At 34.0% G+C, this 121,896-nt stretch overlaps 2 protein-coding genes across 4 annotated transcripts; one reads left to right on the top strand and one right to left on the bottom strand.

Annotated features, from left to right (window-relative positions):
* Positions 1–3,416: 3,416 nt before the first annotated feature.
* On the bottom strand, positions 3,417–76,517 carry LOC149777018 (cilia- and flagella-associated protein 251-like). Of its 3 annotated transcripts, XM_089941779.1 has the most exons (28): positions 76,490–76,517; positions 76,284–76,369; positions 70,830–71,033; positions 67,704–68,077; positions 63,779–63,925; positions 62,714–62,817; positions 59,333–59,441; positions 58,543–58,623; positions 57,064–57,141; positions 52,308–52,476; positions 48,138–48,173; positions 46,119–46,209; positions 45,199–45,336; positions 41,089–41,218; positions 40,032–40,087; positions 36,857–36,916; positions 36,383–36,462; positions 34,921–35,060; positions 33,237–33,410; positions 29,922–30,065; positions 25,111–25,193; positions 24,149–24,290; positions 23,677–23,768; positions 19,833–19,961; positions 16,985–17,090; positions 14,164–14,254; positions 9,960–10,094; positions 3,417–5,775 (listed from the first exon to the last, which is right to left on the bottom strand). In XM_089941779.1, exons 2-28 carry the CDS (start codon positions 76,348–76,350, stop codon positions 5,549–5,551), a joined length of 3,387 nt encoding a protein of 1,128 aa, XP_089797905.1. In that variant the 5' UTR covers positions 76,351–76,369; positions 76,490–76,517; the 3' UTR covers positions 3,417–5,548. The 3 variants fall into 3 exon arrangements, with proteins under 3 accessions (XP_089797905.1, XP_089797906.1, XP_089797907.1); XM_089941780.1 differs by lacking the exons at positions 48,138–48,173; positions 76,490–76,517 and adding an exon at positions 50,280–50,312 and having other exon boundaries at positions 76,284–76,483; XM_089941781.1 differs by lacking the exons at positions 48,138–48,173; positions 76,490–76,517 and having other exon boundaries at positions 76,284–76,483.
* A 223-nt stretch (positions 76,518–76,740) lies between these two features.
* LOC149777017 (N-acetylglucosaminyl-phosphatidylinositol de-N-acetylase-like) lies at positions 76,741–106,053 on the top strand. The gene is made up of 7 exons (XM_089941778.1): positions 76,741–77,058; positions 80,363–80,462; positions 81,142–81,232; positions 85,379–85,446; positions 88,092–88,123; positions 95,119–95,249; positions 105,200–106,053. The coding sequence occupies exons 1-7, from the start codon at positions 76,809–76,811 to the stop codon at positions 105,314–105,316; spliced, it is 789 nt and encodes a 262-aa protein (XP_089797904.1). The 5' UTR covers positions 76,741–76,808; the 3' UTR covers positions 105,317–106,053.
* The last annotated feature ends 15,843 nt before the right edge of the window (positions 106,054–121,896 follow it).

The raw sequence follows: 121,896 nt of genomic DNA, 5'->3' as shown, positions 1-121,896 counted from the left end.
GTTTTATGTCATATAGAGATAAATCCTCCATAAAATATTTGTTCAGTATTCTCTCCCTTTATGCCTTTGGATTTCTTTACTGCAGGGTCTCCTAAAATTACGTTTGATTGAAAACATTTCTTCCATGAAATTAGGAAAAACAGGAAATTGGCAAAAATCGACCTATATTTTGAGATCCTAACTTACTCACCTAGTTTATATTTAGATGTTCCTTATGTATCCATTCTAAGATAACCAAGTTAATACATACCTTAAATCCATTTTTTGGGGGGGGGGGAGGGGGGAAACAGGCTTTAATTTTGCAACATATTTATTAGTCTTTGATGTGAATGACTATATCAAATAATAAGGTTTGGTAATATCTCTACCAATTTTATGGTTTCATTTCCAGTGAAATATTTCCAATCTTATGCATTCTATTAACCTTTCCAGTACAGACATTTTTTTGTCTCAATAAGGGAAAAGTATTCAATATTTTTTCCCCAATATTTCCTATGCACATCAGTTGCAAAATTATCTTCCCTCATCCAACAGGATCTTTTTTGGTTTTCTCTCATTAAAGATGTCTCAAAAAGTGTCATGTATGTCATCACACTTTTGTTCTCATTTTTAAGTGAATATGAGAAGACCTCTATGTGTTGTTATATACCTGATATTCGTGCACATCAACGATGTCTGCCTGAAACTGATCATCTACGTGATTAACATCCACCCCTGCACCTGGAAATTTTTAGTCTTGCTTACTATTGTATTCCAATTGCAGAATGTGTTCATTTAACAAATCTTTAAGCTCATAGTATTATCTTTAAATCTGTCATATTTAATTGTTGCGCACAATTAATTTATATTTGTGCTTGCAACTGGATTTTTAGAATCTTAAAACAAACTAAAAAATTGCCAATTCATTCACAAAACTGGCTTTCTTTGATTACCATATAAATAAATGGATGATTAAGTAAGTTATTGTACTGACTTAGTATACTCGTTGACTTCTATCCGATAACATGTATGGTAATATTAGAGACTAATGCTCATGCACGTTCATAAATCATGCACAGTTATCATCTGGAATAGTAATTCCAAGCTAGAAAAGACGAAAGTATAAATATTTAAATTCTGGAAAAATGAAAGTCACAACTCTATGTGTTAACAAATGAAAAGAATTAAAATCATTTTTAAAAAAAATAAAAATCACATGGAAACTTATAATATACAATAATGGAAACATTTTTAAAACTATAAATGATGGAAATGGTAATACATTTTAATTTAAAGCAAATATGTTAAGTCAAGTAAATGTTTTGTTTACTTAAATCTTAATGACATTTCAACCTTTATAAATTTATTAGTATGATTCATTTAAAACAGAAATATTATTTAAATAAAATTCAGTTAGATTCTATAATGTAGGAAGTTTGTATGAAGTTCCTTTAATTAAGTTGGAAAGAGAAGTTTTATAAGCAATGCTAAATTCATTATTTCTATCAATAATATGTTCTGAGCGGTTCAATGTCAAAAATTAATTTTTGAGGAGAAACTGAAGCCCTGGGAACTTGACAACTTGGCCTTTGTACCCTGGAAGATGCATTGTTGTGGGTGCAAAATGAGAGCTTTCAGGCCAACTGGACAGCAAAGGATACAGGCTGTGGATGATATTAATACTGAAAAAGTGAAGGCCATTACAAAACATTTGAGAAAAGATGTTAGCATGGTCTTCTTGTGTTACTACACCTGCAGGCACCACTTAACCATTGTTGTTCTGGGAACCATTGTTGTTCTGGGCAATGTCTCATAGAGACAACAATCCTACATGTGCCATCCCCCTCATCATCTTCACGTTTGTGATGATGAGTGCTCTCTCAAGAGGGACCAATATTACCTTGATTTCGCTTTTTTGTGGTGCCAATCTGCAGCATTCACATGGGACTTTTGCTATGCTGGTTGGTTTATATTTGCACATCCATGAACTTGTTCAAGGTGTACTGGTGGCATTAGGTTTCTAAGGTGTACTGGGTCTTTCCATGGTTCTCAAAGCACCCATATTTCTAGGGCATGAATTTGATATTGGGTTATATATAGCTCTTGCCAGTTTGGTACAGTAATTGTGTTTGGTAGCCAGGGTGACCAGCAGCATTTTCCAGTCCTTGGGTCATGCCATGATATCAGCCCATGCAAATACAGCCTTTGCCATTCACTCTCCCTCTTTGGCCTCAGGCAGCTCCCATAAGGAATGTAGGCTCATAAATAGGTCTGGTCATCATATGAAGTCCTGGTGAGTGTGTATATGATTGCATGCACACTCTTCTCACTCTGGTCAAGGACCACTGTGAAGAGTGGCAGGCTGACAAAATTGAAAGCATAGACTCGGAAAGGGAGTAATATTTCCTTGTGCATATTGATGCACTGCTCCTTGTATTGCTTGGAGACTCCACAAAGATACTTTTTGTCTAGTTTGCAGTTGAGTACCATTACCAGTGGCTGCCACTGGTCTTGCAAGGGTTGTTGTTGTTGTAGGGTTTAACGCCATTTTTCAGCATACGATAGGCTATACATGGCAGCCAGTATTAATGGTGGAGGAAGAACCTGGGAAAACCCCAGAAAAAACCACCGACCCATGAGAAGCTACTGGCAAGCTTTCTCACATACCCACATAGGCTGAATCCGAGACTCGAACCCACGCAGACAGAGGTGAGATGGCAGTGATCCGTAACGGAGAGTGCTTTAGAACACTCGGCCACTGCAAGGGTTGTACCTGGATTGTACCCGAAGCGATCTGGTGACTAAATTTCAACTACTAGGGCACAGTCAAAACATTTGCAAACAAACCAAGCAACGTTTTTATGAGGTGCTGGTGGCTTGTGAAAACTCACATGTTGGGGGGGGGGTTAGTAGAAAGATGAAGTTAAAATATAAGGTATTGTGGGAACTAATTTTAACTACTGACACTTGCTGTGTCTTTTCATTGTTACTTACGGTGTATTCCTAGTCAGATGATATGCCTAACTGAGAGTTTCTCTTTAAGCACTGGCCTATCCATATTTCCTATGCCATAAGGGCCTCAGGGGCTAGTGGGAGGTAGTGGGTCTCTCCATTGTTTGGGAGGTTTGATATTTTGGGGTTTTCCACAGGAAAAGAGACCAAGAGTTGCAGTAGAAATATGCTGGATGGACTTCCCAATCAGCCCTGCAATCCCCCATCATCCACTCAAGGAAACTGTTCATTTGGAAAAGTGTTGTCCAGTGATAATCCCGCTCCAAACTTTCAATAAATTTAAAAGTCATGTCCCTGTGACCCATCATAAACACTATGACTGAAACATGACATGAATTCAGTGGTCATTGTTTTGGAAACATGACTTCCATGTGCATATATATATATGGTACAGAATATGACACAGAAATCACCATGGCACAATCTTCTGAAGAAAAGTTTATTTATAGTACAATAACACAAGTACACTGTATGTACATGTATATACAGGTAAAACAGAATACCAAAAATAAACACATCTTACAATATGTCATAATTAAAATATCACAGTTTATTTTATGCAAGGATCTACATACATGTAATCAAAACAATGTGAATTGGGCAATATTTACACAAAAAGTAGTATAAATTGATATATTATAAGGGGTTAAAGAGAGCCTGAATTCATAAATATACATTTTGATATTTTATTTTAAACAAATCTGTATTCACATATTATTAACCTCATAAGATGAGAACTCTTAAATTTTCTTGTTCTCATATACATAGTTTTTATAATTAAGAAAAAACTAATCTAAAAAATATATTTACAGAGTACCAAGTGCAACTATAAACATTAGTAATTTTACATACCTCCATGTGTATCAATTCAGTGAAATATTTTAATTAGAAGACATACAAAAGTATTCAAATAATTAAAATACTCATTCTATATTTTAGACATAATTCAGTATGTCTTTTGAAAATATACTGCAAATTAAAACATCTTAGCAAGCAAAAAATGTTAGCAAGATTAGTCACCAAAATTTTCACTAAAATGTTTCCTAAAATTTTCTGAGAAAAAGATTTGTGTGATTTTAATGTTTGATTCAGCAATGGATGATTCCAGATGCTTGTAACCTGGTCTAGATAATAACTCCAGTTTATAAGTGTCAATTCATACTAAGGAATTAGTAATACCAATGATTGAAAAGATAAACTTTATGCATTTGCTTTCAAAAATTCTCAAAGTTATGCTTTATCTGCAACATTTCTTTTAACACCCTACAAAATCGGAAGCAATGTTTATTATGTGTGGGTCTGATATTTCTTCTGTAGGAATAAAATAATTGCACTGCATTTCCTCTTTCTTGCATAACAGCACATATGTTTCATGGATGGATAAAACCATCACCAAATTTGTCCCCATATGTACATTTGCTGAAATTTAATATGCTGAAATAAAATATTAGCAAAAATGTTATGATGCTAAAATACTGCAATTTACATCCAATGATCCTGACTGTAGCATACATATGTTTTACATTGTCTTTCTTAATTCAACTTGCCAACAGATGATGTCAGGACACAAATAAAAATCCCAAAACATATAAGTGATAAATATAACGTAAAATTTTCCTTCCATTTCATGTCTGTGTGATAGTAGGGACTCTAAGGAGGAATATTAGCAATAAGACTGGATGGCTTGACAGACCCATGATGGCTATGTGTGAGAAAGCCATCAGGGGAGACAATCCTGGGGTGCTCGGATGACTGCTCATGGATCCAAAAGACCAAATTTGTGAACATCTTACAGCCCAGTTTTACTGAAAACATGCTAAGTCTAAAGATGTAGGTATTCCTTTCCATTAATAGTGAGTTAAATTAGTTAATGTGTAATTTAACATAATTACTTCTGTCATATTTGCCACAAAATACCAAATCAACACCACTGATATCATGCAACCCACACCTCTTCATTGCAACAATTTCAGCTTTGTAATCAAATTCTGTAGCTTAACAACTTGTTCATTTAACCTTTCAGTGGAATATTCATGAGGTTCAAGTCCACAAAGTCCCATATATACTTGCTTAGAAGTTCAATCCAACTGTAAACTGCAAAATGCACTGCAGTTCAAGGTCTATGTTGTTTGCAGTTGGACTTGACTTATATGTGAGTGTATATGGTAAGTATTGGTGTGCATGCATCTGCCTGCATGGTTTAGATACATTCTTCTTGGATGCATCCAACATGCACAGCACATGCATACCACTGTGTTGGCCATAACATATAGTATACATAAAGGTTAAATGGACAGGTACCATCTTTACTTGCTTATAAGTCAAGCTCAATCACAAACATCAATAATCATGATCTGCCTTTGCATAATACACTGGCAGATCAGGGCCTATGTTGTTTGTTCATTACAGATCTGGGTCTATATAGTTCACAGTTGGACTCAACTTGTAAGTGAGCATAGGTGGTAATTCTGGCTGATGTATAGTGCTGTTGCTATGGAGTCTCCTATTCATATCTGAGCTGACAGGGTTCTCAAGTGGATACACAACAAAAACTGAATCAGCTATCAGACTTCTCTTCCTTGGCTACCACATCAGTGAACATTGAAAATCCGAGTACCTCGCTGGCAAACATTTCAGCCGTAATATTCTGTGGGAGACTTTGATCTATCATATCTCCTGCCTCAGATGTGTCAAACTCATGCAACTCACTACTTCCTCCTTCTGGATTGAATCCCAGAAGAGTTGTCAAATACTCAGCTAGCTCATATTCTGTCATATGCTCCCCTAAAATAGAAAAATAACATGATATAAATACAGTGATCTTATGTGACTAACACTTGCTGTTCCAAATGCCCATGTATAATGAACATCAGTTTGGTTTCCTTTGGTTTGTTGTTTTATGGCACATAAACACAATTAGATGATTTAGTGCAAACACAACTGGAGTAAAGTGCTTTTGACCAAGAACATGCCGTGGCACCTGACCAGGCTGATCCAATGATAGGGTTCAAATCTGCACTCTTTTTTTCATCAAGAGTCAGGGACACTAACCATTGAGCCACCATGTCTCCTGAATATCCATTTAGGACCTAATACCGATACACTTTCTAAAAAATAACACGGATTCACTTTAATTTGTGTGGTACCAATTTTCAAGAATTCTGCAGTTACTAGAAATCCCAAATGTAAAGGTCAATAAATATTTACCCATTTGTGGTGACAAAAGAGGGCAATTTTTTCTCATCTATGAATTCAAATATGACAAAATGAATCTTTTGTGAGACCACCCAACATTGTACCCATGACAATAAATGAATTAACTGTATCTTGTCTGATACTTAGTAAAGACTGATATTAAAGGTCTACCATAAATTGATACTTAGATAAAACTAATTTTAGAAGTCTACCATAAGTTTATACTTAGTTAAGACTGATTTTAGAGGCCTACTATAAACTTATATTTAGTTAAGACTGATTTTAAATGTCTACAATATATTGATACTTAGCTAAAACTAATTTTAGGAGTCAACTATAAACTGATACTTAGTTAAGACTGATTTTAGCGGTTTACCATAAATTGATACTTAGTTAAGACTGATTTTATAGGTCTACCATAATCTGTTTGTTACAGTGAGATACAATTGTTTTTCTTTTGTTCCTTTATACCACATTAAAAAAATCCTGTCAGAACCTTGGCATGCAAATTAAAATTATTCAGCAAGTTTCATCTCAGTCCAAAAGTAGTTGACCTTTTGCAGAAAAATAATGATCCGATGAACACTGAACCATAGTTGACATTTTGCAGATAAAAAGCTGGATCATGTAGACTCATGATCAACACTGAATTATAGTTGACATTACGTAGAAAAACAAATAGGCTCTTTATCAACACTGAATTATAGTTGCCTTTTTGAGGAAAAATCAAATACACTCAGGATCAACACTGAACTATAGTTGACCTTTTGCAGAAAAATACGTTGCATCATGATCCGATCAACACTGAACTATAGTTGCCTTTATGAGGAAAAATCAATTACACTCAGGATCAACAATGAACTATAGTTGCCTTTTTGAGGAAAAATCAAATACGCTCAGGATCAACACTGAACTAAAGTTGACCTTTTGCAGAAAAATAAGTTGCATCATGATCCGATCAACACTGAACTATAGTTGCCTTTATGAGGAAAAATCAAATACACTCAGGATCAACACTGAACTATAGTTGCCTTTATGAGGAAAAATCAAATACACTTAGGATCAACACTAAACTATAGTTGCCTTTATGAGGAAAAATCAAATACACTCAGGATCAACACTAAACTATAGTTGCCTTTATGAGGAAAAATCAAATACACTCAGGATCAACACTAAACTCTAGTTGCCTTTATGAGGAAAAACAAGGAGATTCATGATGAAGACGGAACTATAGTTGACTTTTTGTGCATCTCCAGTATGCTTAACATTAACACAATGCCTGAATGTTCAAGTCTCCCCTAACTCTGTATCAATTTATCATTTACTAACCACAGGATATAACAACAATAATAATAATAACAATGTCTTTCTTTTCTGTGGGCTTCTGGTTGGTTATAATACGCCATTATTCTGCAGTCCATCAGGATGAAACAAGAGTACTGTGAACAGTATATCATATGTCTGCCCCAGGTTTAATAATCATTTACAAAGCCACTTACCACACTAAACTTAATGTGCAGAAATCATTATTTTCTTATAGGACTTACCATGGACTTGTGATATTTAGAACCCAGAATCTATTAGTGTCTTTGTTACCCATTATCTTTTATTTTCTACCTCTATGCATGTTTTTCATATACTTAGCTTTTAAGTTTTTTCCCTAGTAATTCATGTTTGCTTTTATCTGTAAAGCTTTATCTTCCAAGTTATTTTTGTAAAAGTCATTATATTTCCATTTTTTTAAACTTGACTTTCATCAGCACCATATAACAAGTGTTGTGCTCATGTGCCACTAATCCCTTGTACAATAACTACTATTACCACCACATCTATGTGTGACTTTAAACACATCAGAAAAACTTGTTACATTGCTAAACATAACTGCCAGACAAATAATAAGCATGCATGATGTGATGGGCATGTAAATCTCATGCTGTGTGTCATCCATTGCACTCATGTGAAACAGATAACTTCAATATTGTTATCTAACATGAGAAACATGGGTCATTTGAAATGAAGAATGAGAGAAAGTTTCCAATGTAGACTGGAAAGGAAAACCTAACTTAATGGGGAAAAATTTGTGTCATACACAAACTTCTCAAGTCCCTGGTACAAATCTTGCTTCATAAGAGCTCTATTTTCCTTCCCTGTCGGCACAAATGCAGTGATTTCTGCATAATTCTGCATAACTTTCACACATTCTCTCTCTGGCATTTTTGTAAGGCGTGATTTTCAATTCTGACTGGGTGGGTGAGCAGTGTTTATGGAGGAACAGTATAAATGACTAGACCCTTATAGTATATTTTTAACAAATGTGTGCATTATAGATAACTTTTAATGAGTAAAGATCAAATTAACAGTTCTTTATCTTCATTACTGGCACATTGGCTATGAGTATGTTATGACAATGGCACTGTGTTTTTTGCATTAGAACTGCATGTAACCGATGAAACTGTACCACTGAATTCTGAAAACTGCATGTCTACAACTATAAAACCTTGACAAGTGAAGTTCATAAAATGCTTTGATAACTAGATAATCAATGACCACTTAATTAAAAAATGTCACATGATCACTTAATTGTGTTGGTTGATCTAGATGTCACTTAGTAATCACTTGATTATGGCAGTTGATCTAGATGTCACCTGGTAATTAATTGATTATGGCAGTTGGTCTAGAGGTCACCTAATAATCATCTGATTATGGCAATTGAACTAGATGTCACTTAGTAATCACTTGATTATGATAGCTGATCTACATGTCACTTAGTGATCACTTGATTATGGTGGTTGATCTACATGTCACTTAGTAATCACTTGATTACGGTGGTTGATCTACATGTTACTCAGTAATCACTTGATTATGACAGCTGATCTACATGTCACTTAGTGATCACTTGATTATGGTGGCTGATCTACATGTCACTTAGTAATCACTTGATTATTGTGGTTGAGCTAGATATCACATAGAAATCACTTGATTATGATAGTTGATCTAGATGTCAGTTGGTAATCACTTGATTATGGTGGTTGATTTAGATGTCAGTTGGTAATCACCTGATTATGGTTTTTAATCTAGATTTCAGTTGGTAATCACTTGATTATGGTGGTGGTTGATTTAGATGTCAGTTGGTAATCACTTGATTATAGTGGTTGATCTAGATGTCAGTTGGTAATCACCTGATTATGGTTTTTAATCTAGATTTCAGCTGGTAATCACTTGATTATGGTGGATGATCTAGACATCAGTTGGTAATCATTTGATTATGGGAAATGATCTAGATGTGACTTAGTAATAACTTGATTATTGCATTGATGTAGGTGTCAAAATGCTGACATGAGCTGATTAAGCTTTGTTAATATTAATGAACATTACACAGGTTTTAGGCTCATGAATGGCAAATCAACTGTGATTGATTTAACATGCTCACTAAAATTTTATGGGGGATTAAATTTATGTGGGAATGTGCAACCATATTTCTTCGAGTAAACACTACGCATGGGGAAGATTCTTGCTCTTGTCCATCATAAATGTTATTTTCTGAGGAAAAGATTTCAGAATATAAAAAGTTGTTCACAATTTACAAGATATAATGTGCACATCAAAGACATCAAGTGAATGGCACCACCAAAGTAGTACATGAACTTACCAACCAATAAGGTGAGACATTTTATCTAGCCAAAGTTAAAACTCATCCAGTGTTAAGAAATTATTTTCTTACACTGCATGATCATCATAAAATTTAAAATGGTATGCAACAAAAAACACATTACCTTGATTCTGGAGCAGGTCTAGCAAGTCACCTCTCTCAATAGCTTTGCCCTGGTCTGTAGGTATGCCCAGTGTCTCAAATGCCCACTTCAGTTTCTCAGGAGAAAGGCCAAATGCTGGTCTGTGGTTTATATACACTGCAATTGTATGCAAGCCTTCATTACAATTCTCTTGTCAATATGGAAAATATTCAGGCATGGTTCTGCTATGAAACAATAATGCTAACTGTAAAATTAGAATAAAAGCACATCCAAAAATAAGCATAAACAGAAAAAAACTTATATATTGCTGTGAAAGAAAACATTTGCTCTTGTAACAACTGTTCTATTCCCTAATACAATGAGTAGTGTACATATCTTATATTTATATACCGTTCTTCTCAGGCCCTGTATTCATAAAACTCTTCAGCTTCATTGTATTTTGCATCTGTCATATTCATGAAATGCCCGAAACTGAGTTAATTCTGCATCTGTCAAATTCACTGCATTGCCCCAGTTTAATAAAATTCAGTCTGAATAATCTGCAACATGTGAATCTATTGTGTATAAATCAGTTGCTCATCATTTAATAAAATATTAAGTTCTGTGTACACTCATGTTGGAGAGTTGTACCACAATATGGCACCTGGCTTTTATTTTTTCTATATTTCCTTTCCTTAAATAAAATTCTTTATGTAATTAACCTAATTAGGGAAACTGAAACTTTGTATTGTGTTACAGTCATTGTGAATAAATACACAAATCAATGTACTGCATAAAACTTCCCTAATTTAAAAAATTTGAGTATACACTTGTAATTAAAACTTGGAAAACATAACAACTGAGACTGAGTCTCCACTATCAGCCAATCAGAAATGAGCTTTCAAAACAAATATCTGAATCATTTATGATTAGCTGAAACAAAATCTCAAGCTCAACTATCAGCCAATCAGAAATGAGCTTTCAAAAATAATATCTGAATCATTTATGATTAGCTGAAACAAAATCTCAAGCTCAAACTTGAGCAAAAGAGTTACATTTTTTCTAGGTCAGATTTAACAATATTCATTCAAGGCACTAAAATAAACATTTACAAAGTTGTGTGAAATGATGCTTTAAAAAATATTGTCTACACTGCATTTTTTATATTAGTGACAGTTTTCATCAAATAAAATCAGTATTTAAGTAAAGTGATAAATAAATTCTTACATTTGTCCTAATTACAAACAACATTTATGGAAAACGTTAAATAATTTTTATGTTATGCTTGCCAAAGCTTGCAAAAGATACTAGTAATCTGATTTCATACGTATCATCAGATACACCTGTAAGATCCATTTTATGTGCATTTCATCTGACATGAGTACACATGTAAGATCCTCTCTAGATACATGTCATCTGACATGAGTACACATGTAAGATCCTCTCATATACATTTAATCTGAAATGAGTACATGTGTAAGATTCTTTTTGTGTACATTTCACCTGGCATAAGTACAAATGTAAGATCCTCTCATATACATTTCATCTGACACGAGTACACATGTGAGATCCTCTCTATATACATTTTGTCTGACATGAGTACATATGTAATATCCTTTTTTATATACATTTCATCTGACATGAGCTGGTGTCCATCTGAGGGCTACCATGGGTATCCATTCCTGTGGCATCCTCATTATGTGCCCATGCCATTTGACCCTGCACATTTTGATCTCCAGGGAAATGTTGTCACATCCTGTCTTTTCATATAGGTTCACGGTGAAGATCTTGTTTGGCCAGTAAATGTTGCGGATTTTATGGAGGCAGCTCTTGTGAAATGAATTTACTCTGCTCATATCTGTCTTTACTATTCTCCAACACTCAGAGTCATACAACAGTAGTGACTTTACGTTTCTCTTGTAAAGTCTGATCTTGGTCTTGAGTCTATATTGTTTTGATTTCCATATAGGGTGGAGTCTGCTGAAAGCACTTCTGGCTTTATTGAACCTGGCCTTGATGTCTTTTTTGGAATCCTTGTTGTTGCTAATTAGACTACAAAGTAGGTGAAGTCCTCTACAAACTCAAGCACCTCTCCATAAATATCAATGGTAACTGGAGTAGCTGTGACATGTGTGCACATCACTTGGATTTTCTTTGTATTAACATGCAGTCCAGTCTATTTAGAGTACTTGCTGAGTCTGTCAGATTTCTCTTGAAGATAAGAGCGCCTCAATGAAACGATGGCCAGATCATCAGTAAAGTCCAGATCTTCAAGGTGTGAGAAGAGTGTCCACTAAATCCCTCTGGCATGGTCAGATGTTGTTTGACACATTATCCAGTCGATGATGATGAGGAACATAATCAGAGAGAGGATGCATCTTGCTTAACACCAGGCTTTGCTTTGAACAACTCGGTGAAAGTGTTGTTAAGGAGTTTGTCATCTATGGTTGTGTCAATCCTTTGGAGAAGAATTCTACAGAAGACTTTGCTGGGGATGGAAAGGAGTGTTGACCCTCTCCTGTTATTGCAATTGCTGAGGTCACCTTTTCTGTAGCTTAACAATGAGGCCTTTCCACCAGTCCGGTGGGATGGCACAATTTTCCCATAACTTTCAAAACAGGTCAGTCAGCATATTTGCAGCTGTGGTTATTATATCAGCTTTCAGCAGCTCAGCTTGTAGGGACTCAGTGCAAGGTGCCTTGCCACTCTTCTTGGCTTTGATGGCTGCTTTGACCTCTGCTTGAGTAGGTTGACTGGTATCGATGTCATTAATATCATCTGATGGTGGCAGGTTTGCTGGCTCATCAGGTTCTGGCTGGTTTAGTACTTCTTTCAGTGTTGGACACATCTCACAGCCTTCTTCCTTTGTGTTGTTATCACTCTTTCCGTTTATCTTTACCTGGCATGGAGTGGTTGGATCCATGTCCACAGAGCTGTTTTGTAATCTTGTATACCATGTTCAGTTCACCTTTTGCTGCTGCTTATTCTGCCTCATTTGCCAATTCCTCAACAAGGTTCTTTTTTCCTTCTGGGCACTCCTTTTCACTTCTTTATCCTTTGGCTTATAATCTCCTTCCGTGCTCCTTCAATCAACCTTGATGATTTAACACTCAGCAGTTTGTCTTTGGCCTTTCTCCTTTCATCTGATGTTAACCATCTCTTTTCCTTTTTCTTTTGACAACCAATGATTTTCTTCGCTGCTTCAGAGGATGTATTTTTTATGTTAGTCCATGTACTTTCAAATATGTTATGGTCTTTAATGCATTAAAACACATGTAAGATCCTTTTTATATGCATTTCACCAGACATGAGTATACATGTAAGATCTTCTATATATACATTTCATCTGAGATGAGTAGACATGTAAGATCTTCTATATATACATTTCATCTGAGATGAGTAGACATGTAAGATCTTCTATATATACATTTCATCTGAGATGAGTAGACATGTAAGATCTTCTATATATACATTTCATCTGAGATGAGTAGACATGTAAGATCTTCTATATATACATTTCATCTGAGATGAGTAGACATGTAAGATCTTCTATATATACATTTCATCTGAGATGAGTAGACATGTAAGATCTTCTATATATACATTTCATCTGAGATGAGTAGACATGTAAGATCTAACATTTCATCTGATATGAGTGCACATGTGAGATCTCTATATACATTTCATCTGACATGACTATACATGTAAGATTTATATATACATTTCATCTGAGATGAGTAGACATGTAAGATCTAACATTTCATCTGATATGAGTGCACATGTGAGATCTCTATATATATTTCATCTGACATGACTATACATGCAAGATTTATATATATATATATGACATATTTACACATGTAAGATCCTCTCTATATACATTTCATCTGACATGGGTACATGTGTAAGATCTCTATATACATTTCATCTGATATGGGTACATGTTTAAGGTCTTTTCTATATATATTTTATCTGACATGAGTATATGTGTAAGATCCTAACTATAATCATTTTATCTGATATGGGTACATGTTTGAAATCTTCTCTATATACATTTCATCTAACATGAGTACACATGTCAGATCCTAACTATATACATTTCATATCATATGGGTACATGTTTGAGATCTTCTCTTTATAAATGTCATCTAACATGAGTACACATGTAAGCTCCTAACTAAATACTGTAAGTGGCACCACTAAGAGATAAATGATTTTAATCTTGACAAATTATTGATGTATTTACATTTGATGAAGTCTCCCAGGTCAATGTCCTCCACATTTTGCCCAGTCTCCACATATCTACTGAATTTCACCTCATTTAGCATGTCTTCAATCTAAGAAATAAGTAAAAGAACTGTTCATTAAGTACTTCATGTAGAACAAGATATAGGTCACTATGAACTATTTTGGGGGCATGATATTGTTTGGTTTTATCAAATAAAATGTCTAGTTTAGTTGTCATAAACAGAATCATAGATTTGCATTCATTCCACACAAACTGATTCAACACAGCACTCTGGTGACCTAAGTGGTTATAGCATTCACCTTGGATGTAGCAGGTCTTAGGTTTGAAACCCCCAGCCAAGTCATACCAAAGACTAATAAAAATGGTACTATCAGCTCCCTTGCTTGGCACTCAACATTAAGAGGTTAGTGTTAGGAATGGCTGGCCTGGTGTCAGGATGATGCGACTGGGTGGGACATGATGCTACATGTCTGTGGCATGATGCCCTAGTGCTAGACATCACTATAAGCTGACACACTGCAGACATCATAGCGATATGACTAAACCTCAAAATACATGGCCATACCAAAAAATTTAATTACTGTATACACTTGCTTAAAAAACAGTTCCAACTGTCAACAACAAAGACCATGACCTGCCAGTGCATTATGAGATGCTAGTCAGCATCTATGTTGTTTGTTTTACTCATTAGTCCTAACAAACCAAATAGACTATACAGCTGGATCCACTTATAAGTGAATATATACAGTATAGTACTTTTCCTATGATTAACTCAATTTTTACAAAATTCTGAGGTAGATTGATACTCATAAAATGATATCTTTACTAAATATTTGCCAAATTCTGTAACAGTAAGAGTGGGATTTTTATCAAGCTTGGGTTTGTCATTAGATAAATACAATACTGCAAGGTCTATTGAGTGTTGAGGTATGTCAAAGCAGCACATTTCTAATGTGATAGAATCACTTTTGGTTTCACTTGTTTACATTTTCACTTCACATTTTGAAACTAAAAATCCCCAACAGACTGCAATACATAATTATCACACATGAGTGTTAGGCCTTGCTGTTGAATATGAAAGTATGTTCTATACCACATATCTTCCTAACTTTCTCTGACTGCTCCGGTGGCCTAGTGGCTAGAGCGTCCGCCTCGGAAGCAGAAGGTCGTGGGTTCGATCCCGGCCAAGGCATACCAAAGACTTACAAAAATGGAACTAACAGCTGCCTCGCTTGGCACTCAGCATTAAGAAGCTAGTGTTAGGACTGGTCGGCCTGGTGTCAGGATAATGTGACTGGGTGGGATATGATGCTACATGTCTGCGGCATGATACCTGTCACGTTTACCCTGACCCAGAGTAGCCCCAGTTTGAAACATGTATAATCAAGGTAATTCTGACAAGCCATTGTTTGATGTTAAACATTGCCGAAGGCTAGCACTAATCCCTTATGTAAGATTGCCATGGCTAGAAGTGGAGAGCCAGACCTAGGAGCTGCGAGGCCGCCAGATAGCCAATCATCACCTAGATGTGGAAACGTTTGTCCAGATCAAAAGAAGTTGCCCGAAGAAGTGGGAGTGTCCTAACTTCTTTTCCCTGCAGACAGACAGCCAGGTTGAACTGGCTGCTAAGACAATTGGACAGGGTTACAGCGCCACCCAATCAGAATCGAGATAGGGGAGAGACCCTGATTTGGGTAGAATGATATCTCCGTGTCTTCCGGCAAGAATTAGTTTGCTAAGAGAAATTACCCAGAGGAGGTTAGCTTAACTCCGAATAGCCATTCGTTATTAGCGGGAAAATCTTAGAACAGGAAATTCTAAGTACAGACAGCTTCAAATAAGGAAGCTTTGAGGGACAGACCAGTTACAGTTTGGTCACATAGTCTCAGATAGAGAGACAAAGGAAAGGAGAAGAAAGGAGAGAAGTCAGGAGAAGTTGAAGTCTAGGAGGAAAAGGGGAGAGAAGGGAGGAAGAGGAAATTGGAAGCGAAATTGGAGGAGATATTCGAGAGGGAAACGGAGTCGAAGGAGGTGTTGGAGGAACAGAAGGAAGGAAAGAATTAGTGGGAGAGAAAGAGATGAGTAGACGCAAGAACAGGGGGAAAATCGAACTCACACTGTAAATCATGGGATGAATTAGGCTGTCACTTGGTCGAGGGAAAGACGGGTGATTGAGAGTTTATCGTTTTAAATTATCGAATTTATTAAATTGTTATTAATTGAATTTCATCTTCGTGTTCTCTATAATTTAGCCGTCGGTATTGCTGACTGGGGGCTCAGAGCTGTAAATCTACCTCGTCACTAATTTAACTTTCTAACTCCACGAGCCCGGGTGGAACTTTCATCATAATTTAATTAATATATATATTGGAAGAACCCCACCCCAATGCGTGCAAACGTCACAATACCCCAGTGCTAGACACCACTATAAACTGTCACACTGCAGATATCATAGCAATATGACTGAAAAATTGTTAGAGCTACGTTAAAAATCCAAATCACACACACATTAACTTTCTCTGCCCTAAACTATTATACATAGTTATCACTTAAAATTTACTGACACAGACTGGAGAGGAAATAAATTTGAATATAATAAACTGGGTACAACTTACCTATAATGATATTTGTCAATGATAATTTCAATATAATAAACTGGATGCAACTTACCTATAATGACATCTGTCAATGGTAATTTCAATATAATAAACTGGGTACAACTTACCTATAATGACATCTGTCAATATTTGCTGTACAAAAGATAACAAAAAGACCAAACATTATTTAACAAACAGAAATAAAATCTGAGAGAGAATACCTCTTGTTCTGAGGGATAGAATCCCATTGCCCGCATAACAAATGGCACCTCAGACAGGGAAATATTGGTTGACACCTTCCTTTTATCCAAAGCATTCACCCCTTGGCTGAAGAATAAATGCAATTTATAACTTATCATTCACATGTATAAAAGTCATAATGTCTGATCATAACAATAATTTGCCAAAATGTGACACCTTAGAAACACCATATTGTAATTTATGACACATAATTGACATATAAAAGAGTGTTGTTGTTGTTGTTGTTGTGGGGTTTAATGCCATTTTTCAGCACAAGATAGGCTATCCATGGTGGTCAGTATTAATGGTGGAGGAAGAACCCGGGAAAACCCCAGGAAGAACCACTGACCCACGAGAAGCTACTGGCAAGCTTTCTCACATACCTACATTGGCCGAATCAGAGACTCGAACCCACGCAGACAGAGGTGAGATGGCAGTGATCCGTAACAGAGAGCGCTTTAGACCACTCTGCCACTCGGGGCCCCTATAAAAGAGTGATAATAACACATATTACTGTGACATGCAACACCACATAGTAATGGTACAGACTGATATAAGGTACTTAATAAAATGCAATAAAGAGAATCTCCTTAAAATTAAATTACACAGGTTAAAAAGTTACATAAACTTATAGTTTAATAACATTCTTTTGTTTAATCATATTTTGAATTTCATTCGTAAGGTGCAATAATACAGAACAGTGAAGATTCAGGATATACATACAACCAATCAGAGAAAAGCATTGTTTTCTTAAGCCATGCCCATTTCTCAATTGAAGACAAGGCCACCACTTCAGTTAAAAAATCAAAATCCATACTTGCACATTAGAAATCATTGTCCACAAAGACAGTTTCATTGTTTTCAGGCAAAACACAATATTGTTCTTCAGTTTCATCTATATTTAGGACTGCATAAAAATTACCATGCAAAATGACATTTCACATGGTACCATTATGTCTTCACATCAAGATATGTAAACAGACAATGTTTGTTTATTCATTTAAAGGTATTTCATTTGTAGCGTTAGCAAAGATATCTCATTTATTTGAAAAAATGGTGAAGTATTTGTTTCAAAATTAAAATCTTACATAGGAAAAATATAGAGGCTTTACTCCTTTATCTAATACCTCATATGTTAAGTGTTTGTATAGATCAGTTGGTTAAAATGTTGGCCTTCTAATGCAAAGGTTGTGTGTTTGATCTCACCTGTCACTGGAAAATATTGTTCTCTTTTATTCTCCTTTTATTTTATTCTCAAAAACAAATTTCAAATTTCCAAATTGAAATGGTATACAGATTTCATATCATCTAATAATACATACACACACTGATGCATTTCACACTGTACCATCATGTCTTTCACATCAAGATATGTAAGCACACGATCCTTATTCATTCATTTAAAGTGTATTTTATTGTAGTATTAGGAAAGATATCTCATTTATTTGAAAAAAGTCCAATAGTTGTTGCATAATTAAAATCTTATGTAAGAAGTCTGAGCTTGAATGATCCTATATTCTAAATATAGTCCTCATTGAATATTATGTACAGAAAGGTAATGCAGGTGGGTGTAGCTTAAAAAAATTGGGTTCTTACAAGTATGACCCCCAAAAATTCATAAGGGCATAGCCAATCAGATGTCTGTAAATCATAACGACAAAAGAAAGATTAAATTATAACAATATGACACTCACTGTAAGCATCTCAGAGCATAAACTATTACTCAATTAGTCTAATAAATTCAAATCAAATGAATGCTAGATAATGGTGCTAAAGTCAGAAAAGATAATGGTATGAAATTCAGGTCAGATAATGTCAGGTTAGATAATGGTATGAAATTCAGGTCAGATAATGTCAGGTTAGATAATGGCATGAAAGCCTAGTTAGATAATTGCATGAAAGTCAGGTTAGATAATGGTATGAAAGTCATGATAGAAAATGGTATCAAAATCATGTCAGATAATGGTATGAAAGTCAAATATGGTATGAAAGTCAAATAATGGTATGAAAGTCAGGTTAGATAATGATATGAAATACAAGTTAGATAATGATATGAAAGACTGGTTAGATAATGGTATGAAAGTCATATTAGATAATGGTATGAACATCAGATTATATAACTACATGAAGGTCAGGTTAGATAATGGTATGAAAGTCATTTTAAATAATGGTATGAAAGTCAGGTTAGATAATGAAACTCAGGATAGATAATTGTATAAAAGTCAAGTTAGATAATGATATAAAAATCAGGTTGGATAATGGTATAATCATCATGTCAGATAATGGTATGAAAACCAGGCTAGATAATGGCATGAAAGCTGAGTTAGAAAATGGCATGAATGTCAGGTTAGACAATTGTATGAAAGCCAGGTTAGATAATGGTATGAAAATCAAATCAGATAGTGGTACGACAACTTCGTTAAATGAAGTTTTGTCAGGCAAAAGAATAAAACTGTGTTCAGTGTTTGGTATTCAGTTGTTTTCATTATTCATCGTTGTTGTTGTTACTGTTATTATTGTTATCATTGCTTGCTGTCCTAGCAATTGTTAAATCGGATATAGTGGCAGCAGCAATGTTAGTGATAGTAATTAAAACTGGTGGAAATAGGTTTTTTACATTTCAAACTTGAAACTAAGATCATTAAGAAATGTGATAAACAATAACATGTGTATGAAATGATATTATCCACCTTACCTGATATGAATGCAATCTCTTGGCTACCCTTGACAATAACTTAGGTAAATTATTTGAATCTGATGTTAAAAATTCCATCTTTCTTTATTTGCATGATTGACATTAAGAAGTGAAATGTGAACATTTTTTTTTACCTTCTTATCTGAGCATAGTAGAAATAATCCTCCAATTCAGCAAAGAGTTCTCCTTCTCTTCCTCCATCCAGTAAGCCATAAAAAGGAATTAAATCTTCACCTCCAAGTTTGGCCTGGGCTTCCAGTGCACTGCAGGGGGTAAAATAGGTTTTATTATGTAGATAAGTACTGTATATACTCACTTATAAGTCAGGTCCAACTGTAAACAACATAGACCCTGATCTGCCATTGCATAATGTGCCAGTATGTTTTGGTCTATGGAGTTTGTGAGGAGTAATCATTAGAACAAACAACATGAACTTCATCAGTTGGACCTGACTAAAAAGTGAGAATATATATAATATATATAGAATATACCAAATGGGACTTCTGACTAAATTGTCCATCATATGTACTGAAAGGGACTTCTGGCTAAATTGACTATCATATGCACTGAAAGGGACTTCTGGCTAAATTGTCCATCATATGTACTGAAAGGGGACTTCTGGCTAACTTGTCCATCATATGCAATGAAGGGGACTTCTGGCTAAATTGACTATCATATGCACTGAAAGGGACTTCTGGCTAAATTGTCCATCATATGTACTGAAAGGGGACTTCTGGCTAACTTGTCCATCATATGCAATGAAGGGGACTTCTGGTTAAACTGTCCATCATATGTACTGAAGGGGGCTTCTGGTCATATAGTTCATCATATGTAGTGGTGTGTGTTGATGTAAATCCAACCTGATATGGCAGTTTAATGTAGCCACAGATTATACAGATTTTTTTCTGAAAGTTTTTTTATATCATTAAAAAAGAGCATAAAGCTTCAGAGCTGTTCGAGTAAAAAACACATGGGACCCAGGGAGGCACTTTTAATGCTGAATAGTCACCCATAGATTCAATTTAGAATTTTGTATTGTTTTCATATGAAGCCTTTGGTAATTTGAGTATTCTGGCATGTATTTTTTTTAAAGTGCCTTCCCTGGGTCCCATGTATGTTTAAATGGAATAGCCCTCAGTTTACAACAAAGTGCATGTTGTAACAGAAATAAGTGTTTATAAGCTATAAAATTTGTCTTGTCAATATCAATGCCACAAGAAACACTGCATTCATAATGTTGTAGGCATTATGATGTCACCTACAGAAAAAGTCATACAGGTCATGTATGCATTCAATATCGATTATTTTAGTAATGGATGTCATTTTTTAGGTTTTTGATTTTACATACCTTTAAATGTCAACTATTCACTTTATTTTGATCCTCATACATCCATATTCCTTTGAAAGGTCATTATTTAGATGACTCAGCAAGTACCTATGGCAATATCAATGACTCAGCAAGTACCTATGGCAATATCAATGTTAAAGTATGTGGATATATTTGGACAAGATCAAATTACAGGTATGATCCAGTACAATCTGGATTGAAAGACATGCCCTGTGATGTCACAATGAAATCTACTTATTTTGATAAACAAATTCATACCACTCTATATTGTGATGGTTGACTCAACATACTCTTTTCTTGACCTGGCCACCATTGTAAAAGTACTTAACAATTGATAATTTTCATTTGGAAGTTTTTTTATGACAGTTAAGGTGCAGAGCATTCAACAAACAAGATTGAACAGACTTGAACAAAATTAGTGTTAAATTTTGAAACAACAATTTACATTTCATTTAAGAAGAGTAGATACACATATATGACCTGTATAACCTTTACTACAGAATGTCACTCATCTGGGATAGACATATCTGAGATGACTTTCTCAAAAGGGTTAACTTTTACAGAATGAGATAAATTATGATCACTTGCCAGCAGAAATTATAGCATTGTCATAATTGGCATAAAACAGTTACTTGCAGACAAGACATCTTTTTCTGGAGTCTGGTTTATAATAGACAATTTCTGAATTACTTCCCTTGGGGCAATACCCCAGCAACCCTTTAGCCTTTTCTAGGCAATAATGAACAGTTCTACATATCACCACTAGCACCTCAAAAGGGGCTTTACACATGCACTATCTTGTCAGTTGTGTTAAATCTAAGTGTTTCCTGAGTGTAGTTACTATCAATGAGTATTACAATATGTTTCTATTTTAACTGCAAATACTTACATGCTCATTTTTTTTAGACTGTAAGTAATTTAGTTTTTCAACAGTTGTCCTTACACAGTATTATGGGTTATTATTTAAAAGGTAAAAAAGTAGGCAATGGTTTCCAAAGACTTGGATGTATTCTAGCCATCTCCACTATGAAAAACAAATATAGAAAAAAATGCCTTCTGAAAATATACTGAGTACTGTACATCCATTCTCTTGGTATCTTTGATGGTCTACATGTTTATTAAAACTCGAGTTTTCACCACACAAGATATACATTATAAACTTTTATTAGTTTTCCATTGTGGAATAAGAATCATCTTTTCAAACCTATAAAATGAAAAAAGAATGATATAAACAATGTTTCCAATCTGACATAAGCAATTTTTCTGTAAATTTTACAGCATCCAGTAATACTTAGAAAAACAGGCAAACCTCAACCACAAATGAATTGCATTTTGGATTCCATTTTAACAGCAAAGAAATGGTCAGCTTTTGTTTTATATCAAACTGAATCAACTAATGTATTTATCACCAGTTGTCTGTGCAGCATGCAAAATATAAAAAAAGGATGGACCAGTTTATTATTTTGCCATAGGTCACTTCTGCTCTAACCTTTACATTTCTTTATAAAATAATAAATATCAGTCAACATCTATTTTCTAACTACAGATACAGGTACACCACCGATTTTATGGCAATGGATAGTCTGGCACATCTTTTAGTCCAGACAAAATTACGAGAGGGCACTTGAAATTCTTGACACTGCCAAATTAGTTCACTGGGCGCACACTCACTTGGATTGTTTACACTGCAGTTGTTGGTGGTGGTACCTGTATTTTGTGCTATTCTTGGCTTATTATACTTACATTTAACCCTAGCTATGGCTTCTAAGAAAAACTGAAGTGTCAGTGGTGGTGTCAAGTGTAAGCACCAGTCAATATCAATACAGGATAAAGTAGAACAATTGAAAAAACTGGACCATGGTGTTTCCATGCTAAAGCTGTGACACATATGGTATTGGTTTATCAACTGCTTACGATATAAAGAAGAAGAGGGACAAAATATTGAAATTCTATTCAGACAGTGATTCCAAGAAGCGAATGAACATTAGAAAAACAATGAAAGATGGTAAGAGTACTGAGCATGACCGAGTGATGATGGAATGGTTATGGCGACATCGGAGTGATGGAGTGGACTTGTCTGGCAGGATGGAAATGGACCAGGCTCAGTTGTTTTATAAAGAACATAAAATAGAACATGGGTGTGACTTTAGTGAAGGATGGCTTCAAAGGTTCAAGAAGCGTCATGGAACTTCCATGCATAAAGTGTGTGGAGAAAAATGGTCTGCAGACCACGAAGGCGCTGCTGAGTATGTGGACAAATTTCAGAAGCTTGTAGTTGATGAGCACACCAGTCCTAAGCAGGTGTATAATGCAGATGAAACTGCATTATATTGGCAATGTGTGACCTCAGTTGGTCAGGCAAAACTGTTAATCCGGCAAGGCTTTGGAACCAAGGGTGCCAGAAAATCGGTGGTTTACCTGTAGGACATTTATACTTTTTTATTGTAGATAGGACAAGTTTTGAAGGTCAATCACAGTAATGCATAACAGATAGGACAATTATTAAAGGTCAGTCACAATACTGCATAACAGATGGGACAGTTTTGAATATTCGATCCCAATACTGCATAAACTGAGAGGACCATTTTTATAAGTCACTATAGTACATAACAAACAACACCCTGACTCACTTGATATTGATCTCCCACATGTGGACTGAGGCATCGGATCCTCCGGCAGTGAAGACATACTTCCCATCATAACTAGTCACCATGTAAGCAACCTAATTAAAATAAACAATAGGCAATTTTTTAAAATCTTCTTTCTCCTCCCACTCCTCCTTAACCTCATCATCATCATCATTACCATAATATCATCATTATTATTATTATCATCATGATCATCTTCATTGCTGTTGTTGTCATCATATATGTTGTAGTCATCATCATTATCATCGTACTCCTTATAATCAGAGTCATCTTTTTCCCCATCATCACCAACACCACCACTATCACTAGTACCTTTAAATGTATCTTTGTCACTTAATTATGACCATTATAGTTTAATTACTATCAATATACTTGACACGGTTGTCAATATTTAAAACTGTCATGCCCATTCTTCTCCCTCCATGCCAATTTATCTATATAAGCTCTGTCTTACCCCTCCTGGATGAGCAATAAGTGCCATGGCATTATGTGGGTTGCCATCCAAAGGCAAAATGTGAAGCCCCACTTTATCTTTGGTGCAATAGGCCATGTATCTCTTGTCCCGAGCAGGATCTTTGGTTGGCACAATGGAAATCCTGGAAACATTTCATTAGAATTACATATATGACAATTCCATTTGTATAGTAACCCTCCACAAATGGAAAATACAACAGAATAAAGGTATAAATAAAATATTCATGTTCTGGCCCTGCTATTTATTTTTACATACTGGCAAACTCTGATATCTGGCCTGGCTGTTTATTTTTACATAAAAGGCAGACTGATATCTGGCCTGGCTGAAAATTCTTAGATAACAGTCAAACCCTGATAACTGGCCAGGCTATTTAAATTTACAATCATACCATGATAACTGGCCAGGCTATTTATATTTACATACAGTCATACCATGATAACTGGCCAGGCTATTTATATTTACATAGTCATATCATGATAACTGGCAGACTATTTATATTTACATGCAGTCATATCCTGACAAATGGCCAGGCTATTTTGTTTTACATAGTCATACCCTGATAACTGGCAGACTATTTATATTTACATGCAGTCATATCCTGACAAATGGTGAGGCTATTTTGTTTTACATAGTCATACCCTGATAACTGGCAGACTATTTATATTTACATGCAGTCATATCCTGACAAATGGTGAGGATATTTTGTTTTACATAGTCATACCATTATAACTGGCCAGGCTATTTATATTTACATACAGTCAGACCCTGATAACTGGCAGGCTATTTATATTTTATATACAACTGTGCCCTGATAACTCTAATACCAGTCACCTGAATGCTCAATATATCATAAACAATTTACCCAGTATTGCAATAAAGCTTTCTGTTACAGTGTACTGTGTGAGCTTGCTGTGAAATGGTCTTGCCTCACACTAACTTACCTTTGAACAGGTGATCCATATGTTGGTCCTAGAATTGTCTTCCTACACATCTTTGTTGTGGAGTTGTAAAGTTTGAATTTGTACTGAAATTTAAAAATCTAACTTTCTAATATGATAGAATTTACCCTATGTTCAACTCATAGTGACCAGAACTAAATTTTAGAATGTAAATGGGTTACTTGTAACTTTTTGAAGATGGAAACATTGAGAATGTAGCTAATCATGATAAATGCATATAATACTTTTCATTAATGCTAATAAAATTCCACTACATGTTAAGATATACATTTAAATGTTTGCATACAAGGTTTCTTTTATATTATTCTATTATGAGGGTACTGCCTTCTTCTATGGGACTGTTCTTCAAGTGTTGTCTGAAGGCTTGGGCACTACACCCTGCCAAAAAATAGTGTTCCAGAACAGACTTACTATTCACTTGATGTAATATAACATTTTGGCATGTGGCAATAGCCCTGGCTACATCAGGGCTAAGTATAGTATTTTAAAGGCAAGGAGAAATACTGTCCTCAAATAAAATCACCATAGTGAGCCAATGAGAACTTGAGAATTTATAATGTTATGCACTATAAAGGATTATTTTTACTGAATGTGCATTTAATTATGGACATGAAGCTGTTACATTCAAACCTGGAGTCCTGCCCTAACAACATGATTGTTGTTTTGCTTTATTTCTGCACAAGGCTATACTGTCAATATTTGCTTTTAAGTTGCATTTAACTGCAAACAACACAGACCTTGATCTGCCATCACATAATGTCCCAGCAGATCGGGATCTACACTGTTTGTTCTACTGACTAATCCTGCCAAGCTGCATCGATCCAGATCTGCCAATGCATTATGCTATGGCAGATCTAAGGTCTGTGTAATGTGTAGTTGGTCTCAATTTATAAGCAAGTATATATTGTAATCTGGTACTCAAACCGATTATTATTATTTGAATGTTGTAGAAGTGAAGAAACTGTAGTGGTGGCACACAAGGTTATAAAGCACATTTGATTAAGCACTGATCACACAACTATCTACATTCATAAGTAAATGAAATGTAATTTTGTTTCTAGTTATAAGGGAAATGCATGTATTTATTATATGATTTCTTTGAGATTCATTGGATGACACAAAGTAATGTGATGTGCAGTATTACACCATACTGCACTGCTGTGATGTCAGGTATACTTTTCCTCATGTCATGAAGTTTAATTTGTGTCAAGATGCAACTGAAATGGCATTTTCATTATTCTCAGTTTATTTAAATGTTAAAGTTTCTCTCTAAAGCATGTAACTGAACAATTACAGGACTTTCCTGAGATGAATATAAAATTTTATGAACCAGCTAACCCATAATACTGACCTTTACAAAGGTCTGTAATTGTATATTATAATGTTGTAAACATCTCTACAACTTCTGTTCAGATAAACTGATCATTGAAATGGAATGAAGAAAATTGCTGACTATCCTTGATAGCAGAGAATCATGGATAGTAACATATTTATTCAGTGTTTTAGATGGTTCAGACGCTGCCCAGGACATTTGCCCTAAAGCTTGTCTATGAAGCTTGTCCAAAATTCAAGGCAATCCAGAAAATGTCAGGACATGTTTAAGAACGATCATAATGTTTACGTGCAGGACTCCTTCTAATAATTGACTCTTTCTGTCAGTTAATTGCAGTTTTGTCAGCATTTTACCTCAATAAATTCAGATACATTATTTTTTTTATTGTATTACTTATTTTAAAAAAATCAACAAAGCCAAAAACATCAGAACAACTTAATTCTAACAATCAAATGACGAAAGATATGACCAAATCCTTATCTGTAGGATGCTCTAGTTACCTGACTGCTTATCTACCACAAATTCTTAAGGGTGTACATGCTAACTTAATTTCTTGCACATGATTTACGATATGCACATGGTTGTATTTGTTTCAGTAGAAATATTCTCTTAACTATTTCTTAGTCAAAATATTCATCTTCAGTCAAAGACAATTCTGAACTTGACTGATGATGGTGATTATTGATAATTATTCCAAAACATGAAATGATATTATTTCTTTGAGTTTTATATTTTTTTCAGAAATGCTATTTGTATCAGCTTTTTTGTAACATTCGCTGTTTGAGAAAAACTTACAATGGCCAAAGACTATATTCTTTTGCAGTGAAAAAGCTTGAAAATAATTTTAAAAATTTTATAGTTTAAATGGCAAGTAAATATAGGGAGAAAATAAAATTTAAGCTAATATTTATAGATATTCCATGCATGGGATTTAGTGTGTGCAGATGAATGATGTTCCCTGAAAATGTCATATTTTTTAAAGATGCTTAATTTTAAGGTTTACAAACATACCTGTTTAACTGTGGTAGACACATAAATATCATGGAAATATTAACTGATACCAAATTGGACTGATTTTTTTTTAAATTCTGCATATTCTTGTTGCAATAGCTGTATTTAGGAGATTTTATTCTTTCTTTTACACATTTATAAAACAGTTCTAGCACTTATATTTGGATGAGAACACTGTGCAATGCACTCCTCAATAGGTAATGCCATTTTGCTAATTTGGCTATTCCATGATTGTAAAGCATACTGCAGGAGATGATTCAGCAAATAAAAACAAAGTTTTAGTAACTGTACAATGATGTAAGCAAGCTGTGGGGACATTGGCTTGCACTGCATCAAGCCCAAATGTGAAATGTAGTGATAAAATGTCATCTGAGTAGTAGTCAATATAGCCAAACAACTCCTTACTAAAAGAAAACTCATGCACTGTCCATGAACTAGTGTCCATCTGAAACAATTTATATTATTGGAAAGATGGAACAAAAAGAATTTTTTTTTACATTCTCATGATCAGTTGGGTAAATTAAAGGAATGGTGACCAATTTACTCACATAAATATACCCCTGCTTTCCCATACCCCACCTTTAAACCATGATGAATATGGAATCGGGTCAAAATTAGTACTTCCATTTCAGTACCCATGAATGTAGTTCCAGTCTATTTTTAGAAAAAAAATTCCTATCTCATTTTGCTGGTGATAGAAGTATATTTTTATGCATTTTTGATAGGGATTTAAAGGTAATTGTTTATTCTTGATAATATGAGATCAAGGTGTTGTTGTCTGTGTGTATTTCGGCGACAGTGCGCAGTGAATAATAAGGCCTTGGTGATGATCCAGAAGTGAAATCTGTTCTGTTTACATGCTGCTCTGTTGACAGTCCAGCATCTCAAAAAAGAGCAGGTCAACCTTTGACAAGAACTTCACTGTGAAGTCATCTTTGAAGATATTTTGGATTTATATATGATTTGCATTGATTGTCGCACAGTGAAAAGGTCAGTACTGAGAAACAAATGTAGAGAACATATACTACAATTAATTGTGTTCTATGCCCATATGAGTCATTAGGGATAAAATGGCATAACTCTTCTGAAAATAAGTGTGAATGCAATTATTGGTCAAAATGCATATCTTTCGATGATGACCATATTACACACTAAGTTTCACAGCAATTCATATTGCAAGAGTATTTTCAGTCACAAAATTCCATCATATACTGCACCCAATTGTCAGTCCAAAGGGCAATAACTCTAACAAAAATAACAGAACCATAAAGATTTGTCAATATGCATGTCTTTAGAAGATGATCATAGCATTACCAAGTTTTACAGAGATTTATAAAAAAAAAACTGCAAGACAAGCTGCATTATTATGATATATACAGCAGCAAGTCAAAAAGGGCTTAGTTTGTAGGAGCAGAGTTTTCTGTTGATATGCACATTTTCAGGTAATGATCATAAATATTTAATTAAGTTTCATGGTAATCCATCAAAAACTGTGGAACTAGTTGTGCCAACAAGGTTGTGTCATTCATTTCATTAAGCTACAGGACAATAAAGGGCAATAACTGTAACACAAATTGCAGGAGCAGAATGATTTGTTGATACACTGTATGTGCATTTTCAGGTGATGGTCATCAACATTTATGAAGTTTTATGGCAATCCATCAAAAACTGTGGAACTAGTTGCACTAACAAGGTTTTGTCATGCACTGTATTAAGCAACAAGACAAAAAGAGCAATAACTCTAATACACATTGTGGGAGCAAAGTGAATCATTGACATTAACATCTTCAGATAATGACATTCATTTCTTCCAAGTTTCAAGGCAATCCATTTAAAAACTGACACTAAATATATTCACAAGATTATGTCACAACTTCATACCACTAAAAGTAGAAAGGGCAATAACTCTTATAACAATTGCTGGACAAAGCGATGCTGATACCTGAAAGTCATGACCATAATTTTTACCAAGCTCTTGCCAATCCATCAGAAAGTCTGGGACTAGTTGCACTAACAAGTTAATGTCATAAAGCTACATGATAATAAGGGAAATAGTTGTAATACTGTAGGGGCAAGGTGATTTGTTAATAAATGCATTGTCATGTGATGACCATAATATACAGAAAGTTTCAAAGCAATCCATTAAAAACTGGGGGTGAATTTCACTGATGAGGTTGTGTCATGCTGTACCTTAAATTACAAATGAGCAATAACTCTAACAAATACTGGAGAAGTAAAATGATTTGTTGATGTGTGCAATCCACCAAAACTGCAGGACTAGTTAGTTAATATATACCTCCACCTCTAAAGAGGGTATATATTTATTAATTCACCTCTATACATGTGGGTATATAAAAAAAATAACTTATTATAAAAGGATGAGAAGGTGCTAAAAAGAACTATCAGTTAAATCAATTATGTAAAAAAAATGTTTCACTTCAGTACTCACCTGGTCATTGATTGTGACAATAAAATGTTCCTTGGTGATGGGTGGGTACCACGTCATGCACTGTGGTACAGCACTCTGCTCAATTCGGTCTACACTGGCAAGCTTCAGGTCATCCTTACTGCTGTTTTCAAGGTCATACTCCACCTGGAACAGAACATTTTTTTTATCTGGAGTCTCATCTATTATAAATTTGTTGAATCTGTAACGTTTTTGATTATGGATTACTTGGATCTATGTTCAATCAAATTTATGGACTATTTCAACAAATTTGTTTAAGCAGTTCAAAAGAAACCTTATGTTATGTTCCTTACATTATGTGAATAAGTCAAAAAAATGTCCTGTTGTATTCTTTATGGGATAATTCTTTAAATTTTCACAACTCAAATGACTTTGAAAGAAGAAATATATCATCATGTCTAGATACTAACACTTCAGTCACTATTACTCATAACTTATTTAGTTTTGGTTTGATTTTTGGGTATAAGTGTGAATAAAGAAACTATTTCCATATATAAATTTATCTCCATTTACTTATACAATCTCAAGGCCAAGTGAAAGTAGTATAATATTAGCATTCTTAATTATTTTTTTGTACTAAGAAATATACAGACACATGAGAGGAATTAATAATAATTACATCCTCAGGCTGGCAGGAGAACAGTGATTAAGGCATTAGATTTCTGACCAGAAGGGTGTGGTTTTGGTTCCATTGACTGATCAGCTTTCATAATGTGCCCTTGAGCAAGGTACTTTATTGTACTTGCCATGGCATGACATAACCTCCAAAGTGCTGGTATGCCATAAAACACTAAAGCATCATCTGGCTTAAATGACACCATACACATTTGTAATGTCAGCTGTATTCAAACTGGAATTACATATGGTGCTTGAGTGTAGTTTTTGTTTTGTTAAAATCTTTTTGTAGGTATTTGGTATATAATTTATGTACCAGGCAAATAGATAATGATAATACAAATTTTGCTGTGTGCGACTGTTTTCTGTAGAGCTAATAATATAAAGACTTTGAACCCTTGGGCTCAACCACTTTCCTCTTGCTCTGGAAAACATTTTCATACACCAAGGCACATATTATCCCTATATTCACCCTGGCAAGGCACATGTTATCCCTACATTCACCCCAGCAAGGCATATATTATCCCTATATTCACCCCACCAAGGCACATATTATCCCTATATTCACATTGGCAAGGCACATGTTATCCCTATATTCACCCCAGCTAGGCATATATTATCCCTATATTCACCCCACCAAGGCACATATTATCCCTATATTCACCCTGGCAAGGCACATGTTATCCCTACATTCACCCCAGCAAGGCATATATTATCCCTTTATTCAAGTCAACAGGGCACATATTATCCCTATATTCACCCCAACAAGGCACATATTATTCCTATATTCACCCCCAGCAGGGCACATATTATCACTACAGTAGTCCCCCTCTTATAAGGCCACCCCTAATGCAGCAGGAAAGTGGCCTTATAATGAGGGTGGCCTTTCTAGAGGGGGATGACAAATGCGAATAGTAAATACATATGAAGAAAATCACAAATACATTTAATTCTAAAACATTTAATATTTTCATTAAAAAATCACATGCATGTTGTGAAATAAATGTAAAACAAACTGTGTCATCATTTTCAAAAGAATGCTATGAATAACCATTGATATAGTTTTAAAACTGTCTTTATAATTATGTTACAGATCACATCATCTGTCATGGTAACAGTCTAAAACACAAACCAGCCTTGTCACAATTAAAAATATCCTTGCTGTCATATCCCCTGCATATATCGTTTAGGTTTTTGTTCCAATCTTCGACAACTTCATTATTAACATCAGCTGATTCTCCACTAAGGACAGAACACTTAATATTGTGTCGCACTTGAAATCTGTGCAACCATCCGTTACTTGCGGTAAAGTCGTCATATCCCAATTCAACTGACAAAATTGTTGCTTTTTCTTGTCATTCAAATCAGGATACAAACGTCTCCTGGCTCAAACAATCTTCCTTTCTCCGTCCATTTCACTTTCCCACTTCTGCAGAATTGTTTCATTGTCTTTCATGATATTGTTCATCTGAGTCTTTCCGACATCAGTTTTCTGCAAGGATCCTTGACCCCCGCCCCTTTCAGTCAGGTGAATTAATTTCACTTTCTCTTCTAAACTGAGAATTTTTCTTTTCCTCGATGACATGTTGATCTTTATGCAGTAAGTTATTCATGTTGCCAACTACAATACTGATAAAACAATTTTGTATGCATCTAAACAAATTGCCGTGTTTTTAAAGGAAGCGATGTTGTCACGTGATTCGTTAGTTGCAGTCTGGTACCCTATTTTTTTTATACATTTCTTTACACTAAGTGAGAGAAGCCAAAAGGGCTTCGATATGTACCATTAACATCAAGCAGATTTTACCTCGCGGCCGTTAGGATTCGTAATTTTGACAATTATTGTCAGTAGTAATAGCCACTAATTATCAAAGTGAACAAGCTCAACATCTTACTAAGGGAAGCCATAAAGGCTATCAAACCATTTTCCTGCTGACTTGGGTATTGTACATCGATACTGCCACTTCTCAGCTGTTACAAATATTCAATAATTATAATCTTAACAATTATCAGAGTGACTAAACCGGACATCTTATGATAACAGAGCAGTAAGGCTAATTGGATTACATGTACTTACCTGTTTGTATGGATTAAAATTTGAGTCTTTCTCGGTTTTTATGGAATAAATTTGGCTTCTCGTGAGGTGTAAATGATATAATATTAACCTTAGTGGTACATGTACTTTACTCAACACTTCTTTCAGTAACGAAAACCTGACATCGGGAAACAGAAATCGGATTACTTAACACACGTTATGAATAAAATACTGGTTCTGGATACATATTCAAATAAAATGCGGCCGCTTGTGAGGGGTAAATTTTATATTATTGCACTAATATGCTGGCTGCTGGTCGCGTTAGCCTGGTGGTCTTTTGCGAGGGGTACTTTTGAACACAAACTCGTTGGTGCCAGCGGATTCTGGCTGTAAGGAGTGGGTGGCCGCTGGTCAGGGGGGCCGTTCAAGAGGGGGACCACTGTATATTCAGCCCAGCAAAGCAAATATTATCCCTATGTTCACCTCAGTAAGGCATATAGTGTCCTTATATTCACCTCAGCAGGGCACATATTATCCCTATATCTACCACAGCAAGGTACATATTATCCCTATATTCACCCCAGGTTGTCACTCGTGTCTGTGGAATATCTAAAAATGACAATGCTTTTATGTTTCCTTGTACTCACCAAAACTCTATCCTCTCCTAGTGACAACAACCTCGGCACATTGGCATCCAGTTGAACACCAAACATGATGTCCTTAATGGGCTTGTAGTGAGCACGATAACGCCCTAAGTATGTATAGGGGTCACCCTCAATTATATTCCTCTTTATGAATACACTCACTGTGTACTCCCCGTCCTACAAAAAAGTGGAATTTCGTAAAAACAAGATACACTTAAACTTGAGAAGGACTGCATCATTTCTTCATTAATCAATGGTCAAAAAACTTTCAATCCATCTTATGACATGAAAAAAAGTTGGCAGCAAAAATAAGAAATGAACAAAGAAAATAAAAAGCTCTGTTCTGAAAAGGTCCAATCATACTAAACATCTAATTCTCGCACAGGAAATGTTAGAATGTCCAATCATGCTTTGATACTGATGGAAAAAAAAGAAGAGAAATATATGAATACAACAGAATATAAATGTTTATATGGACTATAGACTGCTTAGTCCCAAGTCTAATGACTAGGCAATTTAGAACATTGTAATGACTCTGGAATGCTTAGTCCCTAGCCTAATGACCAGGGAACTGAGAATCCTGTTATGACTCTAGACTGCTTAGTCTCTAGTCTAAAGATGAAGGAATTAAGAATGCTGTAATTACTCTAGAATGCTTAGTCTCTAGTCTAATGACATGGGAACTAAGAACACTGTAATTACTCTAGAATGCTTAATATCTAGTCTAATGACATGGGAACTAAGAACACTGTAATGACTAGAATGCTTAGTATCTAGTCTAATGACATGGGAACTAAGAACACTGTAATGACTCTAGAATGCTTAGTCTCAAGGCTAATGACATGGGACCTAAGAACACTGTAATGACTCTAGAACGCTTAGTATCTAGTCTAATGACATGGGACCTAAGAACACTGTAATGACTCTAGAATGCTTAGTATCTAGTCTAATGACATGGGACCTAAGAACATTGTAATGACTAGAATGCTTAGTATCTAGTCTAATGACATGGGAACTAAGAACACTGTAATTACTCTAGAATGCTTAGTCTCTAGTCTAATGACATGGGACCTAAGAACACTGTAATGACTCTAGAATGCTTAGTCTCTAGTCTAATGACATGGGACCTAAGAACACTGTAATGACTCTAGAACGCTTAGTCTCTAGTCTAATGACATGGGAACTAAGAACACTGTAATGACTCTAGAATGCTTAGTATCTAGTCTAATGACATGGGAACTAAGAACACTGTAATGACTAGAATGCTTAGTCTCCTATATAAAGACAAGTGAATTAAGAACGCTGAAATGAATCTAGACTGCAAAGTCTCTAATCTAATGACCTGGGAACTGAGAACACTGTAATGACTCTAGACTGCTTGGTCTCTAGTCATATGACCAGGGAAATGAGAACACTAATGACAAAACTGCTTAGTCTCTAGTGTAATGACTTGGGAATTGAGAACACTGTGAAATAAAAACATAAAAAGGCAGTTGCAGTAACAGTACTTAATCAGTGGCTAAATTGGTTCTATTTTACAAATGTAGATGCATGTAGATCCTTTAACATGATAAAGAAGCTAACTAACATAGTCTGATCAGTGGATTTAATTGGGAGATTTAGCTGTAGTTGCAAAATTAGCAGTGCAGGACGATAAACCCATCACATCCCAGAGTACTATACTCACAGCAGTGGCGAGGTACCGAGAATCATGAGAGAATTGAATATGAGTAATGGCATCTCTTGCATATCTAAAAGGTTCCTGGAGTTCATCGTCTAGTGTGATAGAGTCCAAAATCCGCACAGTGCCATTTACAAATCCCACCGCTGAAATATTAATTCAAATGTTATAAAGCATTCCCTCAATATAAGGACCTTCATTATCACAAGGCAAGTATAGTAATGAATCCCATTTCATCAAGTGGTAGAAACATTGTATGTATCATGTACTTAATTTTAAGATATTACACTCTATGACTCTGATGAAAGCATTTTAATTAGTGAGTACTGTGATTTTATTGTCTATATATACACATAATGTGGTGTTGAATTTTTGACAATCAGTGTTTTGTGGAAAACCAGAAAGAAATGTGATTTTTGTTTTTGAATTTGTACAAAGCAAACTGCTGTGTTATATTTTAACCAACAGAGGTTATGAGGTCATTGTTTGATGTTTGTGTGCAGTATAAATCAAGAGGGACCTTCCACACAAATGAGACAACTCACAAATGACAACATCATCATCATGAACACTAAAAGAGAATAGCTCAGAAACTAAGTCTGGCACTTAACTCCGATGTTCAGGATTTTGTAAAATGGCCTCTTGACATTAAAACTTCAATGAGCATCCTGGGAATGGTGTTTTATAAAGCTTTCATATAATCTGCAGTAAACAATGTTCAAACAGTCTGTACCTCAAAACCTTGCAGAGATTTATTTGCATGCAGAGATCTTCAACAGCTTATATTTAAAATTATGCACCACATTTTCAATTGTGTTGAAGTCAGGTGACTGTGATTGCCACGCAAGATTGTCAATATTGTTTTCTTGTTTCCATGCACAAGAACATACAGAGTCATGGCATGGTGCATTGTGTGTGAGTTACTGAGGGGTAAGAGAAGTTGCAAAATTTAAACCCATTTTTAATTATTGGACTTAACTTAAAATTAAATTTTCCAAACTGGGTCTTGCTCTTACTTAATATTATTCTTTCACCCACTACACAACAGTGCTTTTATAATTCATTTTTTCTATGAATTATTTTTCTTTTTAAGCCTAACATTCATTGACTTTATGCAAAATTTATGTAATAATGCAAGTCTCTTCTTCAGTGTATTTTGATATTAATTCATTCTTGAAAATATGTAAACTATTGGTTCTTAATAATCTTGTAACAAAATGTAGAAAACAGCTGAATAAACCTTTAATATTTCAATCAACTAAGTCGCTGTTTTAACTGACATTAACTGTCATCTAGAATTTTGGATTCAAAAACATGATGGAATTTGAGCTCTGAAACTAACAATACAAAATGACCATTTTTGTAATTAGTTTGAGAGACTGTGGGCATTTTGAGTGAACATGAATCTGCTACAATGATTTAAATTTAAAGTTAATAATTTCTTGAATGTTTATCTCTCTCATTTTACCTATGTAAGCTCCCTTGGGGTCATAGGCACAGCACCTAATTAAATTGCCTCTGTCAAACACCCTGGAAACAAGCACTTCCCTGAAATAAAGATTTAGTGAAAAATAAAACTTGAAAGCCCAAATATGTAAGACGGAAATAACTTTTAATACAATCATTTATTATCTGATGACATATAAAATATAGTGATTGTGTTCAGTAATAACAAGTGTTCAAATTGCATCTTATTGATTCCTTAGTTGGGTACAGTAAGAAAATGTTGCTTGAAAAGAATGCTAAGGTAATTTACAGGTGTATGTCCTTGTGTAAAAATGATTCTATAAACACATAATATAGAACTTTCATTAAATTCAGTTTTTTTAAATTTACTGTAACTTTTCCCCAAAGATGAAACCAGAATTTTCATGCATTCCTTGTACAATTCATATCAGATTTCTATAAAGATTTAAATAGTTTTCACATATTGTGTACTTACTTTTTTTCATAATCCCAAACCTTCAGTAGACCAGAATAGCTTCCTATGATCATATAGGGTCTGAAATGTATAATAAACTTCAATTAACTTTATTTAAGCATTAAGTGCACCAGAAAATGTTCTGAATAATTCATCTTCTCATATTGCATGACCATTATAGACCACACGATCAACATTAAACACTGATGAAGCCAGTGTGATTTTGTTGAAAAATCTTCAACTCAGAAGATATTTATGCTCTGAGTATTAGAAATTACTAATGATCATGCAATTTTGAGTTCAAGTTTGCTTTAAAAATTATATTATAGAAGTTTATCAAACAACCATTTTCTATGCCACTATTTTGCTTTTAATAAAAGGCCCTTCATAGAGCTCACCTGGCCTGCATCACTTAACAGTCTTTATTTAGTATTGTAAGAACATAAACTTTATATCATGTCAAATTTATCTATTTTACTATTGTTTGATAAACATTTCCAAAGATAAAGGCATAATTAAACTACATAGTCTCTTGCTCATAATTGATCTAATCCGAAGTTTTTGGAAGTTATGTTTTAATTTTTTATTTAATCTCTGATGAAAAGAGTTACTTGGCTCTCATGCAAATGTTGTTGTTGTTGTTGTAGGGTTTAACGTCATTTTTCAGCACACGATAGGCTATACATGGCGGCCAGTTTTAATGGTGGAGGAAGAACCCGGGACAACCCCGGAAACAACCACCGACCCACGAGAAGCTACTGGCAAGCTTTCTCACATACCCACATTGGCTGAATCCGAGACCTGAACCGGCGCAGACGGAGGTGAGATGGCAGTGATCCATAACGGAGAGCGCTTTAGACCACTTGGCCACTCGTGGCCCCTCATGCAAATGTACATAATAATATACAGGTGTTGTTTTTATATACTATGGCCATGGATTTATTTACTATTGGTAATTAAATCTGGAAATGTTTCAAGATAAAAATATGTTGGGGTATCATTTTTAAATTAAAGCTAAAATACAAAGTATAAATTTCAAATGATTTGTAAGTAATGACACTAGATATGAAATGCAGTCAAATAATGCACAATGCTTGTGATAAGATATAAATAAGAAATGTTACATAACATGACAATACACTTTACAGCAAAAGGTCAAGCCCTATTTCCCCAAACATATCAAACTTGCTTCCAAATATTTAAGGTGGCAAAGTTTAAAGATATAATTCTCTGAAAGTGAATTTATAAACGTAAACATGGTTTTCGCTACAAATATATACTTACTGGGACAAGATCAGTTCAAGAAGGAAAAAGGTTATTTTCATAAAGAAATTCTTAACCTTAATTACAACCTTGCACTTATTTTATGCTAACGTGCAATTGTACATTGTCTCTAACAGCAATGCATTCAGACAAACAACCTATTTTACTTGTGCATCCTGTATTGAAACTTTCCTTTATAGGTGGCGCTCTACAATTTCCTATTTTGCATAGGGTTAGAATTTTAAAGAAAAAGAATTTCTCTGGCTTTCCTCACTGGTTACACTGGCTATTTAAAAAAGACCTTGTATAAATTAGGTATATTTCAAAGAACCTTTCATTCCCTTTATTTTGGTGTATGATTGATGGGTGTAATATGGGTTATAGAGTATACAGCTTGGCCTTACTCCAGATGTGCACCTTTCAAAAAAGTGCTAGCTCCACTTGGTCATTTTCACTTCCTGAACTTCAGAGGTAAATTGTATAAAAAAGAGCCAATAACTTTTTTTTACATTTTATATATTCGGTAATTCATTAATTGCACTTTCAGAAGCTGGTATTGTCTAGTCTGGCAAAATTCATTTTCCCTATTTTATTAGCTGCTATGGACAGTGTACTTTAGGCTAATTCAGGCTGATTTTTTAGCACAAGGGAGCAGTCATTTTAGTTAGCAGTATGCTTAAATCATGTACAATTTCCAAAAGTACAATATCCAAAGAAATGTCATCCACATTACATTAATGTAGCATACAGGTATACCAACATTCTCTCCATTGTGCGTGTTTTAAATGCAAACAACTTCACCTTACATATGTCACTCTCTCAAAAGTACATAATAACTGGTGAGTGCCCCCATATCTGCTATGGGGGTGGGGGTGGGGGTTTGCAAGGGGAAGAACTCTTTGTGACCAGACCTGTGATTCTCGACAGCCAATATCATGGGTTGTTCCCTTGCTTTCAGAGAGAAAGATAGAAAGAGAAAGAGAAAGGCAGACAGACAGACAGACAGAAAGAGAAGAAATCTCTTTACAAAAGAAAACAAACTGATTACATTATACATGAAATGAGAACTATTTCAAACTGCACTTAATTTCATTAAAATGCAAAGATCATGCTAATAATAAAATTTGTAGCATATCTTCATGACCAGCTCAGCCAGTCATGACAAGATCACCTCATTCCTATACATTGATCATGTTCATAATGTGTACTCAAAATCAGATTAAAAATATGGTCTCTAGATTGGTTATATGCACATTCCATTGATCATGTTCATAATGTGTACTCAAAATCAGATTAGAAATATGGTCTCTAGAGTGGTTATATGCACATTCCATTGATCATGTCCATAATGTGTACTCAAAATCAGATTAGAAATATGGTCTCTAGAGTTGTTATATGCACATTCCATTAGATGCCACATTAATAGGTGTTGATCTTGTTTTTATTGAATTCATATGAGATCTTCAACATATAAGCCTATATTCCAATTTATTTATTTTTAAATTGGATCAGAAATATCACTTCCAGATTGGTAACAAGCTCAGTCAATCAGCTGCAGGATCACTTCAATAATATTGACATCATTTCCTCATTATCCAATGTGTCAAAGATCTTGAAGGATATTAGCAAATATTCAAAATTTGATCAAAATCAAATCAGAAATGTCGATTCATAACAAGTTCAGCACATCAAAATCAAGGTCACCTCTGTCAATAAAATGCCTGATCTTGCTCATTAAAAAAGGTATCCTAGATCTTAAAGATAAAAGTTCACATTCCAAGTTTTGTCAACAAGTTCCCCAAACCCACATTGATAAATACAAAGCATGAACATTTTAAACAATGATTATAAGAAAACCTTGATTTTATAATTGTTTTTTAAAAAAATGTATTGTTTTAAAATATTTTTTGAAATACACTATACCTAAACTTACTTTAAAGGGTGGGGTGCTAGGGCATGTATAGCAGCATCATGTTCTCTGTGAATAATCTAAAAAATACAAACATTTATGATTTGCATATCGCAATTTGTACATTTCAAAAGCTACTAGAATAATGTCAACAATAATATTTTAGTAACAATGTATGTTTTTTAAATTAATATTGTTATCGTATTGGAAACAAAACATTTAGTGTGTAAGAAATAAAAATATTGTTGATACTGTATTAGTATTCATAATTTTATTAATGTTATAATTTATAATATAGTAAATAATGTTTCTGTCATTTTGACATCAATTTTATTATCCTATATATTTTAATTAACAAACCTTCATTTCCCTTTGACCCTTTATTCTACCTAAGTCACTCTTTATAAACAAGGAAATCTATATCACTTAAATACTTTTAAAGTAAAAGCAAGCAAATATAATTTCCAAAGGAATGCACTGAATTTCACAACTAAAAGGCAAATCTGGTAAACAGTGATAAACTAAATATTTTATGCCCATAAATTTAGTTAAAACTATTGCAATATTTCATAGCAAAGTTCCTATTCTGTTTTCAGCTTGAGAAATATATGACCAGAATTGTCTATGGATGCCTTTGCCAACATAATGCAACTGAAGAAAACTTGATCCAATCTGCAAGAACAAGTTCCAAGTCAAACTGGGGCCATAAGCTGGTCAAATTTGGCACAATACTTTTAGAATTGAAATTGTTTAGGGATTTTGTCTGAATAAAAAAAAACCCAACTTATTCTGATCTACAATATATACTTGCTTTTGAGTCCAGTCCATCTGCATACAACATAAACCCTGATCTGCCATCACATAATATGCCACCAGATCAGGGTTTATGTTGTCTGTTCTGCTGATTACTCATAACAAGATGCATAGACCCACATCTGCTGGAACATTATGTGACAGCAGATATAATGTGCCAGCAGATCTGGGTCTGTGCAGTTTGAAGATGGACTCGACTTGAAAGCAGGTATTTATGGTACACTCAAAAAACATAATGTTTGCAATAAATATGGGATGTGAATAATACCTGTACTTTTGACCCATCTGCTGTGATGTTGCCAAACACAGCTATACTGCTTCCAACTACAAAATCTTGAATTACAAACTGCTTGGCTTCAATGGTAGCATCTGGAGGGAAATTTGTTCCCTCTTTAGCCCTGTAAGAAGAAAACCAATAGTCAAAATATATATTTGGCATTAACAGTATTTAACATTGACAACTTTGTTTATCCCAGTGTGTCTTTCCAATGTAAAAATTATAATGTACCTAGTGTGCAGTTCCCATGTAACAAATGCACTATAATTATTTTTATTATTATTATTTGCATAATATAATATCAATATGCTGAATTTCATTAATGAAGTGTCATTGGTATTTATATTTGTGTTGCAAGCCTCAAAAATATTGTTTTTGTTCTTAATTAATTTTGTGAATATTCAAGGAAAAATGAAACTAGTTCTGGATTCTTTAAAATAATGCATTTTTTTCAAAACCAATTACCACTAAAACTGATAGCTCACAAATGTAATTAAATTAAGAGTATAGTAAAATTCACATGTTAAGATAAAGTTTTTCCAAAAATAAAATAAAATGATCTGTTAAAAAAATGTCTATGTATTAAAGAGCTTAGTCTTAACATTGCCCTGCTTGCTACTGATTTTCTCTAATGCCACATCATCTTAATAAGTTACCATCTTGAGTTATTTTATGATTTTTTTAAAAATTACAATTGCATATACTATTTATAGAATTAGAATGGTTCTGCATAAATTCTCCTCAAACAAACATAACATAGAACATGCAACTATTTAACTGCATAAGTGTACCTTTCATCCATGTGGTAAATAATTAATTATTAAAATAATAATATTGACTTTATTTAAAATGGGTGACACAATTAGTTGCATGGAATTAGTCCTCTTTGTGGCTTTCTATTATATGCATATTTACATTAAAAGTAATGTGCATAGTCACACACACACACACACACATACACACATATACACACACACACAGCATTGATAATAAGCTATATTATAAACAGAAAGTTTAAATGAGCATGGTACAACTAGGCACACTGTGTATATACAGTACAACTAGGTACACTGTTTATATACAGTACAACTAGGTACATTGTGTATATACAGTACAACTAGGTACATTGTTTATATACAGCATAACTAGGTACATTGTGTATATACAGTACAACTAGGTACACTGTATATACAGTACAACTAGGTACATTGTTTATATACAGTACAACTAGGTACATTGTGTATATACAGTACAACTAGGTACATTGTGTATATACAGTACAACTAGGTACATTGTTTATATACAGTATAACTAGGTACATTGTGTATATACAGTACAACTAGGTACATTGTGTATATACAGTACAACTAGGTACACTGTGTATATACAGTACAACTAGGTACATTGTTTATATACAGTCCAACTAGGTACATTGTGTATATACAGTACAACTAGGTACATTGTTTATATACAGTACAACTAGGTACATTGTGTATATACAGTACAACCAGGTACATTGTGTATATACAGTACAACTAGGTACACTGTGTATATACATTGTTTATATACAGTACAGCTAGTTACATTGTGTATATACAGTACAACTAGGTACATTGTGTATATACAGTACAACTAGGTACACTGTGTATATACAGTACAACTAGGTACACTGTTTATATACAGTACAACTAGGTACATTGTTTATATACAGTACAACTAGGTACATTGTGTATATACAGTACAACTAGGTACATTGTGTATATACATTGTGTATATACAGTACAACTATGTGTATATACATTGTGTATATACAGTACAACTAGGTACACTGTGTATATACAGTATAACTAGGTACATTGTTTATATACAGTACAACTAGGTACATTGTGTATATATAGTACAACTAGGTACATTGTGTATATACAGTACAACTAGGTACATTGTGTATATATAGTACAACTAGGTACATTGTGTATATACAGTACAACTAGGTACATTGTGTATATATAGTACAACTAGGTACATTGTGTATATACAGTACAAAAGTAGTGAGACAACAAAATGGAAGGTTTGTGAATTCATACTTTAAGTTCTAACGTATTTGTCAAACTGAACAGGTTCCACTTAACATCCACTGAATTAATGTAGATATAATTAAATGCATTTATATTTGTATTTTTTCTAATTTCATTTGGGATTCTGTTTCAAATTAGTGATCCGGAATATTGAAAACTTTTTTTACAGAGTCCTTTATTTGGTTTTGGAATGGAAAGGTGTTTAGCTGAAATTGATCTTAAATTGTTTTGCCTTGTTTTCATGCATGAAATAGTCGTTATGTGTTTCAATTCATTTGAAGCACTTCAATGGATATATGGCATATTATGGTAGAAGTACAAACAGATGAATGGTTCATTTCATGTTTATTGCCATCAATAAAAAGGGATACAAATGCTTTCTGCATATTAAAATAGTTACAAACTGAACTACTAACAGAAATAAATACATACATAAATATTTGCCTCACTTAAACATTATTTTGTCAGAAAGGTCTCACTCCACGGTTCTGTACTTTGTACAGCTGAACAATGTCCAGGCCTTATACTCTCCAACCCAAATTATATCCAACAAAATAATGGGAATTAAAGTTCTTTTAACAATAAGTAAGATATACAAGGTCTTGTTTAAATAACCAAGCTTACCAATGAAGAAAATCTGAAAAATTGTCGCAAAATTCAAACTATATGCACAAAATGAAACTGAGGAGCAGAAATTATGTTAAACAAGTCATTTCATGAAATGCTATAATAAGGTCTAAAATCATTCCATTTGACACAAAAATATGTCAGTAACTAAACTGAGTGAGATAATTTGTAAATTTGAGCACTAAACTGATTCATGTTCAAATTAGTATGACTTACTGAGTGATACATAACTGAAGAAAGTAAGAAAAAAATTAACTGAATTCATTTTACTTTCACTTGCATCAAATTCTGTGTTTGAAAAAAATCACATTTTTATTGGTAATTAAATTTGTACCTTGTGGAAGAGGTCCTATTATTCTGACAGATGGATCATTGGTCATCAAGTCTTGAACTTGACAGTTATTATTCAACCATGAGATCCAGTAATTATTCAACCATGAGATCCAGTAATTATTCAACCATGAGATCCAGTTATTATTCAACCATGAGATCCAGTTATTATTCAACCATGAGATCCAGTTATTATTCAACCATGAGATCCAGTTATTATTCAACCATGAGATCCAGAAAACTGATATCCAACAAAGTACATTAAATAGTAAATTCACAGTAGTCTGAACTGCATCATGGCACCTATCATAAATTCAGTGTGCTGTAATTTCCAGCTAGCTGTTTAGAAAGTTACTGTAGTTTTAATTAGAGTATAATGACCTGTACATTATCTTTCTTTTTTCAAAAGTAATATGATTCAAAATATTTGGTCTAAATATTTAAAATATCTTGATGTGAGAAACTGATAAAATATATTTAGAAATGTGTTTATGGAACACAGATGTACTACTGGAATGCCTGAAATGTCCAAATGTATAATTTAATCAACGTGTGACAGACAGACGTATGGATGGATGGACATGGGTAATTTATATACCCCTACCAGCATTATGGTGGGGCATATAAATGCTCATTCAGGCTCAAATTCTGTTCTGACTGAGTGGATCATATAACAGTACTCTCTAAATATAACACTCTTTGGGATCCATAGAGTGAACTGCCTGATACAGAGAAACCCTATAATAAAGTGGTATCCATGACAATATTTGCCTTCTAACTGGAACTGTGTTATAATGAAGGGCCTTATTGTGAGGGAGTGATGTACACTGATATTTTATCATTACAAAAGTTTTTTAGTGAGCTCACCCCCTCCATTTCTTCACTTCAACATAACTGCGACAGTTTAATATTCAACATATCTCAATATAAATTATTTCTGTATGGTAATGGTTTGAGTGCACAGGAGATTAAATGATCTTTTAGTGTTTATGCAAATTGCATTCCAATGAGAATATGTTACAAGATGAAAAATAATGTATAATTTATCAATGAAATTATCGATACTTACAAAGGTTGGAACTCTGGATAATAGGCAAAGGAAACTGATGACACAGGGCCAAGATGAAAATCCTGATACCAATGCACCAACTTCAGACTTTGATCAAAGAACTTGACATGTCCTGCCACATCTCCAACCACTATAAACCTATCATAAGATAACATTGATACATGAACAATAATTGGAGTTATTTATCTCACATTGTACTATATGAATTGGAGTTATTTTTCTCACATTGTACTACCTGAATTGGAGATATTTTTCTCACATTGTACTACCTGCATGTGTTTCCCATCTTATAGATGAATTGTAATGTCTACTGCAGTTTCAAAAGTGGGGGCATTTTTATGACCAGTCCCATTAGTTTGACTCTGTAAAACCAAAATGGGGGCATTTTTACGGCCAGTCACATTAGTTTATTCCACTTAATTAAGTTTGACTCCATCAAAGACTAAAGTGCTGTGACTTATCGCAGTTGCTTTTACTCTCTCAAAGTCTTGTGCTCCGACTTTTCCCAGTTGCTTTAGTTTGACTATGTCAAGGAATCATGCTCTGACTTTTCCCAGTTACTATACTTTGACTCTTTCAAAGACTAATTCTCAGATTTCTCCCAGTTGCTAATTTTACTCTGTCAATGACTCATGCTCTGATGTTTCCCAGTTACTTTACTTTGACTCTTGTCAAAGACTGAGTTATCACAGTTACTTTTGTTTGACTGTAAAAGAGTATAGTGCTCTGACTTATCACAGTTACTTTTGCTTGACTGTAAAAGACTCATTCTCTGACTCATCATCTAATTGATAAAATATTCAAAATTTCACTTGGAAACCGATCCAGAAAACGGGTTCTCATTCCTCTTTTGAATATTCACAAATCTATAAGCACCATACTGTAAATTTAATGACAAAGATAAAAATATATAAATTTACCTGTCAGTTATTGTGAGGACATTAATACCTCGATCTTGAAGTTTGATGATCTTCAAAGCTTTCTTGTTGGCAGAAGGTTCTGTGTTTACAACTAAAATAATATATATATATATGGGTAGACAGATAAGAAATCTTTCAGGAAATTGAATGTTGAAAGTATTTATATTCATAATCTAAAACACTTTTAAAATAAAATCAAGCAAATTTCATGTCAAAAGAATGCACTGAATATCACAACTGAGAGGAGGCAAATCTGGTAAGTAGTGATGAATTAAATACTCAATGCCTACAAAATTTAATTGAAATTATTGCAATATTTTGTTCCCCAAAGTTCATACCATGTTTTTTTCTTGAGAAAAATACAAATTAAAAATGTCCAAGGTGCCTTTGCCAATATAATGCAACTGAAGAAAACTTGGTCTGATGTGAAAAGGCTTGTTCTAAGTCAAAATGGATGCTATAATATGGTCATATCTGGCTTATAACTATAAGACTTTAAATTGTTAAGGGATTTTGCACAAATTAAGCAAAATGAAAAATAATGAACTTGACCTACCATATAGACTCACTTTTAGGTCAAGTCCATCTGCAAATAACATAGACCCTGATCTGCTGTCACATAATGTGCTGTAAGATCTGGGTTTATGTTGTTTGTAATGATTATTTGGTGTCAGGCAAAATAGCTCTGACCAAGGGTCTCCTTTCATAACCAAAATCCCTGTATAATACCTCCAAGCGATATAAAAAGAAACATCAGTATAGTCAGTGAAAGGTCATAGAGGTCATTTCAATAGCAAACTTATGGTCACTGAAGCCTAGAGAGTGAGAGTTCTGATCCTATAATATAGACATTTTCAGTGATGTCTGTCAAGTATTATTATACATATTTGAAAGTTGTATGCCTCTTGTGGTAATCTCCTTACATGTAAGGCATAATTAACTCCTGAATCTTGATCGATATATATATATATATATATATATATATATATATATATATATATATATATATATATATATATATATGTATATAATTCAGTTTGTATTCATTGTCTATTTAAATGTTCTATAAGTGTTTGTTACAGTAGAAATACATTTTTTATTATAATTCAATCCCTAGCTGAGTATTTATATATGGCAAGTTATAGACACAATTATGTTGTCCTCAATAATTTCAAAACTCAAAACATGCAGAAAGCATGCAGAAAGCATGCACAAAAAAAGGTCATAATAATACATGCCAACATGCAGAGGAATCATAAATGATGAAATTATACATGACCTAACTCATAAACACATATGATTTTAACTTTCATGATTGCAATTATTAACTAAGCAAATACCACAGTCCTGTACAAAATGACTTTGAAATCTGTCTAAATTTTGCTGTTTTAATTGGGCTTTTTTCTTGTGGCATAAAATCTGTATTTCTTGTTCTTTTTTATCATACGTGATATAAAATCTGTATTTGTTAGTTTTTTTGTGTATCATATATGGTATAAAATATGAGGTAAGACATAAGGAAGACAAGAAAAACTAAAGACTAAAACAATTTTTGGGTCAAACTTCATATCACTGAATGCTATTGTATGACGAGTTTTAATGAAAAGGCAAACAGTATGTAAAAACATTCCTCATGACAGTGAGCTGAAAAAGAAACACGATAAAGCTGCAACTTTAATAAATTTGAACCAGTCTGCCATATTAAATGTATTTCATGCATTCACCATGCACATTATTTAGCCATTGTAACTTCATTCAATTCATTAACAGCTATAAATAATATCAATACAAAAGTTCTAGTCATTATCATTTATGTAAGTGGATTAATGAAGCAAACTGAAGACATCCTCCTTCTCAGTACTGGACATTTTACATTTATCTGCAGTCGCTCCTCTCCATACTTACAAAATGACTTTGAATAAACACAGGAAAAAAAAACATTCAAAATAGTTTTAAACAGGTTAGTTGTTAAAAATCAAAACAAAAACATAATAAATTTAGGATTTTTTTAGACTTTACCATAATACCCACGACCTGATCCATCACCATAATTAGCTACAAAAATCCACAAAAATATTGATAATTATATTAAATGAAAGTGTTAGAAGACTAAAAACATTAAACTTTTTTTTACATAATACAGCCATTTCCAAATGCTGCCCATGTTTATGTTTATGTTTGACAGAAAGTGTGAAATTATTGCTTTCTAATCAAATCTGATAGACTCTTCAGAACTGGAGTTAGAAATATGTATGGATAATGTGAGGAACTGTAGGATAATACTAAAACTGAAGCAACAGCAAATTTGGAACAGACAAGTACACATCTTCATGAAAATCAGATACTGGAATATATCAATATATTCTTGCTTATTGCAACCACTGACACCTTGTTAAAATGTATTTATAACAAATTTCAACAATGTCAAGCAGATATATTAAACAGTGGAGTAATTTTCCACAAAATCAATTCAATGTGTTTACTATTAGATAAAGTTTAAAACCTAAAAGGTACAAAATTTATTTACATAAATCTCCTTCAAACATACAAGTTGGTTTTGTTCATTAACTGTCACGGATATAGTACAACAAGTAATTAAAATTTACATGTACTCATTAGACAGCATTACTTTGTAAATTATGTACAACCCCCAAAAAGTGCTACAGCTCTGGAATCCACCAGGATGCCTATCCTTGTAGGTGTTCTGCACATTTCAAAATTTGCTACTTCATTGCATTTAATTTCCAAACAATTCTTGTATAGATTTTTGAGCATATAAAGAACAAGATATTCAGATCACATAACTTTAATGCATGTAGCATAACAAAAATAGAAACTAATTTTAACAAACAAATCGACAAGCAAATGAAACCTAAAAAACTTTCATGAAACAAACTATAAGCTCTTGTCATTTCTTTATCAAGAATATGGACCTGATGTATTTCCTAATCATTAAACAGATGTAATTTTTGCAAGTCTATTTCACAAATATTATAGATGAAATGAAGCACACAGTGAGAAAACAGTATTTAGTTATTTCAATCCTAAAGAAATCTACTTTCTGTATAAACTATTACAGTGCCAAATGTAATTCATACTATATACTGTGCAATTTCACAGCAATGAAAAAACCTTTTTATTTTATTAGATGGGACTGATATATGCTGTAGAAGAATGGAAATTGAAACTATGATTAGATTTGCTCTGTATTTTTCTTGCATGTACTTTAGTCTGCAATAAGATATGTACAGTATTCCCACACCATCCCATTTGTTTGTAACCCCCCCCCCCCCGATTTTAAACACAGAGGGCATCAGTCATATAAAAAATGCACAAAACTTAGTCATTTCGTTTGTTCTAACATGATTGTTGCCAGGGGGTCCAAAACATTGTCAACCTGTTAGCATTTCAAATCAGAAGGAAGTTTCTTTAGCAACACAGCTGCCTTATTTGCTTGGGCCAATCTTTTTTTTTTTCATGCAACAGATGTTATGTTGTTCACTGTCTTTGAAAATCTCAATAATTCCAAAAATTTTGGATTTGCACCTCTTTGAACAAATGTATATATGAGTTCTTCCTACTTATTTTTTCAATTTGTTTTAGAAATAGTATAACTAGACTATGCAAATATTGTATGCAGATGACATAGATTTGACTGAAACAGACTATTCTTGAAACCAGAAATGGATAGCAAGCAGTCTGTTTGCTTGTTTACATGAAGAGCTTCCATTTGTGTTGAAACGCCAATAATTCTAAAGTGTTGGAGACCCCTTGGCAACAATCAGGTTAGAAATTATAAATCAGTGAATGAAATGACTAAGTTTTGTGCATTTTTTATATTCTTGTTGCTTTTCATTCATAAAAGCAGTAGGGGGTACAAACAAACAGGAGGGTAGTGCAATGCTATAGTATCCATGCATTCCCTTTACCTATATTCATCAATTCATCTCACAGTCAATACATACATACATACATACATACATACATACATACATACATATGCACACACACACACACACACACACACACACACACACACACACACACACATACATACATACATACATACAATGAATAGACTCTTGGCACTGCAATAGTTACACACACTAAAAATGGAAAGAGGACCACATGTAGAGACTGCCTGCTAAACTAGTACCACACCTTGCTGCAGATCAAGATGATTGTCTTCATGGTCTATGACAAAACATGAGCATGATCAGTGATTCTCAGATGTTAAATTAGAGAAACAAAAATATAATGTAGGGAGAAAGGGGGAAAGAGAGAAGGCTCAATGAAATTTTTCAAGAGAACAAATAAGAGCAAAAACTTTCAATACAAGATCTTGAAGAGACATGTTCTTGTAGCAAGAAAAGAAAGCAGCATTCTGATGTATAAATATAAAAGTAGAATAAGGACATAACCTTATCAAATACTTGTGTAGAAATATCAAAGTATAATAAGGACCTTATAAAATAGTTATATAGAAATGTTAAAATAGAATAAGGACCTTGTCAAATACTTATGTAGAAATGTAAAAGTAGAATAAGGACATAACCTTATCAAGTACTTGTGTAGAAATATAAAAGCAGAATAGGGACCTCATGAAATACTTATGTGGTAATGTAAAAATAGAATAAGGACATAACCTTATCATATACTTATGTAGAAATGTAAAAGTAGAATAACGACTTTGTCAAATATCAAGATAACCACAAATTCCATCTCGAAAGTGGAAGTTATAATACATGTGTGGAATATGCATGAAATTCTTCTAATCCAAGTAAATCTAGAAAGAAAAAAAGCTGGATCCAGAACAATGGATCTAGTAAAGACAAATATAAGAAGCAATTCCATGAAATTATGTCCCCTGTTTTGTATTTGCCTTATCAATACAAAAGCTGATTTAATATAAAATCAGGTTGAAGTCTAATGATAATTAATGGAGTTGTTATGTCAAAATGAAAGTCAGTCTGTCTGATAATCAATGGCAATTAAACACTAAAAATTAAACAGTCACAGTCTCATGAAAATCAAAATGCATACCACATCTGGTTGAAATCATGTAATAATCAAGAGATTCACTTTGCAGGAAAGAAAGTGGGTGGGTCTCACAATCAGGGGCTATAACCTGCTTAACAATAATACAGAATGCATACACCTGAACTCATCATAGTCTAATCAATATTAAGTTACATACTGAAAATTCGATAAAATTCAAGAATAAGCAAAATATTGTGCAGGAACAAAAGTGTCTGGGTCTGACAATCAGGGGCCATGACTGCTAAATGAGGACACAGAATTCTGACAAGCAAATGCAACCATGGTCTCATCCATATCAAGCTAATAATAATAAAGACAATGTGTTGAAACAAACATAGGTAAGTCTGACAATCCGAGGCTATAACCCTGATAAATAATCACGTAGAATGAAGATAGCTGAACACCGCCAAAGTCTCATCAATAATTTTGTAGCTGCAAACCAAATATAGCTGAAATCCAATAATAAATTAAGGGAGTTACTGTGCACAAACAAATGTCAGTGAGACTGATAATCAAGGTCTATAACTCTGCTGAACAATCACATAGATCTCCAACAACTGAAAATAGTTAATGTCTATCATCAAGATCAAGCTGTATAAGAACTTTGGTTAAAATCCAATAACAATTATGGAGTTATTGTGACAAAACAAAAGTGGGATTGATGGTTGAACAGGACCAATTTAATGTTACCACTTTTCTACCTAAGGTGGGGAGGCGCCCCAAGTGGCCGAGTGGTCTAAAGCACTCTCCGTTATAGATCACTCCATCTCACCTCTGTCTGCGTGGGTTCAAGTCTTGGATTCAGCCAATGTGGGTACGTGAGAAAGCTTGCCAGTAGCTTCTCATGGGTCAGTGGTTCTTTCCGGGGTTATCCCGGGTTATTCCTCCACCATTAATACTGGCCTGCCATGTATAGCCTATCGTGTGCTGAAAAATGGCATTAAACACTACAACATCAACAGCAACAACAACCTAATGTGGGGAACAGTAAGATGAAATAGCCACAAAATATATTTAGTAGTTTCTTCAATTGATAAAGAATAACCATGGAATAATTGTTGCCTGGCAGAGACAATTATTTATAGCTATGAAGAAATGTATAGAAATGCTTTGCAAGAAATTTGAGTGAACGTATATATTATATTTTACCTTTTGTGAGGGGCTTGTTGCTATCCCACACAACTAAGTTGCCAATAGATGTAGCTGTTAGAGCTCGAGAACTTTTTAGTTGATAAATAGACTGACTGTAACGTCCAACTGGCTTGTTGAAGTCTTGGTCAGTCAGAGGAGGAGCAAAATATTCCATCCTGCCTGTATCCTGTTATAAATAAAAGATGATCAAAATATCTTCAAAATCTTCTGTCATCATCATCATCATCATCATCGTCATCACCATTATCACCATCATCATCATCATCATCATTCTCAAGACACCACTATCACATTCATGCTAATCATTATCAACATTACATTTTTCCTCTTCTTCTTTATAACTGTCTTACGGTAAATTCTTAATTATTCTTGGCACTAAATAACCTAAAATTGTGTCACTGTGCCATAAAATGCAAAAACAAATCATTATGATTGTGTTTCAAAACTTTTTCACCATTAAAAGAATCGTCAATAAAAATATGTACCTCTCTGTACCATCATACCACTAACAACAGCATAGCTGTTTTTTATGTTGTAAGTTTTATTTTTCATATCATCATGTGTCACAATCATCACCATCACCACCACCACCACCAACATTATAATAAAATCAATCCCCATCAATGACAAAACAACAATGATCTCCTACTGTATATGTATACAATATTCCATGCACTGTATGTTTACTATGAAATATTATGTATTCTCCATTCAGACCTACTAAATTTAAAACAAAAATGGTCATGCCACATGTGGATAGAGCTTAGATTTTACCAATTTAACAGTAGCAGCTGTATATCATTTGAAATAGTGCACTGTATTTAAGTCCAATAGAACGTAGCCTATTTAAATATATCCTACTAGTTTTCTGAAAAAAATACTTTTACTAAATTAAAAATAACAACTTAAACCTACACATTGAGAGCAGACAAATGAATGCCAATATCAGTTAAAAGTATAATTATTACAGATGCTGAAATTCCTGTACAAACTGGTCATTTTGGGTAACATTCTACAAGGTATTATCAGTAGGACTGTTATTATGATCTCCTTTGCAAAACATTTCACCAATGGGGGGAGAGACTATAGAAAGCATAATGCTCTTCCAGTTTTATTCACAATTCCTTGCATAAGAATACTCACAATGACTGATAAAAATTTTAAAATTCCCAAATAAGGACAAAAGAGGACAAGTTCAAACAGGGTAAACTGCCTAAAATAGTTTCAGTTTAACCGTATATCAGCTGCAATCATTTAGAAAGTCCAAGTCCTTCTCGGTTGGATCATCATGATGGAATACATCCTAAAGCAAATAGGTGGCTCATCAGGCCCACAGAGAAAGGTCAAGGTCAAGGTCAACACAAAATTTCAAGCCTTTCTTTTGAATGTTACACTTATTAGAAGCCGAATTTCCATATGTTTTATAAATGTAAGTACTTGCAATGTATATAGTACAAGTCCATTGTAGTGCTAAAAGCCAATAAGGATAATTGATCTAATTATTGTGATGTATATAATTATTTCAATTGGTTCCTACGTTAAAAAGCTCAATCTCTAGAAAAATTAAATAAAATTAAATTTTTAACAAATATAAAAAGAACCTGTCTCCAGTTTCCATAAACTTCTTAAAGTGTCTACCTCAAACTTTCTTATCACATTTTTGGCAACTATGGATTTTTCACTGAGCATTAGGTAGGCATCAATTATTAATTTTATTTCATAATACATGTATCTTGAATTCACCTAAAGTTTGAGTAATATAGGTTATACTGATTTAACTATTTCAGCTATAGGTGTCCTACTGCAGAATCTCAAAATGCTTATGTTTAAATGCCAATTATTCAGGTGTTCTTTGCTTGCTCATCTATCAATGTTCACATAAGATTTTGATATAAAAGTCCCAGGAAATACATGCAAGAAAATGTGTCTGAAATACATGGATATTTTTAGATGAGGCCAACCAATAGGAGTGATCCAGTGTAAACATACTGAATATCATGCACCACATATTTGAAAACATTAGTACTACTCTTTGCACTGGTAATAATTAGACCCAACATTCTCTTGTCCAGACCCAAATGGGTACCCAGCCGCCATTGCAAAAGTCCAAAGCAAATGATAACTTTCATCCGGAACATTTGTGATAAAAACTAATCATCAATCATAGATAAACATATTTTGTATAAACTATACAAGTATTACATTTTGGAATAACATTAAAAAAATTTAGATCAATAAATGCATCTACATTACCATATTTGAGGATTTCCTACAAATTTAGGAAATCCTCAACTCCCTTTTCAAGAGTAGAAGGATTCCTTGATGTATACAAATTTAAAATAAAAGAATTATTTTTCATCCTTTCAACTAGATAACTTGTGCCCTGATAACTCATGAACCCATTTTTTAAACCAGAAAATACCCCAAAAATTGATCCCTATTGGTTGAACTTGAAGAAAATAGTGATTAAAATTGGTAATGGAAACTTTGCTATATTGCCCATTTTATCGTCGAAAATGGTAGAAAGGACCTGGAAACTGTAATCAACATCATGAAATATCAACTTTTAATAAGAAGTAATATAATTTGTTACATTTTTTTCAAACGACATTCTTAGCACACTGCATTTAATGAAATTCGAAGACATTTCGATCAATGAAATATCACTTATGCCTAGTAGAGGCAGTACTTTAATAAATAAATATCAATTAAAAAAAAAAAATTATCAATTGAAATTTGTGTTTGAGTTATGTCTTTTAGTTCCTTTTAAGTGCAATCATCATAAATGCAATGTCTCCTCTTGTAATTAAACATAAAATGTGTCAATCTACTCTAACAGCTATGTCCGGGAGCATTTCTCTGAGAACTTAATTAAATGCCCACTGTGTTTTATATCGGACTAGAGGAAGCATTTGTTGTATTGTTGCACTAAATAAAAAGCAGGCCCCCTTTTCTTTTATCATGTTAATTAAATCTTTTGAATCAAATAAAGGAGATGGAATTAAAAATAAAAAAAGCCCTACAAATCCTACATGCTTAAGAACCAGTGGCCCCGGTCATATGTCAGGTAACTCATTTCAGTTGATCAATCAAACACTGTTATAAATTTTATTGTGTAAGTAATCTAATGAAACTACCTTAAATTAACCTACTCAATCATAACTGTACTCAAAGATAGCAAGACAACCAAGCAAAATGAGTACTTTGTAAAAGAAAGAGCTTTGTTTCACAGATACGGACCATTGTGGTAAAAACAAGTTTCAGAGAATTCCTGAATTCACACATTGAGATATCCTCAAGGGTGATAAGAAGTTTCACTATTACTTGCAATGAAATTATGGCATCAATATTTTACTAACTGAAAAATACAAAAATTGAGTTTCAACGTAGACGATTGTCTCACAAAATAAATGTTGCGTGTTTTTAATAAAAAAGAATCTTGTTTGTTTGTGTATCAACAGTTAGTCTGGTTCCCTACTTTGGAGACACCTATTTTCACAAAATACTATTATACGTCACTCAGGGAACCAGACTAATCAACACAAAAAAAAGCCATGACGTAATACACGAATGTTTTTGAGTACCGTGTTTGATTGTTGAAACCAGCTGGGATCAAGTTATCGATCTTTCAGATGTTGGGCATTTTGAAAATAAATGTAATTCATAGAGAATAACAAACAACTTCATCAGAAAAAGCACTTTATTGACAATTTTTCTAGAGTCAATTATAAAACGAGGATTCAGCCATTAAACAACCCAGTTCCCCTCCCCCACACACCCTATGGTTTTCTGGATGTTTAGCAGGTTTTTTTGGAGGTCCCTCGGTAACTCGCACCCTTGCTTATAGTGCAGTCTGTGTTTTGGGACCCTAAGCAAGTTATCGAGGGAGAGGTGTATAACAATAACATTGTCTGAAGTATGATAAGCAAGATAAAAATGTAAAATCTCTATTTGAGGAAGAATTCTGAGAAATTCGGTGAATCTAGTGCCTAGTCTTTTTGCTGTTATTAGCATTCATTACTACATTTATGTCACCTCTAAAACCAATAGATCAAAAGATATTTTCTCTCTGCAAATTGTACAGCTTCAAAAACAATTTATGTGTAGTCTGAACATTAAAGAAATGTTTCTGCTAAACACATGCAGGAAAATCAAAATTTCCAGAAAACATATGGTGTAGCTATCACTCTTTTTTAATTTGTTCAAATGTATACAGATATCAGTAGTAAATCTAACTTACAGTGATTTTCTTTCACTGGCTTGGAATTGCCAGAGTAGGCAAAACAATGTTGTTAGCCGTTTGGGAAGTGTAACTGACAGTGTATGCTTTTTTTGAAGCTTGAACAGTCATGGGAAACTGAAGTATGATGTAATATCTTGCTGAGATAGTATCATCACTGGAATATTCTAGATTTGTGGCCTTACATTTATACCATGAAATGTAATGAATTCATTGAAAATTTTGTAACTCACCATGGAAAATTATTAAAATAATTCTGACTTTCTAAAACAAGGTATGCATATCATGTATAAGTTGGGTTTAACTGCAAAACAACATAGACCCAAAATTTGCAATCGTATAAAGCACTGGCAGATTAGGGACTATGTTGTTTATTCTATAGATTACTCCTAGAAAACTGCCCAGATTTGCTGCTGCATTATACACTGACAGATATGTGTCTATGCAGTTTGCAACTGAATTTGATTATGTGCGAGCATGTATGGTATATCAAAGGCTGCATTTCATACTCACCCACTCATAAAATATCACTTGAGAGTCACTGTTTGTCACCAAATAGTGGATATCTTCAGGATTGAAGAAGATGAAATTCTAAAATGGAATAAAATATGGATATAATACAAAATTATTTAAATAAAATCTTTAAACAAAAGAAATGAGAATGAATCAACACATCTCTCATTTGTACAGCAAAATTAGACAACTTTGCTGAAAGTGTAACAATAAAACATCTTTAGGAAAACTACTTTTGTGTAGTTTATTGAAACTTACAAGTAAAAAGCAAGTGAACACAATTTTGTCATTTCAATATTTTGAAATCAATTAAATATTTATTCAACATACATGATGTACTGTAAATGTTAGACCTGCCAACAAGACCTTCTCATTAAGGCTGTCAATAATTTTCTGAAAGCTAGACCAACTTGCAGTAAACTGTAACAAAATATCATGCAATGGTATTGTCAACATGAAAACATGCACTTGAAATGTCCAGAAGTGTAATCTGATAAACCAAACACAAACATTATGTTTCAAACAAAGCTTCAGAAGTGTGATCTGATGCAGTGAAGGCAAACACTATGTTCAGCTAAAATGTTTGTAAAGTACACTTAGACCTTAATGATCTTTTGTAGGGTTTCAGAAAGTGCAGTTTTAAACACTAAGGAATTCAATGGCTTTTTGCTTGATATCTCAGATTGTTTGTTATTTTAAAACCATCATTAATGTCCTAAAATTGTTACATAGAAAAACCATCATTTACATCTTCATTTTGCTCATGAAATAACCACCAATAATGTATTCAAATCAATACATAGCAAAACCAACACTGACATCATCAAACTGTTGAATTTAAAAGTCACTATTACCATCCTCAAAACATTAAACAGAAAAAAACACCACTAATGTCCTCAAATAATTAAACAGAAAAACACAACATCCTCAAATCATTAAATAGCAAAACCACTAATAATGTTCTCAAATCATAAAAGACTGTCCCTAACTTTAGTTTAAAAAAAGATAATTTTAAAATTATAATATTAAAAAAGCCCATAACATGAAATTTTTGTACCATATATACTCATATATAAGTCAGGTCCAACTGCAAATGACACAGACACTGATCTACTATCACATAATGTGCTGACAGATCAGGGTCTATGTTATTTGTTCTACTGGTTACTCCTAACAGACCACACAGATCCAGATCTGCTGATACATTATGCAATGGCAGATCTGGGTCTCTGTTGTTTGCTGTTGGAACTTACTTATATGCACATAAATACGATACATGAATATGATGTAGACATAGTTCTCAGCTACTGTCTACATGTGTTGCAAAATCCTATTTATACAAATGGATGATGGCTGGAATAAAGTAACATTTCAAAAATACAAAAATGTATATGAGAGAATTTGTAAAAATCAAAATTCTTGAAACTTCTGTGGCACATTTTTCTCATGTGATGTGGAAACTTAAAAATAAATCCTTACCTGTATTCCAAATTCTGGTTTCAGCTCAACTGTACACATGGGTGTCTCTCCATCTACAGTCCAGTTCCAAAGAGCCAATACCTGCAATACAAAAACAATAAAAACTGTTATCTGCTGTGCCCTTAAACTGATCTGATTTGTTTGTAGAGGAAGATAAGGAGGAACAGAAGGAAAACACAGAAGAGGAAGAAGTGGGAAAAGATGAGAAGACAAAGAATGAAAAGATGTTGCAGAAGGTGGAGGAAAAGGTGAACACAAAAAGAAGAGGAAGAAGAAAAAGAACAAAGATTGTAATCTATAGATCAAGCACAAAAAAAAATGTTTAAGGAAGGGAAAAATCAATACAGTTGATGAGAGGTGGACACTTAATGAAAGGTTATTAAGAGCATTATGGTTTCTGTATCACCCAATCTACAATGTTAAGGGACATGGACATAAGCTCTACCTATGTCAACCCTGAATAAACTTTAATGTCCAGAGGATACATTCAAGCAACTAAAAGCAATAAAGAAATAATAAAGAAATAATTATGTTCAGCAAATATGAGATTGGCTGGTGCTATTCTATGAAAAGCCTGAGAATGTTTAACACAAGATAGCAGACAAAATATAATCTTTCTTGAGCTAGGTATCATGCACGCAAACACTGTAAACTATATATCTTACAGAAATTCTTAGGATTTATTGTCTGTCATGCTTAGTGTTTCCTTGCTGTTTCACATTTCAAAAATATTTAAATATTATTAAAAAGTAACTTTTTTATTTCCTGTGATTTATAAAAAAAGTTTCACCTGTTTCTTTGCAGCACTGAGTGTTGCTAGATATCTGGCATCTGGAGTCATCGCCATGGAAACAACTCCTCCATCTTTGCTTAATTCAAAGATTGTTTGAACAGGAATTCTGCAAAATAGAATATATGCATAACTGCATACAGACTAATCATGGGTGATTGGATTAGGCAACAATTATCAGACAATTAGACAAATTCTAAACTATGTATGTGTCCCACACTGTAGCTATGCTAGGTCTATGATGAACATCTTAACCTCCAACAATTAGATAAATATTACCCTGTATGTGTGTCCCACACTACAGCTGTTCTGGGTCTATGACGAACATCTTAACCTCCAACAAATAGATAAATATTACCCTGTATATGTGTCCCACACTACAGCTGTTCTGGGTCTATGCCAAATGTCTTACTAACTAACAATTAGATAAATATTACCATGTATATGTGTCCCACACTACAGCTGTTCTGGGTCTATGCCAAATGTCTTACTAACTAACAATTAGATAAATATTACCCTGTATGTGTGTCCCACACTACAGCTGTGCTGGGTCTATGCCAAATGTCTTACTAACTAACAAATAGATAAATATTGCCCTGTATATGTGTCCCACACTACAGCTGTGCTGGGTCTATGCCAAATGTCTTACTAACTAACAATTAGATAAATATTACCCTGTATGTGTATCCCACACTACAGCTGTGCTGGGTCTATGCCAAATGTCTTACTAACTAACAAATAGATAAATATTGCCCTGTATATGTGTCCCTAACTACAGCTGTGCTGGGTCTATGCCAAATGTCTTACTAACTAACAATTAGACAAATTCTAAACTATGTATGTGTCCCACACTGTAGCTATGCTAGGTCTATGACGAACATCTTAACCTCCAACAAATAGATAAATATTACCCTGTATATGTGTCCCACACTACAGCTGTTCTGGGTCTATGCCAAATGTCTTACTAACTAACAATTAGGTAAATATTACCCTGTATGTGTGTCCCACACTACAGCTGTTCTGGGTCTATGCCAAATGTCTTACTAACTAACAATTAGATAAATATTACCCTGTATATGTGTCCCACACTACAGCTGTTCTGGGTCTATGCCAAATGTCTTACTAACTAACAATTAGGTAAATATTACCCTGTATGTGTGTCCCACACTACAGCTGTTCTGGGTCTATGCCAAATGTCTTACTAACTAACAATTAGGTAAATATTACCCTGTATGTGTGTCCCACACTACAGCTGTTCTGGGTCTATGCCAAATGTCTTACTAACTAACAATTAGATAAATATTACCCTGTATGTGTGTCCCACACTACAGCTGTGCTGGGTCTATGCCAAATGTCTTACTAACAAATAGATAAATATTGCCCTGTATATGTGTCCCACACTACAGCTGTGCTGGGTCTATGCTAAATGTCTTACTAACTAACAAATAGATAAATATTACCTTGTATATGTGTCCCACACTACAGCTGTGCTGGGTCGACACCAAATGTCTTACTAACTAACAATTAGATAAATATTACCCTGTATATGTGTCCCACACTACAGCTGTGCTGGGTCTATGCCAAATGTCTTACTAACTAACAAATAGATAAATATTGCCCTGTATATGTGTCCCACACTACAGCTGTGCTGGGTCTATGCCAAATGTCTTACTAACTAACAATTAGATAAATATTACCCTGTATATGTGTCCCACACTACAGCTGTGCTGGGTCTATGCCATTTGCAGCTGTATATGTTATACATCTGTAAGTATGGTAATAATGCCGTACCATCTCACAGTTGGACCAATACTACCTTGAGGATGTGTCCCACACTATAACCATGCTGGGTGTATGCTGCTCACAGCTAACCGTGCATCAAACACAAGCCAGTATGGTGCCAACGCAGGTGAGACAACAAATTACATTATGTATATGTGCAGGGATGCAGAAATTTTGTCAAAATCAAGTTGTCCATGTGCAAGTAAACTAAAATGTTTACTTGTCCATATAAAAGACTCACTTGTCCATATTTTCATAGTTAAAAAGAATAGTGGATGAAGGACTGTTAAAATATTTACTTGTATTAAGCTAAACATTTAAATGAATGCAGTATGGAACTGTGACATGTAAAATATGATACTTCAACTTGTCTTATTTTTTCTGTTAAAGGTATACTTCAACCACAGATGTGAGAAACCAATCAAGTTTATGCATGCCTTTAAGTAATTTATTGAGTCAATGTGTTGACAATGAAAATAAGGAAACAATTAACTTTGAAAATAAATACAGTCATGGACACATCAGTCCATACTGATTACTGAAGTAAACACTGATCAGAAGCTATGTCCTATTTACTTTTGCTCTGACATTACTGTCCCCAATTTTATCAAAGACATCCTGCAGAAAGTTTACATCAACTGGCTTAGGCTCAAACTGGCATGTGCTTCGGGTTGAGAACTCAGATGCTTGGCTATGCATGAGATGTCTTGTTTAGGACCTTTATTTTACCATTATGTATTGTGCTTTCCACTTTTTTGGTGCATTAATCCGTGGGTTTTCAATGTGATAACCTGCCCTACAAACAATAAACTGGTTTTGTCTACAGTTGAGGGGTATCTCTTTTATATATATTACAAGATGCAAATGATCAATTTTCATTAGCCTTGAGCCAAAGAAACTTCTAAAGCCAAGAATCTGTTAGCTCCAGTTTTCTTTTTTTCGTCATATTCCCTCTCATACTCAAGTTCAGCTTTAGCATGTTTTGTTGACTTTTCATTCAACTTTTCACCAATGACCCTAGCTTTATCAGAATATGATCCATCCAGACACATTCCCAGGAGTAGTCATTGTAGTCACACATAATGGTTTCAAAGAGCCCAGCGACTGGTTCAAAACAACAGATTCCTTGAGGAAGACCTATCCTCCAGCCAATGAAATTCATTCTGAAGTAACCATCAAAAGATATTGCCTAAACCAGTACTGCCTGCTTCTATTGGTTGTATCCATAGAAGCTGCTTTTGGTTTCAGCCCTAATCAATAAATTTCAGCATGCACTATGTAAAAATACAAGCACCCATTTGGTACTTACTGGTAAATATGAATGGTACTTGTGTAAACATTGCTCAGACAAAATGGGAACTACTGCCCTTTCAAGTCACAAGTCACAATTTACTTTTCCAAGGACAAGTAACCTTGCAAAAGTTGCTCATCCATAAGTACAAATTTCTGACTTGGACAATACAGAGTGGATTTCTGCATCCCTGATGTGGTATACTATAACCAAGCTAGTTCTACACTGTTTTGTTTAGTGTGCAATATACATGGCAAATATGGTACTTATGTCTCACCACCTGGCAATACAAGTGAGGCAGAAATTACCCTGTGTATGTGTCCCACACTATAACCATGCTGTCTTTCCCCTTGTCTGCAGTAGCAAGCCACCTCTTGTCCTCACTTACACATGTACAGTAGACCGGGCTGGACTGAAGATATATGCATACATTTATTCAGTCAAATTTGTATTAAAATGCAAACAAGTCACACTGGAGGAAGTATTACAAAATGTAAACATCAGTTCTTTCCACTGTTAATGAGCCTTATGCAATTCTTTATTACTCTTCTATGCCATGCCATTACCCAGAATTCCATCAAGTCGCATCTCCACCTGAAGATTTTGCTAACAAAATCTAGAACTGATGTGCACATCAACAATGGCACACCTGAAGATTATGCTAACAAAATCTAGAACTGATGTGCGCATCCACAATGACCCACCTGAAGATTATGCTAACAAAATCTAGAACTGATGTGCACATCAACAATGGCCCACCTGAAGATTATGCTAACAAAATCTAGAACTGATGTGCACATCAACAATGGCCCACCTGAAGTTTATGCTAACAAAATCTAGAACTGATGTGCACATCAACAATGGCCCACCTGAAGATTATGCAAACAAAATCTAGAACTGATGTGCACATCAACAATGGCACACCTGAAGATTATGCTAAAAAAATCTAGAACTGATATGCACATCAACAATGGCCCACCTGAAGATTATGCTAACAAAATCTAGAACTGATGTGCACATCCACAATGGCCCACCTGAAGATTATGCTAACAAAATCTAGAACTGATGTGCACATCCACAATGGCCCTAAATATCAAGTATCTTGGTTCAAAACATCCTTTCACATGACATGGCATGGTCATGGCTCCTATATATAAATGACTACATTTTGTTTTCTATCATAGCTGCAAAATTTATTTCATTTAATTTTTTTTGTTTGGCTGATCCAAATCAATTATAATGTCCAAAATGTATGGAGAAAATGCCCTATGAGTGAAAGAATGTAGCGGAAAAATTGCTGGGCAAGATTCATAAGAGCAAACTATCAAAATGTTGATGAGAAGTTACATTTATCTGTGATCAAATGCTCTTACATGTCCCTGTAGAATGTGTTGCCTGTTGCTCTTAAAGTCATACAGAATTCCGACATGAGCACAAGTGTACATTATAACTTTCCTGGTGTTGTCGGTCAGGTTTAGGACTGGGACACTCCTGTTAAGCCCAAATGACCAGATCATATTCTGTTGGCAAGAAAAGTTACAAATTATTGAGAATACAGATTGATTGGCAGATTCACATGATACTAGGCTAAAGATGCTCACACGGATGAACATAACTTGCAAAATTTTGACAATCATTTTCCTTTTCTATGATCATTGGCAAATAGAAGATATTTACATTTTTTGAGCAGATATAAAGAGATATTTCATGAGTGAAGTGGAAACAGTGTATTGTCTTATTACAATACAAAATGTTTCCACTTCATGAGTGAAATATTTCCTTATATCTACTCAAAAAACTATATTTTCTTTTCGTTATATACATGTATTTTTAAGGCAAAAACTTGCATTGATTATTTGACTGCATTACTAAATCAATAAAAAGAGTTTCAGAAATTTTAAACTAATGTTAGAACAGTGATTTGTTTTTACAAATTTAGTTTGTACATATGTTTCAGATTGTGTATTTTGTCAAATTAATGAATGTTGTCATGTGAAAATGAAGAGATTTATATTTTTGCTAACACATTTCCTGTGCAGATTGATAGTCAACACTGCTGCAAGGGGGATGCTATAGAAACATGACAGAATGGTCAACAGATATTAGAGTGTAACATCATTAAACAACAAATTGCAATTATTGTGAGTTTTCTTGTAAGGATTTGGGTTTGTATTCTTTTTTAAATTTTGCATTAAGATATGAAATTTTCTGTGCTGGCAAGCTTGCAGTATGTTTCAATAACAGATGCTGCAACCAACGTTTGGTTATCACTTAAGTTCAATGTGTAATTGACACTAATCAATCAATTATTTCTCCATCATTTTCGTACATGATTATGAGGGTGATGACAACTAAAATTGCTACTTAAACAATTTTATTATTTATGTAATCAATAGTTTCCCTTAAAAATGTACGCCATTTGTCACTGAGTGAAACAGGTATACTATTCTGTATGGGTGACAACGAGTATTGAAACCAACAAGTTCATTCATTGACAATTTGCCTAACTCATGTGAAAACTAATTATAAAAAAGGTTAACACTTTTGAAGCCTGCTTTCTGTTGTTTGAGGTTGATGGCACCTTCTTATTGATTACATAAATGTCTACTAGAGGGTCTTTACATATTTTAAGATTTGATCTATTCATCCTGATAGAGTGAGAGAGAGGAATGGTGGTGAGAGAGAGAGAGAGAATGAATATAGAAAGAAAATGTTAAATAGGCATCACTATGGAAATACTGGTCTGAATAAGGGCAGATATACTTTCTAAATGGAAAAAGAAAATAGATTTAAAAGTGATATCACCACTGTTGTGATCAAAGTTGCATCTCCAATATGGTGTTATAATTTTACTCCCACTGACATATTTCAGTATTTAATCAAATATATAATAAATACAAATATCCCTCTACATATATGTAATCTTAATTATAAATTTTCAAGTCTTTTCCTCTCTTTATATCTTAACATAGAACTGATGAAAAAATTCTTAAAATATTTTGAGAAATATATTTAAGCAATTACCTTTAATGAGCCCTTTCTGTTTAAATGATAGTGTATTGATTGAAGTGCTAGAAAGAAACTCTCCACCTATTTCAAGTGAGGTAACCACTTTCACTTATAATTTCCTCTCACAATTAAATTTTAGTTATTATACGTACTAACTTATAAGCCAGGTCCAACTGCGAATTGCATAGACCCAACTTTGCTGGTGCATTATGCAATATCAGATCTGGATCTATGCAGTCTGTTAGTAGTAATCATTAGAACAAACAACATAAACCCTGACCTGCCAGCACATTAATCAACAGCAGATCAGGACCTATGTTGTTTTCAGTTAGATCTGACTTAAAAGTGAGTATATACAGTATGTGCTTTTACATATCCTAACATTTCAAGGTCAGAAGGCCAGCAGAGCTAAATGCAGAAAGTGACTTCTTGTTAGAAACACAACTATTCTGAGTAACTGACAGTAGGCAGATATTGAGAGATGAAATTCTCCAAAGAAGGAAACCTTCTGATTCCATCCAGTGAATCTATATGGTTGGTTAATGAGTATAACACAAAACATTATGTGATTTCCTGTTAAGGCTGCAACAATTACATGAGTAAACAGCTCAACTGAAGTCATTACATGAGTCAACAGGTCAGTTTAGGTCATTACATGAGTCAACAGCTCAATTTAGGTCACTACATGAGCCAACAACTCAGTTTAGGTCATTGCATGAGTCAACAACTCAGTTTAGGTCAATAAATTAGTCAGCAGCTCAGTTTAGGTCATTACATGAGACAACAGCTCAGTTTAGGTCATTCACTGTAAATGTTTAAAAAAACATTGACAATCATGTAAATGAAAATGGCTGTAAGTAGCATGAATGAACTGCTGGTATTTTGTGATCCTAGTATGCCTTCAATTACTGTTTACTGATGCTGCATCTGTCACATCTAAAAGTGATATAATGAACTTGTTATAGATAACCTGAAGCAAGGAAATACTTCACTTTTGTCAATTCAGGCTGTGACAGGAAGCAAAAAGTTAAATGTAATCTTTGATTAGGGTGACTTTCAATTAAATGGCAGTGTTCTCTTATTGCATAAAATGTACACATTTAAAGGATTTTTGTCAATGATGCAGCCTCATTCTCCATGGTGAATAGTTCAGTGTACTGGCACTAGCATGGAATGTTTCACTCTGGAAAGCACTAACAGATGAGTTACAGTGACCTTGACCTTGATTTTCTAATCCAGAAAGAAAGGCAAACTATTTGTGAATAAATTGGTGCATGATGATCATAAAGAACACAAGTTACAATGTAGAAACTAATTTTCTCAATTCTTATTATTTTTCTTTAAGTTTTCTGACATAACATCTACAGCTTATTTTCACCCCAAACAGTAAGTCATCATCAAATTTTGATGCTTTTATTTTTGTTGTTGTAATTAACAGTTGTTTTAAAGACACTTTTCCTCCAATTTGTTTCAGTGACCTTGACCTTGAATCTTTTCAGCCAAAAATCAAAAAGGTCTATTTCTTCTAAAAAGTGCAAGCCATCCACAAAGCTGGGTCAAGATTCATTGTGTTTAACTAAAATTTGTGTGTAGGAACCATTTTTGTTATTTAAGTTATTATGACCATGATATTTGTCGTTTTGACCTTAAAATCAATAGTTTTCTTTCTTAGCCCAAGTGTAAGCCATTCACAAAGTTTGGTCAAGTTATCTTGGCTAAAACTGAAGTTCCTGTATGAAAACCAATTTTCTCCTTAATAGATATACAAGCCATCCACAAAGGATCAATAATGTATAAGGTCTAGAACAAACAATTGTGTCAAAACCAATTTTCTTACTTGAGTTACTGTGACTTTAATCTTTGACCTTTACAGACCCAAATCAATAGATTTCATCTTGGCCTTAATCAGTAACAATTCACAAAGTTTGATTAAGGTACACAGTCTAACAAAAATTACTGTGTGTAAGGTAAAAAAGATAGAGGGACAAACAACATCATTGCACTGACCAAATTCTTTCTTCAACACTTAAGTTTTTATGCTCATTTTGACAAATGCACTGTATTCATTGCCAGCATTTGTAATGATTAGTTTACAACAGCAATGATGATCTGCCATTTTGTTTACGGCTACTATTTGCATTTACAGCTTGGGGGACAAAATCTATAATGTGTGATACAAAACATTCCTTTGCCTAACATTTCTGACCCTCTGGTGGAATTGATCCATCCCACACCAGTGCATATGATGGACTTTAATTATCTTTTTTGATTTAGAATCCTGCATATTACCAGGGCAGTGTTGGACATAGTTCCTTCCATGGTTGACTCTCTTCGGTCAGGAGTGGGCAGTCTGGGAGCTTCTGGGATGGTCATGGATTTCTGCACACTATCTAGAGTCTCTGTCTGCAATGTTGGGGACTGAGGTTTGCTCTTCTCTGAAATCCCTGATAGTTGACTCTGCTGTGTCTCAGGTAAGTCTTCATTTTCTGGCCTGCTTTCACTACTCTGGGGTTCTACCTCTGTTGGCACTTCAGAATGTTTTTCTGATTGTGGCTCCTCAGCATGTTTATTTGTTTCCTCTCTGGCTTCTCTTTGCCCAGTCAGTACTTCTTCTTCCTCTTCTCCTTCTGTTTTTTCTGTGTCTTCTTCTACTGGTTCTGTATCTGCATGAGACAATTATATGCTTATGTTTTGAAACAAATCATCTGTCAGTATACTGTGAGTTCCTTTATTTTTGTGAGGATGAATTTTCAGGGTCTAGTGAAAAATAACATTTACATCAGTACTTAAATTCGTGGATTGGGAAAAGATGATTTCAAATTAATTACTTTTACTACATGAATTCTGAAAAATGCTATGTCTCACTAGCTCCACCACTGGCAAAAACGTACAACAAGAACAGTAGGTCATTGTTACTTATGTTTTATTGGTACGAATAAGAGTCTTAGCAATGAATGCACTTATCCAGTTCAATGACTGTACATCTAAGTGTGTCAGAGGAATGGAGCTAAATTAAAATTAGTAATCAGAGCATGAATATAGGTAACTATTATACTGAAGTGTCCTGAAAAATGGACCATGGTATGACGATGTGTCTTATTAAAGGGATGAAGCTAAAAAAGGGATCATGATATAATGAGGTATCTTAAGAAAGGAATCATGTTGTACTGAGGTGTCATACAGTGAGGGACTGCCAAGTCAAGGTTCATGGCTCTGCATGCAAAAGATTCAGAGACATGTGACTAAATACAAAAACTTGACAACGGTGGCTCTGACAACATCATAGACAAAGAAATAAAAAAGAAAGAAGTGCAATACTTATATCATGTAGGGAGACAATAAAATTCAGATCCAACTTGAGTTGGAAAAAAGGATCCCATCAGACAGAGTAGGAATTATTATCTTTAGCAAATAGCTGTTAGTGATTAAAGTTAAAATCTACAAAAATTTGAAATCTTTTAGTAATTAAGTGCTTTTGGAATATCCTTGCTCTAACAGCAATGTCATACAAATGTAGACTTAATATCATGAAGATATACCAGGCTGTTCAGGAGATATTAACTGGAGAAGAGTGAGATGGATGATTGGACACAATACGTAGGGGAACTTTAAAAGAACTAACTAGACAAAGCCAAATCATGTACAGGACAAAACCCCTTGTCAACATATATATTCATGCCAAGTTTCATGAAGATATCTGAGATAGTTCAGGAGATATTAATTGGAGAAAAAAAAATTGTTTTTCACAGCATTCAGCTGCTTGAAAAAAAAACAGTAACAGCTGTAAAGAAAAATGTGAAAGCCCAGTGATTTTTCAACATGCACATCTTCTGATGATGGCCATACAAAGCCTCATGCTGGTCCATTCAAAACTGGAACTAGCTGCATTAAAAGTATTCTGTCATGTCACACACTACATCAAGCTGCAAGACAAACAGAGCAATAGCCCAAAACTAACAAAAACATTGCAATTTGTCAGAATGAACATTCTCAGATGATGACCAAACTAAGTAACAAGTTTCACAGTCATCCATCAAAAACACTTCATTCAGCTGAAAGACAAAAAGAAAATAACTCTAACAAAAATCGTGGAACGACCATAATTTGTTGATATGCAAATCTTGAAATAATGATCATAACATGGATGCAGCTTCATGGCGATCCACTAAAAACTGAAACCAGTTGTGTTCACAAGATTCTGTCATATACTACACCATACTTCAAGTTTCAAAGGGCAATAACTCTAATGAAAATGATACAAGCACAACAGTTTCTTGACATATGCATATTCAAATGATGATGAAATCTGAGACCAGCTGCATTTTGACTGCAATCAGCTGAAAGTCAAAAAGGCAATAGCTCATAACAAATTCAGGGGCAAAGTGATTTATCATCATGCATATCTTTAGGTAACAACAAAATTACTTACTGAGTTTCATGAAGATTCATTCATATTGCTGGACTAGTTGCACAAAGAAAATTGTGTCAGACACTGCATTAAGCTAAAACACAAAAGGGGCAATAACTCTGACAAAAACTCCAAGATTAAAGTCATTTCCCAGTATGTGCATCTTCAAGCGATGAACATAAAATTTACTAAGTTTATGTTGACCCTTCAAAATATGGGGCACATTGCAGAAACAATAGTGTGTTTTGGACAGAAGGATGGATCAATGAAGATGTGGAATATTATATACTACTATCTCTGGGATAACTCTTACAATTATAATACGATGGACTAATTGCATGGACAAGACTGTTATACACTGCATTTAGCTGCAATTCAAACAAGGGTAGTAACTCATACAAATTGAAGGTGTAAAATGATTTGTCAATATGTCCATATTCAGGTGATACAAGTTTCATAACAATCCATAAAAAACTGGGGGACCAGTTGCACTGAAATGGTTGTGCCATGCAGTGCTACAAAAGTAAAATGGGCAATGACTGTTACATACATCATCTTCTGATGAAAGCTGCATATCATTGTCTTTGGTATAACTCTTAAAATTCTGTTCAGACAGATTCACGTTTTTGACAGGACACATAGTCTTGTCATGAAAGTATATGTAAGTCAGATATATCTCAAAGGGTTCAGGAGATATTTGGCAATCAAAAGTGTAATGGATAGACAGACAGACAAGCTGACTCCAATATACCCCACAGCTAACTCTGCTTTAAGAGAGTATAAAAAGAAGTCATTCTGTTTAAAAATCTAGCTTTTCTAATTTAAACTTTTATGCCCATATATTCACTACAAAATATAACAATTCACTTTATGAGATTTTCCAAAAAGAAAATAAAAAAAATTAACAAAGGAAATTCCAATCTAAGTAAAGACTGACTTCATGCCTACTAGAAAAATTCCCAATTAAAAAGAAAATATTATTTCCAATGGCACAGTTACTTTAGTACCTCCAGGTGGACCATCTTCACTTTGATCAACTTGATAATCCACTCCTGCATTTATATTAGCATCTCTCTCTTCCAGTATCTCATCATCATCAAGCACTGGACTTGGAAAAAGAGCTTCTTCTTCTGCTTCTGCTGGAATGGTGCTTTTTGATCTCCTCCCAGCATCATCAGGTTGGGGGCTTTGTAAGTTTTCATCAGCATCATCTGCATCAGGTTAAAAAGTAAAACTTTATTCTAAAACTGAAAAGGTAACCACTGCTTTTTTGATCAACTGTATGTCAACATTCATGGCAGTAAAATCTACTAAACATAGTCAGGTATAATTTGGATCCAATTGCAAACTGCACAGACCGAGATCTGTCAGTGCATAATGTACAAGCAGATGGGTCTATTTAATCTGTTCAAAGTAATCAGTAGAATATATAATACAGACAATGATCTGCTGGTGCATTATGTGACAGCGGACAATAGTCTATGTTATTTGCAGCTGGACCCAACTTAAATATGAGCATATATATTACACTGTGTCAACTCAAGCATTACTGATATTGTCATCTCATGGCACTCTTTATGCCCAAGTATCATCACTGAGAATGATACTTTTTTCCAAACTTTTAAACTGTATGGTTTTACAATAGGGATGTTGTAAAAGTCTTATGTTTGAAAAGTTACTATTTCTGTAAAACCACCTTTAATGCCCTTTAATATTTAAAGTACAAAACTAAATCCTGAATTTATATTAATGTAATTGATTACTGTTAAAATTACATATTTTGTAACAGATTTAAAGAAGGGTAGTGGATTACTCATACTTTTCTTAATCTGTGATTTCAAAGACATGTTTACCCTGCCATTTGTCAAAGTTCCTGTTTGTAATTTCTGTGCCACCTGTCTTTAATTTAGACTCCTAAAACTGACAACCGATCTAACCATTACAGTTCTACTATACTTCACCTGTTCACACAATATTCATTTTAATTGCCAGATGAATTGTTTTGATACAAATTTTAATTACATTGTACAGTTTTTATGACCTTCATTGACTTTCATAATTGTTAGTGCCAATACAGCCATGGATATATGTTCACTAAAGAAAAGTTGCAGTCATTTTTTTTTTAAAATTGTTTAGTTTCCTAGTGAAAAAGCATGTACAGGGGTCAAGACTTAGGAGGTCACATGACAAACATTTCAGGCTGCGATCATATGCTCAAGGTGAAACAATGCACAAGTTGCAATAACACTGCCTGTTCTTAAGACACAGAGACAGATCTTTATACTGTAGGCATTACTTATTTCAGAAAATGCACTTATACCTTTCCTTTTGTAGAGAGATTATATTGACTTAATATGCATATGTGGGAATAGGTCCCATGATTCTGGTAAAAATTAGACCAATTTGGAAAAAAATAATTTCAGGAGTAGATTAGTCAAAATTGTGAATTCTGTATGATTTTGAAACTTTCTCATTGGGGCATGGACCCAGTTTCAGCTTCTAAGAATGCTAAAAATTCCTGCATTCAAAGAATCCTATAAATACTTCATCTATCTCTGAACTCAGTGGAACTTCTCAAACAGGAGGTGGTCAGCCCTGACACAGTGAAAAAATACCAATATCTATGCTACCAAAAAAAACATAAAAATATAAATTGACAAACTATTTAAGTATAACAGTATTAAAGGCTACCAAAATTTTCTTTGATTGATACTATTCATTTTTTAAGTTGGAATACTTTAAGGAGGCAAAACCTTTTAAAACTTGTATTCTAACCTCACAGATTTGGAACTTATAGTACAGCTAAGCTCCACCCCAATGTGAGTTATCTGACACAGTGCAACCTCAGAAAAGTCGAAGGCACTAAAAAACACATGGAAGGGATGAAAGAGTTGAGATGAACACCACAGTTATAATTTAACCATCACAAAGACATTTCGAAAATGAAAAGCAAATAACTGTAATTCCAGCATCACCATTGTATTAGCTGGGTCAAATCAATAAGCTGAGACTTTCGGAGACAAAGAGAAAATGACAAATATATTTAGTAATCAAAGACAATAATAAAAGTATGATGAATTTGGTATATTTTCATGTATTAGCTTTATTTTCTTTTAAAACAACATTTAGCACCTATTTTAAAATTACAATCTGTAAATTGCAAGTAAACAAAACGAACTATAACATGATATCAAGTCTTATAGAATGAATTTGTGATACAGCATTGACATTAAATCATCCACTTATAACAATTTATATAATATTCAGTTACAAATAGCTAAATTACTAAGAAAGTACTTGCCTGCACCAGTAGGAATAAAATATCCTCAAAAATCTATAACCAAATAACATCCAACAAAATTAATTTGCAATTATCACAAACAATCCATAGATTCAAAGCAACCAGTACAGGTATGTTTTGCCATTCCTTTGTGACTATAGTAAATACATGCTTATGTTCTTATAATTTTTGTACATGTGTCTTTCATCAGTCCTTTCACTCAATCTAAGTGTATTTCTTCCATGTTTCCATTGTTCCCACACATTTTTGTCGAAAGCAATAAATACTATGTACTGCTTTTCACTGCTATAGCAACAAGCTATATTCAAGACAATTTGCAACATCTGATGATGCATACTAAATACATGTAACATGGATATATAACATGAATCTATATTACTAAATACATGTAGCATGGATATTATAACATGAATCTATATTACTAAATACATGTAACATCAATATGTAACATGAATCTATATGACTTAATTTGTTGGAAAATTCCTTTTTCAGAAAATGACAGAGCAAAATAAAGAAGTGTGACTATTTTTAAATCATTTCTGCTGGTTACAAACTAGATGGAAATAGGTGCAGTCAAATTCTGTCGAAAAATATATTAAAACCATATACCAGACAGATAGAGAATGTTATTCTGATGAAAAAGGATTAAAAAAACATACCTGATCAAATTCTGAATGTGACAAATTTATTTATATAAAGACTACATTTGAATGCATTGTACCATGGGGTAGTAATATAAAAGTAAGTGCAAATAAATGTTGACATTTTTAATTTGAATATTAAGTATAGTAAAATGAGCCAAAACAGGATCACAAATGAAAGATAATAATTTACCTGCTAATGAAAGTTAACATACTTGTTTATTTATCATTTATCTCCAATTCTGTATTCAGCAAATAATGTAAATGATGCCAAGTTTGCAATAAAATATGTCACCATACATAAATCTGTATGTGGCTGCTCAGAATGTTTCCAATGAAAAGTACATTTATTCCACCACAAAAACATTCACTGCAGATGCAGTATTGGATGTGACAGAAAAATAGCATTCTAATTGTTGGATAATTCTCTAAAGAGAGTATTACTGGATGCAGAAACTGTGCTTGATGTAGAAGTATTGCAGAGAATGTAGAAGATTTGTCAGTGCTGATTTGCATTCATTTGGCAATAGTTATTAACTGATTGGATGTTTTTGTGACCAGATATTTGCATGAATTGTATGAGCATATTTGGACCAATCAGAAGCACATAAAGTAATATGTTAACATGTCATGTCAAAAATATTAAATTGCACTCACTTTATGTAAAGTATACTGTGATAAATCCAGTTATTTTCTGAAGTGGTAATATGGACACATGAAAACATGTTGTCTCCTCAACCCTGGAATTCTAAGCATAGTGAGTCTACCATATTTCTCCTTTCTTTATAGTAATTAGTTGTTTGCAGTTAATAAATTGTTCTGGACTGACTCCTTTTGACTCTTTCAGACTTCCTTGCATATACATTTGCTAGTGTTTGTAATGAAAGGCACCTGCTCCTCTGGAGACATTGTAATTTTCTTTTCATTTCTCTTTTCATTTAGAAAAAAAAGTTTCTTTGCAAAATGTTTTCCTTTTCATTTTGGTATATAGTTGATAGTGTTACAATGCCCATTTTGTTACAGACATGCTATTACATGAATATATTATGTAATTTCTAAAGGCAGCTATATTTTGGAAACATTGATCTTCAGTTAAAACTTATTTAGTTCCCTCTTTGCTAAGAATCAGAATTATTTTTATATTATATATTTATGACAGATTTTCTCATAATGTAATAATTAATATGAATTACTGGCAGTATTTAGTGTATATATTTTTGCATATCACCAGTTATATAAAATGATATAGCCATACACAATTACAACATTCCTGGACATTTTCAAGGTTTAAAACATAATTTGGCAATGAGTAAAATGTAAACAATGTCTATCATGTGACTATGCTTGCATCATTGTAAACCATCATTAAGTCAATGACTTAATTCAGCCATGCAGGATGTGATGTGGCTTTTGGTATCAAATGTAGGAGACTTATATTTGAATGGGGGTAAAGGGAATGTGTGTGTGTGTGTATATATATATATATATATATATATATATATATATATATATATATATATATTCTTTTGATTCATTGTTTTCTTATTTATTTCCAGAAACTGAAACAATTGCTAAAAGATTTAGTTAAGACAAAACACTTCTATGCAGAACGAACTACTGCTAGAAATGACAGACAGATGGGAAATTATCTATTTCAAACAGAAATAGTCTATACTAAGAGGTCAGGAAACACTTGACAGTAGTATAGCCTGAATATACCTCCCCGTTTGTTTGTACCACCCTACCGATTTAAAAGATAAAAAGCACAAATGAAATAAAAAATGCACAGAACTTAGTTCATTTATTGATTTATAATTTTAAACCTGATTATGCCCAGATGGGACCCTAACACCACTATCGTCTGCATGTTTCTGCGTGTTTCATTCCAAACAGAAGTTTTCAGTGTCAAAGATGACATGTTTGCCAGTCATTTCCAGTTCCTGTACAACTCCATTTTCAGCAAAGGTGTGCATGCATGACAACATATGTATGTACGTAGAAGGAAAATACTATGTCGTCTGCTTTTTATATTTACAACATCGAATCAAGCTATGGAAAGAATGAAAATTACAAATTTGTCTTTCATGTGGCTTTAACAAGCAATGTATATTCTATGTACATGTGTGCAAAGGATATAACTCTAAACTTTCAACATTATGAAAATGTACGAAATAACTTGCCCATAGTGTAAGCAACATGACGCAACGTTAGTATGGAAAGTCCGTTAAACATGAAAGGCGCAGAGAATGCCAGTGTTAGTGCCACTCTGGTCACATTAAGGTTAGAAATTATAAATCAGTGAATGAATTGACAAAGTTGTGTGCACTTTTTATCACACTAAAGATTACCATTATTGAAATCGGTAGGGGGGTACAAACAAACGGGGAGGTATAGTCAGACTGTATATTGTATAAGACAATGACCAGTTAAAAGCCGATTACCTTCCATACGCGCGCGCGCGTGTGTGTGTGTGTGTGTGTGTGCGTGTGTGTGTGAAGATTCGATTTTGAATCTCTTACCCGCGGGGGACTTCCGGTCACCATCATCAACTGGACTGGTTGATATTCTTTCAGGTTCATCAGCCATTCTTTACTTCTATCGATATCTGCCAACAAAAACAGTACTATTATATATGCCCTTATTCTACCAGCAGATTCTTAGTATTGTTTAGTCTAGGAACATATTTAATTTTTCATGATCTTCACCAACTGACAGAATTGCTTACATCCAGAGCTCCCTGGCAACGGCCGTTGACTGCCAAAAGATGGTCGTCGAAGTTGTTATAAAGACACTAATCACTTTTATCCTTTTATTTATATTATACCATTTTTATTTCTGCACATATATTGTGAATTTCATTCAAAAGTATAAATGCTGATAATAAACTAATTTAAGAGGTTAGTGGCATTTGTTTACGATAATATATAAAGACGCTTTACGATAGAAAGGCATAGCCTGGTGTAAGCGTAATTCTTAAATAATTATGCCAGTAAGAACGATAAAAAGTTTGTTATCCAGACCGTAGCGGGAAATGTCAATTCGCAATGGATTTATCTACTGATAGCCACAATCTCAACTTTCAAGCATATATTTTTCATTTCATTGGTTTTATTATATTCTTTTATTTTCTTGTTTGTCTGTGTATTGAGCAAGCGCCCATAGCTTTTAAGGACAAGCCACATAAGGTTATTTTCTTCACAGCACATCCCGATGATGAGTGCATGTTTTTCATACCCACCATTCTTCATTTCATACAACAAGGAAGCGTGGTGTATTTAACCTGTTTTTCCAGTGGTAATTATACTGTCAGTATTCATGTACCGACAAACTGTAAAACGTGTTTTAAGTCTTGAAAGTTGACTGTCTCAGCATCAAAGTCTATAAGAAGCAAACCTATTTTCATACAGCTGTAGTCCCATATCTTAGTCCTACAGTGTGAGACCTCCACCCATATATATGTTTTGGGAGTCAAGTTCTTACTTCCCAAAGAACGCGCTGTGTAGCATGTTACGACGTCGATTAACATAGGAATGACAAGTCAAATTTTCAGGAATATCTCACACACTTGGCAGCCCATATCTGTGCTTTTCTACAAATTAAAGTTTTAATATTTTTGTCAGACTTTACTTACTCTAATATCTTTTTCCAAATCAGATTCCCACACAAGCAAATGGACTTGCTTTCAGTTTCTGTTGGCATACATTTCAGTTGTCTGGAATGCGACAGAACCAGGAAATACCTAAATCATTTAAAAGGATAAGAATCTTGAATGAAACAGAGCTATCTCAGTTACTATAGTCTATCAACACCTAAGTACACTGAAAAACCAAAAGACATGTATTTGCATGCTGTTGGTGTATATATCGGTATCGACACAGGAATTATGATTTGTTTTTGTTTGAATAATAACATAAAGCAAAATAAAAGAAGATTTCTGTGATTTTTATGAGTTGTTTACTTTATTCCTATTAATAGGTGAATTCATGTAATGGTGTCACTTGGTTATACCTGATTCGACACATATGATAAACAGACAATCGTAGTAATACATACACAGAATGAAAGTGAAAATAAAAGTATTCACTGACATATTATTCATTTGCTTTAACTTTTTAATAATATGACTTAAACCTTCCATTCTGGAGATTACCTTTGTTCCAGAATGATCAGTCTTTATCATACATCCTCTGTTCCAGAACAGAATGATCAGCCACTTATGATACCAGTCCAATAAAGTATGACTGATTGATGAGTGCTATAACTAGGAATAAAGTAAATAATTAGTTCAAAATCATTCAAATCATATTTTATTTTGTTCTGTATTACTATTCAAACAGAAACGAATCATAATTCCTGTGTGTACACCGATACATACATGCCAACTATTATGCTTTTGGCATAATCATTTCGCCTTTTTTTCACTAAATCACTAAATTACACCTTATGTGTAAATGTATTCAGATTACGCTTTTTCGGTATATCCCCCTCCAAACAAAATTAATAGTTTGTTTTCTCATTTTAATTAACATCCCATTAATCCCACAGACCGTATTCTAGAAAAGACGGCTTTTACGTAACTACAACATAACAGTACGCTTGTCCATAGACTTACATGCACTTTCCTAACTTTCTATTTATAGCAGCTGCCCAGTTTCCAAGAAGCAGGTTGGTTTTACTTTCAAACTTTTGACCTCGGTTTCTATTTATAGCAGCTGTATGGCTTAGTTAGGAGAGAACAGACTGGTTTTCTAAATTGTAATCTTTCATTGCAAATTCTTCGTTCAAATTCATATCTGGTACTGAACCAGTTTCTAGGTATTTGGTGTTGAAAGTCAAGTCAGATTTATTCTAGTCGATGCGTGTGTTAGAGCAAAAATGTTTTTCAAATAATTTCACAGATGGATTATAAAAGACGAAGTATTGATTCAGAGATGAAAATATGAATTACATTATACAGCATTCCATTCTAGGGCAGCTTCATGCCCCTTGCAAGCTGTGTGGAAAGGATTTTAATATTGGTCATGGTGGTAAAACAAAGAAACCTTGAATTAGCTCATTTTACTAACTCCAATACTAAGTTAACTTATTGTTTTACAGCAAAACTAAATTGTGGTCACAAATTTTATAAATGCAGAGGCATTATGTATCTAGTTCTTCATAGAACATGAACTACCTCTACCAGTAGAAGACTACATTGGTCCTCTGTTGAAATGGATGCTTCCTGATTCCAAAGTTGCAGAAAATATGCATGTGCAAGAACAAAATCATCTAATATTGTTAGGTGTTTAGCAGAAGATACTTCACTTAAAATTGCAGAAGCCATGATGCCCCAGTGCTAGACATTGCTGTAAACTGTCACACTGCAGACATCATAGCGATATGACTGAAAAATTATTAAAGCTATGTTAAAAATCCAAATCACACACACACTTATTCCATTCGCATTTAATAATCTCTAATCCTGGTACAATGATCAAGGATTTCTTTTTTTGTTTTAATATAAAAGAGTACTAACTGTAAATCTAAACCAGTTCCCAGTACAAGTGTTGATCATAACTCCAGTTTAATTGGAATAGCCAACCTGGCAACAATTGGGTTAGAATTTATAAATTGATGAACAAAAACGACAGTGTTTTGCAGATTTTGTTGATGGATAAGTGAATACTATACCTAGCACAATTGTGATACAATCCCTCCATGCCTAAGTTTCAAATCATATACTCAAGCTTTTGTTTGGAAAATTGCAATGTTAAATTCATGCCATTTTTAGTAGAGAGAGCAGCCTAATTTACATAAGCAGCAGAGTTTTGACACAGATGCTTGCAGAGCTAACAGTAAATATACATTGTATACATCATGCAACATTTCCTGCAGACATTGTAGTGATATGACTGAAAAATTGTTAAAGCTATTAAAAATCCAAATCACACACACACACACTCATGCAGCATGCCTACTGCTATAATGGCTTCGTTCATTCAAAATAAAGGGAGACAAAACTACAGTGATAAAGTTCTCAGAATCATAAAATTACATATAAAAAGAGTATAGATTGTTTTATCCTTTTTTGTTATATGCCAAACATATCACAACAGTTTTTTTACCCCTGAGATTTGTTTAATCTGTATTTGAATTGTATGTAGCATATCCAATATTTTACTAGGTTATAAGAAGAACCCATCTGCAAACTGCAAAAACCAAGATATACTGTCACGTAATGCTCTGGCAGATCTGGTTCTATGCAGTTTGTTTGGAGTAATCAGTAAAAGAAACAACATAGACCCTGATCTGCAAGCTATGGCAGATCAGGATCATGTTTGTTTGCAGATTGACATGGCTTATAAATAAGTACATATGGTAACATTAAAAATAATATATGAATAAATCTGAAATGGAAGGTGGGGTTCAATTTGTAATGAAACGGGCTGACTATAGTGACAAGGATTGTTCTTGGATGATTGTTGCTGCATTTAAGTTATGAGCATTTCAGCTGCAAAATCAGTATCTGACAAAAATCCATTTCTGGATATCAGCCATTATAAAAATATTTTAGTATAGTTTTGATCAAGTACAAAGCATAGTGTTTTGGTGTTTTCAGGCAACTACTATGGACTGGCTGAAATTAGAAGAAAGGAGTTGCAGAAAAGCTGCCAAGTTCTTGGAATTGATAAGGGGAATCTGCAGATTTTAAATGAAAGGCAAGTGTATATATGGCTTGAGTGTCTGAAAGATTCAAATTTGCTTTATCCAGTATGCTATTTATCATACACTTGCTTTTCTTATCATATCAAGTACCATATATCATACATTTGCCTGCCATATCACATCAACTTCTATTTATCATACCCTTGCCTGTCCTATCACATCAACTGCTATTTATCATACCCTTGCCTGTCCTATCACATCAACTACAATATATCATACCCTTGCCTGTCCTATCACATCAACTGCTATTTATCATACCCTTGCCTTTCTTATCACATCAACTACCATATATCATACCCTTGCCTGCCTTATCACATCAACTGCTATTTATCATACCCTTGCCTGCCTTATCACATCAACTGCCGTTTCCTAATGGCTTTTCTGTTTACAATGACACTTTTCAGTAATCTAGGTACTATTTAGAAAGGTTATTTTCAATGAGCTACAACACATCTTAATGAGTTAGACATGTGGGAAGATAGGAGTCAACATTTGTCAGAATTTTGTAATGTTTTTTTGTTGGTTAAATGGTGTTGTGTTCACTTATATTTCTAGAACTGTTCAGCTTTAATGATACTTTGCCATGCCAAAGCAAAGATGCCTAATTGTTTATGTATTATAAACTATACATCTGAATTTTTTTTATTATGATACTTTTTTCTTTTAAATTAGTCATTTCCCAGATGATCCAGCCACTGATTGGGATGTAAAAGAGATGTCAGATGTCATGCTAGAAGCTGCCAATAGGACACAAGCAGACATTGTGAGAACTCTTTATTTGAGCATTTCGTTGATATTCCAGGGTTTTGCAGTTTACATTAAATGCTTTCTTGGTGGATGATTTGAGGCATGGCCTCAATCTCAACCTGATTAAAATCAGATCTCCACTGTCCTACATGAAGATCTCATGACGACCGCTTAAGGGTCTTGTTCTGGTGACCTTTGAATTAGCCAATGGAAATGTAGCTTTCAGAAATCTGAAAGTGAATCGAATCATTTGGTACACATTCATACTCTTGATCCACACTGCTCAGTCTCCAAATGCGAAGATGTAAGACTTCAACTGATTGGTTGATAAAATTAGCGAGTATGGTAGTAACATAGGTTTTCCAGAACATGACCCCTAAGTGGTTAATGTCAGATCTTCATGTATAACAGTGGAGATCTGATTTTAATCAGATTGGGGGAAATCTTTGAGGTTGAGAAAACATTAACTTTGGATCTATTGAGATTTCAATATTAAATTTCCAGTCTATGAAGTTGGTGGAAGCCCAATATTACCAAAAGTTTGTTGGATTTCAATCTACTTATACATTCCCCCAATCTAATTAAAATCAGATCTCCATTATCCTGCATGAAGATCTGTCAGTGACTGCTTAGAGATAATGTTCTAGTGACCTATGTTATTACCATAATTGTTAATTTTATCAGCAAATCAAATGAAGTCTTATATCTTCACATTTGGGTGAAGGGAATCAATGTGTGCTAAATAATTTTATTCACTTTCAGATTTCTAAAAGCTGCATTTCCATTGGCCAGTTCAAAGGTCAGTAGAACATGACCCGTAAGCGTTCACTCTCCAATTTTCATGTAGGACAGTGGAGATCTGATTTTAATCAGATTCACATGCCCCATAACCCTAGTTGCATGGAAGCCATATATTTATGGATGACATCGCCTACATCTGGGAGGTCCTGGGTGGCCAAATGGTCTAAAGCACTCACCTTTACCGATCACTGCCATCTCACCTCTGTCTGCATGGGTTCGAGTCTCTGGTTTAAACAATATGGGTATGTGAGAAAGCTGCCAGTACCTTCCTGTGGGTCAGTGATTTTGGGGTTTTCCCTGATCTCTTTCTTGACCAGTTATACCAGCTGCCATCTAATCAAATAGAGCCCTCTGCCTATATGCATATAATGTAAAAATTTTGTATCATGATCATGACTTTCATAGATGTCAGATCTTGGCCAATCATTATGTTCTAATAATAATATCAGGGAGATAATGTGAGTTAAAAGGCTTTGTATCACAGTAACAGTATATCAGTGAAACAAGTATTGCAGCAGGCTTATTTGAACGATAATGTCTTGTCATTTGATTTAGATGTAAACAGTATGGTTGCTGTTCAGTAGTTGCAGTCTCATTTCTTTCTCAAAGACGGTTGATGTTGATTACCATATGTATGAATGGGGCAGTCGTAATTAGAATAAATATCATTTAGTCTTTGTGTGGAAATGTTGAGGTATTAATAATAATAGGCTGAATTTGCAGAATTTGAGAAATGATGTTATACAATACTATATCATGTGCTTATCATGTGTTGATATGCTTGTGCTATGGCACAGCCATCCCTTTCAGTAAGAAATTCAAGTTCCACAAGATTAAACTAGTGGGAAAACTGTTAATCAGTGGATGTGTCATGTACATAGACTTTTGTTATATTGCCCATACACTGTACCATGAGTCAGAACTATAACAAGCTTGAAAGAAACCTAGTTTCAATTTTTGGGGGGTGAGGGTTATGGCTGCAAGGTATTTCTACATTGTGCAGCCACCTCAACCCCTAAGAAAACAGAGACTTAGGGTGTGAAACTCTCCTTGTGCTGTAAATTTTTTTTTACTCCTCTTTTCTCTCAACAATGAAAGTGTAAAGGAAACTGAAAAGAGAGAGAGAGTGATGTAGCTCAAAAATCATAAAACACTATTGTGACCAGACCCAAAATAATGGTTGCGATATTTAAAAATTTTCAGATGTAGGCATTGTAGAGGATTACAAAACTAGATCTGTAAATTAATGTGACCTTTGTCTAGATATGTAAATTAATGTGACCTTTGACTAGATATGTAAATTATTGTGACCTTTGACCTGTTCTCATCCTGGCTTAATATTAGAAGATTTATTAAAAATAACATTTTAAAAAGCACTGAGTTTTGCAGAAAGTTATTCTGCAACTGTTTTGGTCATAAATTAAAGAATGTAATAATTATACAGCTTTTAAAGTAATCACAGACATAATGCATCCATCACTAGTGATATGCATATTAATAGTATGAAGACTGCACCGATGGCCTAGTGGCTAGAACTTCCACTTGGAATGTGGGAGGTTGCAGGTTTGAACCCTGGCCGAGTTGTACCAAACACTTATAAAAATGGTACAAACAGCTGCCTCACTAGGCGCTCAGCAATAAGAGGTTAGTGTTAGGACTGGTCTGCCTGGTGTCAGGATAATGTGACTGGGTTGTACATGATGCTATATGTCTGTGGCATGATGCCCCAATGCTAGACATCACTATAAACCTCCACACTGCAGACATCATAGCGATATGACTGAAAAATTGTTAAAGCTACATTAAAAATCCAAAACACACACACCCAAATCACACACATTAATAGTATGAAAAGAAAAGTTAAGGCATACAGAAGATTCAGCAGTGGCAAAAATACAACTTTATTGAGTACGAGTTGACCCAAAAAGTCTTTAAATTCACAAGTAAAATCCTAACTTTTTTAACCTATTTTTTTTTATATTTTATTAGAAAATATTGATTTTTTGTTTCATTTCTATTTGATGTGTTATAATAATGGGCTCATCTACTAGGGCCTTCAAACACATCTCACTAGCTATTGTTAGCCAGTTAAGTAATATGTGCAATGTTGATTATACTTGACCTGTTTGCCTTTAATTGCCGCTATTTCAGCTGCCCAGGGGAGTTTTACATCAGCTCCTATCATGGCTGTTTACTATTTATACATGCTACATGTGGGGTTTTTTTTGTGGGGGGTAAAAAGATTACTACAATTTTGTTTCTCTAAACACAACCATATGACAGGGTTTGGGAGTACAAAATCAGATTATTTGCATGGCACACCATGCTGCAATTCTAATTAAAATCACATCTCAGTTTCATGTAGGACCAGTGGTGATATGATTTGGATTGTGCTGTGTTATAGCAGATATGTCAACATCTTGAAAATACTTTTTACATATTTCATCAGCGCGATCAAAGTTTCCTCAGGCAATTTTTTTTTTTTTCGACAAGCCTGACTGGCATGTTACTTGGAATAAAGTATGGGTCTGATCTAAATCAGAGGGACCCTGTGTGTCGGGCTATCAGATTTTTTTGAGCACTGGGATGATTTGCACTTGGATGAAATAAGTGTTGCGTTTGTGTCTTAAGGACAAAGGTCAGGGTCACTGTCATAGAAAGTAGACTAATTATTTTTGCATAATAACTTCAGTTCTTAACCACATATCTTTTCCAAAGTGTGTGGAGGGTTTGACTTAATGCATATTAGAGACCTGTTGGTTTTGGGGTCAGAGGTCAAGGCCATTGTTGCTCAAAGAGTAATGGGTATTGCAGAATAACATTTGCTCTAGGATAAGTTCCTTGACCAAACTTGTGGAATGCAGTTAGGATAATAATAATAAAAACTATCAATTATGGGGTCTAAAGAGAAGAGATCATAGTCATTTGAAATCAAATAAGAAAATAAAGGTTTCTTCACATTAAATTTTGTTCATGGCTGCATATCTTGAAAGAAGGTTGAACCCACTGAGACATATTGGTCAGTAATGTCCAGATTCAGCCATACCCTATAGTACCTACAGAGATGGCTACTAAACACACTGCAGGTGCAATACAGAGTACTCTTGATTGCGCTATTTGGAGTTCGTACATGTTTTACTCAGAAATCGTAATAATACCCTATCAAAGTGAAGTTTGGTATGCCTGTTGATATGCATCTCTAGATGACCTGGTTAAATATTTGTGCCATAAATTTGAATGTTGCAGTTTTCTTTTGACATTCATGTCATGGACTGTTGACTTGTTGGGTTATGCCGTTGTGGGGGAATAGCATCTTACAAACACAAATCTAATTAAGCATTACGCCCTTGTTTTCTTTCAGATTGTGACATTTGACAGTGGTGGAGTTAGTGGCCATAGGAACCATATTAGTCTCTATAATGCAGCTAGGTACATCTGCACCTTCATCTCTCTCTCTCTCTCTCTTAAAAAAAGAGACATAATCCATGAAATTTGCTATTGAGAATCACAGGTTTGGATTACAACATCCTTCCCCTTCATGTATAAAAATCCCATATCTTAATTTGTTATTTTTTTTTAAAGATTATTATTTCTAAAGACTTAGCCATATTTTAAATTGTTAAATACATATATTGGAAAGCAAGTGTGATATGGTTGGTAAAATCAAGTTTGATAGTTGCTTCTGTTGTCATTTTAAAGTATCTGACTTGTTTTCATTTCTATTTTGTTAAATATATTGTGCTTTATTTTATGACATTTCATATAATCAGTGCTATTGATTGCAAAATTGTTGTGGAATTGTTATTTTGCCTTTCTAGCTTTTAATATTAGAAAAGATACCCCAAAATGCTTTTTTATAATTACAAAGAGTAAAGAAAGAAAATGGCCAAAAACATCTGAATTATCATTTGAAGTCTTGTCGCTCTGCAGATCACAAATTAAGGAACATCTGTATCCTTCACTTTTAAAGATCTTATGTGACTTGGATTATCAGCAAAAGACTATGCATATTAATTATGCCTATATCATTGAAAATATTTTTTCACACTAGTAAAATGGGTCAATTTGACACAATTTAAAATTTGATTGATGGTTTACATATATTTTGCGGGGCCCCGAGTGGCCGAGTGGTCTAAAGCGCTCTCCATTACGGATCACTGCCATCTCACCTCTGCCAGCGTGGGTTCGAGTCTCGGATTCAGCCAATGTCGGTATGTGAGAAAGCTTGCCAGTAGCTTCTCGTGGGTCGGTGGTTCTTTCAGGGTTTTCCCGGGTTCTTCCTCCACCATTAATACTGGCTGCCATGTATAGCCTATCGTGTGCTGAAAAATGGCATTAAACACTACAACAACAACAACATATATTTTGCTTTACAATACTCCCTAACCCTGCTTACTGAAATGGTCAGCTGGAAAGGTATGTAAACCAGATGAGCAAAATCAGGCTTACTTTTGTACCTCTTGTTACCTTTACATTTTTTTTATATTAAAAAAACAACTATAATTGTCAGCACTTTATTGCCAGGATTGTGGTGACATACCATTAAAACCCAGACATACATTATGGTTTGCTCAGATGATTCTAATCTGCTGTCACATATGGTTGCTGTTACTAAATATAGTAAAACCTTTAACTATCTTCTCAAAAGCAATTTTTCAGAATGTGGACAAAGCTTTTCAGAATTTTGTCAAATTTAATGAAGCATTCTGGCATGGAGTCCTTTCATGTTTGTATAAATGTTATTATTCTGCCAACAAATATGTCCATTGTTATTAAAATTATTTTTTTTTTTTTTAAAAATCGACATAACTCTCTTCAGAGCCCATTTAACAGACTGTAACCATTTTTAAAGAAAGCTACTTAACTTGGTTGGCTTTTTAATTTTATGTAATTGATGCCTTTTCATCTTATAATGCATACTTGTCACACATTTGGCATAATCATTACACTATTTTTCACATAATTATGTCTTGAACCTTTCTCTATATGGAATACATTTATTTGGTTCACTGGGAAGAAGAAGAAGAAGAAAAAAGTAAAGCAATAAAAAAAAGTGTTGTTTCTATTTTTATCTATGCAATCCCACACAAATAAATCTGAGGATGTTCTAGAAAAGAAGACTTCTTTGTAACAGTAGCATAAGAGTACACTTGTCAATCATAGACCTACATGTAGTTTTCTAGTACTACCATTATCTTCTGTTTATAGCAGCTGTATGGCATCATACTCCATAGTGGTTTTTCTCCCACTGGGAAAGTGTTCTGAAAGTGTATGAGCTCTGTGAAGTGTGGTATGGCATAATGTAAAGAAAACAGACATTATTCTTCAGTTTGAAAACATGTCTTGCAATTTCAGTATATTAGTTAAGAGAATTGTTTAGATAACCAGTCTGTACTGTAAAATGTTAAGCTGACTTCATTGCTTATGAATGTTAAATGATTGAAAAATGTTAGAGGTGAACCTTAAAATATCCCAGAGAAAGGATAAGTCAATTGTGCTTTAAAAATTAAATCAGAAGTGCATGAATGATATAATACAGCACTCAAGTTTAGCTCATCACAAAACACATTGCAGGATTTTTGGAGATGAATGTGATAACTTAGTAGAACTTCAGACTAGTTACAGTTTGTGTTCTGTATATAATTTGTCAGAGTGTTTTGTGTTTGTATTCTTGTACTAATCCACATGTGGCAAGAATTTTAACCAGCTGCAGATCCTTGTTAGTAGCAAAACTAAATGTACATTTTTTATGCAGGCTTTTGTAATTATAGTATAATGCGGCAATATTTCATTCTTCCATGTCATGTTTTAATCATTAGATTTGCAACCAGTGTGTAATGTGTTCCAAAATCTGTCCAGACCTGTATAGATTGACTGATGTGGCATATCTGTGTACTTAAGTCACCTAACCAACATTACCTTGACATTGTTCTTTATACCAGTCATTACATTTGTCAGCTGTTGGCTGGGAGATTTGTGTTTACGAGTTAAGATTTATTTTTAGTTGGTTTTTTTAAGCAGTATTATAGGATTTGTTTGATTAGTTATATCTTAACCAATGTACCTTTTTTCAGGAACCTTGTTGAAACAAACAGATTAAATAAAGGTAAGTTCAATGCTGAGAAGAGTTCACAGAAAACAGCAATGATTTTGCATTTGGTATCTGTTAAAATAGAGTAATTTTGCCCTACTATGAAAATGGTAGGCATGATAGTAGGGCTGTACCAAACAGTGGTTTTAACTACTCGGCTGAATACGAATAATAGAGACCAATAACTATTCAGCCGAATACAAATATGAATAGTGACTCAGTGCTCCAAAATAAAATAATTTTTTTCTGCAGGTCTAATGACATTTTAATTATAAAGTACAGTGGAACCCCGCTATAACGCGATGATCGGGGTCCATAACATCGGATCGTGTTAAAAGCGGGGTCGCGTTAATGCGGGGTTTTACAATATTTAACTTTTTTTCCGAGAACATATACGTGTATACATGTACAGTGATCAAAAGTCGGCTTATCATCAGATGAATATTAACTGGAATGCATTAATTAAGATATATTCAAAATAATCGAAGGCTAATATATTTATAGGTTATTACTGTGCATTAAAAACATTTACTAATTTTTATTTGTTTGAACGATAATACAGATTGACCAATAATACCAGACTATCGCTATATCATGAAAAGTGTATCAACACCGTATGCTACCGTGCCGTCGTGGCATGCAGTTCATCCATAATGGATGTAATTTCATTGAAAATCGTACAGATTTAAAATATTCAATAATTTTGTAATAGTCTGAATTCGTCGTGTAAAATATAGGATGAACAAAATATTGAAACCATTTACTTGCCGTCTGATATCGTACGGTCATTGCATGCAGCTATTCCCGGGTCTACATACGGTGTCTGTACAAATTTCATACCGCTAAAATTTTATCATATGCGACAACTGCAAGAATAATTAACAATCAACGCATGATTTCAGCGTGCAAATAACTTTTATTTCAGATTTTGTGAACATCAAAAGAAACATGTGAAAACTGCTAAATTAATACTTCTTTTAAGTTGAGTAATGCCAATGATGTGTCGACGGATGCGTTATTATCTGCTACCATTCCCTTTATCATTTCACGGCGATAATTTTGTTTAAATACGGAAATTATGCCTTGGTCAAGTGGCTGGATTTCTGACGTAGTGTTTTTCGGGAGGTACGAAACTTTGATCTTGCCATCACTGCTGATAAGATTTTCCGCTGGGGGGTGGGCAGGGCAATTATCCAGCAGGAGGAGAGCTTTTTCCTCCAGCTTGAGTTTTCGTAAATGAGCCCGAACATCTGGAACGAATGTTTTGTGAAACCAGTCGTCAAATATGGAGCTATTCATCCAAGCATTCTTGCTGTTAGTGTACTGAAATGGAAGTGCCTTCATATTTACATGATGAAAACATCTGGGAGCTTTCGATTTTCCAATCATCAGAGGTCTGACTTTGTGGCTGCCAGACTTGTTAACACAAAATAAGAGAGTCACTCTGTCCTTCCTCTTCTTGAAACCTTCTCGTTTGTGACTGTCAGTCTTGGTTGCAAGGGTGCGATCGGGTAACATTTTATAACATAAACCAGTCTCATCGCAGTTGTAAACTTGGTCGGCTGTGAAGCAACCGTCCTCCAGCAACTTTTTAAGCCCAATCGGGTAGGAATTGGCAGCCTCTTTGTCAGCGGAGCGGATTTCCCCAGACACAAGAACTTGGCTGATAGCGTGCCTTTTCTTGAATCTGTCTAGCCAGCCATTACTCGCCTTAAATTTGGAATCATCTCCATTGATACGGCGATCAAATTTCTCTGCTTGGGCTTTCAGAATTGGGCCAGAAATTGGAACACCTTCTGAGCGAGCTTGTACAAACCATTGGTACAAAGCTGAATCTAGGACATTGTCATTAGCTAACTTAACCCTTTTACGCTGTAAACCAGTTTCCTCTTCAAGAATGTTGGGTAGACTACGGAGCTTTCCTTCATCTGTTTTCCACCCTCGCAAAGTGGACTCGCTGATTCCTAGATCTCTGGCAAGCTGAGTTTGTCGTTTGCCCTTCTTTAGTTGATCTAGGGCATACAGTTTCTCTTTAGCAGAAAACGACTTGCGTTTTTGAACTTGCTTTTCCATAACAGTAAAATATTTTTTTATATAAGCAAACAACGTACACAGATAAAGCTCAATAACTAAGTAATGAAGGCCTGCAATGGTTACGAATCACTTTTTATATAAAACAAAATTAAGCTGAACGGATGTACAATTTCATACCCTTTTAATCTACAGATAATAAAGTGGATATTATTTACTTTCAACTGTTTGTTGTTTGATCACACCGCCAAGCACAGCATACATGTTGGCGGCTTTCGTCCTTTGATGTTTATTAAATTGTGCGACTCTTGTATCAACCACAACTTTGTCTGCTGCTTGGCTGTGATTGCAGTTAAATAAGAAGCCCATGTCGGCTATTGTTTGAGCAACGACTGTATACAGAATTCATGGAAGACAATCACAAAGACGATTTACTGGCTTTACTCATGGATCCGTAATAAGTAACACTTCCGATAATGTTTACTTCGGCTTAACAATTCAAAAACCTAATGAAACCAGTTTTCTCTTCTAGAGTAGAATACGGAGCTTCACCACAACCTGTTCAAATTGATAAATTTCAGAAGCCAAGCGTTGTACACACTATTTCTCGTACATTATATATATCGTATTATTTTAGAATTCATACACGATCACTTCCAAAATCACTTAAAGAACCAGGATAAATTGTTAAGTTCCAATCGTTTATTATTAAAAGTCATACACGAATTCTTCCACCAAATTATAATAAACGTTTTACACACTATTTCTCGTACGTTAAACAAATATTTTCACGGTCCGATAAAAATGCACGTAAATGAATTTCAAATTTCAGGAACCATGCCACGATCATATTATTTTAAAAGTCACAACTAATCTCATGCCCAAAATGAAGTTAATTTCTTGTTTTGTTTTTTTTTTTACTTTTCTCCAAATTTTTTTTCTCCATGTGTGAATGAATATACGAAATTTCGGGAGCCATGCTGCGACCGCGTTATATCCGAATTCGCGTTATGGCGGGGCGCGTTATAGCGGGGTTCCACTGTAACAATGAACACATGAAGGTTCAAAGTAATATGGCATTACCAAATATCAAAGTGCTACAGTTAAACATCTTGATATCATTAACTAATGAATAGCAAGATTCAAATTTTCAAAAGCAACTGTGACTGCTGCATGAAGAATACATTAGCTTACAGGAAAAAAACATTCCCCTGAAACAAGTCTTTCGACAATGTCTGCAAGTAGACAACATCTATTGTTTGACAAGATGATGCCGGCAGCAATGAATAGATGTTCACTTGAGACGTTTGCTGGAGGCACTGCTTAGATAATGATGGACGCAAGAATGGAGTAAAGGAAACCTGTCAGCATTGGCCTGCCACCATGACACTGGATCAATATCCTTTGGGATACAAGGCTCATTCAGAAATTTGTTCGGTCGGTTGTTGATATGAATTGAGGTACTCTTTTCTGACTGCAATGAGTCTGTTGTTCACAAAGGTTGACCTAATTTTACTATTCGTATTCGGCTGCATCATACTATTTGACCAAATACGAATACCTCATTTAATAAACTATTCGGGGCCGGAATAAATATGAAGCAAATATTCGATACAGGCCTACATGATAGTGTTACCCTTCTCCATCTTTCTGGCTAATTTTTGGCTGTAGGTCAATGTTCATGTACACATATTTTCTAATTATGCTTCTGCTCATAACCCTCATTATAGCTCATAAATTGGGATTCATTACCACCACTAGTGCTATGTACCAAACGTCATAGCACAAAAGCTGGTGAATCACTATATGCATATGCAGTGTTCTCCCCAGGAATTTTTTAATGCAGCAGAATATGTATACAGCAATGTCAGAAAATGTGGTATCATTGTAGAAGTGAAAAATAAATAAATTTTAAGAAAATACACATATTTGCATAGTATTCTTTATTGTCCTAAATCATTTAATGTTTTCATGCCCAAAAATTGATATGGTATTTGAATGCTGTGAAACACCACCTCCACTCTGCCTCAGTCATTTGCCATCAGATCCAGCTATTTCCATGCAAGGATAGGAAATCGTCATTCCATGTTAAACTATTCCATTACCGTCATTTTATGGGATCTTTCTTTTCTTTCATGGAAGAATCCTGCCATCTGAATATACAAACCGTGCAGTGAGCTTAGCCATGGTCAACATTGTGCTAACAGAGTGCTGGATACAATCATGTGTTGTTGTTTTTTTTTGCTTTACAGTTGTGTTTTCATTTTACAGTGTCAACACTATGGACTTTGATAATGTCAAAGGCAAGACATAATGTTTATTGTACTTGTAGTGGAAACAATTGAAATAAAAACACTTCCAGTAGATTCCACCATTTCAGGTTGATCACATGACTTTGCCAGTACATGACTGAACCAACATCAAAGGTCATGCACAGGCAGGTAAAATGAACCAGGTACAAAATATAATGGATAAGTGGGTGGATAATTATTGTGGATTATCTTTATTGCATCCCCAAGAAGTGGTTAAAGAAAAGGTGTTGTTTGAGTAATTGGATTTTGAATCGGGGGATGAAAGTTTATTTAAGAGTTTAATTTTTAAAGATAGCAGGAAGCAAAAAACATAGTGGCATTGGTGCCTAGCATATTGGCACGACACACAGAATGATAGCATATCTTGACCATGATGGTAGATGTCCCAGGGACAACACTGATATGAAGTATGTGTTTGAGACAGGGCATGAGTACAGAAAATGTTATTGAAAGACTGTTATTATTTATATAGATTAAATAATGCTATGACATGGTAGTAATGATCCATAGCCACTGACCTTATTATGTACTGAACCACAGTATGCTGAGAACTGTGACATGTGACAAAACCGATATATTGAGAACAGCTTAACACACCAAACCATAGGCACTATCAAATTTTTTTTAGATAATGGTATTTTGAGAATGAATTGGTTGTTTTGTTTCAATCCATATTGTTATACATTGGTATGATTTGGGTAATTGGGTACGTTACATCCAGAATCACATTAGAATAAGGTATGCTGTAATGGGGGGAGAGGTCTAACATGATTCTGCATGTACAGCTCTCCCCATTATAATGTGATAGCCATGTTACATAACCACTCATCATGTTATATACCAAATAGCAGTATAGTGAAAATCATCTAAAAATTATATGAATTAATGTAATTAGAAGTGGGGTGTCATGGTCAAAAGTGCCAGTCAAATGCATAATAATGCTGTTAGGTTTTTTTTTAAATTAGGTGAGTTTTGTTTCACTGCATGGTATTTATACATGTCATTTTGCCCTGTAATTGTGTCTTAGAAAGGAGGTAAAGATATAGTACAAAGCTTTTTGTGTTGTTTTCTTTTAGCCCATATTGTCATGCATTTGATATATTATTCGTGTGAATAACAATAAAACAATGTAAACCCTTCGTTTTAATAAATATAATTTGCCAATTATAATTTCTGTCTAAGTTTAAAGTGATTTAAATTTATGAAAAATCTCATTTGTAAAAAGAACCAACAAAATTAATTAAATTCAGGTTATACCCGAGTTCAGTGCATACTGACATTCAGAGCTTGATTCTTTTCTAATTATGAGTTCACAATGACATTTGATGACTTCTGCACACATTCATTTGTAAGAAGTGCTCTGATTAGTGTTTTATTTAGTCAGTTTTTCCAATAAGATATCACGTCTTCAGTTCAAAAGAACAGTTACATATGTCAAATAGTGTCTGTATTCCAACACGCTTTTAGGAATTTTAAACCACAGAATAACTTGAAAATAGGCAATGGAAAAATAATTGTCTTGATAATAGTCTGTCATGAGCATAAAAAGTTATTACAGAGCTTTCATATATTCAATTTGATGTAAAACATGCCATCTTTTTGTTGGATACTTGTATGTGATGAAAATACATGTACACATAATGAGATAAAAGATATAGAAAATAACATACATATACCTTTGATAACCACTTTAATACAAATCTATTATCAGCAAGACAAACTTAATATATGATGAATTCCCCCCAGCCAGAGACCTTTATTGCCAGGATAAATCATATGTCTGTAAATTTAATTTTATTTGAATCAGTCTAACAGAATGCTATCCATGAATACAGATAACAATTTACTATGCCAAAGCAATCACTAGCTCTTCTCTGATATACTGCACCAACAAAATCATCTCCAGAATATTGTATGCCCCAATTGTGAAGGCATAAGGGGGCATTATTGGTTTGCAGTCTCTCTGTCAGTACATACATCCAGCCTGAATCCATGTTGGCACAAAAACTATTAAACTTACATCCACAAAATTTTACTTTATCATTTTAATCAGCAGACGACCTGAACAGATTTTCAGGCCATTACAGTGTTTCTTTTTCTTCTTTTTTTTTAATACACATTTTCTATCTTTGTTGACCTAGACGAGTTTTATAAACATCTTGTTAGCAGTTAAGTAAATTGGCTTGCATGGAAAGTACATTATTTGACTTGTTCATAAATTTCATTTTGAAATGAGCACTCGTATAAGATCTTTTATTCAAAGTCTTATTTCGTATGTATTATTGTCCAACACTATTTCAGCATTGATTGTCTCTGTTAGAACACATCAGATGCAGGAGGTCGTGGGATCAATCCCCGGCCGTGTCATACCAAAGACTTACAAAAATGATACTAACAGCTGCCTTGCTGGGTGTTCAGCATTAATAGCTTAGTGTTAGGACTGTTCGGCCTGGTGTCAGGATAATGTGACTGGGTGGAACATCGTGCTACGTGTCGGCGGCATGATGCCCCAGTGCTAGACATCACTATAAACTGCCACATTGCAGATATCATAGCAATATGACTGAAAAATTGTTAATCCTTTTGTACTTAATGCTACTCTCTTGGTAATTATTAAAACAGTATGGATCTATGATATTTTTAAAATAAACATTTTTTTCTTTACAGATATTAAAGTTCTTGTTCTTGAAACAACCAGCATATTTAGAAAATATTTATTTGGGATGGACATTCCACTCAGCTACCTTACTGCAGACTTCATAATGGTATCATCAGTTTCAAACTATATAACTGGCTGGGTAGGTATTTTATCTCAAAAACGTTATTTGTTATTTTGTGTTTTTATGTTATTTTTATTTAGAGTTTTGTGTATTTGTATTTATGCATAAATATTACAATAATTGCTCAGTGTAAAACACCTTTTACACAAATACAATAGATGATCCTGGACAGGTGGACTGAATTGAAACTGCCTGTTTATTCAGTATTTATGTACAGATAAATAAATTGCTGGACAGGCAGCTGTACACAGGATACCTTATTGCCTAAGAAGAAGTAATAGTGAAGTAGTGTATAAAAATAAATGTTTAATTAAACAGCTTTTATACATTTAAAAGTAGTACATAATTGCTGTGTGACCTGCTATAGCACGCTCATTTATAACACAAATTCAGATAGAACATGATTGTAGCTTGGATTCTGAAATTGCATATACATGTACTTTTCTGGTACACAATTATTTTTTCTTTTCTTAAAAGTACAAAAAGTAACTTGTAAACAGTTTTATTATCATTTTGGGGAAGAGATCATCTATGAATTCTAATATAAGACAATCGTGGCGTGGCTCTTGCAATTTTATATACATGTATTTTTCTTGTACACAAAAAAGTTTTTTCTTCTTAAAAGTATGAAAATTAACATGTAAGTTCATTCAGGGATCACACTGGGCTTTGCCAGTGTCACAAATTGCGATTTCTTTTCCTTTTTGGCATCAGAATATACAATCTGGAGAACTTTTCTTTGACAGCATTTTTGACTGTTTAAACTTGTATATACAGTCTTGGGTTTGGAGTGGAGAAGTTCAAAGGCAACATGAAAGGAAGCTTCAAACTTGGATATAAAATCACTGGAATCTGTCTCCTGTTACGTAACACTCAAATAGTCGTCCTACTGGACTAGATATAATCCACCAACCACAGAATGAATGGTTCCAATTGACCAAATGATGGCTATATTTTTTTTATGTATCCCCAAAAAAGTTTTCCGTTTTATTGAAACTTCATGGAAAACTGATTGTGTATGAAGCACTGATTGTTCTATATAAATACTAAGCAAAATGAAAAACAGTTAAGTCTCAATTAATGTTCTACAATTATTTGATGATACTGCCAAAATAACAAATGGGAATTTGTTTGGTCCTCCAAAGTCAGCACCAAACTCTTAAATAAAAGCAATGGAATCTGTAACTTCCGAGATATACTTCAGCACAAGGTCAGCTTTGACCTGATGTCAACTTGGGATTTTAATCCCAAGACAGGACAGCTATTTAATTTTCAACAATTTAATAAATGGTAGTAATGGTAAATATTAAGTGTGCAGTATGCATGAATGAATCAAGAATGAAATTGCATTGTTTCAGTCAAAACTCTGAAATAGCTTCAAATGAATCGATCACACCTAAAATTCTTTCTTTACATAAATGTAGATGACTCATGTGGCTCAGTGTAAAGTTAAGAAAGTATATAATAAAATAATCACTGAAAATGATTAATGTATTTCTCAGGAAGAGTACAGCCAGAAACAAATTGAATTATACAACACACAAAAAATGGTACCACTCGAATGTGTTTCCCAATTAATGCAGTGTTGTTATGGTCCAGAATGCGCTAATACTTTGAAAGAGAAATTTAGAATCATTTTTCTTCTTTATAGCTAACTAAATGTCATGTCAGTGTAATATGGAGATAATGAATACTCCCTGTAGGAATATTACAATGAATTCTCCCGTCTATACATGTTTATTTGTTTACCGTAGTAACAGTACTGACATTTTAATATATTTATCTATTTGAATTTCCATATGCAGTAATATTTAACAGTAGAATATATTATTGTTTTGTCACTTGAGTCAATATAGATGTATGCAATCAGTTAAATAACGCTATTGTAGTATAGCAACATTAATTCTACGGGAGCATCAATCTTCAACACTGAAGAATAATTATAGGTTTATTTCTTATAATTTGGTATATTGTCTGTAATGCTTTATTTTGTATATTGTAATGTGGTCTCTATTGTAAGCATACCGCAGTCAGGTTAGCTCTCTTATTTCATGTATACACTGTACTGCAAGTTCTTGTACTTTTATATATAGTCTCTGCCAGTCAGAATGCATCTGCCAGAAAAAGGGCACATGACTGGTATTTATACCCTTGAGACCCATTGGTCTTACACAGAGATTGATGGGAAAAACCTTGGCCATAAGTGCGTGAGGGAAACACACATATAGTTTGAATGATACTTAACAACACATTATAAATGCTCTAAAGTATGATGGCAGGTGAATTGTAATGCGCACATTCACAAGTAATTTGGCAGTAGAATTACTCTATATTTGGACACTTGATGTGAAGATATAGAGGATATTTGCTTGAAACAAGTGAATAATGGATATATTTCATTGAGTGGATGAAAAACTCAGTATTTTCATGAGTGGCATAGCCATAAGTGAAAATGCTAGAGTTTTTCACCCATGAGATGAAATGTATCCGTTATTCACTTGTTTGAAGCAAATATTCTTTTTACTTTATGCTCACATATGTTGGCTACCTAAAGTTTGTGACACAGTGAATTAGCAGATTTCTTACAGTAATGTGAGCTGTTTACCGTACATGTTCTGCTGTGCTATGTGTACCTGCGCACAAAATTAGTTCCACATCAGATTGATAAAAATTAACTGATATTTCCAGAATAACATTCTACAAGTTTCAAGGATAACAGACAGGGATTATTAATCTGCTAATAATTAATTATAAATTATTAATTTGCTAAGGTGCAAAATCAAAGGGAGGTAAGTATGTTCTGACCCCTAGAAGTAGTTCCTGTAGTGAAAAAATATTGTTATTTTTTCACTACAGTGAAATATCAATATTATTTTAATTAGAAAATCAAGTAATTCACTGCTTAGCATAAAATAAATTCATTTATCTCAGGAAACGAATATAATATGCTAAATAGTGTAAGAGGACTCAAAAGAGGTCAAAACACAATGACCAAAAAGACTCATCTGGACCAACATTGACAACAGGAAACAAACCTGTACGAAGTAAGTGCCAGTCACAGTCATCTGAAACAACAGTATTAAAATATTAAAATATTTGTACAGTTCTTTATTGTACCTAGCAACCCGACAAGTCCTTTATATCTTCGTGCACATATTCATAAATATCCCATATTGTTGACCATTCATATAGACATGAAATGCTGAAAGCTAATATTTAATGCTGAGGCTTGTGAAAATTATTTTTAAATGAGCCACACACTACTTATATTTTATAACACCAGAATTCATCACAGAATCTAATGAATTGTTTCACTTTTTTTAAATGACTGGAACATATTTATTGTGACTTGAAAATTTACTTTTTGCAGGAAAAATGCTAAATAGGTATGGGAATGTGTCATAGTGAATAATACAGGATCTTTGACCATATCTGAGAATGTGTTATACTAGGTAAATTTGCGACATTGGCAAAGCCCTATATCATCCCTGGATAAACTTTTACATGTTATGTTTCATGCTTTTAAGAAGAAAAAAAGCTTCCTTTTGAGTACAAGAAAAATAGATGATTATGAAATTTCCGAAGCATTGCAACAATCATCTTATATTAGAATTCATATGCAATCTCTTCCCTGCAGTGATAATAAACTTTTTAGACAATTTTTCATACTTTTAAGTAGAAAAAATATTATTTCTTGTACAATAAAAATATATGTAGATGAAATTTTAGGAGCCATGTCACAAATTTTATATCCGAATTCGTGTTTTAATGGAGTGTGGTATAGTGGGGTCACACTGTGCATTTGAGTACCCAACATATAAATACACTCCAGTGGATTCAATACCTGCCATATTAATATACTCCTGTACATAAATTACAGTATTAAACATGTAGTTTTACTCTTATTCATGAGGGCCTCAAGTGGCCAAGTGGTCTAAAGAGCTCTCCATTACGGATCACTGCCATCTCACCTCTGTCTGCATGGGTTCGAGTCTCGGATTTGGCCAATATGGTTATGTGAGGAAGCTTGCCAGTAGCTTCTTGTGGATCGGTGGTTCTTTCCGGGGTTTTCCCGGGTTCTTCCTCCACCATTAATACTGGCCACCATATATAGCCTATCGTGTGCTGAAAAATGGCATTAAACCCCACAACAACAACAACAACTTATTCATGAATTAAGTACCCAGCATACAAATATACTCATGAATTTATTAATTGTGTGTGTGTGTGCATACCAACATATAAATATACTCATATACCCAACATATAAATATACTCAAGCATAGATGAAATGTAAACATATATACTCATTCAAATAAATGTAATACCCAACATATAATCATGGACATGAATTAAATACCAGCATGTAAATATTCTCATATATGCATGGTGTGGATATACTCTTGTACATGAATTTAAATATCTAACATACTTATATATACTTATCAACATGAATTTAAATATCCAAATTAAAAATATACACCTGTATATGAATTGAAATATTTTGTATGTACTGGCTTTTGTGCAATTTTTCCATTATTAAAAAAAATATGTATTTCCCTCTATCCTAAATAATGTTTGCAAAAATGAAAAATATAATTTTTACCCAGATATCTTGTTTGGAACATTAATATTTCTGTTGTGTTCTGATGTACCTGGTTCACTGCTGGTTGGAAGTGGGCTAGGTAATTTAGTTTTAATTTTGTAATTGTTTGCGTATTTAAGCACCTAGCCTTTTTTTTATACACCCAGCATAGGGCAAAAGGTGTTATAATATCTGCTAATATGTCTATCTGTGTCTTACCTCATTTTTGCATAATAACTCAAATTCTCCACTAATTACTTTTACCAAACTTTGTAAATTGCTTGCATTTGGGTTAAGAGAGAATCCTATTGATATCAGACTCAAAAGGTCAGAGGTGAAAGTTGCTGACTGAAAGAAGACAAATGATTTCTGATCAGTGACATAATTTTTACATCACAGACCAATACCAGACTTTGTGACAGTCTTACACTTGGAGTGACAAAAAAATCCTATTGAATTGGGGTTTAGAGGTCAAAGGTCAAAGCCACAGAATGAAAAAGAGAAATGGTTTCAGCACAGTAACATTAATTCTGAATGACTCACCTGAACCAAAGTTAATGGATGGATTACAATTGGATGCAGAAGAAGACCATCAATCTGGGGGTCAAAGGTCAGTCACTGTGACAGAAAATGGTTTCTTAAAGTAACTTTAATTATTGTGTGGATTAACAGAAGGTAGGCAGCAGTAGAGACAGCTGACAAGATCCACATCTCATGACCCCTAAACAAAGTGATTTGCAAGCACGTTTATGACAAAGGGAAATGTACCTTTCATATCGAGTGCATAGAATAAATGTAGTGAATCACTCTTTTACATATCGAGAGTGTACAAAGGACGACAGAGCAGTCATGTACATCAAATCAGAAATATTGTGAGTACCTTAAATCAAAACCGTTACCAAATGATTCCCATTTTCCAGTAAATTAAACTGGGTTTGTACTCATTTTTGGGTAAAGCAGTCAACATTTCCAACAAACAAGTTTGCTGTCTCCGTTTAATTTAGTGACAGATATCCCTTGATAACCACAGTTTGGACATTCAGTTCAGTCTTTACATCTATATTAGCAGTACAGATAATGGTATTCTACAATTAAATTTCTGATAGATTCTAAATGATTTTGCTTTTTAGGCCAATCATCACCATTTTGGATATGTTAAGATTGCTTGAATCATTTCTTAAGGAAAATTTGGATTATATTACAAGTTTTCAGAGTACAGATAATATGTATAGATGTCTATTATATTGGTGATACATTCTGTTGTAAATGGCGATCTTTACATTTTGAAACAGTATTGATGTTAGAGCTGGGTTACATGTAGATTAGCTTCTACATTTAATTTGAGACTTATCACTAATGACAGTACATGTACAAAGAAAACAGTTTTATTAATAAAAATAAAAACAAATGTAGCAGAATTCATTTATTTGTAATAGATAACACTGAAACATAGTGAAAATGTTCTTTATTGTCAAGCAAGGATATAATGCAGACTAGTTTACCTAGACCACTTCTGACCACTTGCCAGGCACATCAGTACACAATCCCAGCATTAAAGATATTAATTTTTCTGATAAAGTATTCTTGAAAATGTATCACTTTCATTAGTATATGAATTATCCAGACAGAAAAGTAGTTGTTTTATAATGTCCTGATATTTAGGTATTGGGATTACTGTTCCCTGTACTGTACTTGTTCTCAGATTTACACTAGTTTTTGTCAACACTTTTTTATGTTCTACCAGCATAAACGGGCATAATATTACTTGAAAAAGTTTGAAACAACTGAGTATCTTTAATGGAATAGTGACTGTCGTGTTGGTCAGTCAACTCTTAATATAAATTACTAGCTTGAGAATTCTACTTGAAGCAAATTACAGTAAAACCTCTTCTGCCAGCAAAATGCTGTCTCACAATACAGGTGATCTCCTAACACAGGTTTATGCAAAATGACCAGTTTACAAGGTCAAAATTTAGCATTGTTTAAGAAGGAAAAATAACTACAATTACTGTGTATATACTGTATATATATGATTTTTGTTGAAATTTTGGATGTATTCATCAGAATTTGTTTATATATAGCAATAAAGATATACCTTGATCATTAAACATAAAGCACATTTATATTTGAATGATCACTTGTATATGTATTAGTATATGAATGGCAAAATGTAATAAGGTGATATTCTTCTAATGTTAGAATTTTTCTTCTAGTGTTAAAATTTTTCTATCTTTTATTGAGGTTCTAGCTACCATTGTTAATAAAGTGTTAATGTTATAAGTGATCTGTTGTAGTTATAACCACTGTTGCTGTTTTGATCAGAATTTGGGAATATATATATATACATACATACATACATACACATACATACATACATACATACATACATATATATATATATATATATATATATATATATAAAGAATACAAATCACATGGCGAATAACAATCCTTTCAAGTGCACTGGATCCAGCAAGGGATCACATGTGTCAGGGATTAAGATAAATGCAATAAACTGACAACAAACAGTGCGAAACTAGTATCTAACTAGCGTGAGTGCTTTTGACTCTTTAATGAGTCCTTTTCAAAGGTAAATACAACCCATAGACAAGACAAACAAATAAAACAGCAGAACAGTTATGTTTGCAAAACTTTACATGGGTGTTTCTACCGGAATGTAACCTTTAACTTTATTATGTTTCAATTAGTTTATTTCAACTTGTTGCTGATACTGGAAATGATTTTTTATTGACCTAGAAATCGATGAGCCATAACGACGTGTTATTTTATGTAAATTTATGTAAACGCAAATTATATCCCGGATATTTCATTGTTATAGTAATCATTATAGGCTATATAGCAAATTTAGAGAATTATTTAAAAGAAAATATGTTGGTTGCAAAAGATAATTTTATTTGTGCATGGCAGTCTTTTTCAAGTGTTCATGGTTTGAACCGCTTGGTTTCAATGTTCTAAGGTGGCATGTCCAGTAAGATTCCTTTTCTTTCCTGGTTTAGGAACTCGAGTTGGGGTTGTGAGCAAGTGCAATAAGTGTTATATTACTAAAAGTGTGGCCAGGGGAGGAGAAGTGTTCTGCGACCAGCTTCTTTATCATCCAATCAGATCTATGAAAGTTTATCCTTTTGTGTAGCTTTTCAGTTTCTCTGCCATACAGAAGGTTACAGATCTTACATATGATGAGATAAATGACATTCTCTGTTTTGCACATTTTGTTTGGACCATTTATGTTTAGTCTTTCTCTTGTCACTATGCTATAAAATGTCCTCATCTCTATTATATGTTGACAGGTTTTGCACCTTTTATCACCACAGGGGCCAGATTGAATAGGGTGGTCTTGATTAGTGATTGGCATTAGCTTCACCCTGACTAGGATGTCCTTGAGGACTTTTTTGGTCTCCACTAGGCTACTACAGTAATCTTAGGGAGGATTAACTTTAGTGCATCCAATGATTCCATGATGGGCTAGTGTTTCCCAATGATTTTACCTACTTTGGGGTTGTCTGGATGGTAGGTCAGGATAAATGGTATCCTATCAGCCTTTTCCTTCTTTCTATATTTTAATGGGTCATTGCAGTTTGTTTAGCCCTTTGGGTTCCTATCAGCCTCTTCCTTCTTTCTATATTTTAATAGGTCATCACGGTTTGTTTGTTTAGCCCTTTGGGTTGCCTCCTTAATCAGGGCTAAACAAACAAAACTATGGTGTTGATCTCTGTTTTTACAATAAGGCTGTTCATAGCATTGTTTAAATGCATATTTTGTTGAAAGACATGGTCTCTGGTTACATTCTACATGTGGTCACTCATGAAAGTGTGTTTATATAATAAAATCGATCCATTCATTATGATTGTGGTAATAAATGACAGGTGGTCGCTCATAGCAGAGGTCACTCAAGACAGTTTTACTGTATATAAAAATCCAGTATGTATCATTATGACTGTCCATACACTGTCTATTCATTTGATTTAGACCACAACCTGCATTTTGCAAATAGAATTTGCAGTCTTTTCCATACTACTGTAAAGTTTTAGGTGGGGGTTTGGGGATTGATATTTTCATCACATACATTATTTATAATGGGAATGAATCGTGTTTGAAAATAAAACTTCATTTTTTTTGTCACATTATAAACAGTATTTAGTATCCACAACATTTTAGTAAGCATGACACTAATAATAATAATTAAATAGCTACAAATTGAGAACTAAAACAAAGTCAAGTTCAAATTCTCCATTTAACTATTCTGATTTCATTATACTGCTTATAAGTCAAGTCAAACTGCAAACAATAAAGATCCTGATCTGCCATGAAATAATGCACCTGCAGATCAGGGTCTGTGCTGTTTGTTCTACTGATTAGTCCTAACAAACTGCACATATCCAGATCTTCTGGTGCATTATGTGATGACAGATCTGGGTCTGCACAGTTTGCAGTTGGACTGGACTTGGAAGCAAGTATATTCAGTAAGGGTAAAATATTTGTATGTTTATGTCCCAACTTGATTTTATTCTGTTGGCCTTAACTGATGCAACTGATGTCCGGTCATTATGTGTACTGTTGAAAATTGTTCTTAGTTTTGAAAATATTGTGGCAGGAAAATGAAAGGGGTATAAGTAAACCATTGGGTTCATAAGACTATGCAAGTCAGTTGACTTGTTTAAGTACATGTCAAGTTTATTGACCATCAGCACTTGGGAAGGACCACTTACCATTTCCGTTACAAATAATACAAGAGGTTTGTAACCTGATATGGTACTCCCTCACTATAAGGGCTTCATTATAACACAGTTCCTGTTATAAGGCAATAATGGTCACAGATCCCATTTTGTATGAAGTGGTAGAAGAATTATATGTATCAATTTCTTCATTAGGCTGTCTCATTTTAATACAGTACTCTATGGCTCCTATGGACAAACTTATGAAGGAATACCAAATATGTTAGGACTCTGGCAGATGAGACCAAGACATCTTAGTGGTTGCCAGTTTAATTATGCCTTATATACAGTTTTTAATTATAGTGAAACCTGTCATTAAAAAGAAAAGACTACAGGAGTCACACTATTTCGTCTTTTGTGGACAGATGTTTATTTATGTAAAAGTATGCTAGTAGACATTGTAGGCATGTCCTTTATTTAGAGGTATAACAGTAAACATACCAGATCAGGTTTAGAAATTTCATTTATGAAAAGCTTTCCTTTATTTCAAGGTATAATAATAAAAATCAAAGACATGGTTCAGAAATTTTCTTTATGGACTATATTGGATTATACTTTCAAATTTCTACACAAGATTTTTTCTTTGAAATAAAAATGTAGAATTACTTATTTTATCAGGTTGTGTTAACTTTAGTGGTTATATTTTTCAGAGAGCAATGCTGAAACACTGGACACAAATGGAATGGTTCCGATGGCTGTATCTCATATTTTCCAGATATATGATCGTGAATACATTACAACAGATAACCAACCACTCTCCAAAGTAATGTAGGGAAATGCATGAGCTTTTTGAGCTTAATGTTTACCAGAGGAAAAATAACAGTAGAAAAAATGTATGTCACTGACCTTCTGACAGGATCATCAGTGTGTTTGTGTCTCTGCATAGATTAGTTGTAACATGATGGTGCAATATGCAGCGACAGTCTGCAGTTGACTCTTTATTCCACAGAGAGAACAAGTGGTTTTATTAGGACAAATGTCATTGACAAATTCTATTGGTACATCTGAGAGAACAAGTGGATTTAATAGGACAATTGTCATTGACAAATTCTATTGGTACATCTGAGAGGACAAGTGGATTTAATGGGACAATTGTCATTGTCAAATTCTGTTGGTACATCTGAGAGGACAAGTGGATTTAATGGGACAATTGTCATTGTCAAATTCTATTGGTACATCTGAGAGAACACGTGCAACAAAACCTTCAGTTGTGATTGTGGGAGAAAATGAACCGATTATATAATTAAGTAAAAAGAAAGTAAGAGTAATAGATACAAAAAATAAAATCATGGATCATTTGAATTGTTAATCCTATTCTTTGCTTTTTTATTGGGATAAATTTGAAACAAGTCATGGCATGGTCCATGCAGTTTGTACAGAAGTTATAATCCTAAAATATAGTAGTATTTCTCTTGATTCGGATTTATGTTGGCATACAAGGACATTGAGAAAGATACTATGCATATCCACCCATTTGCAAATAAAAAATTTCACAAAACTTGAAGCATGTATCAGTTAGCATATCTTGTGTCTTTGATGGAAAGCTAATGTTCGCATTATCAGAAACATTGATAATTTTATTTCAGTAACAAACTGTCTTGGATAAAAAAGTTACTATAGTGTTGCTTATATGATTGCTTTAAATGCAGTCTATGCGCAGCAATAGGTGACCCACTCACTACCATTCCCATGTAAAATGTAGTCTGCATTAATATGGATGAACTTATTAATACATCACTTATCAACCAGTCAAAATATTTCCAGTTAACACATGCAACATCTTTGTTCAACAGTTCATCATTTGTAGTAGTGAGAGTGACAGCAATTAAATATTTATTCAGCGCTGCTATCCCAGTCATGAACATAGTGTTCAGTGGACTTGGTATAGATGTTGCTGCTGTATGTTGCTTTCCCAAATAAAGGGTATTCACTTGATTCCACTCCGTGTTAATTCTCTTAAAATCTAATGTCAGTACTACATTGCATATTCAAACTAAACCCTTGGAGTGAAGTTGACACAGTTGTTGCTGTCATCCACAGCTTTCATTAGCCAGCCCAGTCTTCACTGGGCTTCTTCAGTTTCCACTGGAGAAACTTTACTCAAAGATTATCCATAAAATTCCAAATTGACTCAAGGGTTATCCATAACATTCAAAATTTACTCAGGGGTTATCCATAACATTCAGAATTTACTCAAGGGTTATCCATAACATTCAAAGTTTACTCCAGGGTTATCCAAAACATTCAAAATTTGCTCAAGGGTTATCCATAACATTCAAAATTTACTCAAGGGTTATCTATAACATTCAAAATTTACTCAAGGGTTATCCATAACACTCAAAATTTGCTCAAGGGTTAACACTCAAAATTTACTCAAGGGTTATCAATAACACTCAAAATTTACTAAAGGGTTATTCATAACATCAAAAATTTACGTACAGGTTATCCATAACATTCTGTCAGGAAGTTTCACAGTCCTGCTATGACCTTATACAACCCTGTTGTTCCCATTCATTAACCACTTAACCACGGGACCCTCACTGACAGAATGAACTGAAATTCAGCAGCAGCAACAGACAGTCCCCCAAAGCAAATCAAGAGTATATAAATACAAAAAAATGGATCTGGTTTTTGCTGTGTACAGATATTTATTTTGATAAAATATATGTTGCACATTCATAGCTCAGGAGTTAGATATTGATAGCTCAAGTGTTACACATTCATCGCTCAAGTATTATACATTCATAGCTCATGTTACACATTCATGGCTAAAGAGTTGCACATTCGTAGCTCAAGTGTTACACAGTTGTAGCTCTCATTTTGCACATTCATAGCTCAAGAGTTACACATAGTTGAAATGTTACACAGTCAGCTCTCTTTTTACACATACGTTGCTCAAAAGTTACACAGCTCAAGTGTTACACATTCATAGCTCAGGAGTTGCACATAGCTCAAGTGTTACAGATTTATAGCATAAGAGTTACACATTCTTAGCTCAAGAGTTACACACAGCTCAAGTGTTAAACTCTAATAGCTCAAGATATTTTGACAGTGCTATGTTTATATTTCTCCTTCAGATATGTTCCTCAATCATGTTAACATTTGGATATAAGGTGGTGTCAGGGTTCTTGCGGTCTTTGAAGGTCTTTGACAGTTTGGGAAAACTGAGGTATCATTTTTAAGACCTTGAAAGTTTGGGAAAATCGAGCAGATTATCCTGAGGTCTTTAAAAGTCTTTGAAAATTGAAATAAACGTAAACATTTTAATTTCAAAAATAAAATTGTCCAAGGTTGTTAGATTCGGATGTAGTCGAGTTTTCCAGGTTTCTTTCTTTTGTTGACCCATTCAGTTTCATTTCATCATTAAACAGTATTGTAGTATTTTGCATTCTTTATGTTCTCATATAACATGACATGTATACAAAATGATTGCAAAAATAGATCTTGGAAATCTGTTTGTGTTCTTTGAAAGTTTGGGAAAAGTCTTTGAATTTATCATTCAGAATTCTATATTGTGCTCTACAGTTTTGTACTTTGCTTAAAATTTGATTTTTAGACACAAAAAAGAATTTCCAAGGTTTCCTGACACAAGCTGTCCTGGCTTTTTTATATATAAAAAAGACCTTGTGCATCATAGGTCTTATTAAAAGAACATTTAATTCCCTTTATTTTGGTGTATGATCGATGGGTGTAATTTGGCTTATAAAGTATACTGCTTGGCCTTACTAGAGATGTGCACATATAAAAAGACTTAATTTTGCTTGGTCATTTTCACTTTCTGGACTTCAAAGGTACAAATATTTTTTAAAAGAGCTCATAATATTCTTTTTATATATTTTGTAATTCATTGCACTTTCTGAAGATGGTATTGCATATTCAAGCAAAATTCATTTTCCATATTTAATACCTGCTAAAGTTAGTGTACTTTGAACTAGTTAGTCTGATTTTTTGAGTAGATGGGGCCAGCCATTTTGATCAGATGTGTGCTTAGATCATGCATGATTTCCACAATTATAAGTAAAGAAATATCAGCTACAGCATATGAAACTAGTACAGAGGTATGCCAACATTCTCTCCATTGTGCATGATGCAAAATGCAAACAACTTCACCATACACGTTGCTATCTGAAGTTTTTAATATCTGTGGAGCACCTCTTAAATCCAGTCCTTCTAAAAAGATAAAATATTGAATCTTTACTATCTCATATTGGCAATGGACATTAACCTCATCCTGCCACCACCAGGTGTTGCTAGTTTTTAATCTTTGCTTCTGTACTGTAAATTTTGTTTGTGATAACCTCCTGTAAATCCATGCAAATATTAGCATCAAAATTGACGATTCATCCAGGAATTTGGACTTAATGTGTGTAATAATCATTTCTCTACAGGTGGTTAACATTATCTTTTCATTTGTCCAATTTTTTATGTGAATTTCTCACATTCAGATTTAGACCACTTATACAACATGCTATCATTGAACATATCATTCACGTTGTAGCATGCACTGCCTATTTGCTTGCTGTCTCAATAACGATTGTTTTATTAGCATCTTCTTCACTTCTTCACACAGAGTTAATGGTTTTTTCTTCATTTTGTGTTGTTTCAGTAAATTCTCCACCTAATTAACAAGCCTATTACTTCAAGTCCTAGTAAGCAATTTACCCATAATATTCCGAATTCAGGCTCAGCCACATGGTTTCCTCATCAAGTACTGAGACACACTCTTTTTAGTACCTGTTATTATTCTTATAGGCTCAGATTTATTTCTTCCTATGATTCTTTCTCTTGCATGATACACGTATTCCTCTTAGAAATAGCATAGCTAAACCAGGGATGTTTATAAGCTTTATGCATTCTTTCCAATGGCAAACAGTCCTATCTATATTTCAGTTTCTTCAAAGTACTTTCTCGAAGGCCTTTTCAGATACATACATTTGATGTGCCAAATGGCATGTTCAAAGTATAGTAATAATTTTGTCCAAAGGCAAGGGGAAGAACTCTTTGTACAGCAAAACCTGATTCTTAATAGTGAATATCATGAGTTGCTTCCCTTGCTTTGAAAGAGAAGTTGGTTTGTATATATAGAGAAAACAAATTGATTGCATTGCATGTGAATATGCAAATATCTTGTGCACAAGAAAACTTGTGTGAAACTGAGATGATATAAACCAATTTACTCAGTTTTATCAAACTCTGATCAAAAATGGTCCAAAAAAACGTGAATTGCTGAATATTTTTCTATTTAATTGTGGTCAAAGCTACACATATTTTATTTTAAAGGTCTGGTAGTTGTTGATAATCATCACACAATATTGTTTAAAGCAGATGTGTGTAAGGTGCTGATATAATGTCTGTAGTACAGACCATGGGGCAAAATATTTAATTATAAAGTTACATGGTAAAGATGATAAGCTATCACATTGCTTTTGTCTTGAGTTTTGTGGCTATTGAGTATTGAAACAATTGGGAAAACTTAATTACCAAACAATTACATAGGATTATTTTGGGCACCTTATGGCCAGTGTCCAACAAGTCAAGTCAGTTTTGTTGGTCATGACATGTGTTCTGATATTTTATGTTATAGGTCCCTTATTCCCTGGCACAGCTCAAAATTTCAGCCAAGCTAAACATAGTTCTGTTAAATTTCAGAAGCCTGGAGCTTAGAAATCATGGTTAATGTTCTTACACAGTAATGCTTAATTTTCATTCAGCACAGGGCGATCTTAACCCCAATAGTTATAAAAATTGGCAGATTGTAAAAAATATTACTGCATGTTTGACCAGCTTTAGGTTTATTCGCACCCTCCCATTCAAACAAAGACACAACAAAATAAGTTTTGTCAGGAAGCTGTCCACTTTATGGATGGCTTCCTGAACAAAACAAAAAGCCTGTAATGTGAAATATCTTAAGCAGGCTCTGCCAAAGCAAACCAGGTGTTGATTGGGTTGAAAACAACATATCAAAAACAACCACCCATCCACCCTGAGCTCATTCAGTTTTCAACTATTTTATTATACCACATTTTACTGCATAATAAAGTTGTAATCCCTCTGTGAAGCTTGATGGTGTCAATTTCATGAAAATTATACTGATCTCTTTTTTAAAAAATTAAGACACTCGTTTTAGGATTAATATAAATTTTGATTATATAAATATTTTATAAACAAATGAGAGGAATGCTAGATGAAGAGTGGGCAATTTGATCACATAAATTGATCCCTATCTCTACATCATGCCATAATGGAGACAAGTCTTTAATAAAAAATACATTTAATAAAATCCTCTATTTTTTTGTAGAATACAATGATTTGTCAACACAATGATGTCCATAATATATAGTAAGTTTCAAAGCAATCCACTAAAACCAGTTGTATTCACAGAATTCTGTTTTGAGTCAACAACAGCAATAACTCTTATGCAACTTGAGGGATTAATGTGGCTGTGTCATTCAGCTGGAAGTTAAAAAGGACAATAACTTGAATGACAATTGCAGTAGCAAAGTAATTTCTCAACATGAACATCTTCACATGATAATCATAATAATTTCCTAGTTTCATGTGAATCTATAAACAAGAGATCCTTGGAGGGATTGATACTCTGCTGACTAAAAAGAATTTCCAGGAATTCAAAATAGGACTTTTTCTTCCTTTAAAGTGTTGAGTGTTCAAACTATCTCTGAAATTCTTAAGCGACAAAACATTTTCTTAAATTAGCTGCTGTGATGGATATATTGGATGTCAGATTGGCATCATTTTAATTTAGGACCATCGAAATGCCATGAGAACTCTTATGGTGAAAACCCCATGTTGACACACCCTTCCATTTTGAAGGAGTCATGATGACAAGACTTTCAAAATGGCTGGCATGGTGGCTAAAACAATGCAATATAAAAAAGGTCCTGTGGGAAAAAAACATGCAGGAGAAGCAGTTCTGAAAACTAAGGCTGCAATGATACATTGCAATTTGCTTCTGCCACGATATTATCACGATACAATTTTAGTGTGTCATGATATTCTGCTCATATTAATGCAGTATGAAACAGAATGTCAAAACTTAAAATCAGTTTTAAAATATTAGCAATGGCGACATTTGTTGAAAATGTAAACTACATAATTCAGTTTGCTGTGGTGTAAACAAGAACAAATCAACAAGCATTTAGACGTCATGACTTTCTTTGAAACTTATTTTCTATCAGTTGACAAACTTTTGAATGTTTTACTTTCTCAAAATGAATGAAATAAATAAAAAGGGATAATAATTTCTTTAATTTTAAAGACACAGATTTCTTTCACGGCAATTCTTTATAAAAGGCATTCGGCAAAATCAAAAATTCATAACAAAGATATAAAAACCTAAAGGAAAACAGTTCATTTTACACCAGTAAGTTCAAACTGTGTAAATATGTCATTTTACTATTATTTGTACTAGTGTTCTCATTTTATATAAATGTTTCAAAATGTCAGAATATTGTCACAATACAACATGAAATATCGCCATATATTGTGATGTGGCTGAAGGTGTATCCTTGCAGCCATAGTAAAAACTACTTCGAACATTGCATTGAAATCTTTACCCACACATTTATGCCATGGTCTAGTTGATCGTAATTGAAAATGCAGGCAATAGGACATCTAATATGACCACTATGACAGTAATCTTATAAAACATGGTCTTGCTACTCCTCCTGAATGCATGGTCATATGAATGCATGGTCATATGAATTGATGGTCATATGAATGCATGGTCATATTGAATGCATGGTCATATGAATGCATGGTCATATTGAAATGAGATTTTCACCAAAAGACTTCCATGGAAACAGGCAAATGTAACCTCAATTCACAAAAGTGGGGACAAAAATATTGTCCTTAATAATGGATTTGTTTCTTAGCAGTTTGGGTAAAGCATTTGAAACAATGTGTCTTTAAACATTTGTATAACTATCTTACACTCAGTAACCTAACTATTCATTCACAGTTTGGTTTTACACCTGAAGATGCAGCAGTTTTACAGTTGTGATATTATAAAACCATTTGCAATGCAGTCAGTGAAGGCAAAGAAATAAGACTGTTATTTTGTGTTATAAGCAAGACCTTCAACAAAATCTTTCATAAAGTTTTAATTTATAAACTAGGATATATTCAGATTGGGATAGACGATTGCACTTCAGATTAACAACATGCCAGGGCTGGTGTACTTCAAGGCATTATACTTGGACCACTGTTATTTTAATTCATATTGCAATGGTTAAGATTTTTTGTTCAGCATGAGATGTTTACTGAAAAAACTAAATTACTGTATATGACCGAACCATACCTGCTGAAGTTCTGAATGAAGACCTACATAATGTCAATTTGTGCACCAGTCAATGGTTAGTTGATTTTGATCCAAACATAACAAGAATCAATGACCATGTCCAGAAAATCTCAAAAATAACAGCCAGCACTTTTTGTGAATGATGAGGTTATTATGAATATGTTCTCTTAAACTCTTGGGCTTTTGATGAATCCGTATCTTGGCATACATACATACTGGAAATAACAACAAAAATAGTAAAGGGATATATATATATTAAGAAGTTTGAATTTATTTAAATTTATTGAATATTCTTTATTTCATCTTGACAAGTCATCTTTTGGTATATGGGGATATTGTTTCGGATAACTGCAGTCAGTATGAAAAATATGAAACAGAACACATACTGAATCATGAAGAATCTTTTGTGAACAAAATCTAGGTCATCTGATAGAACAAAATAAAATGGGGAAAGACTTTCAACAAGATGCTGTAAGCAAAGAATGATTGTATGTTCTAAACACATTATGATTGGCTTCTGGATACATGCGAGCATTGGTTGAAAAACAAAGAATGATCGTATGTTATAAACATGTCATGATTGACTTCTGGATATATGCGAGCATTGGTTCCACCAAGTGTCCAGTATGTAACAGGCAACTTCTTGACTCATTTAACCTCCAAACACCCTTTGCCAAAACTAACATCAAAATAATTTTAACCAGAGCCTGCTACTGAATGAACTCTATGGAGAATAGTAGCTGCTCTTTAGTGGATTCCTATACATTATACTTCAACAGGAACCTAGAAAAAGTCCCAGACTGCTACTCTCAAACAAAATGTTTACATTCATGACTTTGACTAGGTTGTGGCTCATTAAATTGACACCATATTCAGAAATCAGTTGTCATTAAGCAACAGTTGTTCAGGTGATGAACCGGAAATGGCAAAACAATTTTTTTTTGACAATACTATTATTAACAGGAACCACACAATAAGTACACTGTCCTAAATCAGGCATGTACAACTTTCTCCAGGGCATGGCCCAGATGAACAATTTTGAAAGTCACACCCTATGATTTGTGTGTGTGTGATTTGGATTTTTAATGTAGCTTTAACAATTTTTCAGTCATATTGCTTCGATGTCAGCAGTGTGGCAGTTTATAGTGATGTTTAGCATTGGGGCATCATGCCGCAGATATGTAGCATGATGTCCCACCCAGTCACATTATCCTGACACCAGGCCGACCAGTCCTAACACTAAAATCTTAATACTGAACACCTAGTGAGCTAACACTAAAATCTTAATGCTGAACACCTAGTGAGGCAGCTGTTGGTACCATTTTTATAAGTCTTTGCTATGACTCGGCCGGGGTTTGAACCCACAACTTCCTGCACCCAAGGCAGATGCTCTTGCCACTAGACCACCAGAGCAGTTCCCTGTGATGTAATCAAGTGGATAAAATCAGGCCGTGGACTGAAGGTTGCACATGCTTGTCCTACAGTATAGACCAGTGGTCCTCAATTTGATGCCTGCAGGTGCCATGGTGCCAGCCATGGCTTTTTTAGATGCCCATCTTTTAGGTTTCTAAATTTAGCAATAAATCTTATGTTTTTATGGAAAGAAGTTATGATGAATAATGAAGGATGTAATATGAGTAGGGAACTTATATTAAGATTATAAACTCACAAGGTACGTCAGCCCTATGCGTAAGCAAAGGCACATCATAGTTTGCTTGTTAGTAGTAATGGTTGGTGCCCACCGCTCTCTCATAAACTCTCAAATGTTCAAAAAAAGTTTGGGGACCACTGGTATAATTTTTACTCTAATAATTTTTATTATGACAAGTTGGTCCTCTATGAAAGTGGTGCCCCTAAAAAAATTATGGTGGCCATCATAAAAATCTTGTTATCACTACTATTCAGTGGATGGTAATATGGACGTGAGGTTTCATGAAAGACTTTTTATGATGTTGGTCCCAAATGAAAATGGGGCCAATGTGACATCCAATATGACTACCACAGCAGCCATCTTGAAACTCTTACTATTGCTACTTCTTTTATAATATTTAGTCATCATTGATGAATTAAATATGGGCACCATAGAGGATGGCCATATCAACATGGGATTTTTACTTAAATACTTAACAATGTTTAGTTGCTGATAAATAAAAATGGTGCTGATCTGATTTCCAGTATGGCCACATAGTGATAATTTAAAAAAATAATGTTATTAATACTCCTCCTGAATGGATGGCTGTAACGAGATTTTAACTGAAAGAATTTTTGTAATGACTAGCTGGTACCAAATGAGAATAGTTATTGTTTGATATTTAATTTAATTGTTTATTTGTTAGGTTTTTTTAAATTATTTCATTACATGCTATTGTAATGTAACATTGTAAGCTGGACTTGACCTTGTCCAAAACTGAGTTCATTTCTGCTTGACCTGATTGACTTTTTTATTTGTATTATTTCATTCATGTCAACAACTAATACATAGCTAAATTATTCTCTATGTATATGAGCTTAATATCAGAATTATTATTCAGGTAAACAAGATGGAATAAATATGTTGATTTGGGTCAGGGCCTTGGAGATTCCTAAGTGAATTTTACAGGTTATTGTGGTGTGAGTAAAAAGATCTCGTTAGATCATTCTAGGAGGTTATTTTCCATTAGGTAATGTTCTTTTTTTCAGAAAATGCTAATTGTGACCTGAGGTCAAGTAGAGAACCTTTAATTTTGTGGATGTGAGGATTTATCAATTGTGCTTTAATATCAAGCACTTTTAAGTTGTATGATATGTTGTGACCAGGAGTTTCAGGCTGGAATCTTTTTTTGTTCAAATTATTGAATTCAAGTGATTATTTTCTCTGGAAATACAAAAGTGCTCTGATAAAATTCTTGGATAAAGACATTCACTGGAATTGATACTGAATTAAAACCTGGAATTATATTTCTGTGATTCAACAAAAGACTGTTGACACATCAGCGCTTAAATAGCTATCACAGACACATCATAGACTTCAGTTTTGGATTTTTTTGGGACTTGAACTGAATTTTAGTTAGGACTTGTGTCTGATCTAATTCTTGGATTATTTTTGGAAGCCCTATTTCTGATCCAATTTTGATCAAACTTGGATATATGGTTATATCATCAAAATCATGGTCTATTTCAGTAATGAACAAGATCCATTAATATATATGAAGTGAGCTTGCATGTAATTGCTCTTATTACCATAATTTTGATACAGTCTTGACCAAAATCAGAACATGGCCTTATAACTTCAAGATCTTGGCAATTTCGAAAGTAAGCATGACCAACACATAATAATGAGATGATCTCACATTTGAATGACTGCACTTGTTGCCAGTCTTTAAGCCTATTTATGAGCTGTTGGATTTATTATCAAGATTGTAAATTATGCCTCTGTCTTTGGAAAGATCAGGATTTTGCAAAACAGGTAAACTCAACATGATATAAAATTTGGAAACTAATTTACATAGGTTGTGTTCGTACATTATTACATAAGTCTGCCTTGTGATTTTGTCAACTGTTAACTTATTTAAGCCAGGTGAGCAAAATCAGACCAAATATCCATCAATCCATCCATCCATTTATTATACACACACACTGTTCCATTTATAAATGTGAGACTTCTCAAACATATTGCACTAATTATTTAAATGTTTCTAACGCTGTTCTCTGTTCTTCAGTTCAGAACGTTTTGCCTTGTACATTTTTTTTTAGTCTATCCAGTAATTAACCATACATTCGGTTCTGGAGAAAAACTCTCAAACTGTTCAAGGTGTCCCTTTTGAAACCTAGTACATGTATTAGACTAGTGGATCAGTTTAAATACTTTGTGATTTTATCCCTCTTTCTGTTCATGTCTCCATTATCCATACTTCCTTTTCTCGAGCTTAACTGTTCAACCACAGTTCATGGTATTGTTGTTATAGTGTTGGTACATAAATTGGACTAGTGGTATAAATGTGGCTTTGATGTCAATAATGTGTTATGGTTTTGGGCACATTTCTTAAACCCCTTGAGAGATTCTTATAATATTTATCATGGCATCAATCGTCATCCAGCTAAGACATTTCATTCTCCCCTTTTATCATGAGGTTAAGGTCACCAATAATAGAACATTTGCATTAAGGTATTGAGTAATTTTTTCATTTACATGTATTTCTTAAACCCCTTGACAGATTTTTGTAATGCATGTCACGACATGAATCATAATGAGACTAAGACAGTTCTATATATATGTTCATTCTCCTTTTTATCTTGAGGTCAAGGTCACCAATTATAGTAAATTTGCATTAAGGTTTACATGAAAGATTTTCATTTGTCAAGCATTTCCTAAATGTCTTAGTTGATTCCCTTTAATCATTAAATGTGAATCATTATGAAGCCAAACTAGTTCCTTCAATGGCATGCTTGCTCACCACTTTTACATATAGTCAAGGTCACAGTAATAGAAAAATTGCATTACGGTTATGGTTCAGGTTTGTTCATTTTGCTTGTATTTCCTAAACCCCTTGATGGATTTTCTTCATGCTCCATCGTTATGAAGCTAAGACAATGACATGCTTGATTGCCTCATTTAGCTTAGAGTCAAGGGCACGGTAATAAACAATATGCATTAAAGTTTTGATGCAAATTTTCCCCCTTTTGCTTATATTTCCTAAACAAATTTATTTTCTTAATACTTGCGATAAATCATTAAGAAGCTAAGACAATTCGTTCTGTGACATGCACGCTTGTCTCTTTGACAACTGTCAAGTTGACAGTCTTACAAAATTTGTGTTGAGGCCTTTGGTCGAGTATTCTTCATTTGCTTACCTTACCTAAACCCCTTAATGGATTTGCTGTGTATTCTGGATGAATCATTCGGAAACAATGATAATTCATACTTACTCAGCCTTTCAAAAACACGCTTTTGACACCAATGCATTAGTAGTGGGCTCACCATGCTAACTATGGTCTTCTGTCATTATCCACGTTTTTGTGTATGTAATAAAACTACAAAAACATTGTAAAATATTGCTGTAAAATTCGATACACATATTAATCTACTGATCTATATGTTCCTTTTCCTGTTTATAATTTTTCAGTCATTCATTTCGGGAACTAAATTGGTGATACCTGTCACTTCCCTGTATACTTTGTACCAAAAAGAAACTGACATGAACCATTATGAAATTTCAACAAATCGTTGTGACTCATAGCAGATATTTGGTTTGGGGATGTTTATGACTGCCTTCTTTGAATGTTTGCAATTTGGATGGCAAGGTCCATAAACATTTTCGTTCAAAGATGATTCAAACAAAATTAGTACGAATTTCAAGGAAAGTAGAGACATCGTTTTATATTTTGAAACTTAAGACTCCTCAACATTCAAAAATTATAATAATGTTCTAAGAATTGTATGTGTGATACCTTTATATTCACACTGTACTGAGGTGTCGTAAAACACTTCTACATAAGTATCATTAAAACAACATGTAGCAAAAGTAGCATAGAATAGTGTACTTGGAACTACTTTGTCAACAAACAAACAATATACGCTCATTTAGTACACGCTTTAACGTTTGGTTTATTCTATTTTTTTGAGGATGAGCTAAAGAAGCTGTTTCGTCCATTTTGAAAGTAGAGATGCTAATGTTAGCCATGATGACGAGTTACGCTGATTCACAAATTAAAATTTCAGACAAGCAAACGTATGAAGGTGATATTCGCAATGTCAAAAACAAACGCGAGAGATGCAGTAATTAAAAATATCATTCTGTACATCTAAAGAGTTATTTAGGAGAAACATTCGTAACATTTCGCAAATAGGCTATGATCAGAGCTCTCTAGGCTCTATAAATATAGCACAGAAAAGCATATTGAGGCCAAGAGCTATATCATATCAATCAGAGACGTACCATTTTACAAGTCAGTCAAACCACTAAATTCAACACACAAAAATGCAATTAAATGTTTTTTGTAGGAAACTAAGAGACAATAAACCAAGACGACGACAAAGTATTATTTCCGCTGGCTAAATGGATTGTCACACAACAATTTTCCCAGTGTTAGAGTAGTGATAGAAGACACGTACTATATGATAAAGGTCATAGCTGGGATCCCTCCAACAGCGAGCATGCAAGTGACAGCATAAATACATATCTTCTTTAGCTGGTAATAAAAATGGTAATAAATATACTTATATTTATGCGTCTTGAATTTCCACAAAATGTACTTCCTTAGTTCTGCAAATCCGAATGACGTGACCCGTGTTATGGAAAACCTGATACACACCGAAATGGGGCTGTAATTTCGCCTCATTTGCAATTGAAATCACATTATCCTTACTGCACTGAACTGACCCAATAAATTCAGTTCAGCATAAGCAGAAAAGCAGAACTGAGTTGGATCAACAGATAAAAAATTGAATCTATCCATTCCAGACCAACTGCAAACGTTTTCTTCAATGCGCATTCATTCAAATATGACTATACATTTCAAATTTAAGTAGACCAAGTCGAGAGTTAAAAGAAAAAACTAATGGCACGCACTGTGAACTTCAAAGGTCGCCGAGCGTTGGTATGTGCGCAATAATATTGTTACTGTGTACTGATGAATCTGCGGTTGTATTTATTTTGAAATACAGCATAAATTCGATTACTTTGTTTCTTGCAGTGTATTCCTTATTATTTAGCCTTATATTAAATGCATATATAATAAAATAGTTACTGCACTTGTATGGGGGGCCCCTAGTGGTCTAAAGCGGTCTCCGTTACGGATCACTGCCATCTCACCTCTGTCTGCGTGGGTTCGAGTCTAGGATTCGGCCAATGTGGGTATGTGAGAAAGCTTGCCAGTAGCTTCTCGTGGGTCGGTGGTTCTTCTCGGTGTTTTCCCCGGGTTCTTCCTCCACCATTAATACTGGCCGCCATGAATAGCCTGTCATGTGCTGAAAAATGGCATTAAACCTCACAACAACAACAACAACAACAACAACAACATTTGTATGGGAGAATATGAACTCGTTTTTTTCGGACTAATACTTTACTCCCAAAGGTCGTGCAGTATTAATCAGAGAAAAAAATCGTTCATATTTTCCCATACAAATGCAGTAACCTATAACACTGGTTTACGGTTTCTTCGGCTTTTTTTTTTTCGCATTTCATATATTTCCATTAATAATAATAATAATAATAATGCCACAAACAGAAAATAGTTTGCTCATTATTTCACGTAATTTTATGTTTGCATGTGTCCAAGTACCTTGTTTTCCTGTTTCTTCATCTTTTTCCTCGATCTATCAGTGATAAAGCAGCCATGCTTTGGTGCTTTTAATTGAACATCTTGGTTTATTGACGCTGACTTGAATGGGACTGTTAAACATCGTTGGAACCCTATGTTCTCTCGTTTAAGAAAAACACACACACACACAAAGAAAAACAAAACAAAGTTGTACCAAATTTTTCCAAAAAAGAAATATTAAAAGAAGCTGTAGTAGGATAAAGCATTGACAACGTCAATAATAATAATAATAATAATAATAATGATAATAATAATATTAAACGAAAATACACTCCTTTACAGTATTAATGCGACAACGTGATATACTTAGTAAGCATGGTAAATGATCTCATTTTTCACTAAAGTTTTGGTAAGGCAATATGTTTACGTTCCATGGTATGCGAATGCCCTCTGGTCTGCTTGCTGTCACTTTGTTAGTTATTATTCACTTATCGATCCCTGATATATAACACTGACGTGAATGTGCCCATTTTGACTTCAGACTGTTTACAAATCACAAGTATGGTATCAAAGAAAAGATAGTGTCATCAGCGTATATATATATATATATATATATATATATATATATATATATATGTTAATTCTACGTGTTGGTGTTGTTTATTTTATTATATATAAACTGGAGATCAGAGGCGTAGGCTATGGTATTTTGCGCCCGGGGACGAACTATAAATTGGCGCCCCAGCCCCCTCCCCGTTTAATCACATTTTTGAATATTACCCTTGTTTACTTATTATAATGTAACGTTGTAAGCCTCATTTTGGCGCCCCTGTACCTTGGCGCCCGGGGACATATGTACCCCCCTGCCCCCCCCCCCCCAGCTACGCCTCTGGTGGAGATGGCACCATGTAAAAGAAACATTTTTTGTTTAATAAGGTGTAGCCTTTGAGGTCAAGCATTGCATCGATTTGTAAAAGCGAATTTCTTTGTGACGAAAGTAACATTCTTCAAGTCCTGTATCAGCCATCACATATTCATCTGCTGCCAAAACTGAATTAATCAAGCATATTGGTGAGCAGAGCACATATAAAATTATTGTATTTTATGTTAATTAGTGTTCATTATATTATATAATGAAAATTTATTTTGAAGCCAAATCGAAAAATGTTCAAGATTTTTGTAGATGGTATGTAATTGCAGTCGGCTAGGTGACGGACGTGAATATCCAACAAACTTGCATCAGTCCTGTAACTCGCACGATACATTACACATTTGCTAGCAATAATACTGGTCGGCGGGTCAACAGCCATCGGCGCGTGTTAGGATCTGACGATACGTTAATTTTCCTATCTCTGGTTTGTCTACGAGCGCAAGTCGACTTTATGAAGGCAGCTATAATCATCAGTACATGTACATCTTCCTTAAGCCTTTCCCTGTATATATGGATGGTTAGAGCTTTAGAAGAGTCCCTTCGTAACATTCAAAATATCCAAAGGTTTAATATTATAAAGTGAAATTTGAGTCGAGGTTTTCTGTATTGTTCCTAAATTTTCCAAATTTTAGTAGCTTGGTGATCCAGGTTTTGTACTCACCTCTTTTCGGTTTTTCACCTGTTGATCAGCTTTCCTTTCCCTTCTTCCCCATCTAGTTTCAAATATTTATGACCTATGCCGTCAGGTCCTTTTTGGATTGTATTTTAATTATTACAACATGGCGCTATGTATTTTTGTATCTGATACTAGTCATAGGCTAGAAAATATCAAATGGTCATAGTTCTCTTTTTTTATTTTA

The sequence above is a fragment of the Sinohyriopsis cumingii genome, chromosome 18 (assembly GCF_028554795.1).
Source record: "Sinohyriopsis cumingii isolate HCF-2022 chromosome 18, ASM2855479v2, whole genome shotgun sequence".
NCBI classification, from domain to species: domain Eukaryota; kingdom Metazoa; phylum Mollusca; class Bivalvia; order Unionida; family Unionidae; genus Sinohyriopsis; species Sinohyriopsis cumingii.
This window is presented reverse-complemented; position numbering and strand designations above follow the sequence as displayed.

Excerpts from the sequence above, each read along its gene's own strand:
- LOC149777017 (XM_089941778.1), top strand. The coding sequence starts at position 76,809 with ATGGATTTATCTACTGATAGCCACAATCTCAACTTTCAAGCATATATT. Across the intron at positions 81,233-85,378 it reads ATAGGACACAAGCAGACATT|ATTGTGACATTTGACAGTGG; the intron begins GTGAGAACTCTT and ends GTTTTCTTTCAG. Across the intron at positions 95,250-105,199 it reads CAAACTATATAACTGGCTGG|AGAGCAATGCTGAAACACTG; the intron begins GTAGGTATTTTA and ends TATATTTTTCAG.
- LOC149777018 (XM_089941779.1), bottom strand. The coding sequence starts at position 76,350 with ATGGCTGATGAACCTGAAAGAATATCAACCAGTCCAGTTGATGATGGT. Across the intron at positions 41,219-45,198 it reads TATCCAGAGTTCCAACCTTT|GGCTAAAGAGGGAACAAATT; the intron begins GTAAGTATCGAT and ends TTCTTCTTACAG. Across the intron at positions 14,255-16,984 it reads TCTATCCCTCAGAACAAGAG|ATTGAAGACATGCTAAATGA; the intron begins GTATTCTCTCTC and ends CTTATTTCTTAG.